Below are 117,058 nucleotides of genomic sequence, written 5' to 3' on the forward strand. Positions count from 1 at the left end.
CAGCTTCTTAAATTTCCATATTATCCCCAAACGGATTTTTTGAGGAAAATCTTAGTCAGAACTTTACAAGGCGCCATAACATTAGTAAGTGAAAGTCATCTAGAAAAAATAAAAAGTGTTATTGATGCCTTCTTATCTATAGAATCAAGTAATGCATAGTGATCACGAATACATTCTGTAGTGAACGCGGACCGAGTGGGAAAACCAATTCATTGTTTGTTGCAAAATCATAAATTGACTCAGCAAAATATGAAAATCATAAATTAAATGTACCACTTGCACACCTTCGTCCAGCTATCCTCTACATGCCTCATGATTGTTTTAATCCTATTGTTATTCCAAATGTTCTCTGTCTCCCTACCTGTTCTTCTAAATTCAACCTTTTGCTGGCAAGCGTTTCACTTCTGATTGATGCTACATCCTACTTACATCCGTCAACCTAAGTGGCGTACACCACAGTACAGGTGCATTTAAACGTTTCAAACCTAGAAAACTAAGTACAGTTGGTCAATATCTAGCCACAAGTTGTAGAGTATGCAGTGCTGTTAATGACACGACGAATTACCTGTAAATACGAATAATCCAATACACTACAGACAAGTAACTTCAGACTGTATTTAACGAGTAGTGTGAAGCTATGTTTCAGGGATAACTAGTCAAATGTTTTCATTAAGTTGTCTTACCTTTACAATATTTTCATATCATTTTATAAGGGTAACATTTTTTGTGAAGAACAAATGCAGGACAAACAGACTCTAGTCTTGAAAAAAAAACAGAGAGATAGCAGACAGCCTGTTGATAAAATGCGACCAGTAGCAAAAGTTGAAAACATATCAACATGCCAACTGAGCCACTTGCACTTTTTTTATGAAAAAAGAGGTAAACTAGCCCCAAAAAGTCATAAATCAATTATGTTGTGCTTAATCAGATGTTATTGGTAGTCTTAAACATCTAGAAATTAAACTGCTTAACAAATTAATCAAAATGTTTCGTAATTTATGATCCACGTGACTTAGTTATTGCTGATGAAATCTGTGTTGTTCGGTATAGGGATAACAATGATCCGAAATGTCACATAATGTTGTTGAATCAGATGAAAAATTCAGTAGTCTTTCAACTTCAAAAGGTTGACTTTCATAAGAACCAACCCTACAGCAACTACGTTGCACTATTGAGTTTCATTGTTGAACGATCTTTCGATTAGGCAATGTTCACCAGCTTTCTTGACTATGAGAAAGCTTTTAGCAGTGTGGATGAGATAAATTTATGGAAGCTTTTTCGACACTAAGGTGCATCTGAGATCGTCAAAATCATGCAGAATTCGTGCGGCGAATGACACTTCATAGTTGTACATGGAAGAGGACTGGCAGATGCATTCCAAGTGAGTACTGGTGCCAGGAAACGAGTTTATCCTTTCCGTTGCCCTTTCTACTGATGTTTTACCAGATGATGAAGACCTCCACATCTCAAGAGAAGAAATAAATACAATGGACGGCTTGGAATTAGCCAAACACTTTGGACGAATCACACTTTGTCAACCGGACCACATGTGATGAAAAAGCACTGGAAGAAATAGAACCTTTCACATACCTGGGCAGCATCACCGACAAACTTGGAAGACTGATGCAAACGTAACGAAGAGGATTGGAAAAGCAAGGACAGCATTCCTACAACTGAAGAAAATATAGAGTTCAAAACAACTGTCAACCAATGTCAAAGTTAGGATCTTCAATACGACCGTCAAGACAGTTCTGCTTTATGGAGCTGAACCCTAAGGAATTACTACAACCATCATCTAAAAGGCATAGGTAATTACGAACAACTGCCTATGTCCGTTGACCGGACGCCACTGACAACAACCCACTGTGGGAGAGAACAAATCAGCTTTGAGCTGAAGAGGAAATCAGGAAAAGAGGCTGGAAGTGGTAGGTGGGACAGACATTCCGGAAATTATAAAACCGTATCACGGGGCAGGCCCTAACCTAGAGTTCTGTAGGAGTGGTCACTACCTCTACGTTGTACCTGCTGGCAACATGGTGCCCTAGTGGTGCTGCTACTTATTGTCACATAGGCTCTATATATTCTTGGAGGTGTGGGTCCTCAGTGTTGCCGACAATAGTGTACGTTATGGTTCCGCCTATCGTCTGGTATTATGGAGAGGAATACTTATTTCCTGCTCGATTTGTGTGGGAACAGCGCTGGCTATCCTTCGGAGTTGCTTTGGTGAATTCAGTTTCTTCGCCTATGTTTTTCGGGAACCTCTGGGTTCAGAGAACTGGCCAAATGTAAACATAACGGTTGGGGACACCAATATGAAGCGGTTCGGAAACACTGGACCGTTAAAACAGGATATTAAATGTAGAGATGATGCCAGCAAGAAGGACCATCAAAAGAGTACCAGGTCTAGTAGAACATCGTTTCCATGGCACGCACTAAGTGTTGTTCCGTTTCTCAGTCTCAAATTCTTTATCTAAAAAGTTTTAGAGTGACTCCGTTAGACCAACAGACGTCACGTTCCAAAATTACAGGCAAAATATGTTAAGGTTTGACTACAGTCAGTAGTTCGGGCAATTTCTAATGGCTGATACACACAAAAAGTGTCTAACGACTATCTCATGGTTTGTGGCACGCTGGAAATCTATTGTGGACTGAACTTTTTAGTGTTGCTTTAGCATGTACCAAATACACATAAAGCTAGAAATAATCAGTTAACCGATTTATTTTTACAGTCCTTCGGAGGAATCGGGAAAAATATCTCTATTTTTTATAAAAATTTAATAACCGATGTCACATGTACGAAACCCAAGTTATTGTGATCCATTAAGTTTTAATTAAAGGTTGGTGGGTGAGGTTGGCAGTGACGTTACCCCATAAGTTAACCATTAGTAGAAGTGCTTGACGTTTATTTTGCTATAGAATATAAAAATTCTGTGACATATTATGATATTTAATACATACATGTTAAATGAACTTAATTGTATACTCATTTCGGGATACGGTACCTTACTGAGCATGTGACACAACTGCATTAATTTAATTTTATGTGTTGACATGTGCTCCGTTATGTGATCAAGTTGTAAGCCTTATATGGGAATTTTTCAAATGATCCTTTTGTTTGAGTAACATTCTATGTATTCATCTATCTATGTATGTATGCATATACTCCTGTCAAAGCTCTAACGACCTGATCAGTGAATCGCTGGAATGTGCATCTAGTTGCTCTTTGCCGCGTTTATAGACATCAGCCATTTTTATACCAGCTAATCAGAATATCTAAGTCTGGATGAAGCGCGCAAGCATCTGCGTCTCTATAATATTTGAAAATATTTGAATTATCGTATGAACTAGGAATCCCAGAACTAACGCAAATGAATCAAGAATTACGACACAAGCACAACGAATGTATTGTATTTAGAATTCGAAATCGAGCATTCAACAAGTACAGGAGAATCATTAGTTAATTCAAATACCACAGTCTTCCATTATTTCTCCCCACATTTTTACATCATCAGTGTATAATAACATTAGGGACTGTACTATACTTGGGAGATCATTTGCACACAATATAAAAGATAAAGGATCTGGGACAGAATCTTACGGCACTCCACTAAGTACAAGTTCCCAGGAGGAGCATTGGGAATTTATTCGTAATTTCTGCCTACAACCTACCAGGAAATCTTCAAGCCATTTTAGGAGAGGTTTAACAATGTTTAGATTTTCCAGCTTCAATAGTAGTAGAATTTTCAGCACCTTATCAAATACTTTGCTGAAGTTTTGTGTAGACAACATTCACTAAAAAATTGAACCAAAATCTTTATATTTGCTAATAAATCATTAACTTGGGTTAGATATTAAAAGTTAGAGAACTAATCATATAATAGGAACGGTCAGTACGGAAACTTATAGTGGTTATCCTTCCATGAAAAAACAGATACTCATTCGTACACAAGGGCATTCTCAATAATAAAATGCCCTTCAAGTCCAGAAAATGAAACGTGAATAAATGTCAACCGGATATTTAGTTAAAAATAATCAAAAAACATTCACTCAAATCTCTAACAAAATGTGTACGCTATACGTAATTCTAACTAACCATTCGATTTTCCATGTAAATTCCTTGTATTATACAGAATAGTTTATTTCAACTACACATTTTACAGATTCAATTCAATGGGAACTTCTTATTCGAATTTCATTTGAATTTATCAATTAAAGGATTGTAACTTCACATTGACTTATTCATATTCTTTATATGCTGTATATAGTCATTATGCCTATCTAATCATATTAAGATTTCTATTTATTGGATATACCTAGAATTTTAGAGCATTTAAATATCTACTTACTTTCTGATGATTTATATATATTTTTTAAAGAGACACTATTCCATAACTCAACTTGTAAACTTGAAAGAATATCGAACATTTAAATCCAACCCATTTTTTCCCTCAATGATTAAATAATAAAACAAAATTATATGAACGAAAAATATTCTTTTCAATAATTTCTCATCAGGTTCTACAATTATCTCATATCCAAATTAATAATCCATAAAATTGGCCAGATTTAAGGCAGAGTACATCATTTGGAAATTGTAATGGGTGAATCAAGAATTTTCAATAGTTGAAATCATGAGTCAATTGAAGCTAGACCACCATGAAAAACCTGGAAGCACTGAACGGCTGTTTTGTCCTAGTATGGGACTCCTCAGCAGTGCGCATCCGAGATTTGTTGTTTTTCATATAAAATTAAATCAAATCGTTAATGTTGGGGTTGACTAATATGGAGTGTGAACTTGAATCAGTTTAAAAGCGAAATGAAATTGTGAGATAAATTATCAGAATAAATATGGTCAATATGGGGTGAGAGAGAGAGAGAGAGAGAGAATATTGGAATAAAAATCAGAAATCACGTAATATGTAGAATAATATGAATTAGGTCAGATATAGTAGATAGGGGTGGATGCTGAATAAATTTCTCAAAAAGGTCATCAAGTGTAATAATAATAACAATCATAAAGATAATAAGAAAAAGAGAATTCAGCGAAGAAAGTGTTTTTTCGACGAAATCATTTACTTATTCAGTCTATTATTATGACCTTTGTGTTTGAAGCTTTTCTTCGTATTTGTCAATTGAACTGTTATCTGATCCATAAACGATTTTCTTCCTTACCCCTTGATTAGTATGTAACCTCATTTGTTATTTATCCTCGAATCCATTTTGGTGACTCAATTTTTTCTATCCTCCTATAGACATACATTTTCCATATACGAATGTACAGCTTAAGTAAATGATTTGGTCGAAAATAAAATTTTCTTCGCTGTATTCTCTTTTCCTTATTCAATGACACTATGGGTTATTTTAATTATTTACTTACTTACTTACGCCTGTTACTCCCAATGGAGCATAGGCCGCCGACCAGCATTCTCCAACCCACTCTGTCCTGGGCCTTCTTTTCTAGTTCCATCCAATTCTTGTTCATTTTTATCATGTCTATCTCCATTTCTCGGCGTAATGTGTTCTTTGGTCTTCCTCTTTTCCTTTGACCTTCAGGATTCCATGTGAGGGCTTGTCTTGTGACGCAGTTGGGTGCTTTCCTCAATGTGTGTCCTATCCACTTCCAGCGCTTCTTCCTGATTTCTTCCTCCGCTGGGATCTGGTTTGTTCTTTCCCACAATACGTTGTTGCTAATAGTGTCCGGCCAATGGATCTGAAGTATTTTGCGTAGACAACTGTTAATAAACACCTGTATCTTCTGGATGATGGTTTTCGTAGTTCTCCAGGTTTCTGCCCCATACAGTAGAATTGTCTAGACATTTGTATTGAAAATCCTGACCTTTGTGTTGGTTGACAGTTGCTTTGAGTTCCAGATGTTCTTCAGTTGTAAATATGCTGCTCTTGCTTTGCCGATCCGCGCCTTCACATCTGCATCAGATCCACCCTGTTCATCAATGATGCTGCCCAAATATGTAAAGGTTTTTACATCTTCCAAATCTTCCCCGTCAATTGTGATTGGATTGGTGCATTCTGTGTTGTATCGGAGAATCCAGCTTTTCCCTTTGTGTATATTGAGACCTACTGCTGCTGAGGCTGCTGCCACACTGTTTGTCTTCTCCTGCATCTGTTGTTGCGTTTGGGATAGAAGGGCCAGATCGTCTGCGAAGTCTAGATCATCCAACTGCATCTTAGATGTCCATTGTATCCCGCGCTTTCCTTCAGACGTTGACGTCTTCATGATCCAGTCGATCACCAGGAGAAAGAGAAAGGGTGAGAGTAAGCAACCTTGCCTAACACCGGTCTTCACTTCGAACGACTTTGTCAACTGTCCTCCATGCACGATTTTGCAGTGTAATCCATCATATGACCTCTGTATGATATTGACTATCTTCTGAGGCACGCCGTAGTGTCGAAGAAGTTTCCATAGTGTTGTTCTGTCCACGCTACCAAATGCTTTCTCGTAGTCAATGAAGTTGATGTAGAGCGATGAATTCCATTCAATTGATTGTTCCACAATGATCCGTAGAGTTGCGATTTGGTCTGTACACGATCTATTCTTACGGAATCCTGCCTGTTGGTCACGAGGTTGGGCGCCTACACAGTCCTTCATCCTGTTTAACAATACCCTGTTGAAGACTTTTCCCGGTATTGAGAGAAGAGTGATGCCCCTGTAGTTATCACACTTGCTGAGATCGCCTTTCTTCGGTATTTTGATCAGAAGTCCTTCTCTCCAGTCTTTTGGTACTTGTTCCTCATCCCAAATCTTATTGAAGAGAATGTGGAGTATCCTTGCAGTTACCGCTACGTCTGCTTTTAGTGCCTCTGCTGGAATGTTGTCTGGTCCTGCTGCTTTGTCACTCTTGATTTGCCTGATGGCCATGCTGATTTCTTCAATTGTTGGTGGGCCAACATTGATTTGGAGGTTCGTGGGTGCTGCTTCGATGTTGGGTGGGTTCAGTGGAGCTGGTCGATTCAAGAGTTCTTTGAAGTGTTCTACCCACCTGTTTTGTCGCTCTTCAATGTTGGTGATTACCTCGCCTTCCTTGCTTTTCACTGGCCGTTCTGGTTTGCGGCGATTTCCAGAGAGTTTCTTTGTCGTGTCATACAATTGTCTCATGTTTCCTTCTCTTGCAGCCTTTTCCGCCGCCGTTGCTAAATCTTCCACATATTTACGTTTGTCGGTTCTGATGCTCCTCTTCACTTGTTTGTTTACTTCTGTGTATTCAGCTTGTGCCTTGGCTTTTTCTGCTCTTGTTCGACTGGTATTGATTGCTGCCTTCTTGTTCCTCCTTTCGTGAATCTTATCCAATGTATCAACAGTGATCCATTCCTTGTGATGGTGCTTCTTGTGACCCAGGACCTCATGACACGTTGAAGTGATTGCCTCTTTGATCCCCTTCCAGTTGCTCTCCATAGTAGTTCCTTCTCCATTGAGTAGATCATGAAAGGCCTGGAACTTGTTGCTGAGGACTATCTTGAATTTGTTGAGTTTGTTAGTATCCTGAAGAAAGGCCGTATGGAACTTTTGTGATATTGTTCGCCCCATTGTCCAGTGCTTCTTGAGTTTCAATTTCATCTTGGCGACCAGCAAGTGATGATCTGAGGCTATATCAGCTCCTCTCTTGGTTCTCACGTTCTTTATAGTCCTCCTGAACGTTTTGTTGATGCAAATATGGTCGATTTGGTTTTGTGTAGAGTGATCCGGTGAAGTCCATGTGGTTTTGTGTATGCGTTTATGTGGGAATATGGTGCCGCCTATGACCAGCTTATTGAAGGCACATAGATTTGCAAATCTCTCACCATTTTCGTTTCTTTCTCCCAGTCCGTGTCGTCCCAAGATGTCTTCATATCCAGTGTTGTCCGTTCCAACCTTGGCGTTGAAATCTCCCATCAGAATGGTCAGGTCCTTTGTTGGGCACTTCTCGACTATTGACTGCAGCCTATTGTAGAATTGATCTTTAGCGTCTTCATTGTAGTCGTTGGTAGGAGCATAGCATTGGATGATATTCATTGAAATGCCTTCTTTCTTTGTTTTGAAGGAGGCTTTGATGATCCTTGGTCCATGAGATTCCCATCCTATAAGCGCATTTTGCGCTTGTTTGGACAGCATCAATGCAACTCCTTGTGTATGTGGTGCATTTTCTTCTTCATGGCCGGAGTATAACAGGAGCTCTCCTGTAGTTAGTCGTTGTTGTCCAACTTGTGTCCAATGTGTTTCACTGATCCCAAGTACCTCTAGGTTGTATCTTCTCATTTCTGCAGCAATTTGGAAGGCTCTTCCGGTGTCCCACATTGTACGAACATTCCATGTACCTAAATAAATGGTCGCTCTGTTTGTCAGAAGGGGCATCGGCCTCGTAACTTCCGAAGGGATTCGGCTTTCATCATGAGGCGTCATAATTCTTCTAAATGAAGATCTTCTGACTCCCAGGGCAGAGTTTAAAAGGTTTGAATAATTTTTTCTGGTTAGCGTTTTTTTAGCGAGTTAGTTTTCTACGGGATGGGGACGCTAACCCCATGCCCAACCCTCCTCCTTTATCCGGGCTTGGGACCGGCAGTAGCCCCCGGAGGGACTCAAGGCGGAGTTTAATTATATAAAGATAATAATAATAATAATAATAATAATAATAATAATAATAATAGGATAAATTTGGGGCATAAAAATGAACATTAATCAAATTACGTCACCATATTATAAAATTAATTATTAACTAGTTGGCCGCGATGTTGGCCAGGGTAAAAGGAGCGGTTGAACATATTTCTGTCGGATAAAAAACTCTGGCTTTTCGATTCGAATGCCGATTGCTTCAACCGTCTGTAAGATTCTCAGTTTGACGGAGTTAGGTAGACTGCTGTTAACACGATAGATTATTGCGAAAGATAGCTTCATGTTGGTGATTAAATAATATTAAATTGAAGCTTAAATGGACAAGATGTAAAGTTTACAATTGGATTAGATAATGTAACACTAAGAATAGACTAAATGAATCAATTTAAGTTCAATTGATCAAAAAAAGCAGAACAGGTAATACATTAAAACATGAGTTATTATTATTATTATTATTATTATTATTATTATTATTATTATTATTATTATGAATTTTCTCACTTGCTACTACTCATTCATATTTAGAGGTGTGAGTTTCTACATGGTTGACCTAAATTTTCTTTTACTAAATTGTAACATTGTGTATTTGTTAGGTGAAGTCATGTAATCTAGTAACCAATGTACAACAACAATAATAATGATTTAAAATATAAATCAAACCTAGAAAATAGAACACACATAGAGTATGTTAACCTTAAATACAATCATTGATTGATTTAAATGGAAGTGTTATACCCTATGCATGTTGTTTTCGTGTAAAACTTAATTATTGAAATTTATTATACTCCTATAGATGGTATATATTCATAGAATACTAATTGTTATACTAAATGTTATAGGACCTATAGAATGCAATGAATTCAATACTGCTTACCAAGTTTTACACTGCAGAATACTTTTTGATCAACTGAAGTTGACTACCTACTTGGATTAGTCTCATTCGCTTATTATTTGTTATCGTAAGCCTAAAAATTCCAAGAACAGTTCTTGTTACTACGTAAAGATTTATACTCATCAATATTTCTTGTTACAAGTTTTCTATGAGTGATACAATTACGATTCTATCTTGATATTGAGAGCTGAATATATTTCAATTCATTTTCCGGTAGACATGACTAACTTATTCGCACTGATAGATTAAATGCTTTTATTTGGATGGTGTTTCATTCTCTGACCTGGATAGTTTGATCGTGAAGCTTCCATTGGCCTTCTGAAAGCTTTAAGGTTAAGTTATCCAGCTCAAAGAATGAAGCATCAACACAAATCATCCACCTGTGTTACAAATCTTTCTCATTATCTCAAAGGCTTCTATATTATTGACTAGTTAAATTACATTCGATACTAACTGATATTTACAGGTTTTATTCAGGAAAAAACATATAGTATTCAGATGCTACAGTTGGGATAAAGATTTACACTAATATAATGTTACTTCAAAATACGAAACTATAATTCTTCAGATGACTGGAAAATTTTGCGAAGAAAGAAAATTCAACAGAAATTAACAAAATTGCTTAAAAGGATGAATCAGTTATCAGTCTTGAGCTTTCAGAACATCCCTGACTATCTGGTACTGTTATTTCAAGATTAAATGGCGTTCAAAATCTATGTCAGAATAGTTTTACCTAATGATTAAACACTGAGCTCATTTAACTTTGTCGACTTATTTGTTTGTGTCTATGTAGCCGTAAAACGAATGATATCATTTTATGACAGACTGATACCTGAGTAATAACGAATATCATGTATGTGAAGTTCTTCTTTAGTATTGACCGACCAATGGCAAGTGCACCTCATTCTTACACGTCAATTGCGGAGCGGACAACTCAGTAGCAACATCTCTGACTGTGAAGTGTATATACGTAAATACCTTCCTGTTTGAATTTCCAGGACTTATCTTACTTTCTTATTATTGATCAATTATACATATGAAGAGTTTAATTAGCACACATTACATTTTACTATCTCTCACGTATTTAATATCATTTAATAGCTTCCTTAATCTTTGACTAAATATTTCATTCGACTAAAACTTACAATAATATCTTATTCATACTATGTTATTTATGTTTATCTGCTAAGATCATCGGGTAAGTAATATTGAGGTTAGACGCACAATATTAGGGAATGATGGTAAATCGGTTGATGAGGTTGTGAATCTTCATCGACTGAGATGGTTGGGCTACGTGGTACATATGCCTGAACACTGATTACCACAGTGTGCAATACTGACTAGTGTTGGAGACGGATAGATGAGAGTTAGGGGCTGCCAAACCAAAACGTGGCATCAGTCCATAAAGTCACTAACTTCTAGTCTGAGCCCTGTTGGTAGATGCAGACTACTTGGTTGGGGTCCGCGCGACTATCATAATCAGTGGTTTGAAACTCTGGGTGACATGGCTCAGAATCGATCATAATGGCGTCGGTGTACACACTCTTTGTCTTTCCTTAAACCGTGAGATTAAAATTACTATACTTTTATTTCTACGAACTAATTCTTTCTACCTGTATTATATCCTTATACGCAATCTTTCTTTCATATATTACTACAACTGAATTAACTGCTTCTATGAATTTTGGTGTTCATGTTGTTGTGCTAATGAGGTGTGGCAGCTTGGATCGATGCATATATGTGCCTAGTCCTACGTTGTAGCTAACTGACTGACATATGTTTATCTTGAATTTCAAAACCAAGTGAACATCATATACTAAATATCACATCACTCATAAATAAGTTAATAAACTCATGTTGCTTAAAATGTTAAATACTTTTTTTTATCGTTGTAAAGGGTGTATCTGACGTTAATATGTTCGTTGCTTTTGACTATTAATTAAGAGTTGTGACCGTTAAAACTGATAGAAGTTAGTTGAAAACAACATTTTTTGTTCATATACTTGTGCATTAATTTGATTAGAATAATCACTCAGTAAATGATTTTATCATTTGACAACAATTTCAATCATTCAAACAATATTTACTAACGATACTTTAAATACTTATACTAGCAATTGTTTTCCAAGAATCGTTGGTTGATCATGATCTTGAATTGTGTGTAAACAATTGAAACACTCAAATCTTTATCTGATCTGAGTTCATTTTAAATTTTAACAAAACAAACCAAGTTTTCTTTTCCTACTTGTTCACTATTATTTATTTATTTATTTAAACACATAAATATTGGTACAAGGAGGCACCAAATAGATATGCGCCACATAAATCATTCGATTTGTGTGAGGGCTGGGATATTACCCGGGTGCCTAAACCGAAGAATGTGGTTTTTTAGGAAGCCACACCCTGAGCGTTCGACCTAAATGTCTGATTCACAAAGCAGTGAAGCAACGTTAGGAGATGCATTCCCATAGTATCCGGTGACCAACAACTGGTTCATACGCCATCTGTTCCCTCAGGATCCTAGAGCCCATGTCCACCATTGGTTTGGAATCAGGGTTTCCCAACTCCTTTAGATGGACTCTCCTTGTCAATTATAAGAAGTTATTTTAGAAGAAAAAATAATCTCGTTTGTTCTGTTCTTAATCTAGCAGATCAAAAACATTGTATTGTTTTTCCAGATCAATTTTTTCAGAAAGTTATATTACATTTCTTTGTGCCTACATCATGGTAAATTTTCACGATAAAATAATGATAAAAATACTGAGCATCTACAGTTTATTTCATGCAAAGATGTTTTTTTTCTCGAGAAAATTCAAAGACAATATACATCAATTGAAGAATACTTTAGGAAAAAGCGAAGAAAAAATCCTCTATAAAGACTGTGACAATGGATGATAAACATTCAAATGAATAATTTTAACGCTGACAACCAACATTCTTGTTTCCTCATTATGAAATAATCACAACAGATAACCATCCTAGATTCTTCAGGAAAACACTTTTTTCAAGTTGTCTTAAATAGACTGAAGTGATGAAAGGAGGAATCAGGATCTCAGCCATTAAAATTACTATAATATCCACAAAACCCCCTTCTGATATTAATCTATATATTAGTTGTTTTGTTCATCAATCAATTCCACATTATTTCAATTTAAGAAATAACAGGGATTCTTCAGTTATTAGTAGTGGTATACAGACGAAGGTGATCAATATAAACCCACATATAATGTCATGCTGAAGACAAGCATTATTTTGGGGACAATTTTTATATCACCGTACTGAAGAAATATGCTCTGATTGTGTTATGGATGGTGAGGAATAATGTGCCAATCATTATCATGTTAAGTCTAATGATGTCCTTGGACGTTAAATGAACATTTCCTATTGGCCGTTATTTATTTACTCGTTAAATATTGTACAGATGTTGTTTTCCATTTTTACGGTACGATGTGGTCTGTTTGGTTAGTATATAAATAGAGTATGTTTGAAATATAACGATTCATATCTCAGAGCCTGTGACTTGCGTTCTGGACTCAACTGCCTGGGCTAGACAGCGAAGAGGGACCAATCGGGACTCTAGGTCGTCCTTACGTGTTTTGCGTGTCACTGTAATCGATCGATAATATACGCTGCTTATCAAAACCTGCAGTCCACTCGTTACTACAGATTGATTATCAACTATGTCAATACTGTCAGTCATGAGTACCTAATTAATAGGATTAATGTAAAAATAGAACAATTATGAATGAACTTGAAGTTTATTATAAATAGACCAACATAGCAACGGACTATGTATTGACCAAACCATGAATATGTTATTTACACTAGATAACCTGGTATGTAAACTGAAGTTGTAATTGTTACAATCAATATTAGCAAACTATCGATATGTTGACTTGATTTTTTAAAACACCAATAATCATTCAGATTTGTAATACCAATTGTTCGTAAACAAAATTTTTTCAGTAAAAATCAATTCTAACCAATATTGTTATTTGTTTTTTTTATATGTTCACTTGTTTTTAGATGTTTTTGTTGTTGCTACTATTCGTCTTCTTCTTTATATATGTTCCTTAAGTTTACTTCACATGTTTACAACCATTAACCATAGTTTATTGGAAATTTCGATTAGATATTACCTACAGTAGTAGTTATTGACATTAATTGATGTAACTAATAACTAAATGATATTGAAATTTGACTAGTATTCAAATAAGTTATTTCTAGCACTAAGATAATCATCCTAACTCTGATGAATGAACATCTACGAATACCACCTTTTTATTATTCATACCTATCCATGTAACTTATTTTTTTGGAGTGATTTATATTACAACGAATATACATTAATAGGTTTACATCGAACCTGAAGCAGTTCTGTTCCCTTTATAGTGTGTGTAAACCTGTGAAGAAGGTCATATGTATGTCTAAGCATCGTATTTACTTCAGTTAAAAAATATCTAGATAAACCTGCAAACTCAAAACTACCAATCAGATGACAGATGCATCAAATGTACTATAATAGTAACAATGAAAAATACTCCCAATGTATCTTCTGAATTATAGAAAAAAGTCAAACCTGAACATCTATTATTGAAGAAAGTCCTAAAAACCTCAATTATGAAGTGTAGTCGAAAAGAAATTGTACATATTTTTTTAGTATATTTACGATCTTTTGGGAAAGATGAATGACATTTACATCATATCACGAATTGTTGGAGTTAAAAATGTGGTCTAAAGGTAATACCCTAATGATAATACTTGGAGATACCTCAGTATGATTTCTGACGAGATCACGAATGCCCAGTACTCAAAAGTACGAAAATAAAACGAACAATTTGTTTGGCACTTTCAACAGATTTGTGAATTTCAATTGATGTCAAGATGTCATGGAAAAACTATGATGATGAAAAAAGATATATTTGTTCCCAAAAGTAAAATTTTTAGAACATTATTAAAATCTAAGTTTAATTTTATATTGATGCAGAAATACAAAGAAGCTTTACTGTATTGTATTATCCCGATAGCACACTCTGAAAATAGTTAGATGGAAACTATGTGAGTTTTGCACAACCGATATCTACATTGCTATTATTTCTTAATGAATGTATTCGAAAATGCTTTTATCCATAAGATGATACAATGAAATCATGTTTATCAGTTAAAAACAAATATCAAATTGGGTTTCGTAGAGATTGTAGTAACTTCAATAGTTGAGATCATGAGTCAATTGAAGCTAGACCACCATGGAAAAACTGGAACGACTGGATGGCTGTTTTGTCCTATCGTGAGACTCAGCAGTTCGCATCCAGTTGTGAGGTAGTAACTGACTGATGGCAATGGTGGATATGTCGCTCAATTTCGTGGATTAGTTGAAGTTAGACATTAAAACCGCTAGATGCCAGCTCAGTGGTCTAGTGGTTAAGTGCTCGCGCGCGAGACTGATAGGTCCTGGGTTCAGATCTCGCGGGGAGCGGAACCATGGATGCGCACTGCTGAGGAGTCCTATGCTAGGACAAAACGGCCGTCTAGTGCTTCCAGGTTTTCCATGGTGGTCTAGCTTCAATTGACTCATGATCTCAACTATTGAGAAACAAATATGTTTAAAAAATTATTTTACAAGATTTAACTGACAAAACTTCGAATCTAGGAAGTATCATAGACTCAACATTTATACAATTAATGAATCATCCATAAATTAGTGAAATGATTATGATAAATTAACTCATTTACCTAACAAATAGTTTGTCTTGAACTGTATACTTTATTGAGATCAATTGTTTTTCACTTTTTCATCATACCATGATAATTTCTCAAACGTAAAACATATTTTTGCAAGAAGAAAATCATTCATGATCAATACGTGTTGATGAACAGCTAAAGTGTAAAACTGTCAACTTCATTTAAACGTTATAAAATTTCCTTAACAATATAGCAATTACTAGATAAAAATATCCAGTGTAGTTTTTAACAATTTAAAGTTTATTCGTATAGAAAAGTGATATTGATAAAATGTAAACACTAAATATACTGAGTGGTTATCTAAACAAAGTCAGCCCATGATGTGAAACTTTAAAGGCCACAATCCCTATGTTATAACGGATGGATTGAAATATTTTTCTCTCCGTGGAATACTACCATGATGCTATGACACGGAAATAAGACTGGACTGGATGATCGAGTTTATACTACAGCAGGACTGAATACTGGAACAATCCTCTATATAGAGACTAGATCATGTTATATCAAACACCCGACTCACAACTGAAACTATAGAACCAGAGTAGCATTAGACAATACTTTATTCCACACAGTTACTGGCAGTCACTCCCAGTGAGTACGGAGTAGAAATCAATAAAAGGAAGGTCATATTTAATAGACACTGATATAAGTGTTTGTCTATGCTCCCTAACAAATAGCATTCAATTTCGTCATCACAATCATCAAATGTTTATTTAGTGATTAACTTCAACGGGTAATTCTTGTAGTTCTAGAGAGAAGCTACAATCAATGGGAGTCATTTATGTTAGACATGAGGCAAGTATCGATAATTCTAATGGATGATGATCGCACAATATTGCGAATTGGTTGAAGCTAGAATCATTGGATGCTAACTTAGTGGTCGCAAGATCAAGCGCTCACAAAGAGTATTTAACGTCCTGGGTTCCATCCTTGGTAGGGTCGAAAGTTTGCACTGCTGACGAATTCTACATAAGGATGAAAAAACTGTCCAGTTCCTCCTAGTTTCCAATGGTTTTCTAACCGTGTTCAGTCTCTGATAATCCATAAAAAAACTCAATTTCTGAACTGGGTGTGTAAAATATAAATTAACCAGAAGTGCACATACGTAACGATAATATTAAGATCGATGAGAGATATACATCTCAAAATCTATTTAGGTTGATGGTTACGATGACATTTAATGACAGTTCTACTTGATAAATGTTTATAGATTAAAATGGATGTATTATATTTAGTGAAATCATAAACAAAGTAACTGAATCGCAGTAGTGATTATATCTGATTTGATAAAATGTTTCCCACCTTCGATTAATTGAAAATGCAAGTAATACGCTTCAACAAAGGAATATAGCTTAACCCATTCACTAGGTAGCTGAATATGAGCCACAATTTGTTTGAAGGCTAATTACATTATTCCGTTCCCTGAACTTGGTGTATGGGGTTTCAAACCCGGTACTCAGTGGCTGAAAGTCGGACGGCTTAACCACTGGGTTACTGCTTCTTTGCCGTGTTACATGTAACTTTAATAGCTTCAGTGTCTCTAAAATAATGTACTTTTACTTAATTTTGCTTCAGAATAAATTAACTATTACTTCCTTATTGACGATTGAAATTTCATAACCCTGTCATTGAATGACGTTTCCTGACATTGATTATACTTGAGTGAAGGTTTACTCAGGGGACGCATTAGCTATTCTTATGTGCTTAACTGTCTGAATTCAAGTTTATTGACTTCCACGACAGATTGCAGATAGAAGAGCATTATTTATTTGCATGAAATAGTCTTTCAACTCAACAACTGATTAGTTTCGTAACTTTCAGCTAACAACATTGATGATGATTATAGATAATTTTACATTAATGTTAGGAATTGCCGTTGGCTGTATAATGATGGTATTAGCAACGTTGAAGTGCATTGTACATTTCATATTGTTTGTTTCTAAGTAGTGTCATAAATATTACTAAATAATTGTTTCTGTTGTCACTATCATAACCGTACACATGACATAGAAAGGGTGTAAGATGACATTAGTTAGGATTTGATTCTGTTGTGGTATTAAGAAAAATATCCCAAAAACAATTATCCGGTTAAGACTAATGCTACCCTTGAACGTAAAATGGTGTCATTTTCCTATTGGTCGTTTCCCTACTGATCAATATTTATTTCGCGTGTCATTTTCCCATTGGTCAATATTATTTCACGTATCATTTTTCGGTTGGTCAATATTTATAGTAATCGTAACTGTATGAATATGCATTCGTTTGTAAATCATTATTCTGCTCCTGACCACATAACAATTTTTCATTTACGGTTCGTGTTCTGATATATTGGAGATTGGGTAACAGTATTGGGGTCGTACTGGGATATCTGAAGCTGATCAATTGGGAGAATTAGAGTAGCCACCTCGCGATTCACAATAGATTCGTTACCTGAAATCAATTATTCTTAAACTAAAAGTACTCGAGTTTTCAATCAATACATATAGAAGAATATATTCAAAAGATCAACGTATACTTAGATGAAAAATGAAGTCGTTCAATAAAGCTTAATGTTTCAATAAAGAAAAAAAAAACATGCTTGCACAAATGATAATATCTATATGTTGTAAATTAAGTTTATGAAAATAAATGTATGTACGATTTCGATGTTACATCTGATCTAAATTTTAATTAATCAATATCGATAACAATGAACGAAAACAAGTGAAATAATCCACACACAGAGAAGTCCCAAATAATTAATGAATTAGAAAAAAGAGGAAATAACTTGCACAGGGTACAGTAAATCATCGTAAATAAATAAATAATTGAAAAGTCATCCGACTGACAACTAATTGCAGGTATCATATGAATAACAGATGGAAGAAAAGAGAATATAATAATATAGATATTTGTGATGAAAAAAGGGAAGTTCACATAATTAAGAAAAAAAATGAATTAAAATGATTAATACTAACTGACGATGACGGTAGACAAACGATAGAGAAAGAGACGAAAATTAGGCAGAACAAGTAGTATGAATGTGAAGATGAATTCAATGAGTAGTTATTTCTTTCAGAAAGAAAAAACAACAAACAAAACAGCTCGACATATTGGATTCACATTATCTATACTTTGTGTTTATAGTGCAACAACAATGTGATTTTAAGTAGCTTTCCTATTCTGATCAACACCTTCATATTGAACTGAATGCATGAAGACATTATTGGCATTACTATCAACATCATCATGTTTAATATCATGACTATTATTAACAGTAGTAGCATTAAAAGTAGTATCACTGATCTCGTTGTATTCACCTTTAACAGAATTACTAATCCATTTAGTGGCCCATATATTAACACCATTTGTGTAATAAGTGAAATAAGTAAACAACAACTGAATTGTGATAAAATAAATCTGAATATAGAATGTAGTACAGATCAGATACACTAAGCTGACCATGGATAGAAACCAAAATCCAGTGTTGAATAAACCCAAATAAGTGAACATTATACTATCTGACGAATTCACATAGAATACTAGACTATCAGGTGTTATTTCATTTTGAAATGAGCGTTTGCCAATAGGATTATCTGTAAAATTAAAAAAAGTGAGTACACATATATACTACTGACTGAATGTTTGTTAACGATGAATAGTAGTGATAACTATAATTATAATATTTGTAAATATTTGTATTTTCCTGTTATTCATATTAAAAAATCCAATAGACCAATCTGTATCAGCATATGTACATCCTGAGTGGTGAGCTACGATAATGGCACTGCCCAACCTTAATATAAGCCTGTGATTAAATACCAATATAAAGGCAACCCGCTTAGGATACATCAGCTACTAGCTTTCCAGACCCCGTAGTTCAATGGATGAAGCACTGATGGTTGAAGATATTAGGTCTGTTGTAACTGAGTCGCCAAATGTTATGTCTGGTAGTCGCTGACTTTTACGTCGGAATCGATTAATAGTTATACCTGTAAACGAGAAACCACTGCAATTCCCACAACTCTGTTATAACACCTTAGTAGCCAGCAGAACAACTTAAACCTCGGACATGAGTCGCTGCTTCGAAATATTGTAATAGCAATGATAAAAAGAAAGATAAAACGTTGAAAATATGAATCGAGAAGAGAGTGAAAAGGTATGCACGAAGTTATACAAAAATTCGAGAACGAGATGAAGGAAAAGAGTGAATGTCACCATGCGATTGTGATTCATCCCACCCAAAGTCTCCAATCAGTAATCGCAGTTACCTTGCAGAGCTCAACCTCGTAGTCTGAGTCGACTCATATGGTTCAAACCAACAGTGAATGACTTCATAGACTGACAGTTAACTGTGAAGCATTTAAGTCCATATACATTTAGATATGAAAGTAATTTATGAACATTTATGGAGTTTACATGTGTATCTAGACTTGACTGCTATAACTATAATCATACATAGACCAGTTGTTCGATCCACGTTTTTTTCATGTAACCATTAAAAATACACAAACTATCACAAAAAGACACCAAATAATTATTTTTGTCCGAAAAAAAGAAAGTAATTAGCATTGATGAAAACAAATACTACTAATAGTTATGTTGTGGATGCGGAGGAATAGACCAATAATTATCATGTTAAGTCCAATGGTGTCCTTGGACTTTAAATGGACATTTCCTATTGGTCGATATCTGTTCACTTGTTGAACATTGTACAAAATGTTGTTTTCTATTTTATGGTACGATGTGGTATGCTTGATTGGTATATAAACAAAGTATGTTTGAAATATAATGATTCATATCTCCGAGGCTGTGACTTGTGTTCTGGACTCAACTGACTGGGCTAGGCAGGGAAGTGGGACCAATCGAGACTCTAGGCCGTCCGTACATGTTTACGTGTCATTGAATCGATCGATAAATACACTGCTGTCTAATTTTTCCAGTCAAGGACACAACAATTAGCACAGGGTAGAAATCGAACCAACTTAAAGTCATAACAAGTTAACACTATTTCATTCTTATCTCGATTTCTGAACTGTACCATGTAGTCGAATCTAGAAAAAGCGTGTAATCCTATGTGAGATTCGACAGCTGAATACAGTGTTGATGTTTATGCAACCCTGAATAGTAAAAATTGGTAGACATAAATGCTTTTATATTCCCATCGCTTTCCAAGCTCTCAGTACAAAATAAACTTATCCTTTAAGAATGCTGATTATCTATGAATAACGTCTCTTTTTAAATTTTATATTTCTTGAAATGCTTAAAAATTATAGGGAGAGAAAAATCATATTGTATAATAACTTATTTTATGTCTATCATTTAAACGATTCATTTGAGTATATGTCTAATCAATAAAATGATTAGTTCTCTTTGATTGGTTAACGTCTAGACTTGAACTAGTTAAACTGGCATCTATTTCCCATTTTTAAACAACTTTTAAAGCATATCATACATCGATATACATGTCTATATACAATATAAAATGAATAATATGTAAAACATTAATTCATAAAGTAAACTAACCATAATATTCTTTTAAAATATTTTCTTTTTCTAACCAACGATTTTGTAACCATTTTGACAATTTATCATTTGTTTCTTCGTCTAATTTTTGATTATCACTTGTGATGTCCAGTAGATCACTTAAATAGAAACGGCGAACAAGATAATGCACTTCATGTGGAATATGTCCATAAATTAGATTAATTTCCGGTGACGGTAAAATATCTGGATAGGCTACTGTGACATCATATACTTCAGTTAGATGATCTGTTACAAGATATAGGCAAAAATAATTCAGATAATTGAGTATCTATTATTTTTATAGTATAAAACATGAACCGATTTTATCTAGATCACAAGTGAAAACGATAAAGCATTGGATAACTACTTAGCTTTAGTATGAAACTCCACACTAGTGTGCATCCACAATCCTATCACAGAGGACTGAACCCACAAACTTCGTTCTCTCACGAGCACCCTTAACCCTTAAACTACTGCTGAGCTGGTACGCAGTGGTCAACATTCAATTTACGATACTATACAACTATTTTCCATTGGTGAATAACTGCCTCAAACCCGACGTAGTTGAACTCAACTTGTCACAGCTCCAGGAATCACACCTTAACGACCACATCATTATTAGTATAGGGAGGGGGTGAAAATATTGTAGAAATTTCATTGTTTAAATCACGAACTGATTCTAGTTATCCAATGATAATGAATAAACACAAATATTCCTACGGATGAATGTTTGTTTTCTTGAATAATGACATTCTCATTACATAAACATTAAATTACATAATGAGAATCAGACTAAGTTCAACTTGTGACCCATCACACATATACATGAAACACCCAGCTCCTAAATGTCCAGGTATGAACGATGAAGAGAGTCAGCTCTTCCTCTCGAAATACTTTCACATGGCAACACATATACAGCCAATGTAAGTAAAGTCCTACACACTGCTTTCTCGTGACGGGGATGCTGTTTACGAAACTCAGAGGACGAAAAGAAAATGTCCAGCGCTTCAACCAACGGAAACGATCAGTCCACCTAGGGGAGTCGGAAAACCCTGATCCAAAATAAAATGATCCACGTGGGCTCCAACATACTGAAGGAACAAATGGCGTATGTACCAATTGTTGGTCACCGGCTATCATGGGACTGCATCTCCTGACGTTGCTCCACGGCCTTGTGGATCGGACTTTAAGGTCGAAGGCTCAGGGCGTGACCCCCTAAGAAAACCACCTGCTTCGGTTTGGGCACCCAAGCAGTATCACAGCCCACACACGAATCAAGTGACTTGTGTGGTGTATATGTATTCGGTGCCCCTTTGTACCAATATTTGTGTTCAAATAAGTAAATAAATTGTGTAATAAAAGTGTCCAACTATCGTTTTAAAATCTGAAAACCCAAGAGAACAAATGATCGACTACCGTGTGGAGAATATTCAAACTGGTCATACTGATAGAAAAAACGTGTTACCATATAAGCTATGATGATTATAAAAACAATTCACACAATCTGACAATGCAATTACTTAATAGTCATGCTATTCAAGTTTTGTAAAAAGTACATATCACACTTTCTTTAAAAAAACGATAAGAGAAATATAAGGTGTATGTAACCAGAAGTAGAATATGATTAAAGAAAATTATTATCTATCACTAGAATTGAATAATAATAATAATGAATGTTATAATGGTCTGGGGATTATCTTGTCATTGATATTTTGACTGAAATCTAAACAGCGGGATATTCAAATCATTACAAATTAAATGACAAAATATACCCGTTGTACAATTGAGCGGATGTCTGGACTCTACAGCTAAATGAATAACGCGTTGGTGTTTAAGGTGGAAGGTACTCAGTTTAAATTCCGGAGTGGACATCAACTATAACTGACGAGTCCTAGGTAGGACGAAACGCGCGTTCTGGATTCCATAACTAGCTACATCCCATTGATTCTATATAGTAATGACAATCATATTATTTGTTGTTCCATAATGACCTACACAATTTGCTCTAAAAGTGTACATTAAAACTATTGAATCGATATAATAAGTGTATTATTATCATTATATACATAAGTTAAATTTGTGAAAATTACTAAGTAGATAAGAATTTCGTCTTTAACTGCCTTTAACCCACTTCCATTTTCGCGATATAGCAGTATCATTAATCCTTATACGAAAAACCGCATAGCTTGGATTTTTATGGCGAGTTCAAATGTTTGAGCCACTTATTTTATAACTGTACAAATACTGTTCCAATCAAATAATTATGAACCTTATCTGCGTGTATTCATGCGGTATTATGCAAGACCAACGCGATGCTAAATACTGGAAATCTCAAATTGAAACACTGCGCCTATTAACATATTGTCCTTCTTGTCAACCATTTGAGAAAAAAAGACAGATGAATATACTGCAACCTACACATTCAATATTTGATTAAGATAGTTTTACTAAAAGAAGTGAAATAGTAAACCTTCACCCATTACGGATAAATAAAAGATGCTATTTGAAAAAAAATCTATAAAATGTAATTTTTTGATAGTTGAAATGTGAATGTGTTAAAAGAAACTTATTACAATGCTGCACAACTGAAGCCGAGAATTCCTTACTGCATCGAAATTTCTAGTAGTGAACAAAACTATTATCCTGGTTATTATTATTATTATTATTATTATTATTATTAAATTATATTCAGTTACCGATTTATATTCAGTCAGTCATATGCAAAGAAGAACCTAGCACACCCCATTTAGCATAGAAACGAAACTACCAGGGCAAATGCAGGTATAGTAAAGGTAGTAACAACATTAGTGGAATAGTGAAGGTAGTGGATAAAATTTGTAACTCAGGTGGATGATTTTGGTGGTTTTGTTCTGAGTTGGATGGTTTGGTCGTGGAGCCTTAAACTTCTACCTAAAGTTTGCGCTGATGACGTTTAGTAGAACGATAGAGGCCCCACGACCAAACCATCCTGCTCAGAGAAAAAACCCCATTGAAATAGAAAACATTAGACACCGAATACATGGTTCATGAAGATAATGCGAATCAAAAACCATTCTTATGGTGTGATTTAGGGAACTAGGATGTATGGGAAGACAAATAGTAAATGCACCTGAGCCATTGCGAACGAATATTTACACTGAGTATTACGTATTGTAATATTATTATTTATAAATGGATATCGACAAGATAATTACTCGAACGATAGAAATTTCTTATCACTAAATTGAACACCATATTCTAAACAAAATGTCCCTGCTACAATAGGATATATGTTTAAAAAATAAAACAGATAGCATCCATTGAAGTATAAAAACAAGAACGATGGATTTGGCGAAGATTTATCTTTTTTTCGGTAAATTCCTACACAATACTATGCAAATAAATAGTTGATAATCATTGTGAAGAAAAATACATATTTTCGGGTTCTCTTCGATAAATCATTTTATATATACATTTTTTTATTATTTTAACACATAGATATTGGTACAAGGAGACACCAAATACATATGCGCCACACAAATCTCATTCGATATGTGTGAGGGCTGTGATACTGCTTGGGTACCCAAACCGAAGCAGGTGGCTATATATACATGCAGAGATATAAATATGTAATATAACAATAAATAAAAAATTAATTTAGCTAGATAAAGTGTTTACTAGTGTCATACCTATATTCTATTAATTAATTTTAGCGAAGGTATCATTAAATCAAACCTTCAATCATAATGTGTAACCATAGTGAATTCTAATTCAATAGAATAGACGATACTTGAAGTACATGTGACATAATAATTTATAAAAATGATATGTTATTTATTCAATGTAAATAACATTTGTATCATCCTCTTCGACAGAATATATCATCACATCATGTTAATTTAAACAAAAATTACTTTATTATTACTGTTATAATGAAAAACTTTAATTAAAAAAAAAACTTAATTAATCTTAAAATATTCACTTAATTCACGAGTTTAGTTTATGTTGCATCATTTAATTTACATGATTTGGTTAAAAAAAGAGTGAAAAACACAATAATATTTTTACGCAAAAATCATTTGTAAGTACAAAACAAAACAACAAAGACCTAAACTAATCAGTACCATTATATGTGAAACTTATTATTTGAAATAATCTCAGTGAATGAAATTTAAAATAAGTCCAACGTTTCGTCTAGCTAACTTGTCTAGACTTCTTCAGGATAATAATCAAAATCACCAGTCGCTGAGATTATTTCAAATAATAATTTTCACATATAATGACTTCTTTATACTCGGCGCCCAATTTCTCTCAAACTATTCATTCTAATTAGTATCATCTTTGGAAAATTTATTAGATAAAAAAACAGTTTAGATAAAAGTAATTATAAACGAAATATACATCAATGGAGATAAAATAAAAAAAGATTGGTTCAGTAGAGAGATCTCTTTTTGATTCATTCATTTTCAATGTTGTACAATCGCATACATATAATCATTTCTTAAAATGATCATTATTATTGCTTTTACAATTTAATTTTTTTAATAAAAAAACTGATTTTTAGCTAGACCATGTTTGATAGAAGCACTGGACGACAGTTTCACCCTAATGTAAATCCTAGGCAGTAAGGATTTACAACTATCGGTCCTAGAAATGGTGAAATGACAAAAGAAAAACTGAACATCATCTACGAAATAAATTGTGAAAACTGCGAAAAACACCATATTAGACAAAGTGGATACTCTCTTCATTTTCGCCTACATGAACATCAATTAGCGATCAAACGCCATGAAATATCCTCGTTTATATAAATGCATGTTAATAATTGCGGACACACATTCGACTAGAAATATGTTGACATATTTAATAAAAGGAATAATATTAGCACCAGAGAATTTTAAAAGCTTGGCACTCAAGTCAATCAGCAATCAACATACACATCGAAAGCAATCCAATCTATCAACCAATTAGAAAAATCATGGACAAATACAGGACCAAGAATCAAATCAATGGGAAAGTCAATCAAAATAAAAAAGTAAACAATGACAAGTTAAACGTCAACAATAATCAATCAAGAGGAGTTCGGACACTTTATTTCTACTTGAAGTTTGTGCTGATGATGTTGTTCATAAGAACGACGAAAGCTCCATGACCGAACTATCCAGCTCAAAGAACAAAACTCTACCCAAATCATTCACCTGAGCTACAAATCTTTTTAAATCTTTATGAGAATATCAATATTGCGGTCCAGGTACATCTAGATGACAATTCCCCAATAGGTCAGTCAGTCAGCTACAACGTAGAACCAGACACATATATGCGTCGGTCCCAGTTGCCACACCTCATTAACACAAAAAGATGAACATCAAAATTATGGAATTAGTTAACTCAATAGTAGTTACAAAAATAGTGATTATGTGGTCGATGCAGCCACGACCAAGTCTGAGGTCAGCCTGTTTTTCTCATATTTGCAGTTCACGAGTCTTTGTTAAGCGTCCGATAATTATTGAGGTTAGTATTTTAGATGCTGTATTAGTCTAACTCCCAGATCTTAGCTAAAATATTAGTCAACCTAATCGCTAAAATTGGACCATCATCCTTAAAAACCTCTGGAGCCAACCCATCTGGACCAGCTGTCCTTCCTTGTTTCAGATAAACTATAGTCTTTCGAACTTCAGCTAGAGTTGGGGAACCTACTTCAATGTTCCATTCACACTGTATGGGAATGGAGGGGAGTTGTAGAGTAGCTGAAGGTCAGCTGAATTGTTCCCTAATATGTTCCGCCCATCGTTCTAAACGTCTGGACTGGGAGCAGATGGGAGTGTCGTCTTTTTCCGAAATAGTCTGACTTACACTTGACTTATCAATTCCAGTTTCTTTTATTAGTCTGTAGAGCTGTCTTGTGTTCCCTATAGTCGCCGCCTTTTCCATCTCTTTTGCTTTCATTGCCCACCACTGCTCATGGTTGTTCCTTGGACTGTTACTTAACCTAGATCTGATTTGTTGTCGCTCTTCATCGTGTTCAGAGCCTGATGGGATGAGCTTACGAGAATCCATCAGTGCAATAGACCTTGAAGAAACCCATTGGTTCTTTGTAACCCTGTGGTTTAAATCACTGACAGATTTCACTGCTGTTTCCACAGCTGTTTGTATAGCTTTCCAAGCAACATCTGGGTCAACCTCGTTTTCAGAACTACCTAATTGTGACCTCAGTTGTTCCTGGAACCTACTTTTGGTTTTCTCGCTACTCAATTCAGTTCTAATGGGTCTTTTAACTGAGGCTTTTTTGCGTCCAGTGAGGCGCAAGCAGATGCGTGCCCGTATTAGGGCGTGGTCGGAGTACAAGCAGGTACTCCAGAATGAGCGACAATCTTCTACCGACCCTCTCCAACGATGACTGATGGCAATATGGTCTATTTGAGTCCATCGTTGGTTTGGTGTAGGGGTCGCCATGTTAGACGATGTCTCTCCTTATGCTTAAAATTTGTGTTTGCTAAAAACAAACGATTGTCTGAGCACAGTTGCAGCAGACGATCACCATTATCTGTTCGCTGAGCCGGAATACTAAAATACCCACCTACATGCCTTTCTGTTTGGTTTAAACTACCTATCTGGGCATTAAAGTCACCTGATACGAGTACTATGTCTGAGCGTTTAGCTTACTGAAGAAGTTCAGATAGCTTTCTGTAAAATTCATCTTTCACTTTATCTGAGCTGCAGTCAGTGGGAGCGTAGGCAGAAACGACGAAAAGGCAACGACGTGTATCCCTATCCTTCCGAGTTCTTACGGAGCCGTTTAGCCGAACAGCACATAAACGACTGTTAACGGGGATCCACTCTAACAGCGCTTGTTCCGCCTTCATGCTTAGTGCTATCCCTACTCCTGCCAGTCCACGAGAACTGGCCGTCGTGTCAGCAGATACACAGAGGGTGTATCTCGTTGGCTCTCCGTTTTGCCGAGGTGAGGTCAAGTGAATGACCACACTGGGATCCTGTATGCTTGTTTCAAAGACACAGCATACATCAATGGTACGAGATTCTAGGGTTCTAGCCAAGGAAGCCTGTTGACCGATTTGACATAGGGTGCGTACGTTGAAGGCTCCAATGTGTAGTTTGGAGCGAGGTTTCAGTAGACCTGGGACAGTGTTTTGAGCACTAGAATCGGTGGCTATGGTGACACCTGAAGAGGAAGCCGAAAAAGGCAGTTTAGAGGTGAAAGTCGATGTAGGAGCAATAATAGGAAGTGAAGATGGCGGTTGATTATGAATACAGTGATCTTGAGTGCTGTTAGAGGTATGAAGGCGGTTATCACTTCCCGGTTGCCCACACCGTGGAAGGGTTCTTCTGGAGGTACCTGAAAAGGAAATTGGATTAGAGATGGTCTTAGTGACCTGGGAGCGTGACCGCAGTGCCCAAGGGACAACTGCTTGAGGTCAATGACCCACGACCTTTTTATGGGTAATTTTTGTGTTAGCTCCGTACTTGTTGAGACCTTACCTTACCTTACACCATCAAGTTGACTTGAAATACTCAAAAACCAATTAATTTGATCATATAACTATAGCCACAGAATCTTAAAAAACTGGTAGAAAAATACCACGTGAAGCCTACGCTTTTTAACCTTGAAAAAATATACAAAATAGATAAAGAGACAAAGTATCTATTTACATTCGAATAGATGTGACTGTACAAAATCATTCGCTTTGAGTGAAACGAAACAATTACAACAAATGAATCAAACAACTTTAAGTACAATAAGACGTTTTTAGCAAATATACCATGTTTATTACATTCCTATGTCAATGCTCAATATATTCACATGTTAAACTGATTGATTGTCAAACTATGACCAAGCCATGTTAAACATTTGATTTGAAATACCTAATATCTATCCACTCATCGTCAACTTACAGCTAAGTGGACAATATATTCAACATGTCATCCTTAACATGAAACTAGCCTTTCTAAAATAACTCGTATTCAGTGTAGCAGGACCGAAGGCAAATTAAAATTATTATCTAATTAGATACCAATCTAATGTTCAAGCACCCTATCTCGAGTTCTGAAGGTCCTATTTTCGTGGATTGCACACTACTAGAACGAAGTAGCTGTACGGTGCACCCTGGTTTTCCATTGTACGGCAAGTGAGATCGATCTGAGACGAATACAACCTACAAATTAAACTAGACTCCAAAAAACCTCTTCAATCAAATCATTCGTTTATTTGTTTATTCGAAAAAAAATACGATATTAACAAACTAACCTAAGCCAATCAATTTCACTAAATGCAAGAATCCAGTACTTCTAGGATGAAGTGTATAACGAACACATGGTAAGTTATTTTGCTTCGCGTAACTGTCACTTCTCTCCAACGAAGTACTGCTCAAATTTGTGCCCTCAGGAAAGATTAACAACTAGAAGAAACAACAAGCGAAACAAATAGTCAATAGAAAAGAATTGAATGAACAAGCTGACTTTTTACAGTAAGATTACAATACTAACAATATGTAGAAAGAGAAAAGTAACTTCATGATTAGTGAATTCCTTCATAGGTAGAAAACATCGGACAAAACACTATATATACGTCTGTGTCACACACCGATTTACCTAAATAACCAATAAAAGCCATCAAGAAATAGATATCTGTTTTGTCCCAGTTTGAGATTTTTCAGTAGTGCGGACGCAGCCACGTATTGAACCCAACACTTGTGATTATAGCTTCGCATTGGAAACTCGAGAATAATTTTGAAGTTACTCACTATAACGAGAACCTGAAGAATGGGATTGTACGACAAATGACTGTCTTTGTTATCGATGCTCTTTATTAGTGGAATGGCTTATTAATTTTCAGCAAAGCTGGATTATAGCTAGCAATCAAATCTAGGACATGAGTTTTGTCTTGATTAAGATTCGTCAGCCAGGATATATATATGTTAGCATATTACTGTTACTCATCGAGTAGAATTTTTTCGCGCGATATTTGAATATGACCTAAGAATTCAATTGCTCTACACAGTTTGACAATCGGAAACATGAAATACCTACATATAGTATCGAAAATCCTCAAAAGGCTAAATATATCACAACAGTTGGTTTTGTTACATAATTAAAGTAAAAGTTGCTGAATGAAGATTTTTGGAACTTATAAGTAAACTACGGTCAAAAATAAATGATGGTGCTACTGAATATGATAAGTAGATTATTCATCAGATCGATGAGAAAGGAAGAAAAGAGACTAGAGTTCAAAGATATAGTTACAAAGTGCAGGACAATATCGTGGTTTTTTTAAAAAAGTAGATGAATGAAAGTTACTGTGAATGAGAGTAGCCTATGAGCTAAAACAATAATAAGAGGAATGAAATTTGAATGAAACCTCAAATGCTACATGATAGTTAGCAAGAGAAAAAATACAGAACATCAAAGAGATAAAATGTTGAGAAGTATGAAGGGAACTATTGGGTATAAAGATGGTAGTGAGTATAAAAACTGTTTTATTACAGTCATTTTTCTCAATCTAATCCTATTCGGATACATTTCGTACATTTTCTAAAGGTTTTGTGTAGTTTAAAGTAATTTTTACTATTGATTGACGACAGCTTACGAGTCCTACAGCAACAAGAAAACAGCCGTTCATTGTTCTCTAACTTTTAATGATTCGGTAACACAGATTAGCTAGCTTGTGGTGAAATTAACATTACTAACTTTATTTTTAACTAATATTGTCCTTGACCATGTTCCGACATCCTTACTTCAAATGACCTTCATTTGTCTACTGTTTGGCATATCACACCACAATCAGAGATAATTATTTGCACTTGGTGTTAGCCTTTACTAGTTTATTCAGTGACATATTTCGTTTATTCTATCCACTAGTATTAACTTAACTGGAAGGATTTAATCAATCAACCATACCTAAGCATGGACAGTGTACAAATATACTTATTGTCACTTCAGTTACTTCATATACGTATATATAGTAATAAAGTTGTGTAGTTACAATTTACTCAACTATGAAAAACAGGGGGTTGTAGATGAAGATGTACATTTTCACTGTAATTAGATGGTAAATGGAGGTAGTCGACAGGAAACCCTGGACCCGGGTTTCGTGCAACTTGGCACTCGTCAGCAAGGTGTACTTGTAATCTTGAGGAAACTGGTGCTCCCTGACGGATCCGATCCCGTGTCACCCAGCTTCACAGTCAGATACGGTAACACTGAGCTATCCGGGACTAAGATGTAATCACAATTGATTGATCAATGGGTGGTGATCAATGTCATGTCTGTCAAGTCCTTATATAGTGCAGATCGAATGTTTACAGCTCTAGGACCTTGAAGGAACGAATGGGCATTCATTGATCACTGAATATCGTGGAAATTAATCTGATATTACCTCACTCTCTAGTAGAATAAACGTTTAAACAGATGATCGTACAGTAATCCTGTAAGAAACAAAAAACGATTTCCTATGAAAAACCGAGCCGTACCACATCTTTATCCTTCTTTGGGCTACGTTAATTAAATTTTCATAGGCAGTAACAATAAAATACAAACTGATTTTTACAGTGAACATTAAAATTTGAGAGCAAGCTTTACCGATTAATGTTTTTAACTGTATTATTCGAGTTCACTTAAGTGGTACAAACACGGTCAATTTTCCATGTTCATAAATAGGTAGCATCATATGAAACGCTGAGGTGAATATAGTCAATACTTGATATTTTAGTTAAACAATATCCATAATTACCCATTGACTAATTTAAACTCAAGACAAAAATGTAAACAAAATGACAAACTATAACACCATTTAATGATTTCTATCTGATCACATGCTTATTTAGTAGTTGACTTTGTGTTAGATTCATTGAGTTCAGCATACTGAACATATGTAACTTACGCAAGATGTGTTTATTTAGCGCATAAACTTGGTGACATGGTTTAAGCAATCGACTTTTAATCACTACATTGCCCATTCGCATTGTACTTTAACATAACAACAGTTTGACAGCTTTCACTGAGCAGATGCAACTCGCAACTTAAAAATTAATCTGTAAATAGTTGTCGAGTTGTAATAATAATTAATACTCATTGTATTGTAATAGTACGTAATGGAAGAAAAAGCAGTATTGAGCGTCCATTAAACAAAAACCGGAATGTGACAATTTGTTGACTTCATCGTGAAGAAAGAGATGTTTAACGTTTACGGATAATATATGATATTCATACATACTTCAAATCACATCAGTAAAGCAATATGTATCAGTTGACTTGTTGCTAGCAACCAACCAAGCAATATAATATGTGAAGTGTTGTATTAGTTAGACATAAATAATCCCATTTTTTCTATTGTAGCAATACGATAAAGATTTGTGTAATTCCAGCTGAAATTATCTTTTTTGAGTTTAAGGAAATATAGAGTTGTGGTCTTACTAGTGGTAAGTGACACTAATTAATGTCAAGTTTTTAACAGCTAATGTAAAATTTTGTCAATTATTTCTTTGTAATATTTAAATCATATATGCTGGAGTTTTGTTCTCTGAGCTGGATGGTTTGGTCATCCTTCTGAACGATCAGAAGAATGATGAAAGCTCCACGACCAAACCATCCAGTTCAGAGGACAAAACCCCATCAAAATCATCCACCTGAGCTACAAATCTTCTCCATCATATATGCACTAATTGTGTTTTTCCATAGTGTATTGTTAACAATTTTTAATGAAACAGTAAAAATATTCATTCCATAGGAAACTAAACAGATAATTATTGTGGGAAATTACAGTATTTATATAATACGTACATATAGCCTTCAATCGTTCATTAGCATCTTGTGTGAAATCCGAACTGCCTTCTCATCTAGTCTTCAAGTGTTCTGACTACGCCGTGCTTTTGATGTACTGAGACTCTTCTCTCTGGCTGACGACTGCGACCGCTTCAAGGCCACGCTCCGCTACATACTACTTACAAATCTGTGAGTAGAGTCTACCACATTTTTAGTCACACATGGAGCAAGAAACTTTGGCTTGCATGAGACACTGTGTGAAATAATAAGTATTGCTACTCTTCTACCACACTTGTTCTACGATCCACCTTAACACTTCAAAATAGTTTTCGTTAGGTTTAACAACTTTGTCAACTGAAAATAGTTAATAAGTTGTATTACTGACGAACCGATTCACAGTCAACTTTGGTCGATTGTGTGGATTCGACAACATGATGACAATGGGTTTGTTTCGTAATCCTCGTGGTTAAACGAGTTGACCTTAGTTAGACAACCAATGAAAATTAAAGAACCATGAAACACTGCTTTACTGAAGTATGGGAATTGTAAGACTTCATATCCACGACCCCGACAAGGTTCCAGCTCCAGGACCTATAGGAATAGCAGTAAAAGTATGCAGACACAATAAAGCACATACTCAAAATAAACACTACGTACTTGACAACTCTGTTTAACTTTGAGTAAATATTCTACAATTTTTTGTAATCGCTGTTGATCTGTTGCAATACGCCGGCGTAGGAATATAAAGCTACCACATTGCATTGCCCAACCAGCACCTGGAACTTTCGCAAGAGAATCCTTAAGAATTATTTTCATACGCTGAATTGGATCACCTAAGCCCCACACGAAGAACCAATCCAATTGCGTCCGGTGATTGATCAGAAAGAGACAGCTATGGGGTTTAGTAGTGGTGGATGGTATAACTCGGTCACCAAAATGACGGATACGACAACCAAGAATTTTGAGTATTACAAACTAAAAACGATAATACATTAAAACAATTAGTCCCTTTGATAAATTTCGATAATGATACTAGAAGACGAAGATTATCAGATCTATGTGATATATTAGCGCAATACAATTCGAACAATCTGGTCACACATATACTTGTTAAGAGCATTTATATATATGTATATGTATATGTGTGACCAGATTGTTCGAAATGTATTGCGCTAATATATCACATAGATCTGATAATCTTCGTCTTCTAATATCATTATCGAAATAATACATTGGTTTGATTATACACACAACTTTAAATGGCATTCAATGAAGATGTTGGAGTTACTTTGGCTTATATTTGACATCATATTCTGAACTGTTATGGTGCATGAGTATAGTAATCATTGAATTCCATAAGCTAAATAATAAATTGCAGAAAAAATAAACATTTCTGAAGTGCGATAAAACTTCATCCGGGAGATTTGACCAATATATACAGATTACAAATCAACGGCTTCCCTATTACTTACGACAAATTTTAAGAATAGACAGTTAGATGAAACAGTGAGACATGTTTTTTAATTTACAACCTGAATACGACGTAAAAATAAAGATTAATAATATCGAGATACTAACAACTAACCATTTCAAACAATCTTCTCTGATGACTATCAGCTACATATAGGTTTACACACTGAGATATGAGTTACATGGAATAGAGGGGGGGGTGATGATAGTGACTGACTGTACAAACACCAGTGGGTAACATGTACACAGAATGAGTAGGAAATCCGCAAACCAATTCAGCTTTAAAAAGAATTGAGCTAAAACAATTACAGAACAGACTGTGGTCAACATTAACATGACAAGTTAGATTTAGGAGCGCAATAAGAATGGCGAATCCATGATTGAATCCAATGAATATAATGTTTGAGTCGGACTTAGAATTCAAAAACCATATACATGATTATACAATAAATCGGAAGTCATTCATACCGAGTGAAATAGACGGATAAACGATACCAATAGGGAATCAAGGTTTCAACTGACGAATTCTAAAAAATTAGGCTCGCTTAATTCAAGCGGTCAATTACAATGGAAGAATTACAGTGGGTTTGTGATACAGTATATGGTTTCTTTCTTAGTTAAATATAAGACAGTTAATGCGGAATATGTGCAAAATCAAACAATCGGTAAAATCAATAAACGGATGGATGCTAATAAGTCAGAATTCAGGAAACAAAAATACTGATGATTTGTATGGATGAATATAAGTACGCCAACGACAGTTTTATTCCTAGTATAGGATTGTGGAGATTGTTAAATTTCATTTAAATCACAAACCAATATAAATTAGACAATCATCGAAAGCTTGTAAACACTGAACAGCTATTTCGTCGTAGTACAGGACTCCAAAGTGGTTTGTATCCAATATCCCACAACCAGGGATCAAACCCACAGCCTTCTGTTGCAAGCACTAACAGTTGACCTGTAGACCATTGAGCTGGCATCTAATCGAGTACAAGTCTAACTTTAATCAATCCACGAGAGGAGATTTCCGGAGTTCTAGTCAGAAGCCGTGACCAGTGGAGTTTAACCATATCAGGTATGAGGAAAGTACCTAACTAAGACAATAGGAAAATGGTTGTGCAATATAGTGGATTGATTGAAGTTAGATTTGTACGCGACTAGATGCCGGCTCAGTGGTCTAATGTTCGTGCGCCAGACCGAAGGCTGTGGGTTCGATCCTCAGTTGAGAGGTAGTGGATGTACATCACTCAGGAGTCTCGTACTAAGACGAAACAGCTGTCCAGTGTTTACAAGCTCTCAATAGTTTTCTAACTTAGATCGGTTTGTGATTCCAATAAAAATCAACAATGTTTTTGTATAATCAAATGGAAGTTACATTCGCCTTACTTGTCTTCTGTTGAGTATAAATTTTTGTTATCTATAAGTTGTTTGTGGTTGGACAAAATCTACTAGCTTTTTTCGACAAAAAAACAAACAAACAGCATTTGTCAATCTAATTCTTTTCATAGGAAGATCAGCTGATATACACATGATAAGTTTTTTCACAAGAATTTGTGTTGATTAGAAATCAGAACTGCAAATGAAACAATTCGAATGACTCAAGAACATTCATAGAATTAATCATTTAAGTAAATTGATTTTAAAAAAATTGTTTACTCTTGATAACTAGTTTATACTGGGAAAACAAAAACAATGGAGCGTATAGAATTAGAGATTAACAAAAAGTTATTTGAATTGTAGAATGTAGGATTACTTCGCTTCACACTAAGGATGACTATTAATTTGTTACGCTTCACGACCAGTTCGGAGGGAAATTAACTGTGTTTTGATGTGATGCCTAATTGCTTTATTCACACCTAATGGCATCTGTGATAGCATGTTTGAATCTAAAGTATTCTGTTGTTATTATACTTGAAAAATAAAATGTTTTATCTGAGCAATAATTTGTACTGCAATTATCTCATCTTTTAGTCATCAAACTATATCTACATATATACTTACTTCAGCAAGCATCAGCCACGATGTTAAGAGAAAGTCACTAAAATAGCGAAATACAACAGGCGACAGAATAGCCAACGGTAGTAATGGAGCCAAAAAGAAGATAGAGCCAATGTACGCAGAAAACAACAATAGACAGATTCCAATTATACCTCGAATTCCATACAACTTATTAACAGGAAGTTTCGGTGGAACAGGCTGTGGAACACATGAAGAGTAACTACTATCAGACTTTTCCACAAACGAAACTGGTTCAGATGACGTTGTGCAATTTTCTCGCTGAGACTCATCATCTGGAATCACCTTAACAGCACCTGACATTTGAAGAATTCTCTCTCTAAAATAGAATAATAGCAGTATGAAGTATGCACAGTAAATAAAAAGTGGGAAAAGATAATTGTTTTGTTTTCAGACATTTATTGTTGACAATTAGTTACAATTAAAAAATCAAGCAGTAAAAACGAGTGTACATGTAATCAGAACAAAATATATAAATAATAGTGTGGGAAAGTGATGAAGTTACAGTATGTTCATTACAAAGATTTTATAAAAATGGATATCAATCAAAAGTTTATCCTGACGAAAGCATAATAAGAAATACAATAAAGTAGGATGAAAATACACTCAGATGAAAAAACAAGTTGGTAAGTTCAGTTTTCTACTAAAAAGCATGTTTAAAATCACTGCTTTTAAAAAGTGTACTCAATTTGTTAACTACCCCAAAAGCTCATGATAGGTTAAGATTCTTCACTGAATCCAAATTACCTAGTAGTTTTTTAACACTATTTCTCTATTTTACCACTGACCTTTATAATACTGATCAGGTCATTTTAACAAATATGGGTAATTAAGTTTAGCCAAATAAAAGCTTACACCGCTAATATCACCGGTCATTTTCAGAAAAAATGGATGTCTTCCATAATAAACCCCATTTTCAAATAAAGAAAATACTAGTAACTGACGTGTACGAAACAAATCCCATCACAACTTTTACTTTTGGTCTATTGCAATTGCAATTCCTTTTTGTTGGCAACATGTTCTGACAGTCACGGTCAAGTAGTCGATGAGATTACAATAACTGAGGCTAAACAAATTTTATTAATATTATCTTTATGCATTTAGTTGTTGATAGTTATCTAATCCTCGAAATAGTAATCCAAGTCGGCATTGCTCCTCATCAATTATTTAGTTTTTAACCTGTATAAAAAGTAATCCCCATGTCTACAAATGACCTGATAAATAATAATGTTCGGTAAGCAACAATGAACCATTTATAGGCTGGTTGCTGCAAAATCTGACCATCGATATAAATATATAGGAATTAATTAATTTAGAAGCGAAATAACAAGTATTTGGACATTTTCCTAATAAGATCTTGCCACTAAATGCTATGGTACGGATGAGGGTGGAGAGAGTTAGCTTTTCCTCTCGAAATACTTTCACATGGCCACGCGTATACAGCCACTGTCAGGAAAGCCCTACACACTGCTTTCTCGCGGCACCGGTGTTGTTACAAAACTGAGAGGATGAAAAGCGAATGTCCAGCGCTTTAACCAGCTTGGCAGAAACGATGAGTCTACCTAGAGGAGTTGGAAAACCCTGATCCAAAATAAAATGATCCACGTGGGCTCCAATATACTGAAGGAACAAATGGCGTATGTACCAATTGTTGGTCACCGGCTATCATGGGACTGCATCTCCTGACGTTGCTCCACGGCCTTGTGGATCAGACTTTATGGTCGAAGGCTCCGAGTGTGACCCCCTTAGAAAATCACCTGCTTCGGTTTAGGCACCCAAGCAGTATCACAGCCCACACACGAATCAAGTGACTTGTGTGGTGTATATGTATTCGGTGCCCCTTTGCATCAATATGTGTCCAAATAAATAAATAAAAGAAGATAACTCATAAATAGAACAACACATATAAGCAAACAATTGTTTTCAATTAGATCGTCATCAGGCTTTACTCTAATATACATGAATATTTATACGAAAATTTTAAACCAATCAAGGCAATATGGGTCAATAATCACAATGAAATAGAATAAGTCTCTCATAAATAGATTATTGTTCAAAACCAATCTTATTATTTGGTAATTTCTGGCAGGAAAAAGTAAAAATGAAACTCAGTTACATTTTTTTAGTCGAATCAGTTGTTGATTTGGCAAATTATATACATGCATTAAGTTATTTGTCAATCAGTGTCAATCACTTCCAGTTCAATGAGGTCAAATTTAACCATTGATCAAATACTTAAAAACGCTGCAAATTTCCTTTTAATTTTTGATGTCAGTTTGATCAGATGAAAGTCGGTTGTAAGTCAGTGGTGGAACCAGTAATTGATGTACAAATAATTCTTCATTTACAGTCCTGCTTTTTTCCTTAATTGAGACATACCCGTCCTGTTATGAAGTAACGAATACCAAATGGAAGTTTTTTCCGCAGTCATAAGAAATAGCAATATCAGTAGCAGTACAAAAGTTTCACTGTAAGACTACTAAATTTTTAAATACTATTGACTTGCCCTACACAATGGTTAGTTCTCCAGTGGTTTAGTTCTACCTAGAACACTCCCGAACGACCAGTCTAACATCTAATGACGTCCACATCCACATGTGAAAGGTGCTTCAAAGTCAGAGTTGGAACATTCATAACTATGTTGCTTTCTGATTACAACACATATTTCACGTGCATACAGTAAAGCTTATTTGCATCAATACATAGTATAATTATCACTTTACAAACAGGCAGTTTAACGTAGCTTTGCAATGAAGTAACTACAAGATCATTCGATAAGACTCATCCTTATCATTATTTGAGTTATAGTCAATAAACTCATTAGAGAGTCAAACAGTAGTTCAGCCTTTCTAAATTTTCAAAAAAATATTGGGAAGATTTGAGAATTTTAACATAACTAAGTTGAGAAGCATGTATTCTACCGGCCCACATATTGAACCATGATAACCGATCACCGAATACTGTGAATTGCTGCGGACTAAAAAGGTTAGTTACAAATACACTATCTAAATACAATACGCTTTCCCCAGATCACGAAAGATTAATAGAAATGAAAGACAAAAAATGCTCAAGGTTTAACAATTATAGCATTGCGTTATTAGAATAAGATATCTACACTTAGTACTGAGTTGAATTAAAAAACAAGTAAAATAAATAGTAATGAAAATTGAATGACTACTTCCGAACAGAATAAACATGTCTCGAAGAATGGTGAGGATTTCTTGAATTCTTCCGATTTTTGCCATTTGAATATAGGTTTTCAACAGGCTAAACAGCTTCGACGGTATTAATCTACAAATACCAAGGCGTGAAGAATGCTAAGTAGCTGTTACCCTTACTCTGAGCTACAAGTCTTCCACCATTGTAAAACTAAGGTTCAAATTTTTAAAAAATATATCCAGGGTCAAAAATTGAAGATTACAAACATGATATTTTACAATACAGAACGACTTGCCAAAGCACCTCGCGACAGTGAGAAATTAAGAGCGTAAATATAAAATTCGAATTATCTTTACAAACACTGTTGAAGTTCCATGGATTAAATTACTACAAAGTTTTATTTTGAACCTGGTTTCCGAACAGGTGCGCAGTCATGTACTCCACGTACAACTTTATGTTTCACTCCGATAAGGTCTTGTGTGCGACCACCACGAACTAAAATAATATTATGTTCCTGTAAATTATGACCTTCACCAGGAATATGAGCTGTGATTTCACGACCATCAGTTAAACGGACACGTACACATTTTCTGTTCGCACTATTTGGTTTCTTGGGTTTACGTATAAAAGTTTTTAGCACAATCCCTTTTATGAATGGCTTCGCGTTCATCGCTTTATTTGGGGGACGCTTCTTTTGAAATGGACCACAAATGGCCATTTGAGCCAAAGTAGCTAGATTAACGGTTGGAGACATCCCAAGTGGTGAAAAGCAGTTTTTCGATGCAACTGGTAAAGATAATCCATTATTTATACACTTGAGGCCAACTGAAACAAAGGACCAATTCAACAGTTGTTTGTGGAAGGAACCTATAGTAAAAAATAATTAGCATGCTGTGAGATGTAAGAGTATAGGTGCATAAATATAATTAAGATTAAAGGCTTTATCGAGCTGATAAAATGTCTGTGTCTATATAAAGCACGACCAGCTTACACCACATTTAATTCAAATCAGATATACCCCATTTCATATCGGAGTGGATAAAGTGCATTACTGCACGGTTGAGATCTAGTTCATGCAGGTATATGAGGTAGAATATTTAGTCACTTAAGATTTTGCCCCATCGCCCAAATCCAATTACACTATGAGAAGAGAAATGTAGAGATTATGTTATTTATTTTATTTACTTATTTGAACACATAAATATTGGTACAAGAGGGCAACAAATATATATGCGCCACACAAAACAATGAGAATTCGAAGAGAAAGAAAAAAAGGTAAGGAGCGTAAAAGAAAAAACAATAACGAACAGATTAGTGTGAGGTAGTGTAATAATAATTATAACAGTAATAGTGGAGGAAACAGGAAGGTACAACGAGAAAAAATCTTTCAGTTAAGGAAAAAGCAACCACTTTTTATGAAGAAAGTAAAAGAAGGTTACAGCAGGATCGCCACTGGCTTCTATTCTGAGCCATATCTGATAACGTCTCTAGCCTTTCTTGACTTAAAAGCAGCATTTGACTCGGTAGACCGCGAGATTCTGTGGCAGTGTGTCATTGAAAGGCGTACCTCAGAAGTACATAAACCTTGTGAAGGCTCTTTACTCGAACACTACCAGTCGAGTCAGAGCTTATGGCGAACTGTCATCTACTTTTGCAACCTCAAGTGGTGTCCGTCAAGGCTGTCCACTTTCTCCATTTCTGTTTAACTTCATCATAGACCTACTGATGGAAATAACATTCTCGTCGACTGAATTCTCGGGTATCGATCTCCTACCAGGAAGTCCACTCATCGACTTAGAATACGCGTCGACAACTTCACTTATCTTGGAAGTCTGATCAGCCCTAATGGGCTGGTATCGGACGAAATCTCAGCACGGATTCGAATAGCTCGTTTGGCTTTTGCCAACTTACGTCACCTATGGCGAAGGCGAGATATCCGTCTATCAATAAAAGGACGAGTATACTGCGCGGCAGTCCGTTCTGTTTTACTTTACGGCAGCGAAACATGGCCATTAAGAGTAGAAGATATTCGTAAGCTACTAGTATTTGACCACAGATCCCTTAGAAATATTGCTGGCGTCTGCTGGGATCACAGGGTAAGTAATAGTGAGGTTAGACACAGGGTATTAGGGAATGATGGTAAATCAGTTTATGAGGTTGTGAATCTTCATCGACTGAGATGGTTGGGTCACGTGTTACGTATGCCCGAACACCGATTACCACGACGTGCAATGCTAACCGGTGTTCGGGATGGCTGGAAGAAGGTTTGGGGCGGCCAAACCAAAATGTGGCATCAGTCACTAACTTCTAGTCTGAGCCCTGTTGGTAGATGCAGACTACTTGGTTGGCGTCCGCGCGACTATCATAACCAGTGGTTGGAAACTCTGGGTGACATGGCTCAGAATCGATCACAATGGTGTAGGTGTATACACTCCCTGTCTTCCCTTAAACTAAGAGATTAAAATCACTTCATATCTTTCTTTCTACTAACTAATTCTTTCTGTACTGTATCCTTATATGCAATCTTTCTTTTATATATTACCACCATTGACTTAACCACTCCTATGAATCCGGTGTTCATCTTGCTGTGCTAATGCGGTATGGCAACCTGGACCGATGCATATATGTGTCTGGTCCTACGTTGTAGCTGACTGACTGACTGACGTCTCTAGCCACAGTGTAGCACCATCTCTCGAACCCCAGCCAGGGAGTCGTGAAGAACCGACAGGACCCAGTCCTTCGCAGCTTTCTTTCATACCACGACACCATGTCATACACTGACCACCTCTCCGCTTTTTCTAACCAGTCCCAGAGTCAGCATATAATGCACGACGTGGTACACTCTGGGACGACATTCGTAGAACACGTCCAAGCCACCAAAGTCGGTGTTTCAAGGTGGTGACACCAATTGCACTATCGTCCCTGTGCCTGAGCACACGATGCCGAACCTCTGCATTACTAACATAGTGTTGCCACTGGATGTCAGCAATCCTTCGGAGACAGCGATGATCGAACACAGAGAGTCGTCTAACGTCCTCAACTCGAAGAGGCCAGGTTTCACAAACATAGAGCAAAACTGCTCTCACCAACACGTTGTAGATCCGACCTTTTACAGCCAGACTAATATCACGAAGGCGCCAAAGATGCCCCAGATTGGCATAAGCCGTACTGGCTTTGCCCCCAAATGCCCTGGTATGGCCGAGAGTGGGGTGGGCCCGCCCACCCTCTCGAAATGCTCTCACATGGCCACGCGTATACAGCTTCTGCCAGGGAAGTCCTACTCACTGCCTTCTCGTGGCGGGAGTGTTGTTTACGAAAATGAGAGGATGAAAAGCGAATGTCCGGCGCTTTAACCGGATGCCAAACAAAATCAATGGTGCATATGGGCTCCAGTATCCTGCGGGAACAAATGGCGTATGAACCAATTGTTGGTCACCGGCTTCCATGGGACTGCATCTCCTTACGATGCTCCACTGCCTCGTGGGTTAGGCCTTTAGGTCAAAGGCTCGGGTGTGACCCCCTAAGAAAACCACCTGTTTCGGACTGGGCACTCGGACAGTATCACAGCCCTCACACAAATATGATGAACTATTCAACAGATTATGTAAGGTTTTAAAAGATACAAACAAATCAAATAATTAGGTTGTAGAACTGCAACTATCAAGATACTTGTAAAATACACTGAGAATATTTAGCAACTGTACTAGACGTGATATATAATTGCGGTGTAGTGAAACAGTATGGTTTCAATTCTATTTGAAGTAAAAGAACATACGTAAATGACATCCTCAGACTAAAGAAGACCGGTTTTCTTTGACTTGTTTTCACGCTGCAGTGAAAGCGATAATATCAACAGTGTTGGATTATGTGAAGTTCTTTTACACTAATAAGACCTGTTTGATAGCCTAAAACAGCTTTCTGTATACTTGTAATTGTTTCTGAGAATCAGGGTTGCTAAACATGGGTTATTAGGTCTCCTGATATTGCCAACCCTACTGTTGACGGATGATGAAAAATTATGCATTCTAGTCATTAACATGCAACATAAATTTTAAGTGCTAGTTGGTTTGTACGGTATTAATGGGACTTTTAATAAATAAATATACATAGAACCCCTTGAATCAGTGTATACAAGTTTATAATGAGCACCATGGTTGTAAACCCAGATAAAAGGCAGATGCAACGTTCTAGATAAATATACATCAAGACAACACAGAAAATCACAGAAAGGACAATAGACAAAACAAATGATAAAAGACGGAAAAGGGGTGATAAAATCGTAGTTTGTAACATAAGTAGTGAATCTGAGCTATGTCAGCCAACATCTCTAGAGAGCATGTTCCAACTGTGCTGCCAGTCAGCTACAACGTAGTACCAGACACATATATGCGTCGGTCCCAGTTGCCACACCTCATTAACACAAAAAGATGAACATCAAAATTATGGAATTAGTTAACTCAATAGTAGTTACAAAAAGTTTAATATAAGGATATGATATAGGGAGAAAGAATTAGTTCGTAGAAATAAAAGTATAGTAATTTTAATCTCACGGTTTAAGGAAAGAGAAAGAGTGTGTACACCGACGCCATTATGACCGATTCTGAGCCATGTCACCCAGAGTTTCAAACCACTGATTATGATAGTCGCGCGGACGCCAACCAAGTAGTCTGCATCTACCAACAGGGCTCAGACTAGAAGTTAGTGACTTTATGGACTGATGCCACGTTTTGGTTTGGCAGCCCCTAACTCTCATCTATCCGTCTCCAACACTAGTCAGTATTGCACACTGTGGTAATCAGTGTTCAGGCATATGTACCACGTAGCCCAACCATCTCAGTCGATGAAGATTCACAACCTCATCAACCGATTTACCATCATTCCCAAATACCCTGCATCTAACCTCAATATTACTTACCTAGTGATCCCAGTAGACACGAGCAATATTTTTAAGATATCTGTGATCAAATACTAGTAACTTAAGAGTATCCTCTACTCTTAATAGCCATGTTTCGCAGCCTCAAAGTAGAATAGAACGAACTACCGAGCAATATACTCGGCCTTAATTGATAGACGGATATCTTGCCCTCGCCATAGGTGACGTAAGTTGGCAAAAGCCAAACGAGCTATTCGAATCCGTGCTGAGATTTCGTCAGACACCAGCCCATTAGGGCTGATCAGACTTCCAAGATAAGTGAAATTGTCACTCCCTATCCTTAGTTCAGGTGTTGACGCAGGCCAGTCCTGAAGCAACAATTTGCATTTGGAGAGGTAGAAACGTATCTCAAACATCCTGGGATTGTTGCTCAGTACTAACAAAAGACCCTGCACTTTATCAGTCTTCAACAAACAGGATTATGATATGTGTATTCTAAGTCGCTAAGTGAACCTCCTGGAAGGAGATCAATAACTGAAAATTCAAACGACGAGAACGTTATTTTCAGCAGTACGTCTACGATGAAATTAAACAAAAATGAACATAGTGGACAGCCTTGACGGACACCACTTGTAGTTGCGACATCAGATGACGGTTCATCATAAGCTCTGACTCGACTGGTAGTGTTCGAGTAAAGAGCCTTCACAAGGTTTATGTACTTCTGAGGTACGCCTTTCAATGACAGACACTGCCACAGAATCTCGCGGTCTACCGAGTCAAATGCTGCTTTCAAGTCAACAAAATCTATCATTGTCGGACGCCGACAAGCATTCCTGTATTCTAGAACCTGACGAATAGTGATTATGTGGTCGATGCAGCCACGACCAGGTCTGAGGTCATCCTGTTTTTTCTCGTATTTGCAGTTCACGAGTCTTTTTTAAGCGTCCGATAATTATTGAGGTTAGTATTTTAGATACTATATTAGTCAAACTAATCCCTCTATGGCTATCAAGGGATGATTTTGGCCCCTACTTATGTACTGGGACAATCAGTGATTTCGACCAAAATAAACAATATATATGGTGTAACCTAGGCTAACGAATACTAAAACGTTATCCATTCAACCATATATCAAATTTAACATTAAGTCTCTTGCCTAAAATTGTTATCCATGTTTTAGTGTTTGATTTTCTCGACTCTTTTGAAACACTATGCTATTTACTGCTTCCCTTGTTTTAGCATTATTTGTCACAACAATGATCTAGCGCACATGGAAATCAATCAATCGTTTGTCAAAACACTGCTTTAGGACACATGCATCTAAACAGCATCACATATTGAACTGTTAAACTCCGAACCCTAATAGTCTGGAGAGCGAATCGTCCCGCGGGATCTGCAGATGGGGTAGTAGGAGAGCGTTTCCGCTTAAAGAGGTATGATTTTCGTTATATTCCTACCAGAAACTGAAAGGCAAAGCAAATATCTCAATACCTACAGAGTTATAATGATCATCAAGTTTTCTTGTGAGATATATACTAGAGGGTGCTATCACAATAGCTTTCGGTAGAGTTCCAAACGTACCGATCTAAACAGCGAAAAGGTTCGTAAGAATTTTCGTGTGAGCTCTTTACGCGTTGACGTGTTCATTTCTGCGACCTATTACCATAACGTATCGGCGGTTTACTCACATGAAGAGAACTATAGGGAAAATGATACACTACGGCTGCATCCCCTTAAACCTCATGTTAGACAGGATGTAACAGGCGAACCTAGGTCAGCTGAGCAGGGCTAAATTCTTCAGCCCGCACATTGACGTTGCTCTTTTCTGAATGTTTCAAATTAGTAAAGATAAGGGGACATAGTGCACAAGTTATTCCAGGTGAGGTGTGAAGTTGATACTAAAAACGATTCTCAATTATTCCAAAACCAGGCTACGTAATATTCCAGAAGTACTGTTCAAAAGTTACTGGCCGCAGAATTACAATTCTTTTCCTTTTAGATAGATGTATATACCAATAGGCGTCGCTTATTTACCACTAGTATGTACGGGATTTCATATAAAGTTTATATTCCACAAATACCTCTTCGAATTATTTACTGACCAAACTCAACACTCAAGCCGGTTTTCTCACTCCCACAATATCAGCTGCCTTTGAAAATCGACACCAGCTTAATGTCACTAAGACCATTTCACATTCTACAGTATGCAATATATAAATTCAAATGTAGTTTTATATTGACAAAACGATTATTGATCACAATACATTTAATCCTGTTCTGGAATGCTATAGCGAACTAAAAATGGTCCTGCATCCCATAACACTGAAATTTCATAGTGTGGAGTTTCAATATATTAAGAAAAACCAGCCTACCAGTCGATCTCGAAAACACGCTACAACAACGTTTGAAAAGCGCGGACATCACGCTTAAATTTGGTGACCCTAAGATTCCAATATTTGATTTCAATAATATCAAGTGATACAAAACAGCTATGAGTAATAAGACGATATTGATTCGGAAATACTCTCGATATCGGACACAATCCACATGAGCGGTATTCAAAAAGAAAATGGTATATTTACTCGCTGAGTTAAACGAATAAATTTCGATTGTTTATTACTCATTTAGAATATTGCTTTCACTTTAATTAAATTTATTTCAGCTAAAGTGACACGAAGATTGTTATTTTTACAAGATAAATTTATCTGCACTTTTTCTACCAGACTTTTTTATTTGTCACACTTCAATATCTAACATTTTACCGTTTTCTACTCTTTTTCTTGTTATCACTTCTGCGTTCATGTACTAATGTATCTTATTTATTCTAGCGGCTTTGTTTTGCTACTATATAGGTCTAAAAAAGCAGTTGTCAATGCTCAGACTGTCGATACTGTGTGGAAAGTTGCACGCAGTACAATGAGTGCAGTGGATGACACAACCGTTTGAGCGAATCCAGTGCCAGCGGATTTAAGACGGTTTGTTAAACCTACGCAACTGACTACCACCTCACGATATTTTTAAGGCCTCTCCGTCAAGTATTTATGAACAAGATAGCTAAACGGACGTGAAATGAAGCCCAATCAGGCTGAGAAACAGTTCCCAAATCTCCCAATGAAAGGGACTTAATATTACAAAGTGGACATGTACACATGGTACCAGAAGTTTTTGACCATGAAGACTCGCCGCCTGCCAACTGTATAAGGTGACTTCGGTCATTTATCTGTGGTTATGTCTAAATTCAAGGCCTCGTTTCTATGAAAAGCTCTACAGAAATCTCAGTTTTAGCATCTGGAGCGTACTGTCATCATGCAGGAGAATGGAAATCAACTTCCGAGTTCAACTCATGTGGTTACTCAGTTTTTGCAGATTTGCACCGTTCACTATTCTCACGTGATTCTCCGGAGTTTTATTGTTTGGTCGGGTTCCTACAAGAAGAACACTTAAAGTTTGCACCACTGTTCATGGGATCGAAAGGTTCGTGGTTTTCTATCGCAACACCTGAACCCATCACTGGAATTGAAAAGAACCACTGGAATAGCGTATCGGTTAATGTATCTGGTGTTCAAGTAGCTTCGGATGGTCATAATGTATATTATTAATAACGAGAATAATAATAATTTATTCTCAAATAACAGTCTGTTACATGAGGAATGCCAATTTACAGGCAAGATCAAATTGTTATGGAAGATACAGTCTACACTGTGGTAGGTTGCTCATTTCGTTTGATATTTTATGAGGTACACTGATCAAAAAATTGTTTGAAGGACGAAACTGTTACCCTACTAAAAGTCAGTAATTTTAAAAGCATCATTGAAGTTGATCACCCATGTAGGCCAGGGCTAGCAGTTTGTATTTATGCAGTTAGCAACGATCACTTTTTAAGCAACATCAAAACATTTGTTCAACAGGTCCGAAGATTAGTGAAACGTCTTTGTGTTGCATTCAAGATGGATCCGGTGTCATTCTCTGTCGAGGCATCATCACTCAGAAATTTTACATTATGGGGTACTCGCCAGCAACCAACTTTGTTTTAAGCCCCCTTTCAATTCCTCGTCTTTTCATATTACCTTCGCATACTATGGACGATTGTAAATCATCTGCATCGATGTTTATGAGCTTCATTAACTACATTTCACGCGTCCCAACTTATTGTTTTTGGGTAATGAGACGTATCTCAACGTCCTTTATTGTGATCGCCCTGTAATCTTCATATGATTGAACTGAATCAATCTTTTTGTACATACTTCACGTCTTTGTTATATTATCTGCTTCGATCGCTCCTTCGTTCATTGTCCTAGTGCTTTTGCACGATCAAACGCCAGTGGAAATCGTAGACGATCATTAGAAGATCAGAAACCCTGCTAGTTTTGATTTCGTTGTATGATGAATTGCATGAGGGATATTTAAATGTCAACGTAGAGTGAAATTCATTGCTTGACGTAAAGTAAATTACACGATCTGATTATATCATATCACTTGTCATTATCATGCTCGCAAAAAACATGTTGAAAAGTTTAGTGCTATTTTCAAAGCGGTGACATCGGCATTCCACTCATTTCCTACTTCAGAAGCTACACATAGTCAGGTCATGCAAGACGACGTTTTTTAAAGTATTCATTTTTCTAAGTAAACTTAATGCAGCTGCAGTATTATGAATCTAGTAACCCTTCCCATCGTTTATTCGATTTCAAGTATAAATGGTGAAAGCGCGATGAAGAATTCATTATATATTTGAGTAGTTTTGTGTATAATTATTCCATGCAATCCTATGTCATTCGTTAGCATATAAACGTCTTTGTTTAAACCTACATTTATCTGTTATCATGCAGCCCAGCTTTCTGTACCAGATTCCACCATTCTTAGCAATACATGCAACGCTTAAACCAAAAACCAAGTTTTCCAGACTTAAACTTGGATTAGTTTCCATTGAAATGCCTTTTTCATGAAGGTGACTGACCAGCGTGGGATGTCGTTATTCCGATGCAACCCATGTATGGATCCCTTTCTCTTTCAAATCGTAAGATTAAAGGTCTAATGTTCAGCTACTTTTGCTTGTTTTCTCAAATCTTTATCACTTTCCTTGTTTTTTTTCATGAGCAGTGTACTTTAAGGATAACAATAAAAACAGTTTTACTCTTCTGAACAAAATCTTTTAAAAAATAAATTATTGATGTAAAAAGTGGTTGCCACCTACTTTTCACTGACTGTTGGGAAACTACTTCAGTGGTATGTTTGATGCGTCTTTTAGGATTAAAAACGTAGACTAATTGGTATGATAAACCGGTAGAATGTCTTTATTTGGCAACATTTGAATTTCAACTAGCTGAATGGCAAAATTTAACAAGTGGAGAAAGTCTGAAAATCTCCAGTTCTAATCATTTAGTGTTAGCAGTGTAACAACATGGTTAGTAATGAATCATCGATATGACATTACTGGACATAGAAACTGAAAATAGTGAGCCACAGTTTTTAATGAATTTTCCTTCCGATAAGATGAACGTAACAAGCTGTAAATGTTGCCTATATAAATGTTGAAATTTGATTTTTGGACTTTCTTGCTTGTTTCACTGACTGTTCCCTTAATTGACTGAAAGTACACCCTACATATTTGTGATAGTTTGAAGTGCTTGAATCATAGTACAAACTAGGAATCTAAAAAAACTCAATTTAACCAAAAAGTACTAGATCAGCAGGAACGAATGTATTTTACTCGGAATTCGAAATCACACAGTCAACAAGTACGAAGGGATCATTAGTTCATACAAACACCACAATATTACAAACCTCCACATCTATACTTCTCTGAACACTTCTGAAATATAACATAGCACTGAAATATGCACAGATCTGCAGGTGATCAAACTTATATTTCAAGTAGTCGTACATCTCTCTATAATTTAAAAGTACGAGACCAAGGAAGCCTAAGATAGGTTAAAATGTAGTGGCATTGGACAATAGCCACACAATCCACAAAGCTGTGAACACGAGACTACTCAGAAAATAGATATTCAATATTTAACGCGGAGAAATACCTAACGATGGAGAAGGCGCGAACAATGAGTTGAATGGACTGGAGTTGATCGAGTAGCATGGCTCGGCCATGCAGGCGTGGTCTCTGCTGAATGTTACCTTATATCTTCTATTCATATTAAATATATTGTTCTTTCTCTAGCCTAACCTTGTTCTACATCATGTATTGGTAATTGATGCGATACAGTGAGTTGGTGTAGTCGATGGTGTGACTTCCACGTAAGATCTTATAGATTAGGCAGTTATATCATGACAAATCTACAAATTTAGGATTAGGTCTATTATTAGAGCAGTACTAATATAATAGTAGACCATAATTCTATAAAAATGGTTTATAAGCAAGCCATTGACCCGAATCACTTCAAATTTGGAATGAATGTGTAAAGGCAAGCCGCTCAAGGCCATGGAGATAAAAAAGTTTATTTCATTTTCAAGTCGACTCTTATCCTGTACGTTAATCCAACCTATTCTTAATATCATCACTAAGGACCATTTGAGCTACTAATGGCTTTTAACAACTATATTATTAGAATCTACAGTTATAATTCGATAGTTATTTTTCTACAATCCAATTTTCCACAATATTTTTAGTATAACTATGGTATTCATTAGAACTTGACACCTTACTACGAATCATTTTGACCTAAATTGAATGACATTTCTAACTTAGAAATAACGATATCCTGAATTGTTTATGCTGTAACAGATGCGGAAGTTCATCGATATCAACTTATAACATTGTCTAATTCATTAATTCATGCCTTGATTTGGCTTTTGTAAAGTACCATATGATTCACGGACTTTTCATAGTATAGTGATGAATTTATTGACTAAAATTGTTTGTCAACATATTCTGAGGGGTTTTTCAACTTTCGGACGTCTTATTACTGCATTTTTAAATAAACTTCTGCTTGTTCCATACGACTGTTGAAGATGCCACAGTACCAGGATGTCACTGGAGCGCAATCTACATCAGGTATTTACTTTGAGGTGTTACACTGCAAGGCCAGAATTTATAAATAATGACTGATAAATGGAACATGTTCTTAAAATAAATTGACTGATGATAAGACATGATGGACGTTTCGAATTTATGAATAAATTGATTTATAATAATTGTGAACGAGTGAGCATCTTACACCTATCGTACTTTGTACGTGATATCTAGGAATTCCCGAAATAATGCAATCTAGAGTAAGTATAAACAAACGAGCACAATTGGACGTATTGTATTTGAAATTCAAAATCAAAGAGCAGTCAGGTACAAAGAAATCGTTACTTACTTACTAACGTCTGTCATTCCTCATGTGAGAGCATAGGCTATCCACCAGTATCCTCCATCAAAATATGTACAAGTCACCACATTAAATCTGTTTCCAGTTGCTACCCATCCTTCTCTTTTCGGCTTCCGATTCCCGACGTGGTGTGTTCTTCGGCATTTTTCTTTTCCATCTCCTTTCAGGATTCCAAGTAAGCGCTTGCATCATAATGCACTTTGATGATTTCCTCAATGTATGTCCTATCCACTTCCATAATCTCTTCCTGATTTGTTCTTCAGCTCCAAGCTGGTTTGTTCTCTCCCACAATAGGTTGATGCTGATGGTTTCCGGTCAACGGAGATTGAGCACCTTGTGTAGTAAATGGTTTGTTAATACTTGTGCACTTTTGATGATTGTTGTAGTAGTTCTCCACTTTTCAGCTCCATACAGTAGAACTGTCTTAACATTCGTATTGGAGATTGTGACTTTGCAATTGGTTGACAGTTGTTTTGATTTCCATATGTTCTTCAACTGTAGAAATGCTTGTAGCGTGGCGTCGAGTTGAGATTAACTATGAACACCTCCATCAAGAAACACGTGCCAAGTAAATCAGAAGGCGAGGGTCGAACGTAACCAGGTTTATTTCGTTGGCGATCTCGTGGTATTGAACGAATACCGAGATCGTGCCAAGGAATGGTACAAGTGGAAACAGGAGAAAGGACTACGTGCGAACAGTACCGAAAACCGCGAAACAATGATGGAAGGTAATGGAAGCACAAAATGGCTATAATTAGCACAGTTAAACAAGAGCACATTAAAACAAGCACTGGCACAGTTGGTTATAATAATAATTGTTTTTATTAAACCAGTAGTGTTCTCGTGATAAATGTGAGTCACTACATGCTGCTCTTGCTTTTCCGATCCTCTCCTTTACGTCTGTATCAGATCCTCCGTGTTCATCGATGATACTGAACAGGTAGTTAGACGTTTCCAGAGCTTCTCCATCAAGTGTGATTGGATTGGTATTCTTCGTATTGTATTAGAGGATGTTGCTTTTTCCTTTGGGTATGTTGAGGCCTACTGATGTAGAAGCTTTTGCTACACTGGTTGTCTTGATCTGCATTTGTTCGTGTGTATAGGATGGAACAGCCAAGTCCAAATCGTCGAGCTCCATTCAAGCTGTCCACTGTATTCCGTGCTTCCCCTGAAATGTAGAGGTCTTAGTGATCCAACGAACCACCTGAAGAAAGAGAAAGGGCGAGAGACAGTAATCAGTCTTGTCTGACTCCGGTCGTCACTTCGAATGAGTCTGTGAGTTGTCCTCCATCCACGACTTTACAATGCCTCAGAAGGATTTATGGCCATTTACTAGAAGCCTGTTAGCTTTTTTGTGGCAACATTATTAAGAAGCACAAAATAATGCTTTAATTTTGACGTTTTTAACTGACCGGTTATGTAGTAACAGAATTTCGTCTTCTTATAAACGGCTGTGGACTTTACATGTACTATTTCTTGACCGTCAGTTGGTCGTCGCAACACAAACTCCATAAAAGCAGTCGAGTTTTACTAACAACCACATCTTTATGTACGATAATTTGGTTTAAATGTAATGCTTTCTCCGTTAGATTATAGAATGCTAGGTTTGGTTATATGTGTTTGCATTGATGTCCGTTGCTGATTCTCATATTACTGCCCTCTGGGTTTTCCATTGTTTACCAACTCTGAAGTAAGCTTTAGATAATTTAAAAGCAGCGACTTTGTAGTGTCGGTTATTATGTTAAGCCCATATACCTTATTCTAGCTTTCGGACAGCCTATTCTATTCATCCTACTTGAGTCACATTCTGACCTTGTTATTTGTTCGCTTATCAATCTTGACCATTTTTAAATGAGCGCGTAGTTGTGTGTACATTTCTTATCCTATCAATCATCACATGTCTGTAACTTACTTTTGTGTAACTATAAATATTGATTAACGCTTGGTTAAATGGGATTTGGCTTACCGGCCATCTCGACTGCGCATCGTTTCGCTTTGCTCTATTCCATTTACATTATTTACAAAATATGTGCATTCACAAGTCCATTCTCGTTATTCGACTTATTTAATTCCGTTATTGACTAACGAGACTCTGAGTCGATGATTATATACGAGGATAAGCGATAACAAACATTCATTCGATCTAATTGGAGTCAGATCCACGGGCCACTAAAGTGGAGAGCCCATCAACAAATATCGTCCGATCTAAATGAGGACAAAATAAAGGGCCCCACAACTTCCGACATGCAAGACGTTTCCGGCAAATAAAAATATTTAGGTCGTGCCAATTATACATTATCTTTTTATTTTCATGAGTAATTAACTATTTCGAATTCTGCATGCATATACAAAGATAGACTGATTGATAATACGAATAATGTCCTGTTGTTTAGTCCTTTGTGCATACGGAATTTTATTGGTGAAGTTACAGATCGCCAGCTTGTCTATGTGAATCAATGTCCTACTGACAAATGTAACAAACACTGAGTCCTAGATTTACATTTGATTGTAAAAGACAGTTTTAAGCGAAGCATATATACAATTTCAAAGAAGTGATACTCCATGTGGAATGAAAACTCATATAAGGAAGTTTTTGATCGAATTTTTCTCTTTTTCAGCGTAAATAGTCAAACACAGCACTGAAAACTGTGATCTTAGTATCACCCTTGAAAAGTTATATTTTTATTTCATGTAATTAGTTGCCTTTGTGAATGTAAATGAAGCCAGAACAAATATTGATGCAGAATAGTATGAATTAATTTTATTTCGAGGTTTCTCGTCAGCTGATTACGACCAACGTGCAATCGCTAGCCAGATTAGATCAAACGATCCTCGATATATTGATAGCCCATAAAATATATCTTCGAACCTCCTCGCTTCTGTCTTTTGATTTCACTTGGTGGGTACGGTTAAAGCGTTGTCAAACTCCAAATACCGGTGGCACCTTCAATATATATATATATATAAGCAAGAACAGGTCAGAGGTTAGTTGGTTTTAGAATCAAGGAAACATTAAGGAAGGGTGGTGTAATAGTGGAGTGAATTTCAGAGACATAAGATAAATTGTGTGATTATTTTAGAGATAATGAAGGATTCATGGAATTGAAAACTGATAAGATGTGTTACGTAATGAATGAATAGAATTTGAAAAGTTCATATGATTTAAGAGGACTAAATGAGCAGAAATGTGTGGATGAAAGGATGGCCTAAGAATGAAGTAATGGGAGAGGAATACAACACAAACTAAATATTTTAAAAAATAAATAAAATAACACAAATAACCAAACAACAAAAAATTGGATTACCAGGGTAATAATAAGCTAATTACTGTCTCTTTCTGAAAACGCAAATCCAGTTTAAGTTTTTTTATCACCATTGATTCAGCGAAACGGAGAGCAGCCGTACTTCTTTGTCTACTGATAATTTTAAAAGCATGTAGAATGTCCATGGTATGCCCGGTATCAAGTAAATGCCGAGCTATTGCACTCTTGAGATCTCTAGTCCCTCTCAGCCTTAATTTATTTAGAACACGCCCAGTAATACGAACATGTACTCTTCTCTCAGTTCTTCCAATGTATGTGCTTTGGCACGTACATGTGAGTTGGTAAATGCAGTTGGATCTACTGAGAAAAGAGAACCAGTCAATTTTTGTTTGTTTGAGCGATCAGTTCGTTTCCCATACCGTCGTCAGTTTTGCTGCTGTGTAGGTCACTTTCAACGCGGAATTTGTGCTAAGACTGATTATCCCAGTGATTTCATCTCATTTGAAGCGTAAATATAAGAAGCCAGTTTTCTTTTCCACTATATCACGATTTGCCCGAGGGTTGGTATTTGCATATTTATGGATGAATTTCGCCGGATATGCATTTTCACGTGAGCAATTAGTGATATGAGCACTTTCTTCTTCTAGGCATTCCTTTGAGCAGATTTTATGTGCGCGGTCAAAAAGGGTTCGTACACTACGCTTTTTGTAACTCATTGGACAGAAGCTGTAGTAATTGAGATAAACTACACTCCACGTATTTTTGCGACGAATGTGTCGTTGTAATGTAATATCTGATGTTCGTCTGATTCCAATATATAAGAAATGGACTTTACCTTCAACTCCATGTTCCATGGTAAATTCTATATCTTTGTGTGCTTTATTAGACAGACTGAGTAGGTTCATGGAGTGCTTGTGATTGTTGCAGACAATAAATGTGTCATCAATATATCTACAACAGAGTTTGGTACCATCGATCGCGTGCTTGAGCTCCTTCTGTTTCAGGTTTCCCATAAATATGTCGGCCAGAATTGGGCCCAAAGGACTACCCCATCAGTTTGACGGTACAGCACATTGTTAAATTTTAATTGTATGTGTTTTGTACAAGAAAGAGGAGCTGTTTAAATTCATGGATTGGTAAAGGCAGGAGTTCTGGGTTTTCACAAATGATCTCTGCCGTTTCTTCCAAGGGGATATTTGTGAAGAGCGACGAGACCATGAATTTATCAGAAGCATTGAGGTTATCGAGCATTTGTACAAATCCAAAACTATATTTCAAACTGTAGTGTGCTAGTTTCTTGCGGATATCCCGATAAGACCAATATTATCCATGACCAAATCACCCTTCCATAAACTTGCCCGCCGGCTGACAAGGTACTTAGAACTAATCCGCAAGAAACTAGCACACTACAGTTTGAAATATAGTTTTGGATTTGTACAAATGCTCGATAACCTCAATGCTTCTGATAAATTCATGGTCTCGTCGCTCTTCACAAATATCCCCTTGGAAGAAACGGCAGAGATCATTTGTGAAAACCCAGAACTCCTGCCTTTACCAATCCATGAATTTAAACAGCTCCTCTTTCTTGTACAAAACACATACAATTAAAATTTAACAATGTGCTGTACCGCCAACCTGATGGGGTAGCCATATGCGGACCTCCTCGGCGGCGTGCATCCACGACCTCACCCGCGGGATCCGAACCCAGGGCCTTCGGTCTCGCGCGCGAACGCTTAACCTACTGGACCATTGGGCCGGCATCCAATGTCTAACCCTAACCAATCCACGAGATTGCGTGACCATTTTTCCCTTTACTCATATAAATATTCATGTTTATTAGAGTGAAGCCTAATGATCTGATTGAAAATAATACTGTTCGCTTATGTGCGTTAACCAAATGCACTTCTTTTATGTAACACGTACAAGGTGATTCAATTTACTATTGAAAAGCAATTATAATTGTTTTACACAATCAATGTAACCATTCAACTATTTGTGTGTACTCAGGATTCTTATACCAATTTTAATTAATATGACTATGAGTATTATGGTCGCCATTATTCTGATTACTCTAACAGCCTTTTATTATTACTATTATTATGTTTTATCATCCTGGCTAACGTATTATCAACAATTTGTTTATATTCATTAAGATCAATTAAGACATCGTTTTCTCTCATATTCAGTTCCACCATGCACTTAATTTGTATGATAGTATAGAAGGATTATAATTGTTCTTCAACAATAAAATAGATTACTTGATATATTTCATACACATAGTTCCCTTTATTATCTTAAAGAGAGCAAGAACAAAGATTGGTGAAGAGTAATATGAACTCATTTTATTTCGTTAGGTTCTCATCAGCTGCTTACAACCTAATCATTTGAAATTCAAACTATTACAGATATTGAAATATTTATACATAAGAGTGTGATGAAGGATCAATACATGTGTACGATGATGTAGCAAAGATTCAGATAGAGTTAACGAGCTCATAAAATGTTTGATTCGAATAAATAAATAAAGTTTGAGAGGGAAAGTTCCAGAACACTGAAATAGTAATTGGAATTCATGAAAATAGATTAATGGTAATAAAGAAAATATGAATTGAAACCAATCATTTATGTATGATGTAATTTAAAAGAGTTGGAGTAATGACGCAATAAATAAATAGAGAAATAAATGAATAAAAAGGGTTATGGTTACCAGGGTAAAGAAAGATTTATTACTGTCTCTTTTTGTATAGATCTGGTTTTAAACCTTTGATTGCTATTGCTTCAGCAAATTTCAAAAGGTTGGAGTTTGATTGTTTGTTAATCACCTTGAAGGACTTCAGTATACCAATTTGATGTCCTGTATCAAAGAGATGTCTTGCAATGGCACTGGTGAATGCATTCAATCTATTTAATCTTAAACTTTTCGGAATATGTTCTTTGAATCGGACGCAGGCTCTCCTTTCTGTTCTACCAATGTACCGGCATTGGCAGATACATGTAAATTTGTATACACAGTTGGTGGTAACATGAAAGGGATACCTATCGACCTTTACTTGTGTAAAAGAACATGCTGTTTTGGACTTACTTACCTTCGCCTGTCACTCCCAATGGAGCATAGGCCGCCGACCAGCATTCTCCAACCCACTCTGTCCTGGGCCTTCTTTTCTAGTTCCATCCAATTCTTGTTCATTTCTCTCATGTCTATTTCCATTTCCCAGCGTAATGTGTTCTTTGGTCTTCCTCTTCTTCTTTGGCCTTGAGGATTCCATGTGAGGGCTTGTCTTGTGACGCAGTTGGGTGCTTTCCGCAATATGTGTCCTATCCACTTCCAGCGCTTCTTCCTGATTTCTTCCTCCGCTGGGATCTGGTTTGTTCTTTCCCACAATACGTTGTTGCTAATAGTGTCCGGCCAATGGATCTGAAGTATTTTGCGTAGACAACTGTTAATAAACACCTGTATCTTCTGGATGATGGTTTTCGTAGTTCTCCAGGTTTCTGCCCCATACAGTAGAATTGTCTAGACATTTGTATTGAAAATCCTGACCTTTGTGTTGGTTGACAGTTGCTTTGAGTTCCAGATGTTCTTCAGTTGTAAATATGCTGCTCTTGCTTTGCCGATCCGCGCCTTCACATCTGCATCAGATCCACCCTGTTCATCAATGATGCTGCCCAAATATGTAAAGGTTTTTACATCTTCCAAATCTTCCCCGTCAATTGTGATTGGATTGGTGCATTCTGTGTTGCATCGGAGAACCCTGCTTTTCCCTTTGTGTATATTGAGACCTACTGCTGCTGAGGCTGTTGCCACACTGGTCGTCTTCCCCTGCATTTGTTGTTGCATTTGGGATAGAAGGGCCAGATCATCTGTGAAGTCTAGATCGTCTAACTGCATCCTAGATGTCCATTGTATCCCATGCTTCCCTTCAGATGTTGACGTCTTCATGATCCAGTCGATCACCAGGAGAAAGAGAAAGGGTGAGAGTAAGCAACCTTGCCTAACACCGGTCTTCACTTCGAACGACTTTGTCAACTGTCCTCCATGCACGATTTTGCAGTGTAATCCATCATATGACCTCTGTATGATATTGGCTATCTTCTGAGGCACGCCGTAGTGTCGAAGAAGTTTCCATAGTGTTGTTCTGTCCACGCTACCAAATGCTTTCTCGTAGTCAATGAAGTTGATGTAGAGCGATGAATTCCATTCAATTGATTGTTCCACAATGATCCGTAGAGTTGCGATTCGGTCTGTACACGATCTATCCTTACGGAATCCTGCCTGTTGGTCACGAGGTTGGGCGCCTACACAGTCCTTCATCCTGTTTAACAATACCCTGTTGAAGACTTTTCCCGGTATTGAGAGAAGAGTGATGCCCCTGTAGTTATCACACTTGCTGAGATCGCCTTTCTTCGGTATTTTGATCAGAAGTCCTTCTCTCCAGTCTTTTGGTACTTGTTCCTCATCCCAAATCTTATTGAAGAGAATGTGGAGTATCCTTGCAGTTACCGCTACGTCTGCTTTTAGTGCCTCTGCTGGAATGTTGTCTGGTCCTGCTGCTTTGTCACTCTTGATTTGCCTGATGGCCATGCTGATTTCTTCAATTGTTGGTGGGCCAACATTGATTTGGAGGTTCGTGGGTGCTGCTTCGATGTTGGGTGGGTTCAGTGGAGCTGGTCGATTCAAGAGTTCTTTGAAGTGTTCTACCCACCTGTTTTGTCGCTCTTCAATGTTGGTGATTACCTCGCCTTCCTTGCTTTTCACTGGCCGTTCTGGTTTGCGGCGATTTCCAGAGAGTTTCTTTGTCGTGTCATACAATTGTCTCATGTTTCCTTCTCTTGCAGCCTTTTCCGCCGCCGTTGCTAAATCTTCCACATATTTACGTTTGTCGGTTCTGATGCTCCTCTTCACTTGTTTGTTTACTTCTGTGTATTCAGCTTGTGCCTTGGCTTTTTCTGCTCTTGTTCGACTGGTATTGATTGCTGCCTTCTTGTTCCTCCTTTCGTGAATCTTATCCAATGTATCAACAGTGATCCATTCCTTGTGATGGTGCTTCTTGTGACCCAGGACCTCATGACACGTTGAAGTGATTGCCTCTTTGATCCCCTTCCAGTTGCTCTCCATAGTAGTTCCTTCTCCATTGAATAGATCATGAAAGGCCTGGAACTTGTTGCTGAGGACTATCTTGAATTTGTTGAGTTTGTTAGTATCCTGAAGAAAGGCCGTATTGAACTTTTGTGATATTGTCCGCCCCATTGTCCAGTGCTTCTTGAGTTTCAATTTCATCTTGGCGACCAGCAAGTGATGATCTGAGGCTATATCAGCTCCTCTCTTGGTTCTCACGTTCTTTATAGTCCTCCTGAACGTTTTGTTGATGCAAATATGGTCGATTTGGTTTTGTGTAGAGTGATCCGGTGAAGTCCATGTGATTTTGTGTATGCGTTTATGTGGGAATATGGTGCCGCCTATGACCAGCTTATTGAAGGCACATAGATTTGCAAATCTCTCGCCATTTTCGTTTCTTTCTCCCAGTCCGTGTCGTCCCATGACGTCTTCATATCCAGTGTTGTCCACTCCAAACTTGGCATTGAAGTCTACCATCAGAATAGTCAGGTCCTTTGTTGGGCACTTCTCAACGATTGACTGCAGCCTATTCTAGAATTGATCTTTAGCGTCTTCATTGTAGTCGTTGGTAGGAGCATAGCATTGGATGATGTTCATTGAAATGCCTTCTTTCTTTGTTTTGAAGGAGGCTCTGATGATCCTTGGTCCATGAGATTCCCATCCTATAAGTGCGTCTTGTGCTCGTTTGGACAGCATGAATGCAACTCTTTGTGTATGTGGTGCATTTCCTTCTTCATGGCCAGAGTATAACAGGCGTTCTCCTGAAGTTAGTCGTTGTTGTCCAACTTGCGTCCAGTGTGTTTCACTGATCCCAAGTACCTCTAGGTTGTATCTTCTCATTTCTGCAGCAATTTGGAAGGCTCTTCCGGTGTCCCACATTGTACGAACATTCCATGTACCTAAATAAATGGTCGCTCTGGTTGTCAGAAGGGGGGGGTGGACAATATCACAAAAGTTCAATACGGCCTTTCTTCAGGATACTAACAAACTCAACAAATTCAAGATAGTCCTCAGCAACAAGTTCCAGGCCTTTCATGATCTACTCAATGGAGAAGGAACTACTGTGGAGAGCAACTGGAAGGGGATCAAAGAGGCAATCACTTCAACATGTCATGAGGTCCTGGGTCACAAGAAGCACCATCACAAGGAATGGATCACTGTTGATACATTGGATAAGATTCACGAAAGGAGGAACAAGAAGGCAGCAATCAATACCAGTCGAACAAGAGCAGAAAAAGCCAAGGCACAAGCTGAATACACAGAAGTAAACAAACAAGTGAAGAGGAGCATCAGAACCGACAAACGTAAATATGTGGAAGATTTAGCAACGGCGGCGGAAAAGGCTGCAAGAGAAGGAAACATGAGACAATTGTATGACACGACAAAGAAACTCTCTGGAAATCGCCGCAAACCAGAACGGCCAGTGAAAAGCAAGGAAGGCGAGGTAATCACCAACATTGAAGAGCGACAAAACAGGTGGGTAGAACACTTCAAAGAACTCTTGAATCGACCAGCTCCACTGAACCCACCCAACATCGAAGCAGCACCCACGAACCTCCAAATCAATGTTGGCCCACCAACAATTGAAGAAATCAGCATGGCCATCAGGCAAATCAAGAGTGACAAAGCAGCAGGACCAGACAACATTCCAGCAGAGGCACTAAAAGCAGACGTAGCGGTAACTGCAAGGATACTCCACATTCTCTTCAATAAGATTTGGGATGAGGAACAAGTACCAAAAGACTGGAGAGAAGGACTTCTGATCAAAATACCGAAGAAAGGCGATCTCAGCAAGTGTGATAACTACAGGGGCATCACTCTTCTCTCAATACCGGGAAAAGTCTTCAACAGGGTATTGTTAAACAGGATGAAGGACTGTGTAGGCGCCCAACCTCGTGACCAACAGGCAGGATTCCGTAAGGATAGATCGTGTACAGACCGAATCGCAACTCTACGGATCATTGTGGAACAATCAATTGAATGGAATTCATCGCTCTACATCAACTTCATTGACTACGAGAAAGCATTTGGTAGCGTGGACAGAACAACACTATGGAAACTTCTTCGACACTACGGCGTGCCTCAGAAGATAGCCAATATCATACAGAGGTCATATGATGGATTACACTGCAAAATCGTGCATGGAGGACAGTTGACAAAGTCGTTCGAAGTGAAGACCGGTGTTAGGCAAGGTTGCTTACTCTCACCCTTTCTCTTTCTCCTGGTGATCGACTGGATCATGAAGACGTCAACATCTGAAGGGAAGCACGGGATACAATGGACATCTAGGATGCAGTTAGACGATCTAGACTTCACAGATGATCTGGCCCTTCTATCCCAAATGCAACAACAAATGCAGGGGAAGACGACCAGTGTGGCAACAGCCTCAGCAGCAGTAGGTCTCAATATACACAAAGGGAAAAGCAGGGTTCTCCGATGCAACACAGAATGCACCAATCCAATCACAATTGACGGGGAAGATTTGGAAGATGTAAAAACCTTTACATATTTGGGCAGCATCATTGATGAACAGGGTGGATCTGATGCAGATGTGAAGGCGCGGATCGGCAAAGCAAGAGCAGCATATTTACAACTGAAGAACATCTGGAACTCAAAGCAACTGTCAACCAACACAAAGGTCAGGATTTTCAATACAAATGTCTAGACAATTCTACTGTATGGGGCAGAAACCTGGAGAACTACGAAAACCATCATCCAGAAGATACAGGTGTTTATTAACAGTTGTCTACGCAAAATACTTCAGATCCATTGGCCGGACACTATTAGCAACAACGTATTGTGGGAAAGAACAAACCAGATCCCAGCGGAGGAAGAAATCAGGAAGAAGCGCTGGAAGTGGATAGGACACATATTGCGGAAAGCACCCAACTGCGTCACAAGACAAGCCCTCACATGGAATCCTCAAGGCCAAAGAAGAAGAGGAAGACCAAAGAACACATTACGCTGGGAAATGGAAATAGACATGAGAGAAATGAACAAGAATTGGATGGAACTAGAAAAGAAGGCCCAGGACAGAGTGGGTTGGAGAATGCTGGTCGGCGGCCTATGCTCCATTGGGAGTGACAGGCGTAAGTAAGTAAGTAAGGATGTATAAATACAAGTCTATCTTCATTCTTTAACTCAATGAGAATATTTCCTAAGATGTACAAGTTCTTCTAATCTGAAAGTTTGCATTGACAATGATAATTTTATAAATTATCATATATTTAAAACAGCTTAACATTCTGCAGTCTTAACAAATATAAGATTTTCAGGATAACAATGACCACAAAGTTTTACACTGGCTAGTCGGAAAGCGTTTCCTTCATTCTACGATACAAAATCACTGTGCTGAATAGGTGCATAGTACACTGCATCCACAGAATCAGACAATAAACTTAAATATTGATCCTCCAATAAGTTAAAACGCAGTCGATAAGGTCTAAAGTTTAAGCAACTCTACTTCCAAACAGTTAAATAAATGGAAACTAAAAGAGGACAATAACGGTCTAGAACGCAAATTGAAATTTGAGGTGGGTAACTGCTTTTTCTATTCACTAAATTATACATATAAAATAGTTTTATTTACCAGACATTTTGAGGCCTCAACGTTTTAACGAAAGCCAAACTATTGGTAGATATAAAAAATTCATCGAATTATCCCTAAGACATGGTTTTGATGTTGGCTTAATACACTAGCGTCCCGTTTCTCTTTCTTTATGATTTAGCTATAAGGATCATCTCTGACCCATCGCGTGATAGTTTAACCTTTTTCTGGTCAAATAATTTCGCTTAGGATTTCAATTCTGGACTGTTTAGTTTTGGGTGAAATTGGAGAGAATCGTTTATTTGGATTTATATAGTGAACATCGGTCGTCAGGTAGAATTATAAAACTCTCGATTGTTTCTTCTAAGAAGAACAGTCAAGTTATACACTCGATGAAGTCTGCTTCCATATGATTTTGCAGGTTTAAATGTCTCAGCAAGCATAACCTTGGTGAAGAATCTTTTACCCAGATGACAACACTTATTATTATTATTTGCGGTTGTGGATTTAAAGCTAAATTTTTCGTTTTACCTCTGACAGATTCGGAAATCTGTTTTCTCTTATATTAGATTCTGGGACTAAATATGACCGAAAATTCACTAAATCACGAGTAGGACGAAGTGAACGCTACACATTTTCTGTAAACCTTAGATGCAAATCCTCGTCATCACCTTACAACCCAGAAACAACTTTGAAACAGTCTACTAATTAGTCTATTCATTATCAAATGCCAGTCACATTATTCAGATCTGTAGCCAACTTTAATGCCATAAATGAATAACACCAAACCCCTTTATGACAAGTTCAATACACAATAATCGAAGAATTAACGAAAAGACAAAAACTATAGAAATAAGTTTGTCTTCCTTCTCTTATCGACTACATACTGACAGTATACCATTTTTGTTGTTATTTAATCTCTTTAACATCTGCAAATGAGGTAGGATCAAATGATTTATCTAACACGAAAGATGTAATCAAATTGGTCACTGTATTTGGAGCGTCAAAGTGAACCCAATGACCGGTGTTAGCAATCTGAACAATTTTTGCTTGAGGGAAATATTTGCGTACAGATGGTAAATCTGATCGTCTGAACATTATAAAGAACAATGATATAAAAAGAACACTTTAATGAAACATCAACAATATTGATTACATTTCATGGGACACGAAAACGTGAATTTGTGATGATACTTAATTCAGTTCAAAAAATAAAGTCAGTTGAACGAAGAAATTTTGTTCAGCAAATTTAGTTTCAATGTAGTAAAATTAAAATCATGTGCATACCTTTTAGTGGACTTTAGTAATATACTTGCTATTCACACTCATTTATTGAACATACTGATTAAAAAACATGACAAAATTAAAATGAAGTAGTTGCATATTTTGTGGAGACTAGTCCAAGTTGAAAATATTTCCTGATCATTGATCGACATTAGCTAGAGAACAATTGAAAATCAAAAAACACAGGACAGCTCTTCCTTTTTGTTTTTGAGCTCCTACACAATAAGCCCCCCCCCAGAATTCATATGAGGTCAAATTGAAGACTTTTAAATATGGCAACGAACACTTAACCTTTGAAACACTGAATTAGGATCTAATAATATACATTTCAAACTTCAGTCAATTTAAGATATAGTCTGATGAACATCTGATACCATACACAGTATGGTTAAACTCTACTAGTTACAACTTTTCACCAGAATTTCGGGAAAGGATCATGGTCTCAAACAAGGATATAATATAGCACAGCGTTAACTGTACGAATATGTTGAAGCGGTGGCTTAGTGGTTAAGACATGCGACTTTCGGTCGCAGGTTTGAGACCCCACTCCGCCTACTTTGGTATGAGTAACTGGATAGTATTATTGGAACGACCACTTGGATTATAACTAATACCCAGGCACCTGGTAAATGAGTTATTTGAACTAAAGATTATATAAACACGTGTTGTTTTTAAATTTTCTTCATACCATTAACCGATATAACGTATCACTTCAAAATATAATTTTGTCAAAAAGAATATTTTTATTTAATATTAAACCATTGATTTCCACTTTAACACAAGGATGCGTTATCAGTCGAAAAATCAATTATTCGTAAACAAATATTCATGACAATTTTAGCAAGTCTTCACGGGAAGTTATATTTTAGGAATTCTAAATTATGCACTTACAAGTTAAGAAGACTTACCCTAAATACTTTCCATCGCTTGCTGCAACAAACATCACAGGTTGATTGAAAACACGACCACTCAATTCTGCAGGAAAGTCTGTTATCTGATTCCAACAGCTTTTAATTGCCTTAAGGTTCACCTTCCAAAATATCTCTCCATCTTTTTCTCCAAGATTTGTTAGAAGAAACGCGCGCATTGTAGGATTCTACTCAAAATAAAACTCAAAAATTTAATGATTTATCTTAAATTATGACATTCAATTAGAAAACTGCTTTTTATCAAGAAAGAAATTTCTGAATATTAATATACAAGAGACAGACAGGTGCTACTTAAAAAGACATAAAATAAGGGAGTCAAAACAAAATGAATTTGTGATGTAGATTGAGTTGGTTTATGGACAACTCTAGACCTCGATCTTACGTGTAATACTGAGTACCAACAAACACAAAAGTAGTTTACAATTTCCTCTTGACTACATACACATTAAATATCAAATGTGATACACTGAGATATTGAGTGACCTACACTTGACCAGGTCGTATAAACATGATAAACAGAATACAGTTGATAATAAAGATTAACTAATATGATGTTAGTTACTACTAGATGGTTTATAAATAGGAAACGTTAAGTATCTTAAAGTTCATAACAATACACAAGAGCTAATATGAATAGGCCGAGGGTGGGAAGAATCTGCTCTCCCTCTTGAAATGCTCTCACGTGGCCACGCACAAACAACCACTGCCAAGGAAGTCCTACTCACTGCCTTCTCGTGGCGAGGGTGTTGTTTACGTAATTCAGAGGACGAAAAGCGAATTTCCAGTGCTTTAACCGGCTTCGTGAACACGGAGGATCCACCTAGAGGAGTTGGGAAACATTTACTCCAAACTAATGGTGCACATGGGCTCCAGGAATCTGAGGGAACAAATGGCGTATGAACCAATGGTTGGCCACCGGCTACCATGGGACTGCATTTCCTGACGTTGCTCCACTGCTTTGTGGATTAGACCTTTAGGTCAAAGTCTCCGGATGTGGCTCTCTAAGAAAACCATCTGCTTCGGTCTGGGCACCCGGGCAGTATCACAACCCATATATAAATCAAGGGACTTGTGTGGCGCGTATGTATTTGGTGCACCTTTGTACCAATATTTATGTGTTCATATAAATAAATAAATACATCAATATCTTCCGCCACAAGTTGAGGCAATACTAAACGAATGAACTTCCGTCAACACAATTTAGCCGACAGATGAGAGAGTTCAATCACAGTAAGAAACCGAGTTAACAAACGATGAATTCTGTTATCCCCGTAGTTAAATCAAGTTTCCCATACCCATTTATCAAATATTATGACGGAAATTATGGACTTATATGTGCCGTTTGGATGTGTAGGCACAAAGGAACTTCATGTTTATGGCTAACGATGGCTTGTTGGTTGCATTTCAAATGACGTAAATCGTGTTTTAGAGTTCCGAACAGATTAGTCTAGTTATTTCCAGTTCCAACCTACGATAGAGATGTTGCTGATGTAATACATACAGTCTTCTCTTTGCAACTCAAAATGGACTCAAGTAGGTCATATTCCAATCAAAAATCAATTGTCCTGATGAATACAAACCTTGTGTTTCTTTTAGACGTCATCTGGATACTAACCATAATTTCTTATGCACCAAACTCTTACAATTAGCAGATCGATACATTTTTACTCCTACATAAATTTACCGAATCAAATCAGTCGCAATCTAATAGTTAACATAGCCAGGTAAGACGTTGGCTGCCATTCAACTGGAAAAGTCATGTGATGATTGACTGAACTCACGAGACACTGCGAAAGTCGTGAGCAAAGTCCATTTCAGCCGTGTAGATTGTTCTACCTCAAAATGTAAGCTGTCATTCGAATAATATGTCAGATAATAACATATCAATTCGAAACCATAAATTACACTTTGGACACTAAGATTCCAACAGGGTGTTTAGGTGCTGTTCATGTCTCAGGCTAAGGTTAACAGTTTGACATTTAGACGGGTTAAGTGTGAGACCAATAACAACAGACCACCATTCAATACGAAACAAGGACTCATTCATTTCAAGGGGATGTGAAGAGGTAGAAATCGGCATACATACAGTGAGATAGTCCACATACTTAACAAAAGTGTTTTCTGTGGAAAATGGTAGATTATGCAGAAAAAGTGGGAAAAGAAGAGGAGGGGAGGACAGCTCCTTGTGGCACACCTTAATGAGACAGTAAGGACATCGAACACTTTTCTCCAAACATAGTGTACTATCATCTTCCAAAGAGGTAGGAACATAGCCAGTCGGTTATCCAATAGTCATCGTTGACGCTGATTAACTTGTTCAGTAGAAGTTGTCTTGGAATAAAGTCAAAGGCAGAAGTGTAATCCAGAAAAGCGCACAGAACATACTTCTTACCCTTTACCAAGCTGAACACTATACTATGATGCAGAACAATAGCAGCATTTAAGGTGGTTCCTTTGCAGTTGGAAGCGAACTGGTACAGATCACTGTTCTCTTTTAGTGCAGGTTGAAGTGGTAGTAGCAGTAAATTTTTTATTGTTTTGAGAAAAGGTGAAGTTATCGCTATGGGTTTAAATTTAACATTTTTATCGCCAGATACTTTCCTAGGTATTGAGATTATATTTATCTTTCCTCACATTCTCGGTATGAATCAGTTGAGAAGGATCTGTTGAAGGTGCTTGTGAACGGATAACACAAAACGTCAGCACTTTCAAAAAGAAGGTTTGGGATTTCACAAAGTTCTAAATTTTGGGACGAGCTAAGTGACTGGAAACATCAAAACATGTATCGTAATCATAGTGTGATCGGAATTCAAGGATCTTTGTTAAACGATCTACAAGAAGATAGCTTAGTATCACAACAATATATTAATATCTATCATCAGGATCGTTCAAACAGTAAGACTAGGTGTCACGGCAGTGTAGTTACATTTGTAAACGTTAACAGTTGTCAACCTAATACATGTTTTAAGTTTTCAAACGACTTTATCAACTGTATAACTTTAATACGTCGTCCAAAACACTTGAAGTTTTGAAGGCAGTTAGCACGGTATGTGGTGAATCTTTGGAGGTCATTAGTGATATGGATGTTGACACACATCCAAAATCCTGCAAACTCCTGGCAGGCATTATCTTCTTAAATACTAACCATCCACTTCGTTCATATCTTTCTCCTTGTATATCAATACATGTCAATACATTAGAATCCATGAACCCAAGCAAAGGTATGAAAGTCCTACAATGCCTCATCTAGCAAATATACTATGTGACGAACAAGTTGTTAGAGTTTACCTAGTCAATAACTTGTATTCTTAAACATTTTTCTAATTAAAATGTTGTACAGATTCAATCTTCTTTAAAAATCATTTCGCTTGATTCCAGGTGGTTTATTTACTTATGTATATATGTATGCAGTCACCAGTTTCTCTCGTTTTTTTCTTTTTGTGAAAGAAACTTGCTGAAATACCTAGTGCTGAGAATATTATATTGTACCAAAAGTGTAATATTGAATAATAGTAATAGTGAAAATAAACACGGTGGGCTATAATTTTTAAATTGTTTGGTTAAAAGATATCTAAGTAGAGCTCTAAATTCAACCATCTACCTAAAATCAACACACTCAAATCTTTATATCGATTCCAATTCAGTACATTCATTCAGTGCAAAAATCTATCTAGCCTTAAATCTCTTTGGAAAATCAAACAAGATTGTTACATCTAAAAAGGGTAAACGAAAAGAACAAAAGCATATAATTAACATCTTACAATTTAATAATTCTTCCTATTGAGATTGCTAAAAGTGCGATAAAATGAGACGTCTTACTGTTAAATAATAATCCGAATGAAATATCATGGATTGGTACCGCACCATGCAAGTATTTGAAATTCAGTATTGTTCTGAGGTCAAAATTCATTAATTTATAACTATAGTACTACTCTTAACCGTAATATATCCAATAAAAAATATACGCAACCTGTGATTGTGTTAATCTATAGTACATTTACCGAATAAATATTCAGTTACTGTTCAACCATGTTTCTAAACGTAAAATATTAGGACTTTCTTTAACCAAGTTTATTTTTCAGAAACTCAACAAGCGGTTATCACTCAATTTTGAACATGTGCTGGCGAATCATAGGCAAACCAACTTAGCTTTAAAAATTATTGAATGGAAGAGTTTTTTTACTTACCGGGACTGTTTTATCCCATTCTTTCATTAATGAATTTCGGACCATTCCTATATTCCCATTATTTTTGTGTCCCAAAGCTTTCAAATCCACGGAAGACATTAGATCTATTATAGGTGTAAGAGATTGTATAGTAGGTTTTGGTGTCGTGGATATGTCAAATACAACCAACTTATCATACCTTTCTGGCTGGCTAATAATCATTTAAAAGATAACTACTTTCATTAGAGCTGCGCACATAACCGCTTTGCCGCCCATACTATGGCCAACCAAGCATACGCTCCGCAGGCTGAGGTCATCTACAACCATGTGTATATCTTCCGCCATATTAAAATAGTTCATATCATCGGAATGTGGGCTATTTCCGTGATTACGTAAATCAACGGCCACAATCTATTAGTGAACGACTAAGATTTATACACTTACAGTTCCACAGTTTTTCTGGGCTAACGCATTGGAAATACTCTTCCAATTATTCTTGGAACCCAATAAACCATGGCAGATCACCATACTAGACTTAAGCGAGGAATCAACTGACTGCAAAACCATACGAGATAGCCGCAGCGCCATATTCATTTTGGCGTACAAATGGTGCAAATGGTTCAAGAGTGGATGAAATACTACAAAATGGAATAGAAGACGTTATCGCTTAAGGAGCTTCCGTATCTAGTAGTAGTGCATCGACAATACTTCCAGCAGGAACCAAGTTATATTAACGATAATAGAGGGTGAAAAATAGAAATTGGTAGATCATAGTGAGAAACTGTCCTTAGTCCGTAAGAATATGTTACGTTTCTCCTAAAGGACCGTTGGGAAGTCGGCAGCAAATTCCAGCATTTGACAACTCTTAAGGAGCAGAAGTTGTTAGATGGTGGTTGAAGGTAGTCGGCAGGAAACCCTGGACCCGAGTTTCGTGCTACTTGGCACTCGTCAACAAGGTGTACCTGTAATCTTGAGGGAACTGATTCTCCCTGACGGATCTGATCCCGTGTCACCCAGCTTCACAGTCAGAGACGTTACCACTGAGCTATCTGGGCCGCGACCGACCTCCTGTAGGACTGAGATGTAATCACAATTGATTGATCACTGGGTGGTGATCAATGTCATCTGTGTCAAGTCCTTATCAGTGCAGGTCGAACGCTATCACCACCCAGTGACCAATCAATTGTGAGTAGAAGTTGTGTATACAATCTGTTCTGCTGTCTTGTGTCTATAGTTTCTGGGTGTTACCCCATAGGTTTGTGTTGGAGCCAAACTTATGTAGGTGTTTAAGGGGATGTCCAGAAGTGTTGAGGATATTGTAAAACTAGGGGGGACTTGATTACAGTTTTCAAATTGCTTAGTGATGAATTTGCACCTAACATGCCCTCATTTTTCTTGTCTTCTGAAACAGAGAATTTACGGGAACACTCCGAAAAAGTTCACAAGCCCAGGACAAATTACTTGTCAGCTGACTATCGACTTTCCCATCGAATCATAAACGAGTGGAATTCATTACCTCAGCACGTGGTTGAGGCTCCATCCGTCGACTCATTCAGAAGAAAGTTGGATCAACTGAGAGACCACCATTGCCAGGACTAACACAGGCCATCAAGCCTCCTGTCCCTTCCAAACTGAAACTGAATTGATTGACTCACTTCATATCAAAGTAGTCGACATTTTAAGGTCAGGGTTAACTTCACTTTCTCTCAGACTGTGGAATGTCTTAGTGAGGGTTCAGTACTAGGACAGATGACAACGAACTTAGCATTAACACTTCAAAGTGTAAAGTAGTCCGTCTGAGACATGTTACAGAGTACAGTTACAACTTAGGCAACTTCCCTCTAGAGGTATCCTAAGTTGAAAAAGATTTAAGAGTGTTGCTACCTTACGATTTAATTGTCTTACTCTAACTGAGACAAAAGTGTCTGTCGAGCAAACCTTGCACTGGTAACACTGAAGCGCATTTGCGGCCAGTCTGACAGTAGAACTCTCAGCATAATCTTCAACAGTTTTACTCGTCTCTATTTAGAGTACGGAAGCATAGTATTTCCTCCCTCTCTCCAAAAGGATAAGGACACTCTGGAACGCATCGAACGATGAGCCACGAAATCATTTCGGGACTCAATTGCAAGCCTTATGAAGAGCGTCCCCAATCACTGAACCTCTACCCAGTAGAGTACAGGCGTCTTAGAAGTGGCCTTCTAGTGGCTTACAGTGTACTTAACACTTCTGGACATCCCCTTAAACACCTACATAAGTTTGGCTCCAACACAAACCTATGGGGTAACACCCAGAAACTATAGACACAAGACAGCAGAACAGATTGTATACACAACTTCTACTCACAATTGATTGGTCACTGGGTGGTGATAGCGTTCGACCTGCACTGATAAGGACTTGACACAGATGACATTGATCACCACCCAGTGATCAATCAATTGTGATTACATCTCAGTCCTACAGGAGGTCGGTCGCGGCCCAGATAGCTCAGTGGTAACGTCTCTGACTGTGAAGCTGGGTGACACGGGATCAGATCCGTCAGGGAGAATCAGTTCCCTCAAGATTACAGGTACACCTTGTTGACGAGTGCCAAGTAGCACGAAACTCGGGTCCAGGGTTTCCTGCCGACTACCTTCAACCACCATCTAACAACTTCTGCTCCTTAAGAGTTGTCAAATGCTGGAATTTGCTGCCGACTTCCCAACGGTCCTTTAGGAGAAACGTAACATATTCTTACGGACTAAGGACAGTTTCTCACTATGATCTACCAATTTCTATTTTTCACCCTCTATTATCGTTAATATAACTTGGTTCCTGCTGGAAGTATTGTCGATGCACTACTACTAGATACGGAAGCCCGTTATGTGAACGTTCTTTCCATCTCGTCCGGAACCATTTGATTCAAAACAGTGTTCTCCTCTGTTGGACTTGGTTATCATTTATATGACTGAATATTTTGGGAGCCTAGGTATTCTTCCGTCGTTTTGAATTGCTATCACGCTGCTTTGTCATTCACGTGTAGATCTAGTGACACGATATGCTATCAGGTTAAGCCTTGCCCAAATATATGAAGAGCTAACATATCACTCTTTCAGGTGTGTGCTTTTAAGGCAGTTTGGTCAGTAAATACTAGCTCATCAGTTGATGAGGCATGGTCTATATTTAAGGGCAAGTTTTGTTCCGTTACGTCCTCATTCTTACTATACCTGGTACCACGTAGGTCGAATAACAGTACACCATAGATAATTAAACAGGTCAAGAAACTTCTTCGATGTAGGGGAAAGCACTGGAATATGTTCATCTCCACTGGCTTAGAACAGTACATATCCAGTTATTGTAAGATTAGTAGTGCTTGTAAAGCGTCAATAAGTAAGACTAGACAATCATATGAAAAGCATCGAATAAGGATTGTAAATACAGTCCGAAACGGCTATTCTTGTATATAAAATGGCGATCTCAGAGATACGGTTGAGTTCCATTACTACTGATACACGAATATTGGCAAGAAGCGATACCGAAAAAGCCGAATCTTTATCGGAATATCTCGTTGTGACTGTGGCGGCTTGTTTATGGACCCTGTAGTTATTGAGGAAGGTACTGTCTTAAGACTACTTCAGCATCTCAAAACTTATAAGTCCAGTGAGCTCAATGATATTTACACTAGGATTATAAAAGCCCCATCAGATGTAATTGCTGAACATATAGCCATACTGTTTGACATGTCTGTGAGGCAGTCCAGACTGCCGGCTGAGAGAAGGGATTTAGTTAGTAACTATCGACCCTTTAGCTTTACTAATGCGGCTGTCAAACTAATTAAAAAGTTATTCGGATGGCTGTTATAAATTATGTGGAAGGGCATAATCTTTTCTCCAGGGAACAATATGGTTTACGATGAGGCCTATCATAATTGAAAAATCTTCTCATTGAAAGAGAAGACTGGGCTGGGGCAAAAGATCGAAATATACCCGTAGATGTGATTTACATAGATCTAAATAATGTCTTTTATAAGGTCTCCCATCCCGGTTTTAAATTCAATCTGGAACGTTTTGGAATCCATTATACAGTCGTAGATTAAATAAGTAACTTTCTCCATGAGAGGAGGTGTAGGATAAGGGTAAATGGAGCTCTCTCTTCGTGAGAACCCGTAAAAAATGGAGTTCTCCAAGGCACAATCCTTAGCCCTCTTCTCTTTTTTTATGTAAATGAATTACCAATTGTAGCAAAATCGTCCGTTCTACTCTTCGCCGATGACACACAAGGGATGTCAGATAGCATGGTAATTCAGGATGATCTCAACTCATTGATGGCACTGATAGACGGGTGGTTATTAGAAGTGAATTCTAACAAGAGTGTGATGGTGCGATTAAGTAACTATGATGATTGGCATCACTATACAATATGTGGATACGCGTTACCCAGAGTAAGAAACTATAAAGAATCAAGAGTCATACCGAGCAGTGATCTCAAAACCACCAGCCACTGTAAGGCTGATACTGCAATAAGCTATGAGTTATTGCGGTCTATTCGTAGGTCTTTACAGTATTTGGATGAATACGTAAATTATTATAGCCGACATCCGAGCGACCACATTGGGAATGAAAATGCCACAGGTATTTGAAGTTTTGACAATGCTTTAACCAGTAACACCTTTTGATATGAATCGTACTCACCAAGTGAAATCAAAAGACAGAAGCGAGGAGGTTCGAAGACATATTTGATGGGCTACCAATATATCGAGGATCGTTTGATCTAATCTGGCTAGCGATTGCAGGTGATGTTGAGCACGGTGTTCCTACTCGTGACCTGGTGCGGATACATGACCGAGCGCCTTCATCTAGATGGGTCCATTAAAACTACTGTGGTCAGCATCCAATATCAAAGACTTACAGAGCTATTTATTTTGGGAATTTATTCACCGCTACAGGAATATGAGATTAAAGCAGAGTCCTTGTTTCAAGTGTGAGGGGGATATGCTGAAAGGAGTTCAACGACGAGGGACTAAAGTTGTAAAAGGTCTCTTCAACCTATCATATGAAGACCGACTGAGTCACCTGAACTTATTTCCGTTACCTTATCGTAGAATATGTGGTGATATAATATTGGCCTATCCTATACTGAACGATGACCCTGGTATTAATATGCCTTGCCTTTTTGTTCCGACTAGAACTGACCATTTGGGAGGACATTCGAAGACAGTTCAAAAACCAGGAACAAATCGTCTACGTCTGGAGTTTCGTTTCTCGCATCGAGTAGTGAATTACTTGAATTCTCTACCGGAACACATAGTATCAGTACCTTCTGTTGATATATTCAAAACAAAATTGAACCTTACAGTGTTACAAACTTCAAGGACTAATATAGGTCAATAGACCTATCCCTGTTACTGAAGATTGAGGACTGAACAGTTCCAACTATTTGTGCGCGAAGGTGATATCGCATGAAATGTCCCGCTGCATTTGATACGTCAAGGTTGGTTATAGGGATATTTATATCTCAATAAGACGTTTGGTCGATCTTAGCCTGCCCAAAAAGTCGTTCAAGGTAAGGATTATTTTAAAAAGAGAAATCACGTCCGTAAAATGTCCTTTATTTATTCGACACCCAATAATTGGTAGACCCAATTTGGAGTGAAATTTGAAGTTCTTAAAAGGACTTATTCGACACTCAATAATTGGTAGACCCAATTTGGAGTGAAATTCGAAGTTCCTAAAAGGACTTATTTTATATATAAAATAAGTAGATCTTTTGTTTCGATTATATGGACACCGAAGTTACGAGCTAAAATGGGTCCTAACATGAAACTGCCAGTGGAACTATGGTTTATAGACGGATTCTTGTATAGCCAACCTGCTGACTGCGGTAGAGATGGACAACCATCCTTGATCACAAGGGGGAGGTTAATAAATTTACCTAGACTTCTCAAAAGCTCTTGATAGGGTCAACTATATATGTCTTATCAATGATCTCAGACGATGAGGCATCAAATCACGCGCTAATTAAAAGGACAGTGGTATTTTTCCTCGCTGAGTAAATTCCATTGTTTTGATCGTTTATTACGTATCAAGACTACTGTTTTCACTTTAATTGAATTTATTTCAGTTAAAGCATTCGATTAGAGTATCGTTTGTGTTTCTAAATTAGTTTGTCGTCAGTACTTTTGAGTACTTTGTTTTCTATTGCATCTGTTAGTACTTTTGGTCCTAACAATCTACAGTTCTCCACTTTTTTGGTCATAGACCACTTTTGTCTCTGAGTATTATTGCATCTAGTTCTTTTTCCTAAATAAAGACCTCTGTTTAATGACTGGACAGTGCGAAAAAAGCAATTGCCAGCGTCTGGGCTGTCGTTATTCCGTTGAAAGCGGCATGCAATGTGAAGAGTGCAAAGGCTGGTACCACGAAGTTTGCACGAATTTAACGCCTGTGGCTTTCAAACGGTCCAGTAAAAACGGTTGCGTATGGCTTTGTCAACAGCGCTGTTCGGATGCAAACAGCTTGCTAACCCAAGCCATCTCACTGGTAAATACTGCAAAAAAGTCTTTTGGCAAGCGCGGTCGGGACACCGAACAGTAATCGCTCTTTCGACACGCAAATTGGTGTGAAGCAAACTCAGATGAGTTCGGAAAAAGGTGACTCACTCCGACCAAAGGAGGAAAAACAGTCTTCAAAAAGGTCTCTCTTAACCAAAAACTCAATAAAATAAGTTCCTTCTGTCCCTCGTCTTCTAAATGGTATCCAGCAGGAAACGCCTAAAAGCCGCAATCGCAAGGCTCGATCGGTTTCTAGCGGGAAGCATAACCTGACCTTCCAAATTGTCGACAACCCTCCGGAATCCCACAGTATTTTTGACGCAACTGTGGTTGCTTCTCATAGCAATGTTAACGAATGGGCACAGGTTGTAAGGAAGAAACAACATAACGATATAAAAGGGAGTCCTGCTCCCATAAAAGTAGTTGAAAAATCGAAGGCTGATTACAGTGACAGATCTGTTATTTTTCATACAATCAATGAGAATGAAAGCTCTGAACCAAAAACTCGTTTTGGGCATAACATTGTGCTAATAAAACAGCTACTTAATCAACTCATGCCTCAAAATACTCTTGGAGTCACCTTGTTAAAGGTGTACAGACTAGATAGTCTAGCGAACTTGAAGCCTAATCTATCCAGACTGCTTAAAGTAGCATTCAAGTCTTCGAATGAGCGCAACTTAATTTTACAGAATCCACATGAATTAAAGGGTTCAGTAGTTTTTATCCGTAAGGACTTGTCGTTGGCAGATCACGTAAAAAGACGGGAAGCCGAAAAACTACAAATTAGGTTAGACGCTGGCGAAAAGGATATAAAAATTGTAAATTTTTGGGTTGTAAGACTTCGACAGAGAATGATGCCCAAGCCACTCTGGATGAAACACGAAGCCACTTAAATAGGCTTCGGGTCTGTTAAACTAATGCCTGAAGCTTACTCAATAAGCGATCGGAACTAGGTGTACAGATTGACTCTACAAAGCCAGACATAATCGCAGTCACAGAAACCTGGCTGACACAGGCTATAGATAGTATGGAACTTGATTTCGGGGTTTTTATGTTAGTAAGGGCCGTCAGAACACAAAAGCGCAAAGGAGGGGGAGTAGCTCTATTCATTAGGAATGCTATCCCATTTACCATTATCGATAGTGTATCCCATGAGAGTGGGACGTGTGTATTAGTTAGCTGCCGCTTGAAATGCAAGGGACAAGAGCTGTGGATTGGTTTGGTCTATCACAATCCAAGCTGTGAGGTAAATGAAGTCCTGTTAAGCAGTCTCAATACTTGGTCCCAAAGTGGTCGATGTCTAATCCTAGGGGACTTTAATGCACCTATGGTAGACTGGGAAAATCTGCGAACTAAATCGTCGGAGAATTCTTTCGAGCAGGAACTAGTTGATGGGGTTATCACATGTGCTCTAGTGCAACATGTGAAAAAAGCGACTAGGTACGACCCGGACACTGAATCATCCTTACTAGATCTTATATTGACTCACTATGAGGATGACGTTGCGAACCTCCATTACATGCCACCCCTAGGTAAAAGTGATCACGCAGTTTTAACTTTCGACTTCCATATAACCGTCAATCACGAGCACGCGTTAGCTCAATCTAGACCTAACGTCTGGAAAGCAAACATACCAGATATCATGCACTCAGCATCGTTAGTAGATTGGACAATAGACCCAGAGTCCTCAATTGAAACGGCTTGGGACGCATTTCGAAATTTATACTTAAAAGTTACCGCACCCCACATTTCTTGGACTGTGCCAAGTGGGCCGAGAAACTCCCCACCATGGTTCAGTAGGGAGGTCCGCATCCTTCTCCGTAAGAGAAGAAAAATGTGGGATAGATTTAGGTTACTGGGAGCTGATGAGACAAAATCTCAGTATCGAAAAGCCCGGAATACCTGTGCCTCAACCCTCCGTAAGTCTAGAAATTTGTACGAAGAAAAGATTGTTAAGGAATCCATAGAATGTCCTAAACATTTGTATTCCTATATAAACCAAAGAACAAAAATAAGAGGAAATATTCCTGCAATATGGGGAGACAGTACTGCCGCATCATTAGTGGAGGACGACTTTGGTAAGGCTCAAGTGTTCTCGAACTACTTTAGCAATGCATACACCATAGAAGCACCCTTCCCATCAGCACATACAAATCCCCCACATATACACTGGATAGCGTGACCATCAAAGAACTCGATGTATTTGGTCTGCTAAATAAGCTTGACATAGGTAAATCCACGGGACCCGATAAATGGCATCCTAGGCTACTGAAGGAATTATGTAACTCCGTTGCGAACCCTTTAAGCATATGCTTTAATCTATCCATAATGCAGGATCGTTTACCAAAAGATTGGAGGAACGCCATAGTAAGTCCTGTCTTCAAAACAGGTACGAAATATAAACCTGAGAATTACCGACCCGTTGGCTTAATTAGTGTGGTTATTAAAATCTTAGAAAAGACTATTCACAAGGAGCTGTTTAGGTACCTCGATGAAAACCGGATCCTTTCGGAGAAGCAGCACGGTCTCATAATGTTATTCTTGTCTCACTAAGTTATTAGTCGCTCGTGAAAGCTGGTGCCCTTTTAAGGACCAAACGTTACCTGTAGACGTAGCCTACATCGATTTCAGCAAAGCTTTAGACAATGTTCCGCACAACCGGCTGTTATATAAGCTAAGAAATATCGGGATTGGAGGTAATCTATTGATGTGGATAAAATACTTCCTAGTTGGGCGCCAACAAAGAGTACGGGTGAACTCAAAGTTATCTAGCTGGGAAACTGTGCTTAGTGGAGTGCCCCAGGGTACAGTTTTAGGGCCAGTGCTATTCCTCTTGTATGTAAATGACCTTCCTCGTTTCCTATCATCATCGGTCTTGCTATATGCTGAAAATGTCAAGATATGGAGAACGATACGATGTAAGGGTGATAGCTCAGAACTCCTAAATGACATGAAGAAATTAGCTGAATGGTCTCAAACCTGGCAGTTGCCCATAAATACCTCCGAGTGTGTTGTGATGCATATCGGTCATCAAGGTACAGATACATACACGATAAATAACACTGAACTACCTGTTGTCCAGACGCATAATGACTTAGGAGTTATCGTTAGCCAAGACTTAAAGACTACTGCACACTGCCGTGCAATAGCCACCAAAGGTTTTAGAACCTTATGGTCAATACGTAGGGTTTTTAGTCATGTCGACGCTAAAACGTTTTTAACTTTGTATACAGTGTTCGTACGTCCTAAACTTGAGTACTGCATACAAGCGGCTAGCCCCTGCTTAAAAAAAGACAGTGAGCTTCTGGAAAAGGTTCAGAAAACAGCAACTAAGCTGATTCCCGGAATAGCGAAGCTTCCGTATGAATCTCGATTGGCCAACCTAAACCTTTCCCCGTTGTCATATCGTAGAACTAGAGGGGACTTGATTACAGTTTTCAAATTGCTTAGTGATAAATTCGCACCTAACATGCCCTCATTTTTCTTGTCTTCCGAAACAGAGAATTTACGGGAACACTCCGAAAAAGTTCACAAGCCCAGGACAAATTACTTGTCAGCTGACTATCGACTTTCCCATCGAATCATAAACGAGTGGAATTCATTACCTCAGCACGTGGTTGAGGCTCCATCCGTCGACTCATTCAGAAGAAAGTTGGATCAACTGAGAGACCACCATTGCCAGGACTAACACAGGCCATCAAGCCTCCTGTCCCTTCCAAACTGAAACTGAATTGATTGACTCACTTCATATCAAAGTAGTCGACATTTTAAGGTCAGGGTTAACTTCACTTTCTCTCAGACTGTGGAATGTCTTAGTGAGGGTTCAGTACTAGGACAGATGACAACGAACTTAGCATTAACACTTCAAAGTGTAAAGTAGTCCGTCTGAGACATGTTACAGAGTACAGTTACAACTTAGGCAACTTCCCTCTAGAGGTATCCTAAGTTGAAAAAGATTTAAGAGTGTTGCTACCTTACGATTTAATTGTCTTACTCTAACTGAGACAAAAGTGTCTGTCGAGCAAACCTTGCACTGGTAACACTGAAGCGCATTTGCGGCCAGTCTGACAGTAGAACTCTCAGCATAATCTTCAACAGTTTTACTCGTCTCTATTTAGAGTACGGAAGCATAGTATTTCCTCCCTCTCTCCAAAAGGATAAGGACACTCTGGAACGCATCGAACGATGAGCCACGAAATCATTTCGGGACTCAATTGCAAGCCTTATGAAGAGCGTCCCCAATCACTGAACCTCTACCCAGTAGAGTACAGGCGTCTTAGAAGTGGCCTTCTAGTGGCTTACAGTGTACTTAACACTTCTGGACATCCCCTTAAACACCTACATAAGTTTGGCTCCAACACAAACCTATGGGGTAACACCCAGAAACTATAGACACAAGACAGCAGAACAGATTGTAGACATAACTTCTACTGTTTAGGTGTTGTCAAATGCTGGAGTTTGCTGCCGACTGGACTAGTCCAAGCGACTTCCCAGCAGTCCTTTAGGAGAAAACGTAGCATAATCTTAGCGACTAATGACAGTTTCTCACTATGATCTACCAATTTCTTTTTTACTCTTTTATCGATAATATACCTTGACTCCTGCGTGGTGGTATTGTCGATGCACTGCCACTAGATACGGTATCCCTTAAACTATGAGATCAAAGTCGCTTCATATCTTTCTACGTACTAATTTTTTCTTCCTGTACTATATCCTTATATGCAATCTTTCTTTTATATATTACCACTATTGACTTAACTATTTCTATGAATTCGGTGTTCATGTTGCTGTGCTAATGCTGTATGGCAGATTGGACCGATGCATATATGTGTCTGGTCCTACGTTGTAGCTGACTGACTGACCGTTAAGCCAAAGCTTCTTCTGTTCCGTCCATTTAAACCATTCTGAGCGATGCTAGTGAACTTTAGACAATTCACCTACTGGCTTGGTTCATCAGAGGGTTATAAATTAATATGAGGGATTAGGATTAGGATTTAGAGTTTTAATTTATGATTATGAAATAAATTGGAAGTTTTCATCACAAACTAACATCGGCTATAATCCAAAAACGCTTTGAATGTGTGTGTGCCCAAATCCAAAGCTTGCTACACTTAATCTCATTGGCTCGCCATAAATTATAGGCTTGCCGCTTCAGGTGGCTTTACTCATTTACTTACTCCTGTCACTCCTCGCGGAGTAGTCAAACCTTTCCAGTTGCTATTCATCCTTTTAATGTCTGCTTCCGATTCCAGACGTGGTGTGTTCTTCAGCCTTCCTCTATTCCGTTTCCCTTCAGGGTTCCAAGTTAACGCTTGCATCGTAATGCATTTTGATGATTTCCTCAATGTATGTCCTATCCACTTCCATAATCTTTTCCTGATTTGCTCTTCAGCTCCAAGCTGGTTTTTTCTCCCGCAATAGATTGTTGCTGATGAGATTAAGTATCTTGTGTAGTAAATGGTTTGTTAATACTTGTGCACTTTTGATTATGGTTGTATTAGTTCTCCACGTTTCAGCTCCATACAGTAGAACTGTCTTAACATTCGTATTGAAGATTATGACTTTGCAATTGGTTGACAGTTGTTTTGATTTCCATATGTTCTTCAATTGTAAGAATGCTGCTCTTGCTTTTCCGATCCTCTCCTTTACGTCTGTATCAGATCCTCCGTGTTCATCGATGATACTGAGCAGGTAGTTAGACGTTTCCAGAGCTTCTCCATCAAGTGTGATTGGATTGGTATTCTTCGTATTGTATTAGAGGATGTTGCTTTTTCCTTTGGGTATGTTGAGGCCTACTGATGTAGAAGCTTTTGCTACACTGGTTGTCTTGATCTGCATTTGTTCGTGTGTATAGGATGGAACAGCCAAGTCCAAATCGTCGAGCTCCATTCAAGCTGTCCACTGTATTCCGTGCTTCCCCTGAAATGTAGAGGTCTTAGTGATCCAACGAACCACCTGAAGAAAGAGAAAGGGCGAGAGACAGTAATCAGTCTTGTCTGACTCCGGTCGTCACTTCGAATGAGTCTGTGAGTTGTCCTCCATCCACGACTTTACAGTCCGTTGTATGAATTCCTGGCGATGTTGACGATCTCTTCAGGCACACCGTAGTGCGAAGGAAGTTCGATTAGGTTCTCCGATCCACATTGTCAAACGCCTTCTCATAGTTAAGTAAGTTCATATATAGTGGCCATTTCCATTCAATTGACTGTTCAACGATGATCCGTAGTGTCACGCGTTGGTCTTTACACGACTATACATTCATACGGATTCCAGCCTGTTTTTCAGGTGCTACTGCTTTCCCTCTCTTGATTTGTCTGATGACCACCCTGATTTCTTCAATTATTGGTAGAGTGACAGTCATACGAAGGTCCATGTGTACTGCTTCGATGTTCGGTGGATTCAATGGAGCTGGCCTGCCCAAAAAAGCCTCGGAGTGTTCTACCCATCTTTTCCTCTGTTCTTGAGTCTCGTTGATTGTCTTACCTTCTTTGTCCCTGACTTTTCTCTCTCCTTTACCATATTTCCTGCCAGTTTCTTCGTTGTGTCATATAGCTGTCTCATATTTCCTTCTCCTGAAACCTTTCCTCTATCGTTGCTCGATCTTCCACATATTTCTGCACTAGTGGTCTTCTCCACTTGCTTGTTTGTTTCTGTTTATACGGTCTGTGCCTTGACTTTCTCTGTTCTTTTTCGACTGTTGTTAATTTCTGTCTTCTTGTTCTTCCTCTCTTGAATCTTGTGCAGGGTTTCGATAGAGATCCATTCCTTATGATGATGCCTGTTGCAGCCCAGCACCTGATACTTTGAAGTTAGTACTTCTTTAGCCCCTTTCCAATCGTTCTCCATGGTAGTCTCTTCTTTCACTAGATCCTGTATGGTTTGTTACGTGTTGTTGATAGTTATCTTGAATTCATTGAGTTTTGTCATTGTGTCGAAGGAAGGCTGTATTGAGCCTTCGTAATATTGTTTCTCCAGTTGTCAAGTGCTCTCTTAGATTCAGTTTCATGTTGGCAACCACCAGGTGGTGATCCGAAGCTATGTCAGTTCCTTTCTTGGTTCACACCTCTTCCACTGACCGTCTGATTTTCCAATGATGCGAATATGATTGATCTGGTTCTGTGTAGTGTGATCCGGTGAGACCCATATAGCTTTGTGTATGTGTTTGTGGTGGAATATTGTGCCGCATGTAACAGATATGTTGAATGCACATAGATTTGCGAATTTCTCACCATTTTTGTTTCTTTCTCTTAGTCAGTCCATGTTGTCCCATGATATCCACATACTCGTCGTTGTATATTGTGACTGGCGTTTAGGTCTCCCATCCGTATGGTTAGGTCCTATCTCGGGCACTTCGCTATGATTGATTGTAGCCTCTCATAAAACCGATCGTTGTCGTTGCTATCATAACATTGGATAACATGCATTGTCATCGCCTTCTTCCTCCCTGTTTTAAAGAATGCTTTGATGATCCTGCGTCCATGAGATTCCCCCACCCAACAGGTTCCTTCCGTGCTTTTTTGGACAGCATCCGTGTGATTCCCTGAGTGTGAGTTTTTTCTTCGTGATCAGAATGCGGCAGCATCTCTCTGGAATCTAATCTTTTCTGTCCAGTTTGGGTCGAATGGTTTTCACTTATTCCGAGAGCCGCCATATTGTTCCCTCTCATTTCCACAGCTATTTGATTATTCCCTCCGATCTCCCACATTGTTCGAACATTCTGTATACCTATATTAATTGTTGCTCTGGTTGTTAGAAGGGGCATCGATCTTGTGAATCTGGGCTTTCACCATGAGGCGTCATATTTCTTCTGAACGAAGATCGTTCAACTCAGACTACAGAGCTTAAACGATTTGATTTGTTTATTCTTGTTAGCGTCTTTTCAGCAAGGTTGTTTTCTACGGGATAGGGTTGCTGACCCCATGCTCAACCGTCCTCCTTTGTGTGGGTTTGGGACCGGCAGTAACCCTAGAAGATCTACAGGCGAATTTGGCTTTACTTATCGATATGAAACTTATTTATATCAAAAGGACTTGCATTCGAAGTCCTTATTTTTTCAGATTTTTAATTCCCTTAGCTGTTTTCAGCTGGTATCATGAGGAACGTCGAAATATGTGTCCGCGATTAACCATACTTATATTCATCCACACAATCACTTTATCGAATAAGGAAATATAATCGGCGAGTTTGAGAGCGTTTTGAAAACATATTTCCTACGTCCGTTAATCCAGGCATATAGAGACACAAATTAACTAAGGTAAAACCTACCCTACTCAAAGCGATACCCGGTACAAGGATTATTTATTTATTTATTTATTTGAACACATAAATATTGGTACGAGAGGGCACCAAATATATATGCGCCACACAAACAATGAGATTGGCAAGAGAAAAAAGAAGGTAAGGAGCATAAAAGAAAAAAAGAAAAATAACGACCAGATTAGTTTAAGGTAGTGTAATAATAATAATGGTGGAAACGGGAAGGTAGAACAGAATTTTTAGTAAATATCATCCTTTTCATTTTATTTGTGTGTGGGCTGTGATACTGCCCGGGTGCTCAGACCGAAACAGGTGGTTTTCTTAGGGGGCCACACCCCGAGCCTTTGACCTAAAGGTCTGACCCACAAGGCAGTGGAGCATCGTGAGGAGATGCACTCCCATGGTAGCCGGTGACTAACGATTGGTTCATACGCCATTCCCCCCCCAGGATACTGGAGCCCATGTGCACCATTGGTTTGGAATCCGGTTAAAGCGCCGGACATTCGCTTTTCGTCCTCTCATTTTAGTAAACAACACCCCCACCCCACTCTCGGCCATTCCAGGGCGTTTGGGGGCGGTACAAGGATTAATCCATATCGAATCAAACAATGGATAACGTGATTAAGGAGACTGTAGACAGTTACAGACATGCGAGCATATATATAACTTACAAGTCCAGAATTAAAAAGGGTCCCAATAATAAGGCACATGTAATGAAGGTCTGGATTACTTATGAAAATAATTTAATTAGCAGGAAAATAAAGTTAACTCAAAGGTTACTCATCGGCTGAGTTATCAAAGCCTCCTGAATATATGGAACAATATCTGACGCGTTCTAATAAAGGATTGCTACAAACTATGATGAGACCTCTCTATATTTCTCATCACCGTCGTTTTCCGTTATAAAGACTGTAGTGGAGTATTACTGATGGACATGTCGAAATAACAACAGGTGAATACTAAATAAGAAATCGCTAAACAGTAACTATATAATGATTGCTTCTAATCCAGTACTAACCACGCTGATCTATAAAATCAAGACTATAATCACTTTCATATATCTAAGGGTATTAAACTGAAACACCTAGATCTGCCTAGATTACCTCAATTAGTTGCTAGAAATCTAATGGGATATTATAAAATTCTCATGTTGGTAAACCAACGTAAAACCTGTCACAAATACATATCGACCCAAGTTATAACACCTATCTATATGCAATCTTTGTCTTATATATTACCACCTTTGACCCAACCACTGCTATGAATCCGGTGTTCATCTTGTTGTGCTGATGCGGTATGGCAACCTGGACCGATGCACATATGTGCCTGGTCCTACGTTGTAGCTGACTGACTGACTATAACACCTAACTAGCACAATGAGAAAGAAATTAACTAAGTGAAAATCAAAACAAAGAGATTAGTTTGAACTGCTATACAAATGCAATCGTGAGAAACACGGTTCAAGCGGCATAAGTGAAATGAACAACTAGGAACTAACTGAGATTGTATAGTAGATGCGACTACGACAAATTTAGCGTTATATCGCTTAGTGTCTCTAACTATTAATTAGAAGTATTTCTCACGTTACAACAGCAAGTAGATACCAACTGATATAGCTTAGTTTGAAAGTGAGATGGTGGAGATTTGTAGCTCTGGTGGATGATTTTGATGTAGTTTGAAAGTCGATAGCTTCATGGACTGGTACTATGTTATTATCCTCGAAGTCTTCATATAACTACTTAATTGCTTTTATTCCTCATTGAGGTGAATTATAGTTAAAGACGCACATCGTGCACTTTACTTATTTTGAAAATTTCAAGTTTCCAGCCTTTAAAATTGTCAACATCTAACACTGAAAATTTTTGATCCGTGTAATACATTAGAAATTGGTCCTCCTTTAAAATATCTATTATTAAATCTCGTAACTTCATGTCTGCTGCTTTTACTAATTGTTCTGTATAACTAGTAAGGCTAATCATATTGTCGTATTCTCACTCGTTGACACAACGTTTTCCAACATTAGAAGTTATACTTAGAGTATGTTTATAAATATCTTTTCATTGTGGTTAGTGAAATAACATATTCACAATGAGTTGTTAAGGCCTAGATAGCACCACGCAGTTGAAATCCGAATGTTTCATCGGTTTCTTAGCAGGGTAGATTTAAATATCAATTATTTTTTGTATCAGTTTGCTATGACCACTACTAATCTAGTTTCCTTCCCAGATCCCTCAGGAAGAAATATCATTCCATAGTGTAAGGAACTGGGAATTGAAGACCGCCATCACACCTCTAACAGCAATTAAAATCCTCTTGTTCATTATCAACTCCCTTCGCTGCCTCTTAATATTCCTTCCATCTTCTAAACCAACCTTTTTCCTATAACTTTATCTCCATGCGCCACCATCGCCAACTATTCGAGTTCGCGAGATGTTATTCCTGGCCTCCTGAAACCGCACTGTGTAATACACATTGGAGCTTTCAATGTTCCTACCTTATTTCAACTAGACCAACAAGCGTCCTTAGCAAAGATTTCAGGATACCGTGCCATAGGTGTATGTTGTGTCTTGCATATATATATAAGATCCAGGTGTAGTCATTTATTTGACCTCACCTAGCTATTACGGAAAACCAGCACGATTTACCCTACATGTATCTAAAGTCTTGATTGCTACCTCTCGTAACCTCACTGGTGTGAGCGCAGCATTAAGTTCAAAGCTGAACGAGTTCTCGTAGATTGAATCCCAATAGATAGTCACTTGTGTGCTGTCCCACCAAATGGAGAAGTAAGAACGCATAAAAATAGGAACACACGCCGCTGTATCTACGCTCTAACTGATTACAGTTCGGATGAAGCGAAGGATAAGTTTTTAAAAAAACCAGTATAAAAAGTCTAACACTCGCATGTCGTAATTACAGAAGGAGATTTTAACGCCTAAGTAGGTAGTTTAAATCAGAAAGACACTTAGGTGAGTCTTACGGTGATCCAGTTGAACGAACAGATGATGTCGACCAACTGCTGCAACTATGCATAGACAACCGTTTATTCTTAACAAGCACCAAATGTAAGCATAAATAGAGATATCGTTTGATATGGTGATCTCCACAATTAACTCAACGATAGACGCAAATAGACCATATCAACATCAGCCATCGATGGAGAGACTCCATAGGAGTTTGTTCCTCATTCTGGGGCACATGTTTAGACGTATTCGTCTGTGTCTTACTAAACATAGAAAAGACACAAAAAGAAAATCCTTTCAAGCTCACTTAAACCACAAAAAAGTCAAAAGCTTATCATTAACACTTAAAGAAGCAGTTAGTCAATCGTCAAAGTGATGTTCACTCCGATCTAAGTTGGCATGATATCAGGACAGCGGTGAGAATATCAGTGATATATATCAGTAACTACAACCGAAAGGTTAGGAAGTCAGTCGGTTTCAACAGCGTTTACTGGAGTGGTCGGTGCTTGGAAACTCCTCCCTTCAGGCTTCGAACACGATAAGGGGTAAAGGCAATTTAAACTTAGACTAATAAAAGATATACGCAATGATCATGAGTAGTGATAGATAGCTAAGGCAAAGGCGGTAAAGAAAGTCAGCCGTGATTGATAACACTGGATGACGTTTCAGAATTATCAGATAAAGGGGTAATAGAAATTCGGGATTCATTAAGATTATTTTTGGAAAAGATGATACTAGGATCCGTTCTCAGCTCAGGATACTGAAACCATAGGAAAAACAATTTCGAGAACAATTTAGCTGCTCATCAACTACTCTTCAGTTGCCTACCTTTGCTAAACAACCTGAATGAAATGTTTACATAGGCTCTTTATATCTTTATGAAGTAGAAAAACCATGACTAAATCTAAAGCCAAGTGGAGCAGAAGGTTCTTATAGATTAACTCCCGAAATTTTTAAGGACTGGGGTTTAGTTTTGGCTGTTAGATTAAGATATCAGCTAAAGTCTGAGAACTAGATCTAATCTTATTTGACTGCTTTACACCACTAATCGTTTCAGTCTACAACGAAAGACAAAAACCCTCTTGTGACAGCCATTGAGGAATCAGTTTAGTTAGTAGTTTCAATAATTGCTCTATGGTTAACTAAACCTTGGGAAAAGCAGTCTGGTTTCAAAGTTGGACGTAGATGTGTAGATCAAGTAATTCACCTTGCATTAGGTTTTAGAGCACAAACATTATTCAGACTCCCAACCACGGTTGCATTTCTCGACCTTAAGGCAACACTGAACTTCATAGATCGATTATTTTTACGCCATTATCTGTCATTTAAGAACGCATCAAAGGAATATGTTAGCTCTGTGCAGGCTTTCCATTCGAACGCCACCTGTCGAGTCAGATATTGTAGCAAACTGCCATTACAACTGATGACTCCAAGTGGTGTTCATCAGAGTTGTTAATGTTCCCCGTTTTTGTTTAAGTTTGTCGTAGATATTCTCTTAGGAATGCAGCTTTCATCATCTAACTTTTTGGACATTGATACCCTACAAAGAGATCCACTTATTAACTTGAGATATGCAAATCATACAGTTCAGTTTGGGTAAACACCGGAGGCAATAGTCTTTTGGTCACCCTCAGCAACAATCCAAACTTGTTTAAGATGGGTTCTTTCTTTAAATGCAGGACGTTGCTTCAGGAATGGTCTGCTTTAATGCTTGAGTTAATGATCAGGATTGGAGTAGTTGGCCTTGTCGATCACTTCTCTTATCCTGGAATTCTCACCAGCCCTAGTGAGTTGGTGTCCGTCGAAATCTCGTAAAGAATGCAGAAAATTCGGTTGGCTTTTATCAACTTGGATCGCTTGTGCCTTAGGCGAAGTGTCCACCTCTCAGTCAGGATGAGTTAACTGTTCAGCAGTTCAATCCCCCTTTAAAAACCTAGGATATTTGTAGGTTATTAATATTCGATCATAAATATCTTCGAACTATTGCTCGTGTATTTTAAAACCATCAAGTTAGCGATTCTGAGGTTAGGCCCAGATTACTAGGTATGTATGGTAAATCGACTGATGTGACAGTGAATGTTTATGTATTGAAGTAGTTAGGATATGTTTTACGTATCCTCATCCACCGACTGCCTCAACAGCGCAATGACAATTTTGTAGGAGTAGTCTGGAAAAAAGCCAGGGGTAGCCAGATCAAGACATAGCATCAGTCCATAAAAACACTGACTGTTGGACTAAGCCATGTGGATAGGTGAGGACTACCTGGTTAGGGTCTACGTGACTATTGAAATCAGTGGTTGGAGATTTGGGATGAGATGGCTTAGGATCACTCATGACAGCGCATGTGCATTTACTCTTCATTTTCCCTTAGACCATAAGTTCCTCAATTCCTTATGATTTTCTTTTTCGCTTATTTGTATTTTCTCGAATTGGCTCTTTAATATCTGCTCTTTTCTTTTTCCACCAATAATGTTATTATCTCTTCTACTCTAGAATTTCATTTGACGATTTCATGTCGCTGTGCTGATGAGGTGTGACAACTTTAACTGATATACACACATCCCAGGTTTTATGTTGCGCATGATTAATGTACAGACTTAAATAGGTAACTGCCGGGAATTAGTCGTAGTGACATCTGAATTTATTATTAAAACCGTTTTTAATGTGTGTGCTATTTCATCTCTTTGTTTCTCACCACATACTTTATGTTTAGTTACTTTTGTTGTCATTAGTATAAATTTTATTCCGGTTTCCTGGTTTTTCATTTTATTTTCATTCCAACCCACTGATGTAGTTACACAACTTGGGTCGATGCATATTTGTCCCATAGTTTATATGGCTAGTGGACTGTGTAATTACTTCGTTCAACTAATTTGCTTCGTTTTTGTTTATATGATCATTTTAGAACTTAAATGCAATCAAATCTTGCATTCTCTGAAGAAACCAAAATTGTTTTATCTTCGATCAATGCACCATCATCGTTAGTTATTGAAGAAGATCAATCAGTAGAGAATTGCAATGATGCATTTGAGCTTCTTTTACCTGCTGTTTTAAATAAAGAAAATTTGAATGTTTTGGAAGCTCATCTGGGACTAGGTGGTGGAGGCGACTGGTGGATAGACCCATCACGTAGTCCAATTGAAGTAGACTCAAATGGAAACAGAGATGAAGGTGCTATTTTAGATGTTGAAGCCAGTTGCAAAATTTGGTATCGTACGCCATTTGATCGAGATCCAGAATTCTGTAATAATTCCTATCATCTTTTGAACCGATTAAATGAGTTGGCAAAAATCAAAGGGTTAATCGAAGAGGCCTCACTGAGGAAACATTCGCCTAATGAAGTAGGATTAAATGATAGTGATCGCCAAATATACCATTCAACGCTGTCTGTGAATGGTTCTATGGATTTTAAAAATTTTCTGTCACATCCAAATCGCGATATACAGAACATTGACCCTCAGTTAGATCTCCGCCGCAGTTTAAACAGCTCAATTGGCGAGTATTCTAATTTACAAGGTACATATGCTTTACGTAAACAAAATAACAATAAAAAGGTACCTTTACGTGAAGTCTTTGATGCTAGAGCTCAAGAAATTGATAGTGCTATGTATTGCGAAAAACCCAAACCACCTTTCTCCCAAGCCGTGTATTCAGGATTACCTCAGTTACACAGATCTCAACGGCCTGCTTCTCCTCATGCGACTCCGAATAATAATGTTTCACCTAATATTAGTAACCGCAGAATTTCGTCAAAGCCTAATGACACTTTGCTTGTTCCAGGCGCTACTAGTAGCCCATATCAAAAGCCTAGTAGTCAAAAACAATCCGTTCTTTCACGGACCTACTCGAAGGAGCAAATGGATTTACTGAGGGAGGTAAATGACTACCCTCTCAATGAGTCAGTTCCTAAGATACCTTCCCTACTTTCTAGATCTCATGCATTAACCACTTCTCTGCCCATATCGGATAATGAAGGTGATATAGATGTAACTAGAAGTTTAGATATCTCATCTGGAGTTAACCAAATATCTCAGTCGCATTCTGCAACTGAATTAGTTACAAAAGGTCGCAAAATTTCTGAGAAATTTAACGCATCTTACTCTAGTATGCGAAGCTCAGATGTATTTGAATTAGCTCGTCTCCAGGAAACTCACTTACGTGAACACAGTGGTAGTAGAAGTAAATTAGATTGTTCCAACACTTCACTTACTGAGTCGAGTTTTGGAGATGAGAAACATCGTAAACATAAAAGTAGTGCCGCTGGTAGTATTGGGCAAAAATCAGGCAGTGGTTTAAGTTCTTGTGGGGTTAGCGCAACACACAGTCACGAAGAAATTGCAATCGTAGATACAAATGATAGGCCAGAGCGTCAACATACTATTATAGCGAAGGAATGTTTTAACACATTATCAAGTTCAGTTGATTGTGAACCTAAAGTCAATATGATTGCGGACGTGCATTCGAGTACAAATTTGGATCAAACAGATGTGACTTTACCCTCTAAACCATTAAATTCTACATACGATGCTCCAGACTTCAAGCGCGTATATGACTGTGATTCAACATCACAAACGAATGAATTAAAAAATCTCAGACCCATTATAGACAGTATAGATAGTACTGTAAATACCATAAATGATTGTACCACACAAGAAAGCAACAGTGTAGCACATATATCTCGTCCAAATGGTGAAATGATGAATCCTAAGAAAAATGAACACCAGCCTGATACTTATGAGTTAAGCAGTTATGTTACTGTGTTGGAAAACAATTCAGATTCTGCGTTACCTACGAAACATGATGAAGATACAAAATCGGGTAAAAATAGTGTATCAAAAAGTGAACCCGGTCTTGAACAAAGTATACCCCATTTGTCAGATTCTGCATCAAATGTCAAATACCTACAAAGTCCCCAAGCAACCCGATCTATTACCAAACCAGTTAACAACAACAAAACAATACCAAGTAGACAATCAGGTTTAAAAATTCCTTCAAAAATATCGATCCCTCTTCCTAATGGAAGTATTTCTCGTCTTCCAATGCTATCTCAAAAAATGCCTTCAATGAGCATAAGTAGTCGTGTTGGTTCTCGTAAAACTAGTATAACTGGACCTGAACAAAGTTCTTTTGATCGTCCAATAAACAAAACTCAACCTTCACTCAGAAATAACCCATCCTCTAATAACAGCATTCATAGTAGTGGTAGTAGTGTTTCTTCTAACAATATCAAAACAAACCAGACATCAAATTCTACAAAGTCCCTTCCTAAATCATCAGCATCATCAACTGTACAACAAAGACCAGTGCCTTCTAGAATCAGTTTACCATCTGGTACTTCGGGAAGTACTACCACCATTCGAAAGCCAACAGTACCATCGTTTGGTTCATCTCGTGGGAAATCGTCTGGTAGATGATGAATCCAACTTTGACAAATGCTATTAACTTTTGATAAAAGTATTATACACTACTTTTAAGATAACCCATATTGCTTCTTGTGTGCCAAATCCCGGTACTCCTATATATATATATATATATATATATATATATATATATATATATATATATATATATATATATATAATCAAATTTTTGCTTTTTCATTGACAGAATAAAATGGAATCTAGTTTATGTATACACATATGTGACAGGTATACAAAGACCAACATTCTAAAGAATAGTTATATCATGTTCCTTAATCTTTTTAATCAACTTTGTATTAATTTCAGTAATTTATAATTTTCCTTATAACAATTAGTTAGCTTAAAATGTTATACAGTTTAGTTTATTCATTATGCAATGATTTAGTGAGAATTCCTTTCTCGAAATGAACCTTTTTTTTTCATATTATCCACTTGATTTTAAACTGAAGCTAGAGAAGTAATTAACTTGTTTTCCTATTTTTGGTATGTTTTTTTCTAACAATAAATATCTTGTCTTATTACATAACAATTATAAGTTTTTAATTAAATGCATCAATTCAGGCTTGTAAAGAGTAGATTTGGTCTTCCCTCTTTCAGGTTATTTTTTTTATTCTCTTTTTTCATATTTTAAAAACATCTTATCATTTATGTGCCTTTTTTGTACCAATGGATATACTGTCTATTTGATAACTTTCGTTTTGCTATTCTTCATTATTAATTTGTATAATTATAGAGCTCTTTTCTACCATTTGAATGTTGTTGTTTTTAAAAAAATAATAACTCAGGCTAGTGATGTAAAAAAACTCAATTCCTACTGTTTCTTCCTTACTGTTTTCATTACTTACGCCTGTTATCCCTCGTGGAGGAGCATAGGCGGCCTACCAGCACTCCATCCGATTCTGTCCTGGGCAATCCTTTCCAGCTGCTATTCATTATTTTCTTGTATGATTCCGATTCCCGATGTAGTGTGTTCTTCGGCATTTTTCTTTTCCGTATCCTTTCAGGATTCCAAGTTAGCGCTTGTATCGTGATGCACTTTGATGATTTCCTCAATGTATATCTTATCCACTTCCATCATCGTTTCCTAATTTCCTCAGCTGCGAGCTCGTTTGCTCTCCCCCAATACTAGGCTGTTGCTGATGGTTTCCGGTCAACGAAGATTAAGTATCTTATGTAGTAAATGGTTTGTTAATACTTGTGCACTTTTGATTATGGTTGTATTAGTTCTCCACGTTTCAGCTCCATACAGTAGAACTGTCTTAACACTCGTATTGAAGATTATGACTTTGCAATTGGTTGACAGTTGTTTTGATTTCCATATGTTCTTCAATTGTAAGAATGCTGCTCTTGCTTTTCCGATCCTCTCCTTTACGTCTGCATCAGATCGTCCGTGTTCATCGATGATACTGAGCAGGTAGTTGGACGTTTCCAGAGCTTCCAATGTCTGGTGGATTCAGTAGAGCTGGTCTATTCAAGAGTTGTAGTGATAATCACTTATCAATAACCGAATGTTAGTTGTTGTCCTCAGTAGCCATCAGGATTGATTTTTTAAAATTCGATTTAAATAATGACCATGGTATGTCACCTAAATCATTTGCTTTGTTTTAACGGAATATAGATTTTTTTAAAGTGTAATTCTATTTCTGCTAGCTTCATAAACTGCAGTAGACGGTAGCCTGACACGTGTAGAGAAGTCAAACGCCATATGTATTTATTTTCGTGGTTCCCTGTTGATCATTATGTTGTTGGAAATTATTCACTTTATTAAGCAGTATTTATTCTAAATCTATTGTTGATGAATTGGATCAGTCAACTCTTTCAATGCTGAACGTTGTTGCTACCTTGACGTGGTGGTCAGGCTTGCCTATCGTGATGAAGCAGCCGAACTATACTGGCTGGAACAACCGTTCCTCAAGGTCCTACCATGTCAGACAGGTCGGTTGAAGAGCGGTAAGACTAAAAGCAACAAACCCAAGGTCCGAAGGCGAAGTCGTACTGCTGACTGTACAGAGGTGTGACAGCAGTAAAGTGTTTCCTTCAGACAACCAGCATGACGGCGATGCTGCCTTCCCATAAGGAGGGGTAGGGTTATGAAAGGTCGACCTTAAAAATGCACACCTCGGATATCCGTCTCCGGCGGTAAGGTCCCAACAAGTACGGAGCTAACACAAAAATGACCCATAAAAAGGTCGTGGGTCATTGACCTCAAGCAGTTGTCCCTTGGGCACTGCGGTCACGCTCCCAGGTCACTAAGACCATCTCTAATCCAATTTCCTTTTCAGGTACCTCCAGAAGAACCCTTCCACTGTGTGGGCAACTGGGAAGTGATAACCGCCTTCATACCTCTAACAGCACTCAAGATCACTGTATTCATAATCAACCGCCATCTTCACTTCCTATTATTGCTCCTACATCGACTTTCACCTCTAAACTGCCTTTTTCGGCTTCCTCTTCAGGTGTCACCATAGCCACCGATTCTAGTGCTCAAAACACTGTCCCAGGTCTACTGAAACCTCGCTCCAAACTACACATTGGAGCCTTCAACGTACGCACCCTATGTCAAATCGGTCAACAGGCTTCCTTGGCTAGAATCTCGTACCATTGATGTATGCTGTGTCTTTGAAACACGCATACAGGATCCCAGTGTGGTCATTCACTTGACCTCACCTCGTCAAGACGGAGAGCCAACGAGATACACCCTCCGTGTATCTGGTGACCCGATGGCCAGTTCTCGTGGACTGGCAGGAGTAGGGATAGCACTAAGCATGAAGGCGGAACAAGCGCTGTTAGAGTGGATCCCCGTTAACAGTCGTTTATGTGCTGTTCGGCTAAACGGCTCCGTAAGAACTCGGAAGGATAGGGATACACGTCGTTGCCTTTTCGTCGTTTCTGCCTACGCTCCCACTGACTGCAGCTCAGATAAAGTGAAAGATGAATTTTACAGAAAGCTATCTGAACTTCTTCAGTAAGCTAAACGCTCAGACATAGTACTCGTATCAGGTGACTTTAATGCCCAGATAGGTAGTTTAAACCAAACAGAAAGGCATGTAGGTGGGTATTTTAGTATTCCGGCTCAGCGAACAGATAATGGTGATCGTCTGCTGCAACTGTGCTCAGACAATCGTTTGTTTTTAGCAAACACAAATTTTAAGCATAAGGAGAGACATCGTCTAACATGGCGACCCCTACACCAAACCAACGATGGACTCAAATAGACCATATTGCCATCAGTCATCGTTGGAGAGGGTCGGTAGAAGATTGTCGCTCATTCTGGAGTACCTGCTTGTACTCCGACCACGCCCTAATACGGGCACGCATCTGCTTGCGCCTCACTGGACGCAAAAAGCCTCAGTTAAAAGACCCATTAGAACTGAATTGAGTAGCGAGAAAACCAAAAGTAGGTTCCAGGAACAACTGAGGTCACAATTAGGTAGTTCTGAAAACGAGGTTGACCCAGATGTTGCTTGGAAAGCTATACAAACAGCTGTGGAAACAGCAGTGAAATCTGTCAGTGATTTAAACCACAGGGTTACAAAGAACCAATGGGTTTCTTCAAGGTCTATTGCACTGATGGATTCTCGTAAGCTCATCCCATCAGGCTCTGAACACGATGAAGAGCGACAACAAATCAGATCTAGGCTAAGTAACAGTCCAAGGAACAACCATGAGCAGTGGTGGGCAATGAAAGCAAAAGAGATGGAAAAGGCGGCGACTATAGGGAACACAAGACAGCTCTACAGACTAATAAAAGAAACTGGAATTAATAAGTCAAGTGTAAGTCAGACTATTTCGGAAAAAGACGACACTCCCATCTGCTCCCAGTCCAGACGTTTAGAACGATGGGCGGAACATATTAGGGAACAATTCAGCTGACCTTCAGCTACTCTACAACTCCCCTCCATTCCCATACAGTGTGAATGGAACATTGAAGTAGGTTCCCCAACTCTAGCTGAAGTTCGAAAGACTATAGTTTATCTGAAACAAGGAAGGACAGCTGGTCCAGATGGGTTGGCTCCAGAGGTTTTTAAGGATGATGGTCCAATTTTAGCGATTAGGTTGACTAATATTTTAGCTAAGATCTGGGAGTTAGATTAATACAGCATCTAAAATACTAACCTCAATAATTATCGGACGCTTAACAAAGACTCGTGAACTGCAAATATGAGAAAAACAGGCTGACCTCAGACTTGGTCGCGGCTGCATCGACCACATAATCACCATTCGTCAGGTTCTAGAACACAGGCATACTTATCGGCGTCCGACAATGATAGATTTTGTTGACTTAAAAGCAGCACTTGACTCGGTAGACCGCGAGATTCTGTGGCAGTGTCTGTCATTGAGAGGCATACCTCAGAAGTACATAAACCTTGTGAAGGCTCTTTACTCGAACACTACCAGTCGAGTCAGAGCTTATGGCGAACTGTTATTGCTTTTGCAACCCCAAGTGGTGTCCGTCAAGGCTGTCCACTTTCTCCATTTTTGTTTAACTTCATCACAGACCAACTGCTGAAAATAACATTCTCGTCGACTGAATTCCCGGGTATTAATCTCCTTCCAGGAGGTCCACTTATCGACTTAGAATACGCAGATGATATAGTCCTGTTTGGAGAAGACGCTGATAAAATGCAGAGCCTTCTGGTAGCACTAAGCAACAATGCCAGAATATTTGGAATGCGCTTCTCTCCCTCTAAATGCAAGTTGTTGCTTCAGAACTGGTCTGCGTCAACACCTGATCTAAGGATAGGGAGTGAAGTAGTCGAACGCGTCGACAACTTCACTTATCTTGGAAGTCTGATCAGCCCTAATGGGTTGGTGTCTGACGAAATCTCAGCACGGATTCGAATAGCTCGTTTGGCTTTTGCCAACTTACGTCACCTATGGCGAAGGCGAGATATCCGTCTATCAATAAAAGGACGAGTATACTGCGCGGCAGTCCGTTCTGTTTTACTTTACGGCAGCGAAACATGGCCATTAAGAGTAGAAGATATTCGTAAGCTACTAGTATTTGACCACAGATCCCTTAGAAATATTGCTGGCGTCTGCTGGGATCACAGGGTAAGTAATAGTGAGGTTAGACACAGGGTATTAGGGAATGATGGTAAATCAGTTTATGAGGTTGTGAATCTTCATCGACTGAGATGGTTGGGTCACGTGTTACGTATGCCCGAACACCGATTACCACGACGTGCAATGCTAACCGGTGTTCGGGATGGCTGGAAGAAGGTTTGGGGCGGCCAAACCAAAATGTGGCATCAGTCACTAACTTCTAGTCTGAGCCCTGTTGGTAGATGCAGACTACTTGGTTGGCGTCCGCGCGACTATCATAACCAGTGGTTGGAAACTCTGGGTGACATGGCTCAGAATCGATCACAATGGTGTAGGTGTATACACTCCCTGTCTTCCCTTAAACTAAGAGATTAAAATCACTTCATATCTTTCTTTCTACTAACTAATTCTTTCTGTACTGTATCCTTATATGCAATCTTTCTTTTATATATTACCACCTCTGAATTAACTACTTTTATGAATCCGGTGTCCATCTTGTTGTGTTAATGAGGTATGGCAACTTGGACCGATGCATATATGTGCCTGGACCTACGTTGTAGCTGACTGACTGATGCTGTCAAGTTGGATTAACAATTAATAGCGGTTAGTATCAATGGTTATCAACTCTTTCTGCCATCCATATTAACTTGTTACTGTGGATGTCAGCTCGTTTGGCATTAAGCACTGCGCTCAGCTCATTTAAACAGTGTTCAAGTTTTTTAACAGAGCAGATGCGAAACACATAGACTTTTATGAACACTAAGATACATCAATATTAGACAAAGTGTTATCGATATTTTTAAGATGTATTAGCAATTTAGGACCTCTTTCAACGCCTACACACTAGTGCCTCCGTAATGTATCCTCACATCATGATAAATCTTTTTTTTCGAGTTCCTAAAGAGGAATGCAAATATGTTGAGCTAAGCTGAAAATGTTGCGCTACGTACATCAGCCATCTTCAACAATCGGTGGGATCCCTCTAGTAAGTTGTGATTCCAGTGTATGCCTAAACGTATTCGTCATTGAATATTATCATCTATTCTGAATAGATTTCCAAAGTATTAAAAACGAACTAAAGCTTTTCTGAATTATTAATGTAGCGAAAGTGTTTAGCTTAGAAAAAGAATTTACCATGCACTAAGATAATGAAATGTCAATATAGGCACTTTTCGCATGATTTTGAACTATCGATTAACCAGCTTGAACATTTCCAATGTTACCTATTTCTTCCAAAAGTGATTGGTCGAAACAATTAAGATATTACTGGTATACCAGAAACACGACTAATAAAGATTTCAAAAACAAAGCTAAGAGGTCAACCAATATTTTAAACAAGTGGTATTATAATCTGTTCCTAAAATTCTTGATATTTGTATTGTATGATCAGTAGGCATGTAGTCACCATTTAGATAAGATTGATTGGTTCTTTCGGTGATCAGATCTATAATATTGTGCTTATAGATATAAACTAAGGTAATCTTTTCTTCCATAGTGATTAAGTTATCTACCATACTTCTTAAAATTAATCTCACAACAAAATATGTTTCATGTAACCAGTAAATAAGAAAATGATTGGTTATTGTTAATAGATAGTCTAAAACATCATCGTAATCTTGTATGAAAACATTAAATATCATTTTAGGTATATATATTTCCATACCTATTTAATTAAATATCTATGATATAGCAGTTTATTTTGTATCATTTTATAAGTGTGAAACATCCCTCTTAAAATTGGAGTGTATATATAGACTGCAAGTATTTAAGCTCATATTTCCCTAAGTATTGTTTGTCTTGTCAAATAAATGAGTAAACGATGTTAACTTTATATAAATATAACTAAATATAGACAAATCTCTTTTTATTGCTTAATACAGTTAAGAGTCGTTAAACTAAGACAATATCAATTCATTATGTCGATTTACATCCAATAGGGTGTTGTAGTATTCATAGTTGATGAGCGAAATACAAATGTGATTAGTTTTCGTTCATATTAACTGATATGGCTTATGAACGGTGTTTGTAGTGAATATAGATTTCTTACTCTTTATCTTTTAATATCTTTCGTTTGCGTGTTATAGCTTATCCACTCTAACTCTTCGTCCTAGTTTTCTTGACTACTGTTGTTATGATCATTTCTATCTCGTTATTCACTTTTCTCTGTAAATTTGGAATGTTAAAGATTCTTTGTTTGCTTGAATTACTTTCAAATAAGTAAGGTTCATGTAACAAAATGAATTGATTATTACATAATGAGCATGTTGTGAACAGGGAAACAAGAAGCCCTGACAAACTACGAAAGCTATTTTTCGTGACTTTATACCATTTTATTCAAATCTTGTAAAACACTAACATTTATTTTTGTCCCTAATCTATTCTACAGAACGTAAGCTTTCGTTCGATATATGATTCATTCCCATACACCTTTCTGTTCCGAAGCTATTGTAATTTAAACATAATATTTTGCACCCTATTTTCTACGCTAATTCCTGGCTTTGGACATAATTGTATTTTTCATAATTATTGTACGTTGTGATCGAGTTAGTCACCTATTTATTCATGTACCTTTTTACACTAATCCGAAATCAGGATATCGGGTATAGATCGAGTAGTGTTCCAGTTGTCTTGTCTTCTCTCATTCGCCTGCTTGTCAGCCAATCAGGTGATAGAATAGTTTTCTCTTTACCCCATTTCGGACTCACGCGTACTATTCTCAAGATTAGGTCGGTCAGCCTATCGCACCAAGGTCTTAATCTGGATTAGCTAAGTATCCTCAGCACCAAAAGTGGGTAGACAGACCAAAAGACATGACAGAACATGTTAAATTTCGTATTGTTACAGAGAAAAAACCCCACAATTATCAATAGTTTTCCAGTTAATTTAACTAACTAATTATAAAATGTATAGTCTCAGTAACTACTATTCATACAACTTATTGATTGAGTACGATCACTAATGAGTTAAATAGATCAATAAATAATCAGTTGTAAACGTGTGTTTTGTTTATTTTTCTCTTTAGAAATATCTGTCATCTCTTTGATTAATATATATAGTATATACACATACAGGATTCACTTCATAATCACTTATTCATAACGTACAATCCACATAATTAAAAATAATAGGCGGCACGTATGTTTATTGTATGCTAAATAAACACACTTCTTTTCACATACCATTTAACATTATCTCACGAAAGTAAACCAAATTTAGTTATTTTTTTAAGCAGTAAACTGTAAATTGTATTATGTGTAGTTAATATCAGCCTTTTTAGAAAAAGAAAAGAAAACATTCTATAGCACTGGTGTATGTAAATTATGTTATTTATCTGTTTTTGATATATTCATGATCAGATTTAATCAGTTTCTGTTTGTTATTATGAAATCCTTCAATAAGTACCGAACTTTACTACAAGTTGTTTGTAGGTTTTTAAAGAGTGGTTAAAAGTGAAATTTTAAAAAATGCATTCCATTCTACTTAAAACTCATCATATGGATACATCATCACCATCATCAAAGTCTTTAATATCAACAACAGGAAAGTACAAAACTTTACTGTTAGTAATAAATATCATTCTCGTTGATGGTTCAACATAATTTTGTATCTTAATACAATAATATCTTGGTGTTTAAGGCAATGATAAATAAACTCGAATAGTTCAATGTGGATACAACAACAACACACTGGTTAAGGTAAGTATATCTGGTTAACTAACCCAAATTAGGACAAGTTATATCGTAATATAAAACTTGAAGGTTATGGAAAATCCTGTTTTTTTCTAAAAACAAAAAAAGATAACTTAATATTATATTTGTATTATTACTAAAGAGACTTCGAAATATATGAAATTTACTGATTAACTGTTATGTCTAATTCTTCAACAATATCCACTGAATTATGGTCGTGATATTAAATTCGAAAATAAATAAACTGCTAGGAGTATAACATTTTATAGATATACCCCATTAAAAATGATGACATCTAGTTGTGTTTATTACTCATGAGTTGATTGCAAGTTTGTATATACCTAATTCAGCTTCACCTACTTGGATTTAACTAATACAGTAATAACAATCATATGCCTCATAGCTGAATAGACAAATGTTATGCCTAGTTATCAAAGTGAATTGAATTAAAATTAAATTAATAATTTAATCCCTTTTGATTTTCTGCTTCTTATTAAACAAATTACGAACCTTCACCCAAAATAGATCTTTCAATACAGAATAATCATAATTAGTTAAATTGATTGTCTCATTAAAACTTTGTTAATCAGTTGATGGATGTAAAATAGGGAGATTATGTCATTTATAATAATATTGTCCACTGTTAATATTCTATGATACTGTATTAATTCAAGGTAAATTATCCCTTACTAAATCCATGGAGATAATTATCTATGAATTTATGAATGAATTACACATTTTCAACCTTATTTTGATACACTTTTATTACTTTCGCTAATACTTAAAGTTGATATCAGCAGTGATTGAGCAACAAAATACTATCCAAAAACATCATTATTCCAAGTTTGTTTTTTTTCAGGTGGTCTGTTTTTGTTATTGAAACTATTACATCCACCATCCATACTTTGTACCAAATGTATACAGAATAGAAAAGTAATTAAAATATCCTCAACTTTGGTAAATAACATATGATAGAAATGTTTTATGTGTCAAAAAATAACCCATTTATTAGATACCAACGTATTGTGTTTGTTTCAAGGCATGAAAGTTTCAGCTTCAATTTTAACATAGTGGTGTGAGTACACACTATTTTAAGAGTTTCAATTGACAACAATACAGTCGTTTAATATTTTCCTGTTTTCAGTTGAGTCTATGATGAGAACAAAGTAACACTGTTCATCAATTCTACAATATTAATTCATAAATTATTGGGTGAAAGTATAGTTTACAGACCAACTCATCGGATTTTGCGCAAAATTCAAAACACAATGATGGATTTCTCGTATCTTATTAAGTGATAAGTAAGAAACCAGATAAGTTTGAAAATACTTAGTAAATAAGACGCTTAAAATTGATAGACATGATAGAACTGAAGAACAAAGATGGGATTCTGCAGCCCTTATAATGAAGATAAGAAAGTAATTGCTTTTTTTTGTGGAAAAAGTTATGAGAAACATGAAGCATCAAAATGTTTACGATGTGTTGATATGATGCATGAATTTTTAAGTGAATTATATTCTCTTAAAATTGAAAAATAAAAAAACTACATGAGTATTCATCACTATGCCTACAGAGAATTTACTCATTCAAACCTCAACTCATAGACTTAGTTTTTTTGTCGGGTGTTTACGTGGCAATTTATTCATCAATACCGTTTGCATCTTGATCGGTTAGATTTTGTCTTAGTTTCCTAGAGGTCATTTTCAGAGTCGTTAAATTTCCTCAACAACGAATGCTTTCAATGATTATTCTACTGAATTTATCCTCGTTCTTCTTAGACATTAATGGTAACAATATTTGATTGAACTTGATTATATACTCACTGAAATATTAAACACATAGATGTACTTAAAACTCTTGAATAATCTACTGATTCGTCATAGATTTAAATTGGCATCATTTTATGTTAGTCAATAATTTTATACTCAGTTGAGGCTAATCTGTTTTACAAATGGATTGATGTTTCAATGGTAGCAACAATTTATAGAATGGATAAATTGTGTCTAGTGGTGGGATACATGGTGCACATTTCATCCAGTGTTTTACTCGTCAGGTGAACCTACCTCCGACCCAGTGTTGATGTTTTCATAGGTTTGATTCGAATCCTTTTTATTAGTGTTAGTAATAAATATCATCATGCTGTACTATTTTTACTGCAGATTTGATTTATCAATCAAGTACTATGCTAAATCACTAGTAACATGTTTAATATTATCGATTACCTCTCAATATATAAAACTCTAAATTAGGTGCACATGACCTAAACCACTTAATATTTAACAGAACGATCTTCGATATAATAAGTTTAATCATTGGTTAATATATGTAGTCATTGTGCGAAATGCTTGTCTAATCCATTGAAGCAATATCTTTTGTTTTGATTGTTTTATGAACTTCAGAACCAAAATTGATTCAGTATATTTATAAAGAAAGTATTGCTATATGAATGTGGAGTTGTAGAGGAACACTACGTTTCTTATTACTTAGAAAATTACTCTAACTTAAAAACAAACAAATATTTCTGAATGTTTCCCTAATAAATTGTTATAATAAAATCATACTGTTTAGGTTTACACATAGTAAAGACAATAAATCCTGTTCGCAATTAAGAATTTTGTAGACAGATTATGTCGTCGTCCACTATTTAACGATTTTCATTAGTTATAATACTTTTATGGTTGGTTTTCGTTAATTCGGAAGATATTTACGAAGTACACGACTGAATACGTTCAGTTTCTACGAATCACTTACAGTGAAGTCTTAGTTTGCAACGGTAGTTTAGACTTCTGATTGACTTGAAAGCACATATTTACTTAAGTAGCCAAAGACTAACGGACTTGATGATAACGTTCGCGAAAGTTTCTCCATTAAATATGCTGTTATACATTCATCATTCTGGTCGAGTTTTTTTCGAGGTCTACAGTATAAGCTGTGAACCATGTGTGGAGAAATTCGAACACTTTACTTCTACCTGAAGTTTGTGTTGATGATGTCGTTCAGAACAATTCCACGACCAAACCATCCAGCTCAGAGAACAAAACTCCACCCAAATCACCCATCTGAGCTACAAATCACCACTCATTATTCCTTTTAGTATTAAACAGTATCCAAAATCTTATATGTCAGTAATCTTCGTAAAATATGTTCTTTATGGACTTACAGAATGTGGTTAAATCCATATGAATATTGATACCCTATGGCCAGAGTACTTCATTTCGAAATCCTTTCATCGATTAGGACTCTGTGCTGTTTGCACAATTATATGAAATAAATGTTACTTTTATACTTTAAGATATGAATAGTTATTTGTTTTATTTCGTTTGTCTACACTGGTTTTATTGCTATCATTATCATTGTGAGTTTACTTTATTAAATATCGATTACACAACTCATATTTTTATCGATTTTGAGGTGTCTTCTTTTCATTAAAACTAGTTATATGTTGCTTGTTTATAATCGAAGTCGGCTGACATATTAAGATCGATTAGATACTATCTTGAATCTTGTTTTATTGATCAGTAGTTAGATGTATTTTAATGTTACTTCATTAAAAAAACAACAATCATGAATGAGAAAATTTTAGCCATAAACTTTTCTAGTCACGAAATTAATACGTTCAACTTAAAACTATATGAGCGACTACAAATTAGGTATAAATCTGCACTATAAATTATATATTATGTTGAATTGTTTGTAGAGAAGAGGTCAGTCTCAGTAAGCAGAACGATCCAATATCTTGATACTGTAATCGAATATTCAGTAACGGGAAAGTAAAGTAACTCCATACATCCATTGAAACTTATAAGTTTAAATGTAGTTACTTAAATGCATACAACGGTATGTAAATAATTAGTCATGACATAGAGGGACTAAGATAGAAGTTGATTCGGACAAAAATCAGTAAAACCATCTTGGGAATTCTAAAAAAAATCAGATCAAAACACGAGTATATAATTTTTGTTTTCAGTTAAGTTCAACATCCAAGGCAGTTTTCATTTTTAAAATTAACACTTATTTCCTTTGATTTCTAATGTTTTAGATTTTCTTTAAAACAATGGTTATCTTATAAACTTCAAACGAATCAGTCAGCTACAACGTAGGACCAGGCAAATATGTACATCGGTCCATTGTGATCGATTCTGAGCGAATGTCCGGCGCTTTAACCGGATCCCAAACCAACGGTGCATATGGGCTCCAGTATCTTGAGGGAACAAATGGCGTATGAACCTGTTGTGAACGGGGAAATAAGAAGCCCAGACAACTACGAAAGCTATTTTCCTGGGACGTTATTTCATTTCATTCAAACCTTGTAAAACACATATTTATTTTTGTCCCTATTTTATTCTACATAACATGAGCTTTCGTTCTATGTAACATTCACTGCCATACCCTTTTTTGTTCCGAAAATATTGTAATTTAAACATAATATTTTGCATCTTATTTTCTACCCTAATTCCCAGTTTTGTGCATAATTGTATTTTTCCAAATTATCGTACGTTAAGGTCAGGATATTCACTTATTTATTCATGTACATTCTTGCACTAATCCGAATTCGGAATTCAGAGTGTTCCAACTGTCTTGTCTTCTCTCACTTGCGGGCTTGCCAACCAATCAGGTTCTAGAATAGTTCTCTCTCTACCCCATCTCGAACTCACGCGTACTAGACTCAAGGTTAAGCCGCTCAGGCTATCGCGTCATGGCCATAATCTAGACTAGACAGATCAAGGTCAAGTCGTAACAAAGTATCGACGGGGTAAAAGCGATTCAAGGTCATAACAGAACCAATCGTTGGTCACCGGCTACCATGGGACTGCATCTCCTTACGATGCTACACTGCCTTGTGGGTCAGACCTTTAGGTCGAAGGCTCGGGGTGTGGTCCCCTAATATAACCACCTGCTTCTGTCTGGGAACCCGGGCAGTATCGCAGCCCACACGCGAATGATGAACTCTCTATATCTATGGAAACTACTTTTCTCGCTTCGAATAACAATCAAATGATCCAAACGATTATTATTTACCACATTATTCACCTTCCTTTATACTTATACAGCGGCTCGTCTTTGGTGGAAATTCGACTCTATCCAAACGTTCTCGAGTCACTGTCCGGTTGAAAATTGTATGTTACCACCGAATACGAGGACTGAAGCAGTTTTTTTGAAACCACGTGCACCATTCAAACTGGCTGCCTTCAACGTTCGCACACTTATGCAGGTAGGACAACAGATAGGGCTGGCTATGTCTTTAGAAAGTCTTAATATCGATGTTTGCTGTCTATCTGAGACCCGTATTCAAGACTCTGGTGAAGTACTACAAATTCGCTCTCCATCTGTCGCTTCGAAAAGCTTGTTTTACGTGCGTTTATCCGGGGACCCTGTGTTATCTTCGTCTGGTTTTGCTGGCGTTGGTGTCGCACTAAGCGCTAGAGCTGAGGCAGCACTAATCGATTGGATCCCCATTAACAGTCGGTTATGTGCTGTTAGATTAGAAAGTTCCATCAAAGTGAGAAGAAATCGGCGTGAGAAACGATGTATTTTCGTCATCTCCGCCTATGCCCCGACAGATTACAGCCCGGATGCAATCAAGGATGAGCTTTACCACCAGTTATCTGTTCTTCTCCAGAAAGTGCGTTCGACAGATATTGTAGTACTAGCCGCAGACTTGAATGCTCAGGTCGGGCGTCTAGGCACAGAAGAGAGTCGTTTAGGTGGCCGATGGGGACTCGTTGGTCGCAGGTCAGATAACGGGGACCGTCTACTGCAACTGTGCACAGACCACAACCTGTTTCTGGCTAGCACTAACTTTGGCACAGTCATCGCCGATGTACCACCTGGCGTCCTCCCTCTGCATCCCAAGCCTGTACTCAGATTGATCACATCGCGATCAGCTACCGCTGGCGTGGTTGTGTACAAGACTGCCGCTCCTTTTGGAGTACCTATCTGGGTTCTGATCATGCCTTGGTCTGCGCCAATCTTACCTTACTATTCAGTGGACAACGAAGTGACCGCCACCAAAGGATTGATCTCAGCAAGTTGGTTGCAACTTCTGTTGCAAGTAAGTATCGAACCGAGCTAATTTCTAGGCTAGCTACCATTCCACCGAAAAGTATAGATGAGCATTGCTTGCAATTGCATGACGCCATGAAAATGGCGGGTACAGTCAGTTGTGGGTTCGCGAAACGTCCCGCTTATAAGCACTGGGTTTCTGCAGGTTCCTTACAACTCATTGAAGCCCGTCGGTCTACTCTGGGTGACCGTGAGTTTGACCACAAACGAAGGATGTTGCGTAATGAAATTGGGCAAAGCTTGCATAAGGACCGAGAAACCTGGTGGTCGGTGCGTGCTAATGAGCTGGAAGCAGCAGCTGCATCTGGTAACTACCGGAAGCTCTTCCAATTCATCCGAGCCACTGGCAGCAAGAAGTCTGGTGTGAGCGAAACAATCTGCGAGGATGATGGGATGCCAATCACTAACATCCATCGACGTCTTGGACGATGGGCAGAATTTTCGAAGGGCAGTTCAACTGGCCTGCTGCTCCGGCAACATCGGTCAGACTGTCCTGCCCTCTATGGCCGGTGACGACTGATCCATCAAACGAGGAGGAAGTCCGCAAGGAACTCCAATTATTGAAGCGTTACAAATCACCTGGCTCAGATGACTTACCTCCGGCTCTTTTTAAAGATGGTGGTGACTTTTTGACTAAGGAATTGACGACGTTGTTTACAAAGGTCTGGGAGTTAGAGAGTGCACCAACGTCATGGAATGAGTCGATAGTTGTCCCTATCTTTAAAAAGGGTTCACGTCGTTTCTGTAACAACTATCGGGGGATAAGTCTACTTCCGATTGCGTCCAAGCTATTGGCTTCCGTCATACTTCGTAGGTTGTTCAAAACCCGAGAAAGATTGACTCGCGAGGAGCAGGCTGGGTTTCGTTCTGGTCGAGGATGTATTGATCATATCTTCACCCTCCGCCAAATGTTAGAACATCGCCATACTTATCAAAGGCCAACGATCGTAGTGTTTCTTGACATCAGGGCTGCCTTCGATTCGTTGGACAGGACTGTTCTCTGGGATTGTCTATTGAAGAAGGGTGTGCCTGAGAAGTTTATTAACATCCTAAAAGCCCTATATAAAAACACCTCAGGCAGAGTGAGGGCATACAACCACCTTTCTCCATTGTTCCATTCGAGCAGTGGGGTTAGACAGGGTTGCCCAATCTCACCATTCCTCTTCAACTTTGCCATCGACGACATTCTAGAAACAGCTCTGATGAATGTAAGTAATAGCAGTGTGGATCTGTTGCCTGGAGAAAGACTTCTCGACCTTGAGTATTCGCATGATATTGTCTTACTGTGCGATAATGCCGAGGACATGCGATTCGAGCTCAATCAGTTGGCAATCAGTGTCCGTAGGTATGGTATGTGCTTTGCACCTTCGAAGTGCAAAGTACTTCTACAAGACTGGCAGGATTCTAATCCTGTACTCACCCTGGATGGTGAGCAGATAGAATTAGTCGAGAAGTTCATGTATCTGGGTAGCTGCATAAGTGCTGGTGGGGGTGTGAGTGATGAGATCGATGCACGAATAGTGAAAGCCAGAGCGGCTTATGCCAATCTGGGCCATCTTTGGCGCCTTCGTGATGTTAGTCTGGCTGTAAAAGGTCGGATATTCAACGCGTCGGTGAGAGCAGTTTTGCTCTATGTTTTTGAAACCTGACCTCTCTGAGTTGAGGTTGTTAGACGACTCTCTGTGTTCGATCATCGCTGTCTCCGAAGGATTGCTGACATCCAGTGGCAACACCATGTCAGTAATGCAGAGGTTCGGCATCGTGTGTTCGAGCACAGAGATGATATGGCAATCGGTGTCACCATCTTGAAACACCGACTTCGGTGGCTTGGACATGTTCCACTAATGTCGTCCGAGAGAATTCCACTTACTTACTTACTTACGCCTGTTACTCCTCGTGAAGGAGCATAGGCCGCTCACCAGCATTCTCCATCCAACCCTGTCCTGGGTAATCCTTTCTAGCTCCGTCCAGTTGTAATTCATCCTTTTCATATCTGCTTCTATTATCCGACGCAATGTGTTCTTTGGCCTTCCTCTTTTCCGCTTCCCTTCACGATTCCAAGTTAGGGCTTGCCTCGTGATGCAGTTTGACGATTTGCGTAATGTATGTCCTATCCATTTCCATCGTCTTTTCCTAATTTCTTCTTCAGCTGGAAGTTGGTTTGTTCTCTCCCACAGAAGGCTATTGCTGATTGTATCTGGCCAATGGATGTTGAGTATCTTGCGTAGACAGCTATTTATAAATACTTGTACTTTCTTGATTGTGGTTGTTGTAGTTCTCCAAGTTTCAGCTCCATACAGTAGAACTGCCTTGACGTTCGTATTGAAGATTCTCACTTTGATATTGGTTGAAAGTTGTTTTGAGTCCCATATGTTCTTCAATTGTAGGAATGTGACCCTTGCTTTGCCGATCCTCGCCTTTACGTCTGCATCTGAACCTCCTTGTTCATCGATAATGCTTCCCAGGTATGTGAAGGATTCTACATCTTCCAGAGTTTCGCCGTCAAGTGTGATTAGATAGCTATTCTTCGTGTTATATTCGAGAACCTTGGTTTTCCCCTTGTGTATGTTGAGGCTTACTGATGCAGAGACTGCTGCTACACTGGTTGTCTTTGTCTGCATTTGTTGGTGTGTATGGGATAGGAGGGCTAGGTCATCTGCAAAGTCCAAATCGTCTAATTGATTCTGAGCTGTCTATTGTATTCCGTGTTTTCCCTCAAATATCGAGGTCTTCATAATCCAGTCGACCACCAGAAGAAAGAGGAGGGCAGAGAGTAGACAGCCTTGTCTGACTCCGGTCCTTACTTGGAATGCGTCTGTCAGCTGTCCTCCATGCACTACTTTTCACTGTAGTCCGTCGTATGAGTTCCGGATAATATTGACAATCTTCTCAGGAACTCCGTAGTGTCGAAGAAGTTTCCATAACCTCCTCCTATCCACACTGTCAAATGCCTTTTCATAATCAATGAAGTTGATGTATAGTGATGAGTTCCACTCAACTGATTGTTCTACGATGATCCGTAGTGTTGCAATTTGGTCTATGCACGATCGATCCTTACGGAATCCAGCTTGTTGATCTCGAAGTTGGGCGTCTACTGCATCCTTCATCCGGTTCAGCAACAATCTGTTGAAGACTTTCCCTGGTATTGACAGTAGTATTATGCCTCTGTAGTTTTCACATTTGCTCAGATCTCCTTTCTTTGGAATCTTGACGAGGTGTCCTTCTTTCCAGTCCATCGGCACTTGTTCCTCCTCCCAAATCTTTTTGAATAGAAGATAAAGCATGCTTGTGGTTGTTTCGATGTCTGATTTCAGTGCTTCAGCTGGTATGTTGTCGGGTCCTGCTGCTTTCCCGTTCTTGATTTGTCTGACGGCCATTCTGATTTCTTCCGTAGTTGGTGGATTGACATCTATAGGAAGATCTGTGTGTGCTGCTTCGATGTCCGGTGGATTCATTGGAGCCGGCCTATTCAGGAGTTCCTCGAAGTATTCTACCCATCTGTTACGCTGTTGTTGAATTTCGGTGATTGGCTTGCCTTCTTTGTCTTTGACCGGCCTCTCTGGTTTACTGTATTTCCCTGCTAGTTTCTTTGTTCTATCGTGAAGCTGTTTCATATTTCCTTCTCTAGCAGCTTTTTCTACCGTCGTTGCTAGTTCTTCCACGTATTTCTTCTTGTCGGCTCTAATGCTCCTCTTCACTTGTTTGTTTGCTTCTATGTATTCAGCTTGTGCTTGGACTTTCTCTGCTCGTGTTCGGCTGTTGTTTATTACTGCCTTCTTGTTCTTCCTTTCTTTGATTTTGTCCAGTATTTCTGTAGAGATCCATTCCTTATGATGGTGTTTCTTTAGGCCCAGAACCTCTTGACACGTTGAAGTTAATGCTTCTTTGATGCCTTTCCAGTTGTCCTCCATAGTAGTTTCTTCTTCATTCAGTAGATCATGTAAGGCTTGGAACCTGTTGTTGAGAGCTATCTTGAACTCATTGAGTTTGACAGTATCTCGAAGGAAGGCTGTATTGAACCTTTGTATTGCTGTTTGTCCACTTGTCCAGTTCTTTTTTAGCTTCAGTTTCAAATTGGCTACAACTAGGTGGTGATCTGAAGCTACGTCAGCACCTCTCCTGCTTCTCGCATCTTCCATTGTCCTTCGGAATTTTTTGTTGATGCAAATATGATCTATTTGGTTCTCTGTAGTGTGGTCCGGTGAGATCCATGTAGCCTTGTGTATACGCTTGTGTGGAAATATTGTGCCTCCTATGACCAATTTGTTGAATGCACATAAGTTTGCAAATCTTTCTCCATTTTCGTTTCTTTCTCCCAGTCCATGTCGTCCCATAATATCTTCATATCCAGTGTTGTCTATTCCGACTTTGACATTTAGATCTCCCATCAGAATAGTTAGGTCCGTCCTTGGGTATTTCTCAATGATTGACTGCAGCCGCTCGTAGAACTGATCTTTAATTTCGTCGTTGCTATCATTGGTGGGTGCATAACATTGGATAATATTCATTAAGATCCCCTCCTTCTTTGTTTTGAATGATGCTTTGATGATTCTGGATCCGTGAGATTCCCATCCTACAGGCGGAGTTAAGCTAAAATTAATTTGACTTTATTTAACACATAATTGTCACATGGAACAGAGAAGTCACTAAAAGTGATTAAGTAGTGTGGACCAACGTCGCTTGATATGAGGTCATCAACGTTCGATTCTTCTGGAACATTATCATAAAATTCCTTGAAAATCTCATTTGTGGATAGTTGATCACTGGGATAATTAACATCTATCAAAATTGTATTAAACTTCTGATCATCATTTGGTGCATCTAACACATTTTCTGGTACAAGAGGATCTAGATAATAAGATTCATCAGAATCTCCTGTTGTTGACTGATGAGGACCGTTTGGAGCAGCTAGACTCAGTATACTGCACGATTTGTTTCCTGTTTCCTTGTGAGAGGATACTGTAATTAATTTATGAGCATTTAATAAGAGATCTTCTTCCTGTGAGCTGGGTACATCACTGTCTGTACACGTTTCAGGAACAGTGGGATTTGAACCCACGACAGGGAATGTTTCAGAATTTGACATTTCTGGACAACTGGGCGGATCATGAATAACTGGCTCGTTTACATCACTGGTCATCAGGGATTCATAGAGGCTTTTGTTTTCATCTTCATACGTCCTGCAGTCATTTTCGAGTTCAGTATGTAAGTGAGAAATTAATTCGTCAGTTTCTTTCACATCTCCGAAACATGGGAGATCTAGCAGTCGCGTGCGTAAATAGTCCAAAACATTCAACTGGCTCTCTCTGAAACGCTGCTGCTGGCGATCTAGTAGTAGCTGCAACTGATCGGGAAGGATAGTCATTTTCTGAATCAGCAGGGTAATGAGAAATACTGTAATCAATTAACCAATGACTTCCAAGGACGCCGATGACAAATCTGGATATTGATTGGCCAAAATAATTATGCTGAATCTCGTTCAATTAAGGGGTTCAAAATTTTCTCTACCCCGTCGCCAATTGTTGTAACGTGTGTGACCGCAGGTTTTAATAAGCAGCGTTTATATCGATCGATTACAGTAACAGTGACACGGAAAACACGTAAAGACGACCTAGTGCCCTGATTGGTCTCGCTTCCCTGTCTAGCCCAGCCAGGTGAGTCAAGAAACACAAGTCACAGCCTCTGGGTTATGAATCATTATATTTCAAACATACTTTGTTTATATACCAATCAAGCATACCACATCGTACCATAAAAATAGAAAAACAACATTTTGTACAATATTCAACGAGTGAACAGATATCGACCAATAGGAAATGTCCATTTCAAGTCTAAGGACACCATTGGACTTAACATCATAATTATTGGTCTATTCCTCCGCGTCCACAACAGTATTGAAAATGCTGTCAATATACAGAATATTCTGAACAATCTTTACTTTTAGAAAATAGGCAATAATCAAAGATATTTTGTTTCAGTCTTATTTGAAGTAGTGATACAATTAACCAATCAATAGTATTATTCTTATGTACAGATTGCCAGATAAAAATAGTCATTCAGTTTTAGGTTTTTCTTCAACGTTTATCAGCTGAACTAGTTGATGACTTTTATTGATTAGACACTGCCATTTTGATGAGCATTCATATCCTATCCTTTTCTTTCTGTGTGTATACGTGTTCCATAACACATTAATCAATAACCTTGCTTATTAACTACTTATTTAGATTATTTATTATTTATAGACTACTGTCTATTTTACCTTAAAGGTTAATGACCGATTGATCTGTATAAGGTTCACTTCTATAGATAGGAAAACAAAACTTTCGTTTGAATCCAGTATATACATTACAACATTGTGTCGTTCAATGCGTACTATAAAACTAAGATCATTGTGAAATATTCTATATTGTATTTAATGTCTACTCTAAATGAGAGTAAACTTTTCTCTCTTTTTTAGACTGAACAATATTGATCTAAATTTGTGATATCAATTATTGAATTAAGGTTTTTCTCAGAAATAACTTAATCAATAGACATCATCTCTACCATTAGAAATGTTTATTGCGCATTTTTATAAATACGCTCATACACTATTTGACAACATTTTTGAAATTCTTTAAAATGAAAAATAAAAAAATATTGAACTATATAACTGTCTGTTTCTGTGTACAACTACATTATTAAATAAATGAGTGAACATATACAAGACAAATATGATAGATGATATGTACTGACTCATCTGTAAATGATTATTATCCATATCACACAACCAACTCATTATTGATCTTATATCCTTACTATTTGATGCTGATTGGTATTTTTCTAACTTAAAACAATAATCATTTAAACAATACAATACGGGTGTCAATTGAGTTTTTTAAACACAAATCTAAGTTAAATAATTATTCTGACAAGTAGCTATTCATCTACCTATTTGTATTTTGATTGGTCAGTATACTCAATCGAAAATATTTATAACTACTGATTAGTATCAGAAGGGGTTTTGTGGAGATTGTAGTAATTTCAATGCTTGAGATCATGAGTCAATTGAAGCTACACCACCATAGAAAACTTGGAAGCACTGGACGGTCGTTTCGTCCTATTGGGGGACTATCAGCAGTACGTATCCACGACCCTACCTTGCGCGATTCGAACCCAGGACCTATTAGTTTCGTGCGCGAGCGCTGAGGTGTCTCACAATAGGACGAAACAGCCGTCTAGTGCTTCCAGATTTTCGATGGTGGTCTAGCTTCAATTGACTGGTGATCTCAACTATTGAAACTACTGATTGGATAAAAACAAAGTGTAAAATGTGATCGATAGACGAACTCACCAATAATAAACGGAAACACCCATCACCACATTAACTCCCTTTGACCTTGTACTACTGTATCTCTTTATTAACCAATCACAGTTTGATGTTCATTGTAAAACAATATTTACTTGTTGACTCATTTTTCCTATTCTCCGGCTACTGTTCGAAACAGATAAAGTTTATCTAGCCAAATAGCTTGCTTGTTCTGACTTTGGCCAAACCAAGACTCTGTATTCGACGGTCTAAAGAATAGTTCAGAATTAAACCTGTAGGAAATTGCTCCCTACAAAGTTTCGAACAGTATCTCATCAAAGTTTCGTACATTGGGTACCTTTAGATGTCTATGAAGAGTCATAAAACTGATCATATTCCTGAATTGTCTCCTCATTATTCAGAAACCCATAGTGATGACCAGCTCGGAGGAAATACCTACCGAATGGATCCCTTGTTAGAGTTAGAATTAGCTGAAGTACGTTTATCTCGGACAGAAAGAGAAATCGAGCTAGAACGGTTACGCCAAAAAAGAAGAGAACATTATAATCAAGTTATGGTTGACAAGGCGATGACGTATGAGTCTACATCTGTCTCACATGTCGTTGATGTTCCTCCTAGAAAGGACTGGGTAACAATGATGTCTAGAGCTTTAGACCTACCAAAGAAAGAGATTATAAGGTTTGATGGTAACCCTATGAACTATTGGAGCTTCATACGGAATTTTAAGGACTGTTTTGACGAGAGCATTGAGTTCCGATCTAGGTTAAACTATTTGATCCAGTACTGTGATGGTGAAGCTAAAAACACTATTGTTCATTGCGCATTGCTCGAGCCAGAAGAAGGCTATCGTAAAGCACTAGAACTTCTCGAGGAAGCATTTGGTCAGAAGCATATGGTAGCCCATGCATTTATTGATAAGATGCTGAACATCCCTGCCATTAAGGGGACCGATCCATATAATTTAAGAAGGTTGTCTCGTGAGATGCATGTTTGTGAGCTAACACTCACGCAGATGAACTATGTATCTGATCTTAATTCTACAAAGACTATCGAATGCATGTTTTTAAAACTCCCGTTACACCTGCAAAGAGAATGGGTTAAAGTTGCATATAGAATTCTTAAGACAGGTAGAGAACCTTCATTCAAGGACCTTTGCGAATTTGTGAAAGAGCAGTCAGATATAGCTAATACTAGATACGGCCTACTCGTCAACCGCGGTAGTAATAGTGACAATAGAGATGTTGGCGTTTTAAAAAGGAAAATTAGTGCAGATTACAATACAGCAAGGATATCTTATGTGAGTACAAGTGATGATAATGCTCCCTTACGCAGTTCATCTTGTTTGGAGTGCTTCAGTAATCATTCTTTAGATCAATGTCAGAAATTTAAAGACAAGAATGTTAGAGAAAGGAAGGAATTCGTTCTTGGACACAAGTTGTGTAATGTATGTCTGAAGGCAAACCACGTAGCAAAAAACTGTCGACCGCCGAGGTCGTGTGTTGTCGAAGGGTGTGGCTGGAGACACCATACACTGTTACACGAGTTGCGGGGAGAACAAAGGAATACTAATATTGGTGCCTATATCAACACTTAGCTATGTACGGAGAAAAGTGTTGAGCATGTACAGAAACAAGCAGCATTCGCAATAGTGCCTGTACTGGTAAGAAATGGAGAAAAAGTGGCACAGACTTGCGCCTTCTTAGATAGTAGGTCAGATGCCTCGCTTATTACAGAAGATCTAGCTAGAAGGTTGAATTTAGAAGGAGAGCCTAAGACGATTTCATTGAGAACGTTGGATAACCAGTCCACAATTCAGTGTAAAGAGGTCCAACTAGAGGTTTCCTCCTTAGACTCGTCTTCGTCATTTAGAATCCCAAACGTATGGACAGTCGAGAGATTACCTATGTTGCGCAGGACGGTACCAACGGCATCTCAGTTGGCATCCTGGACTCATTTAAAGGACATAAGCTTTCCGAGAGCAGAAGATGAGAACGTCAACCTGTTGATCGGATGCAACACACCGAGTGTACACGAGACGAAAGAGATAAGAACTGGAAAGTCGGATGAACCATCCGCTGTGAGGACTCTGTTAGGTTGGACACTGTTTGGTTCCTATGGGGAACCCTGTAAAAAC

General features: G+C 37.7%; 4 protein-coding genes across 8 annotated transcripts; 2 read left to right on the forward strand and 2 right to left on the reverse strand.

The window, feature by feature from the left end:
* Positions 1–18,309: 18,309 nt before the first annotated feature.
* Positions 18,310–46,465, reverse strand: LCLAT1 (Lysocardiolipin acyltransferase 1). The gene is made up of 6 exons (XM_051208732.1): positions 46,392–46,465; positions 35,973–40,013; positions 33,156–33,473; positions 28,987–29,137; positions 20,745–20,990; positions 18,310–18,814 (listed from the first exon to the last, which is right to left on the reverse strand). Exons 2-6 carry the CDS (start codon positions 36,288–36,290, stop codon positions 18,384–18,386), a joined length of 1,464 nt encoding a protein of 487 aa, XP_051072419.1. The 5' UTR covers positions 36,291–40,013; positions 46,392–46,465; the 3' UTR covers positions 18,310–18,383.
* Positions 46,466–62,467: 16,002 nt separating this feature from the next.
* On the reverse strand, positions 62,468–70,258 carry ABHD11_1 (Alpha/beta hydrolase domain-containing protein 11). Of its 5 annotated transcripts, XM_051212263.1 has the most exons (5): positions 70,094–70,258; positions 69,485–70,060; positions 69,303–69,453; positions 65,463–65,650; positions 64,116–64,360 (listed from the first exon to the last, which is right to left on the reverse strand). In XM_051212263.1, the coding sequence occupies exons 3-5, from the start codon at positions 69,348–69,350 to the stop codon at positions 64,180–64,182; spliced, it is 417 nt and encodes a 138-aa protein (XP_051072423.1). In that variant the 5' UTR covers positions 69,351–69,453; positions 69,485–70,060; positions 70,094–70,258; the 3' UTR covers positions 64,116–64,179. The 5 variants fall into 5 exon arrangements, with proteins under 5 accessions (XP_051072420.1, XP_051072421.1, XP_051072423.1 ...); XM_051212259.1 differs by having other exon boundaries at positions 62,468–69,453; positions 69,485–69,852; positions 69,887–70,060; XM_051212260.1 differs by lacking the exon at positions 69,303–69,453 and having other exon boundaries at positions 62,468–64,360; positions 69,671–70,060.
* A 1,669-nt stretch (positions 70,259–71,927) lies between these two features.
* Positions 71,928–80,367, forward strand: MS3_00004352 (uncharacterized protein; the record flags this gene model as incomplete). The annotated part of the gene is given in 14 exon segments (XM_012941896.2): positions 71,928–71,932; positions 72,927–73,059; positions 73,070–73,227; positions 73,257–73,469; positions 73,580–73,692; positions 73,870–74,188; positions 74,595–74,949; positions 75,961–76,085; positions 76,186–76,277; positions 76,353–77,011; positions 78,061–78,256; positions 78,409–78,702; positions 78,740–79,829; positions 80,190–80,367. 14 exon segments carry the CDS (start codon positions 71,928–71,930, stop codon positions 80,365–80,367), a joined length of 3,930 nt encoding a protein of 1,309 aa, XP_012797350.2.
* On the forward strand, positions 75,002–93,569 carry MS3_00004353 (uncharacterized protein). Its single transcript, XM_012941895.2, has 2 exons — positions 75,002–75,190; positions 90,303–93,569. The coding sequence occupies exon 2, from the start codon at positions 90,310–90,312 to the stop codon at positions 92,809–92,811; it is 2,502 nt and encodes an 833-aa protein (XP_012797349.1). The 5' UTR covers positions 75,002–75,190; positions 90,303–90,309; the 3' UTR covers positions 92,812–93,569.
* The last annotated feature ends 23,489 nt before the right edge of the window (positions 93,570–117,058 follow it).

The sequence above is a fragment of the Schistosoma haematobium genome, chromosome ZW (assembly GCF_000699445.3).
Source record: "Schistosoma haematobium chromosome ZW, whole genome shotgun sequence".
Taxonomy (NCBI): Eukaryota; Metazoa; Platyhelminthes; class Trematoda; order Strigeidida; family Schistosomatidae; genus Schistosoma; species Schistosoma haematobium.

Excerpts from the sequence above, each read along its gene's own strand:
- ABHD11_1 (XM_051212260.1), bottom strand. The coding sequence starts at position 69,871 with ATGATTATTAGCCAGCCAGAAAGGTATGATAAGTTGGTTGTATTTGAC. Across the intron at positions 65,651-69,670 it reads AATGGGATAAAACAGTCCCG|AATCCTACAATGCGCGCGTT; the intron begins GTAAGTAAAAAA and ends TATTTTGAGTAG. Across the intron at positions 64,361-65,462 it reads AGCGATGGAAAGTATTTAGG|ACGATCAGATTTACCATCTG; the intron begins GTAAGTCTTCTT and ends TATAATGTTCAG.
- MS3_00004353 (XM_012941895.2), top strand. The coding sequence starts at position 90,310 with ATGCAATCAAATCTTGCATTCTCTGAAGAAACCAAAATTGTTTTATCT.
- LCLAT1 (XM_051208732.1), bottom strand. The coding sequence starts at position 36,290 with ATGTCAGGTGCTGTTAAGGTGATTCCAGATGATGAGTCTCAGCGAGAA. Across the intron at positions 33,474-35,972 it reads CGTGGCTGATGCTTGCTGAA|TTTGTAATACTCAAAATTCT; the intron begins GTAAGTATATAT and ends TATCGTTTTTAG. Across the intron at positions 18,815-20,744 it reads TATTTTAAAAGAATATTATG|ATAATCCTATTGGCAAACGC; the intron begins GTTAGTTTACTT and ends TTAATTTTACAG.